Source organism: Pituophis catenifer, unplaced genomic scaffold (assembly GCF_029215685.1).
Source record: "Pituophis catenifer annectens isolate HBS135680 unplaced genomic scaffold, rPitCat1.0.hap2 SCAF_3, whole genome shotgun sequence".
NCBI lineage: Eukaryota > Metazoa > Chordata > Lepidosauria > Squamata > Colubridae > Pituophis > Pituophis catenifer.
Genome location: NW_027256883.1, coordinates 191,528,555 through 191,672,733, shown reverse-complemented (window position 1 = coordinate 191,672,733; position 144,179 = coordinate 191,528,555). Strand labels below are relative to the sequence as shown.

General features: G+C 38.4%; 5 protein-coding genes across 10 annotated transcripts in view; 2 read left to right on the top strand and 3 right to left on the bottom strand.

Moving 5' to 3' along the window:
* Positions 1-41,471, bottom strand: part of JPH2 (junctophilin 2) — a 60,747-nt gene extending 19,276 nt beyond the window's left edge. Inside the window, exons 1-3 of the mRNA XM_070941714.1 lie at positions 40,406-41,471; positions 31,191-31,974; positions 431-549 (exon numbers count right to left, since the gene is read on the bottom strand). Of these exons, the coding sequence (XP_070797815.1) occupies positions 431-549; positions 31,191-31,974; positions 40,406-40,784 (1,282 nt within the window). The 5' untranslated portion in view covers positions 40,785-41,471. The remainder of the gene's footprint in view (positions 1-430; positions 550-31,190; positions 31,975-40,405) is intronic.
* Positions 41,472-46,130: 4,659 nt separating this feature from the next.
* OSER1 (oxidative stress responsive serine rich 1) lies at positions 46,131-56,979 on the bottom strand. The gene is made up of 4 exons (XM_070940023.1): positions 56,778-56,979; positions 51,952-52,045; positions 49,018-49,128; positions 46,131-47,272 (listed from the first exon to the last, which is right to left on the bottom strand). Exons 2-4 carry the CDS (start codon positions 52,011-52,013, stop codon positions 46,603-46,605), a joined length of 843 nt encoding a protein of 280 aa, XP_070796124.1. The 5' UTR covers positions 52,014-52,045; positions 56,778-56,979; the 3' UTR covers positions 46,131-46,602.
* Positions 56,980-57,327: 348 nt separating this feature from the next.
* LOC139314402 (oxidative stress-responsive serine-rich protein 1-like) lies at positions 57,328-69,197 on the top strand. Of its 3 annotated transcripts, XR_011600182.1 has the most exons (7): positions 57,328-57,359; positions 60,355-60,475; positions 61,814-61,912; positions 62,812-63,353; positions 65,867-65,914; positions 66,295-66,329; positions 67,573-69,197. XR_011600182.1 is itself a non-coding variant. In XM_070940022.1 (6 exons), the coding sequence occupies exons 2-5, from the start codon at positions 60,399-60,401 to the stop codon at positions 65,881-65,883; spliced, it is 735 nt and encodes a 244-aa protein (XP_070796123.1). In that variant the 5' UTR covers positions 57,328-57,359; positions 60,355-60,398; the 3' UTR covers positions 65,884-65,914; positions 66,295-66,531. The 3 variants fall into 3 exon arrangements, 2 of the variants coding, with proteins under 2 accessions (XP_070796123.1, XP_070796121.1); XM_070940022.1 differs by lacking the exon at positions 67,573-69,197 and having other exon boundaries at positions 66,295-66,531; XM_070940020.1 differs by lacking the exons at positions 65,867-65,914; positions 66,295-66,329; positions 67,573-69,197 and having other exon boundaries at positions 62,812-63,651.
* Positions 69,198-74,673: 5,476 nt separating this feature from the next.
* On the top strand, positions 74,674-126,111 carry GDAP1L1 (ganglioside induced differentiation associated protein 1 like 1). 4 transcript variants are annotated; one of them, XM_070940016.1, is made up of 7 exons: positions 74,674-74,853; positions 89,056-89,064; positions 106,164-106,356; positions 112,253-112,426; positions 121,362-121,465; positions 123,391-123,505; positions 125,768-126,111. In XM_070940016.1, exons 1-7 carry the CDS (start codon positions 74,674-74,676, stop codon positions 126,109-126,111), a joined length of 1,119 nt encoding a protein of 372 aa, XP_070796117.1. The 4 variants fall into 4 exon arrangements, with proteins under 4 accessions (XP_070796117.1, XP_070796118.1, XP_070796119.1 ...); XM_070940017.1 differs by lacking the exon at positions 89,056-89,064; XM_070940018.1 differs by lacking the exons at positions 89,056-89,064; positions 112,253-112,426.
* A 6,866-nt stretch (positions 126,112-132,977) lies between these two features.
* On the bottom strand, positions 132,978-136,770 carry FITM2 (fat storage inducing transmembrane protein 2). The gene is made up of 2 exons (XM_070940015.1): positions 136,551-136,770; positions 132,978-135,138 (listed from the first exon to the last, which is right to left on the bottom strand). Exons 1-2 carry the CDS (start codon positions 136,721-136,723, stop codon positions 134,526-134,528), a joined length of 786 nt encoding a protein of 261 aa, XP_070796116.1. The 5' UTR covers positions 136,724-136,770; the 3' UTR covers positions 132,978-134,525.
* Between the last annotated feature and the right edge of the window lie 7,409 nt (positions 136,771-144,179).

Here is a 144,179-nt window from a genome sequence, read left to right as displayed (position 1 = left end):
TCAATAAGGGAAAAATAGGGAAAAATCCTTCAAGCTGACAATATCGAGCACATTGAAGTCAAGAAGGTTAGCAGTGAATACATCATGAGTGTGAAAAAGATCTTAAAGTCCAAATTCAGTGGAGGAAACACCATCAAGGCAATTAACATCTGGGCAATTCCAGTCAGAAGATACACTGCTGAAATAATGGTCTGGACTCAAGCAGAACTAAAAGCCCTGGAATGGTAGACCAGAAAAATAATGACAATGACCCATGCTTTTTCTCAGAAGCTTCACTAAAGATTATAGAGATGGCTGCTTTTTGTAAAATCTTCACATTCCATATTGCCACATACGGAAAATGTTAACTTGTTTGTTGGTTTTACACAGCTCACCAACCAATGTGTAGATTAAAGTCAATAATTAAAAACTAGGATGATTCATTTCTTACCTGGCTGATAGAAGTCTGGAGACAATTCTCTGGCCATCGACCTGGCTAACATGGATTCACTGTTAGCTGCTATAGCTGCTTGTTCTGCACCTTCTGACTTGGCTTTGGCGTGGGCAGTCCTGTGAACAGAACACCATTGTGGTATTTAGTATAGAGAGATGCTGTAGAATGGGCCTACTATTCCTTCTGAAGTGGTCATTCTTACATCAACAGGGACTATTCCAGTGGTGAGTTGCTACTGGTTCGCCCCAGATTGGGTGAACCGGTAGCGGCAGCGGTGGGAGGCTTCGCCCACCTGCCCAGATGTCTCTGCACAGAAGCGTTGCATGCACGCGGGAGCACACACACATCCACGAGCGAACGGGTAGTGACGGGATTTGAAACTCACTTCTGGACTAATCCATGGCTTCAAGAAATGCATGGATGGCCAATTACTTTTTCTAGATTGTCTCATTTATTAACTATAAATCTAAAATAATTGCTCCCAATACTTGTAATTTTTTTTATCTCCAAAGACCTTTGCTACATGCTGTCCATCTTTTCCTATTCTTGAATCAAAAACAAACTACCCTCTTTTCTGTCAATATTCTATACATATTGGAGGATGTTATCTTTGTTTTCTTAATATTCACTTTCCAATTTTACTTTCCCAACGTACTCTTTTAAATCTTCTTTACTTTCAGTTAACAAAGTATGTTGTTTGTATACCTGATTTTTTTAATCTTCAATTTTTATTCCAGCTGTTTTTAATCTTCAATTTTTATTCCAGCTGTTATTTCTTCCTCTCCTGCCATTCTTACAATGACTGCTTTGTAAATAACTTTAATAAACAGAATAAGAATGACGGAATAAGAGAGTACGAAGGGACCTTGGAGGCCTTCTAGTCCAACCTCCTGCTCAGGTAAATAAGTAAACAAGGACATTTTATAAATTTACAAACAAGCAAACAATTAAGAGCAATCCATAGTTATCCTTACTACGAAGTATATCTCAAGAGTATAAAATATATGAAACATAATACAAGAAGAGTCTTAATAGAGCTGATAGTAGCCAAAAAAATCTAGCATTGGGTCCGTACTGGCTAAATTGATGCACCTGAGAAGTTCACAAGTAGGATTTGAGGCAATGACCCTTGCACTCTGTTACTTGAAGAACTATTCAAAACCATTCTGGTTTTGACCTGGATATAATATTTAGCCACCACAGCAAAGAAAAAACAAGAAAGTCCAGTTGCCTCCTGAAAATGCACCTTTGGGACACAGCTAATTATCTTTTAAGGCCATCTGAATGGCTTTCATCACTTCTTGTGACAGGGAATTCCACAAGTCAACTTTACATTACATGATAGAGTAAAACCTTCAAAAACATTTCTATGCCTACACTCCAATTAAAGTTTTTTTAAAAAATAATAATAATAATAACGTAAAATTGTATGCCAATGGCACCCCATATCAAAAAGGCTCCTTGATAACCAGAATGATAAGGGTTTTTTTTTGTGAGGCACAAATGCCAACATGTAACATGCAGTGTTTTTGAACTGAAACAATTAGCTTTTTGGTTAACCCACTCAGAAATGCATAATATCCTTTGAAGGTAACCCTATGTGGAAATATTTCCAACATCCTGGTGTCTTGTTCAAAGCACTCTGCCTCCTTAAGTATTTGGAGACAACTTAGCTGATGAGGTAGAAATTGGCAATTTTAAGCCTTGACAGTTCACAGAAGGCCTCCAAGAAGTTGTAAGTAGACAGAGCATCTCCTTTTTTGGAAGTGTATAATCAGTGTGATTAATTCTACTGTAGGCTGTGGGAGGCCTGGTGACATATTTATGTCTTTTTTGTGCTTAAAAAACTAGTGTTGGATGTAAAGTGCCCAGAATATGCAGCACAAGATTAAAAAAAAAAAAATTCTTGTATTGCCTTTTATTTCTTCAAAGGAAAACAGTAGAATAGAGCACAGCATGGCAAAATCAGCCAGAGTTGTCACTATCCTAGAAACAACTGAGCAAAAGCATATAGAATTTTAAACTTCTAAATACAAGTTCCGGTAAATTCTGATTGCAGGCTAAGTATACTTAGGTGGTTAAGAGCCAGGAATGCAATTTTCTTTTTCTTTTTCTTTTTCTTACAGTATGCTTTTTTGCTGAGAATATAGGAAGCTCTTCAACCATTGCTCTGTTCAGATCCAGATCAGAATTGTCTTTACAGTTTTTTCTGACAGTAGTTGTCCACCATATCACAATGGTTTTCCCAGCCTTCCTCAGAAATGCTAAGAACCAAATTTTTACATGCAGAGCTGCAGACCTGTTCCCATTTCAAAGGTAGACTGCTAATTGTACATTCCCAAATATGCAAGAAAAATACTCCATGCTACAACTTTACTGCAACTAATTTCTCAATATCATATACTGCCTTCATTAAAAATGATCCCAGTGAGAATGCTGTGCCATGACTGTATGAATTCTGGAACAAATCTGTAGAACTTCTCTATTCCTTTTACTCTCTTAAAGTAGCTATCATTGTCATATTGGAATACAAAGTGGGTTGCGTAGCAATGAAATAAATTCATGCTAGTTTGAAATGTCTTTGGACACCTAGATGGTACAGAGATACTGTGGATGAGGAAATCAATACATCTGGGTAAAAGTGTTTAGGACACACTAATCCATTTATAACAGGGGTATCAAATCCAAGGCCCGGGGGCCGAATCCGGACCACAGGGTGCTTACATCTGGCCCGTGGGGACGCCCTAGAAGCAGCAAAGGAGTGGCTCGCAGTGCCTCTGCCAGCAAAAACTTGAGGCCCTCCCAAATTCCATTTTCACTGGCAGAGGGTTACAGGAGCCCGTCACAGCCGAAAACAGAGCTAAGGATCCCATTTTCACTGGCAGAGCGCTCGGGCCACCACAGGCACTCCCGACATGAGTGACATCAATCTGGCCACGCCCACCCTGGCCACACCCACCCCAGAAGTCAAACACAACCATGATAGGCCCTTAATGAAATTGAGTTTGACACCCCTGATTTATAATATTCAGAGGTTGGGATCCTCAAATCTTATCTTAAAGGCTATTGCCTTTGGTATCTGGGAATGGCCTACTAGCTATGATTCTATAGGAGTGACATACTGTCTTAGCTACTTATACTGGGGTTCTGTTCAGGCTATAGACTGAAATTCATTTGAGATAGGCCTCTTTGTAATGATGGTTCAAAAGCTTCAGTTGGTACAGAATACAGATGCTTATAATACAGGAGAATGCTTGCAGCTCAGGGTTGAAATGAAGGGTCCTTGGTGTTCTCTGAGCTTGCTTGTTTTTTTGCAGATGTTTCATTACCCAAACTAGGTAACATCATCAGTGCTAGTGAACATTTGTTGTCACTGGACATTTGTTATTCATTTGGGAACCAGCCACAGAGGTTGTAAAAAAAAAAATGCTTTTAAAAGCCTCTGACGATCCCAGCCGAGTTGCCTGATCGGCAGAGGCTTTTTTTTCTTTTAAAAGCTTCTGACGATCCCAGCTGAGCTACGCGATCATCAGAGGCTTTTTTTTTTACTTTTAAAAGCATTTTTTCAGCCGAAGAGGTTGTAGAAAAAATGCTTTAAAAAAAAGCCTCTGATGATTGCGCGGCTCAGCTGGGCACGGTGGGGGTGGGGTAGGGATGTTTGCTACCGGTTCTCTGAACCACCCGCCGCCATCGCTACCAGATCGGGCGATCCGGTCCGAACTGGGAGCATTTCACCCCTGCCTATGACTATCAATAAGTGTTGTACCTTTTGATTCTTGATGAACGTATCTTTTCTTTTATGTACATTGAGAGCATATGCACCAAGACAAATTCCTTGTGTGTCCAATCACACTTGGCCAATAAAAAAAATTCTATTATCCAAGATCAAATGGCAAGCAAAGTAAGACAGCAGGACAAGCTGTAGAAGTAGGTCTACAGCCAGATATATTACATTTAGAATGGGGAAAAAAGGACAATGGTGTTGGGAACAGGGACAGTTTAACCTCATATATTTGGGTGGACAGATGAGGGATACAGATACAGTTTTTGGACTTCCATACAATGCTGGTCTTCCTAGACATCTAGAATAGACTTTATTGGCAGAACACTTTCTCTTGAATGAAAGTAAAGGTGAGCTTCACCCATGATTTGTGTGAGATGAAATCAGTGTCTAACCAATACTAAAAGTAACATGCAGTATTCTACAGTCTAGTCTCTGAATAAATATAATCATGAGCTTCTGAATCTATTTCTGTTTTGGGGATCAAAATAGACTTTTGAATATTATTTGGAGAATGTTATGCAGGGATTGAATATGTGGATCCCTGGATTTGAAATTGAGCTCTAATTAAATTCCAGCAAAATGAGGCAGCTATTTGTGCCCAAATCACATAGCTCCATGGTAGCTCAAACAATGGCTCTTGGCTAGGTGGCATTTTACCAGATCTGAGATTTTTTCCTGGATTTATGGCTCCTATTTGAATAGCTATGGGCAGGAAAAAGTTTGCCCCAATGCAAACATTTCTGAAACAGAATATTTTGGCAACAGTCACTAATTATCTTGCATTCAAATTACTGTAGTGTGCTTATTTGATGCTGTTTCTGAAGATTATTTGGAAAAGGAAATTGCTGCATCAGTATTGTTGGCATCACAGAACTATTTTAGCTCTGTCTTGTGGACATTTCATTTCTCCCCCCAAAGCTTAGAGCACAGTTCAAAGTGCTGAGAATCAGCTATAAAGTTCTCTATGGCCTTGGCTGTGTTTTTGGAATCATTTTCGTTGAGTAGAACCTGTCCATTATTAGATTTATTGATTTTTATCCTGTCTTGATTCATAAGCAACTCAAGGTGGCAAACATACTAATACAGTACTCCTCCTTATTTCTCCACTTCTACAATCTTGTGAAATGGGTTCCCCAGAGAGAGAGTGATTGGCCAAAGTCACCCTGACAGCTTTCATGCCTAAGGAGGGACTAGAACCCATAGTCTCTTGGTTTCCAGGCCAGCACCTTCTCCACTACACCAAACTAGCTCTCCTGAAAGTATCGCCCTGTGCTTTCAGTTCAGAAGAATGTGCCACTCCCTGACAGTTACTATGTTTCCCAGAAAATAAGACCGTCTTATATTGTTTTGAACCCTGAAATAAGCACTTGGCCTTATTGCCATGTACTCAAAAGCCCAATTGGTCTTATTATCAGGGGATGTCTTATTTGGGGGGAAACAGGGTAAGAAGGTGGGAATTTGAAGGCAGCCTTTCTCAGTAGCCACTCCAACTCTATGGGACATCTTTTCCTGCTGATGATATCCTTTCCACCAGGCCTTTGGATTGTGAGGTTCCATGGCTGCTATGTTCAGCATCCAGCTTTTCCTTTTTTATATATGTATTATGAATTCAGTTTGGTTGTATATTTTAAAATAATTTTTGGTATTATTTTCAAGACTGAAAACTGGTCAGAGGCTCTGAGGCAGCATATACATTTGTAAAACAAACAAAAATAAATAAAATGTCCTTACAATTAAAAATCTGATTTTTATTTTCCTGTAATTTAATGAAGAGACAGACATAGAATAGTGGACATTTTAAAGGATCAAAGTTTCACTGCAGAGAAGCTCTCAATTAATACTAGATCGAATGTTCCAATTTAGGCAAGGCTTTATTTTTTGACATAATTAGATTAAACATGAATCAAGCTCTACAAGAAGTTTAATACTATCAAATTCCACAGATCATTAAGTGAAGAAGAGACTGTAATTAATTGCTTCTTTTCAGTGCCCAGAAATGAGAAATTATATTATGAGATAGATTGAGAAATTGAAAAACATCACAGGAAAAGGCCTTGGCAAATCACATACTTTCTTTTTTTTTTCTCTTAAAAAAACTACATAGACATGTTGATGAAGGCACTCAAATTAAGACTTTAGTTTTTTCACTCAATTTCAGGCACTTAGCAAGAAAGAAAATATTCTATAGAAATCTCAGCTCTAAAAGAGATAGGACCTGAAATTATTTGCTAAGAAGGCAAACTGAATGAATACGTGGAATGGAAAGTTACAATATACACATTTCATAGTATAAATGTTATTTTCTTGTTCCTAAAAAGGACGTTATTTTCATAATCCAATGAGGGGAGTGAAAACAATGAAGAAGGCAAGGGAAATACCATACAGTGGCAATGAAAGAGCGGTATAACAGCCAATCAGGAAAGGATTTTAGGACAGATGAAGCAGACTGTCAATATATTTATATGAAGGGAAGATGGTTCATGGTACATTATTTCTTATTATTTCTTAAGTTCTTCAACAGGAACAGGGTTGCTTCCCCCATTCCTAGTACCCACTTGGTCCTTATAATAGTCCTATGAAATTGATTAAGCTAATACTGAAAGAGATCACACATTACACTAAATTACGATTTACTTGGTAGATAGGCAACAATAAACATTGTAAAACATAGCCAAAGGTGAGTTAGTCAACAAACCACAATTAAACAATCTATCTGTAATTATCAGTTGTCTTAATCAAATTATTTGTGTAAATATATGCTATCCAATTTTTAAATTTATGTGACAATCGCTGATCTGTACTGACTTGAATGCAGCATTATATTGATATGTGCTCTTTATATTTTCTCAATTCATTGTTTAGATTAGAATGTTAGCTCCATCCTCTGAGTCATGTTTCCTCTTTGGCTACATCTGGAGGTCCCCATTCTTTTCTTTGACTCTAGCTGGTAAACCTTGTGGAAAGCAAAGTACATCTTTGTCAGCCTCCGCCTTTTTATTGCTTGCTTGCTCAGCTGCCATTGTAAAAGAGGGAGCTGTCTGAATGTCTGGGAGCGGGCAAGTGAGCTGGTGGAGAAGAGGGCAGAAAGTTTTCCTCAGCGTTTTCTCTGAAGTTGGGAAGAGCGCTGATAACCACTCAAGGTCAACCGTTGGGGCATACCAGGAGGATGGCACCATCGGAAGCTGCACCCCACATGACCCCTGGGGGGGATGTGGATTGGATAATCCTGACTGGACGATTGGGGGGAGGGTTTTAAGGATGCTTTCTATATGTGATTTTCGCGCCTATTGCCTCAGACCTTGCTTTTCTTTGGTTGCATTCAGTTCATACTCAGTAAAAGTGCCAGTTTTAAAAATTGAATCCTGCAAACTGTGAACCAGTGTGTGATATTCTTTCACCTCATTTTTTAAATGCTGCATGGATACACAATGTTGGTTATTTTGTAACACTGAATTCATTTTGGCCTGTTTCTGAACCAATTTGCCATTATTTTCCATGTCTGCTAAGGCCCTTTATTAGGGGCCCTTTATAAGGCCCTGCATCTCATATCCAACCTCTAAGTTGGGATAATTTCTGCTTTTGGAGAGAAAGGAGATAAAACCAGATTAGCATACCCAGAATCATTTCCAAAATAACTATTGGATGGTGAAAGGTAAATTAGGCACTCTGAACTATTGATTTTATTAATTTAAGATGTCTGATTATAATAGTAAAATCTAATACAAGTTAAAGTTTGAAAATCCAACCCTTATGAGTTCTGATGCTTTAATTTGATTCAAACTCCAATTCAAGTTGAATTTTGCATGAGGTATAAAGGCCTAATATGAATCGCCCATGAAAATAAAAGCTTTAAAAGCAACTATTACCTTTCCTAAAATGTAGGGAAATCTGACCCTGCATATAAAACTTCTATTGGCAATGGTAGTTTATTAATGTCCACTAGGGGTTGTTTTGGATATTCAATTTATTTCCAGCTCATGAGCAAAGCAATCATTCTTAAATCCATTGCTAACACAATAAAAAAAAAATACAAGAATAGCCAGGCACTATTAGCATAGTTTGGTCTTTATCCAATTTGCACTGTAAATTCCTCACCGCATGGTTATTGTTTATAATTCTCTGGAACGGAACTCACTTCACCAATTATGCTATGACATCAGGTGTTTTCAAATTACACTTTGCCTCCCAGCAAGTTATATAGAAAACTAATTCATTGTATTCTTATGATGTCATCTCTTTATTCCTGGCCCTTGTTCAGGCATTTTTCTGTCTCTTGTTCACAGTCACAGATCAAGTCCAAGGACATTTCTACACACACTTGAATGCAGTCCCAGAATGCATCCTGGGTGGATGGGTGGGAGGGAGGGAGGAGAGACCTATATATTTCTAATATGAAACCATTTCATGTGTTATAATGTATGACATGTTTGGGGGAGGAAGGAAAGAAAGAAATATTTGGGATATTCCAATGCCCTTTTTCTTTATCATCCTGTCCTATCTTATATTCTAAGAATATAAAGTAACTGCGGACATGCCTTAGAATTTACAAGAAATTCTTCAAGAAAAAGCTTCTTCAGCAAGAAAGCAGTGGGCATATGTAGTATTCAACAGTATGTTCCTGGCTTTTGTAATTCAACTTTGCAGGCACCTTCTTTCTACACCTGTAGACCAGTGGTGGGTTGCCCCTGGTTTGCACCGGTTCTATAGAATTAGTAATAAAACCGGTGGGAGGTTCCGCCCACCGACCCCAATGTCACCAAAGTGCTTCTGTGCATGCAGCCCCTCTGCGAACCGGTAATAAAGGTAAGTAGAACCCACCCCTGCTGTAAACCAATGATCACTATGAGCAATTCATGTAAAGATAGGGGTAGAGCTTCCAGTCTCCAGAGGGCTCCAGAGCCCTCTGGAGACTGGAAATGGAAATGGGCCCACTTCCGGCCTTCCCGAACTTCTGGTAGTCCCGTTTTCACCCTCCCTGAGCCTTCGCGCGTGCCCTGCACTTACCTGCATCCAAAATGGACTGGGTGGGAACTCCTGGGAGGGGAGGGGAGGGGTGGGCGGGCCCAGCCAGGGTTGGGATTTGGGGTTCTCCAAACTGCACAGAATCTTAGCTAGAGGTTCTCCTGAAACCCTGCGAACCCCCAGTAACCCACCCCTGTGTAAAGATGGTTAGCAGACAGACTCTTCATTTTCATCTCTTTTCCTTGTCTAAACAGCTTCCTTTGTTATTTCTTTCTATATATATAAAACATCTGATTTAAAATTAAACCAATGTTCTCAGACTTTTCATCCTTTTCTTTCTCTCCTGATTCTGTCCTGTGTATTTCAGATTCTTTTTATGGTTTACTCTCTTTCCATAATAGAGAAGATCACATTACTGGCTCTTAGCTATCCATAGACTGAAATAATTTAGGCTTTCCCATTACCTTTTTTCCTTAAATAAATCATATGTGTTTATTTTCTTTCAACTAATCCCCAGCTTTAAGAATACATTCTTACAAAAAAAAAAATATTCTTAACTTCAGTGTTTCTCTTTCCACAAATTCTTTCAACTGTAGAAAACTATGTAACCTCATGCATTCTGCAGCACATGAAATTTCTCTGTAATAAAAAAGTTGATGTGGAAAAACTATTAAAAAAAACTAAGTTTGAAAAGTACAATATTGAAAGGAATACTCTCTCTGTTCCACCAAGGGGATCACTTTCTGTTGGCTAGATATTATCAGAGATCTCTAAGCTCTATTGAGGTCAACTTTATCTTAGCCTTCATGATTACTTGGTGGATTTTTAAAATTGTGAAACATTATCTCTGGGCCCTAAATAGCTCTAGACTCACTTGCCGCCATCCCTGAAGGATTCTTTCTCACAGAGCCAAACAGCCTGCAGCTGGCTCTCAAGACATCGCTCTACCTAAGGAAGCAAAATGCTAATCAAAAACACTTAGAAGTGTCATGCTAAATGCACTACAGAATGAGTTTCATGGCACATCATGGGATTTGTGTCAGAGTAAGTATTTCTTTGAAGGATTTTTCTCATGCAATTCCACAGAAAAAAATGGGGAGAAGGGGGCACATGCCATGTAGGCAAAAGGTCCTACATTCAATTGCTGACATTATTGGTAAGGTGAGAATGATGCCTGCTTGAATTCTCAGAGAGTGGCTGTCACATAATGTATAATAGCAAGCTAATTGAGGTCTATTTAGTATAAGGCATCTCCTTATGTTCTTATCCATAGATTACTTGTAAGACTATCTAAGGCAGAAGAACAAGGTATAAATGTAGCTTCAATGGCTCACTACCAGTTGTTAAGAAATATATGACCTAAATATTGCCATTCATTTTCCTGAAACCATCCTAATTATACTCAGTGAGTCTTTCCATGTCCTATGACCCAAATTCCTTATGTGGTACGAAAACATAAGCCCCCTTCACTGGTGCATAATCCCATTTTATCATTATATGCATTAGATTTTGGTTTACATTTAATTTATCCTTAATAATTCCCTTGGGAGTTGGGCGGCATAGAAATGCGACAAAATAAATAAATAAATACATAAATACATAAATAAATAAATAAATAATTCAATGTAACTATCAAATGTATCCATTTGTTTGCTAAAATGTTCTCTAATTTATTGAATTATCTACCTGGATTACAGTGGTGAAATCCAGCCGGATCTATCTGGTTCACGCGATGCGGTAGGGCCAGCGGTGCCAGGCTCCGCCCACTCACCCAGACGTCATCACGTCCCATGCGCTGGCCCTCTGCACATGCGCCGAAGGCTCTATGGATGCTGATGCACAGAAGAGGCGCGCACACTCACATTTCCAAGCCAGTAGAGAAGGTAAGTGCATTTTACCCCTGCTGGATTAGTTTAGCTTTCTGTATTCAAAGCACTGGCACTATGTACAATTCAATATTTAGATTTTTTTTTTTAATGTTATTTTAGAACTACTTTAAAAAGCATTTGAGCCTATAATATCTACAGTTTATGAATGCAATGCATGGACTTATTCAACCTGAACAGTATAACTAGCTTTACCTAACAAATCTTGGAGAACAATTTCAATAAGAACGAACAAAACTGAAATGCTGCTTTTTCTATAAAGACATCCACATACCAGAGTTTCATATCCTAACATGCATATGCTATTTCTCAGCTACTGAGACACAAGACAACAAATTAACATTTAAGAAAAAATATATCATAGCAATAATACTATTACATAATTTCAGCGCACAGATGGAAAATGACAAGACTGAATGCTAAAAATAACTACATCAGAGCATTTCTCTGTGGCATAATAGAGTTCTTCAGGCACGTAGCATTTGAGATGGGAAGACTTCAATAATGTAGTCTGAAATAAGAACATTGTCAAAGGAACTGGATCCATTCTTTGCTCAAAGTTTTTGACCGTTTTAAATGTTAACAAATATAACTTAGCTTTCCAAACCCCTTTGCAAGTGGCAAACAGAGCAAAGCTAGGCAGTCAAATCTATTCAACCACTTTGCACTTGGGACATATAGACCATAAAAGCTATAAAGGTTTATGAGGATTGAGCTTAAAGAATTTAGTAAATGTGCCTCCCTAGTCTGGCTTTACTCAATAGATTAACATTTAAATCCCTGGAGAAAATAAATAGCTTAGAATTGTTCTAACTTTAGGCTTTTGCCTCAAAAGGCCAATTGGAGTTTGAAGAAACAAAAAAGATGCTTTTATGATTAGCAGCAAAAAGCGACTACTTTTTTTTTTCACATCCACAACATTTCAAAAATAATAAATCTGGGATCAGGAGTTTGGATGCTCTTAACAGCATTCTGAGAGGTGGAAATAGCATGTGAATAGAGAAAAAATGAAAATCCAAATTAACCTATGTAATTATTTAATAAGCTAACTTTATATAGATAAAAGGAATCCATCCAACTGTCTTTTCTGGTGTTGTGGCCCGCCAGCGGCCTGCGCGGATCGTGGCTGATTCCGACGAGGAGGAGGCTGGTGTGGGGTCACGCCAGCAGCCTGCGCAGCCGGCGCTCGTGTCAGACAGCGAGGAGGCTGAAGAGGTTGTGGTGCCAGAGGCAGAGACTCAGCCTGGGCCTTCAGAACCTCCAGAGGCTCCTTCAAGTAGAGAGAGTAAAGTGGAGGAGCCTCTCCTCAATGCTCGTATACAATGCTTTGTATAGCTTGAAGAAAAGCAATAGCAAAGAGATTGAAAACAGGTGTAGGAAGGTCTTTTTGTGTAAAAAAATTACTAAATTCAAGGGAAGCCTTTTTAGAATTACTGATGTACCAAAACATTTTTTCCAAATGAAAGAGTACTTGAACTCATTTTGTTTAATTTCAATGACTTCAAGGTCAGCCACAGACTCCATCAAATGTTTGATTTATTCTCTGTTTATTTATCCCATAAATGCTGTTGTGAGAATAGTTGCCAACTGGCAGCTCCCAATGTCCCAGTAACAAGTTGTTATCCCTCCTAGTCAGTCATACACAAATTCTGCTAGATAGGAAAGGAAAGGATTTGGATAAGAAGGCAAGCCATGGTTAAGCTATCATAACTGAATAACTGTTTCTCAAATTTAAAGCAACCTTCAGTTTGATAATCTGAAAAAAACTTTGGAAGAAGGAGATCTGTAGATAAGAACCTAATTTTCCATATACTGAGATTGTAAAGTAACAATTCATTGTGGCTTTGGTATGGTTTCAGAAGTGATTTCTGAAGATATACTTTTGCCTCTAATTGTTGCATGGGATACAGCTTCAGAAATGATTTCTAAAATGGAAACCTTTACCTCTAATTGTTGCATAGGATAAAGCAGGTGGGTGTTTTAATATGGAGTTGCAAGGATAGCATCTTTCTGCTCTTCATTAAAGTTGCCATGTCTTATTTCTGGCTTCCGAGCAAGGCTGAAAAATTATGTGGCCGCTTTAAAAATCAACCCCTTAAGTTGCTAAACTTAAGATATAAGAAATGGAAATAAAACCAGCAATTCCTGCTCTGTTTGTGTGTGGGATGGGGGGGGGGGGAGGGAGAAAACTAAAGAAATACTAGAGTTAAAATGATTTAGAAATCTAAGGCTAAAGGGAGCAAGTTTGCTGTAACACTGGGTATAATCTATGGTTAAGGCTTCCACTTATAGACATTTCTAGTATTGATAAAGTGACATACTAGATCTAGTTTAACATGTACTAGACTGAGGAAATGGCTTGTGGCTTCTGAAATGTAGTTAGAGAACAGACAGTTACTTAGACTTGGGGATGTTTGCTTGTACTTCTTGTCAGACAATGGTGAAAAAAGACCTAGATGTAGTATGATAGCTTTCTTCATGCATTTTGAAAAAAAATATCCCGCCCTTTTAAAAAAACTATTACAAAGCACTGGATTCTGAAGCTCAGGAGGCTAAAATGTAGCAAACTTCAAATCATTCATTCTCTCCTGAAACAGTTCCTAAACATATTTCCACTGAAAACACATCATAATACCCTTTTCTCCAACTTAATTAAGCTCTCCTACTGCTATATGAAAACTACCACCTACTTTATTCTATGGAACATTTAGAAATAAAAGTATTTTATCTTCCCCAACTTCTGTAATCGCAACCCCAAAACAGTTCACCAAGGAAGTTGGAGGTTGTGCGACCTAACTTGAACCAGACATGACTGAGATTCTTGGCTCAACTACCCAAAGATAAATGTTATACAAATTTGCATTCACAAATCACAGTTTATTCATCATGGATGAGCAAAACAAAACAATGACAAATAGTAAGTGTTGAAAATACCTGGTAACTGTATTGTTATTTGTCATTTTTGCTAGGTTGTATAAACTAGGGACAGTTTAGAGATTCCAACAGATGAATGAAAGTGAAGATGCAGAAGGAAATAGCAAACTGGGTACATATCTTGGCCATAGGTACTGCCTATGCTGCCTCAAAACTACCAAAGCTGTTCTTTGTTGAGAAAACAACATTTACGTCCATTAAAAAAACACAACAGACTGGGAAAACAGGATCAAAATGTAAGCAGCTGCAGACTTCCGGCCAAGACACACCATATGGAACAAAGTGTGTACTAATTCTAGTAAAAAAAATAATAATCAAACTTGGCTATGGTATTGCGGAAGTCCTTTATTTTTCTTGGCATCTCTAGGCAGGGATGAGAAAGACACCTGTTGAAAACCCTGGTGTACCTCTATCAATAGCAGTACAAAACTTTACAAACAATTAAGTTGATTTGCTATAAATCAGCTTCCTTCCTAACACTTATTGTCACCAGCAGACCTTGACTTAAAAGAAGAGAGGGAGGGAGAGGGAGGGCGGGAGGGAGGGAGAGAGAGGGAGAGGGAGAGGGAGAGGGAGAGGGAGAGGGAGAGGGAGAGGGAGAGAATGAATGGTATTGCACAGTGGTGGAATTCAGCCGGTTCTATCTGGTTCGGGCAAACCGGTAGCGGCAGTTGTGGGATGCTCTGTCTACCCGCCCAGATGTCATTGCATGCTCACATTTGCAAACCAGTAGCAAAGGTAAGTGAATACCACCCCTGGTACTGCATTCTAACCACTGCGCCACCACGGCAATAAACTCAAGAATAGTCCATGTTTACACATACAATTACCTTACCTTACACTGAATTTATCTTATTTGGGGCTAGACTGTCCATATATTCTTTTTCCATCCTATAAAGTGGCATGTTGCATTCTTTAATGTTACTTCTTTAAACAATCAGAAGAAGCAATCAAATTTGGCTTTGCCTTTTATACACACTGCACTAGAGAAATAGTAAAGAAGCAGCATGAAAAGTTAAATAAATCTCAGTTATTTAGTATTTACAAATTAACCTTACTGTCATATTCCTGGTCATTTTGAATTGGCAGTAACAAAACCTATGCCACTGCACTGCTTGTATTATAAACAGCTTTAAAAATAACTAGAAAAGAAGAGTTACATAGATGAGCAAATGAAATAAAGATTCCTAATACAGATTTGAAGCCAGGCATATAGAAGTGATTATAATATATGCAAATAGTTATAAGTTTTATATACATTCTTGGATGTTTAACTTAAACATAATAGTTTCATTGACTTTCAGGAAGAGGATACAGCCTAAAAACTGTGGTCTACAAAATAAATATTCAAAAAATTAGGACCACCATCTTAAACATGTCCTTCTTTAAATTCTCTTTAGAAAAAGGGAAGTAATTATAAGAAATGATAAGAAATAATTATAATTGCATTTCTTCCAATTCCTATTATTTACAGGTCTCTTTAAATTTTATTTTATACCTCATAATAATAGGGATAATAATCCAATATTAAGTATTTATTTCTCATTTGGATTATTTTATGGACCCATTATGATAATAACTACAACTCTTAACCCAAAGTTGCCGGTGAATAATGTTCTCTAACATTGTCTTGGTGCCTCAAATTATTGCATTGCAAACAGTCAACATGATGTGGCTGACAGGTTCAATCCAGCAGAAAGAGAAATTGTTTCGTCACATGTTCCAATCTGCCAGAATGGGAAGGAAAAGGCCTCTTGCTCAAGAAACATATCAAATAATTTTTAACAAAATGGCCACCAAGGTAGAGGAAGAAGATGGAGCATAATAATTGGAAGAGCACTGGGGAAACATGATCTTTGATCCCCACTCTCTTCTGAAACAAACTTAGTACCTTGCCACAACCACTATTTCTCACCCTAATCTATCTCTGTAATAACACCTTTTTTTAGTTTAATACAAAAATATCCTGTACAGCATCAGAGCTGTTGACCTCAGGATGAGAGGCTTGAATAGACAAAATTCATCATCCTTCTTGCCCCCCCCCCCCAGTGGTGGGTTGCCCCCGGTTCGCATCGGTTCTATAGAACCAGTAGTAAAACTGGCGGGAGGCTCTGCCCATTGATCCTGACGTCATCAAAATGCTTCTGCGCTTGCGCAGAAGAGCATGCACAGCCCCGCTGTGAACCGGTAGTAAAGGTAAATAGAACCCACCCCTGCCCCCCACACATACCTCTCCAATATAGTATTTTGTACAGAGCCACACAGCTGGTCAATCTTTTCATCATTCAACAACAGATGATTAGGAATAATCAACTTGCTGGGTAATTTTCTTATTTGCTAACTAAACCTATGACATCAGATATGGGATATTTTGACTGGCTGGGTGAACCAGCAGCAAGTGTCCCTAAAGAGGCTGGCTTTCACATATCTATCATAGTCTATTAAACAGAGGGATTATTGCTTAAGAAACATCCAGGAATGTTTCACAATATTGAAAAAAGAGCCCACTCATCTGTCTCCAGCCATTCTTTTGCAAGGAAACAAATATGTACTAAAACCCAGGAACTTATGGAACTAGAATGACTGCACTGAGCTTATTTAAAATATCTATGTGGTTCTTGCCTTGCCCATCTTTTTTCATTCCCTATTGCACATACGCACATAATATTTTCCCTCATTTTTATTTCCTAAGAAGATGCAGAAAGTCAACACAGATTGACATTCACAGAAATTAGAAATTTCAATTAAGAGATTCAAGGATATAATCCCAAAACAGACATTGCCTTGGGCCAGAATTCTACTACTAAAGAATGAATAGCCAACTCAGCTGGAATATTTTTCCTTACTACTGGTTTTGCTCACAGTGAGGAGAAACAGTAAATTGTCAGCTTCAAGGAAAAATGAAATAAACAATAGAGACAAGGGGAGGGAAAAGAATCCAGCACCTAGCATTTCTCTCTCATTTGCCCAATTCACAAAACAGAAGTATAGACTTGAGTCACTGAACAAAGTGATCACTGTTGCCTAAAATGAGACGTTCCCATTTTTTATACCTACATTTTATCTGGTTTTTATAGAATTTATAATTTATTCATACAACATTTCTGTCTCACTATTCCCAGAGGAGAAGAATGTCCAATCACAATTGCAAACACAAACTATTCCTAAACAAAGCAAAAATAGGCAAATCTAATGAGGTTTCTATAGGCACCTAGAGACTCTCACTATCTTCATCAGAAAACAGCAGCAGTGCTGTGTCTGTCAGGCACAAGCAACCAGAGCCTGTCACAAATAGCTGAAAGAAACAACTTTACTGACTTCTACAAAATTACAAAAATTTCCCCAGACTGCTTTTCTTACCCTGGGAGTGACCAGATATGGCTATGGAGCTTGGAGGAAGTCAAGTTTAAGGACTCTAAGATAGGTCCTCATTTGACCCCTCCTTCCAATCTAGTTGGCAGTTTCCCCACTGTGCCATACCAGAAATGCTGCCCTTTGGGGGAGCATGTTTGTGACATCAAAATGCATAGAAAAAAAGGGTAGTTTTTGTGCCACAATGCTACAAAACTGCTTGCAGCACTCCAACTTTCCTTGGTCCCCTGCTACCATGAATGCCAGTAGTGACATTCTTCTTCTTCTTCTTGTGCCATATCCGTCATCGGACATTGGCGATCATGTTAGCAATCCTATTTTTGTCAACAGCCGTATGAAAAAGTGCTGCTGAGTTTTGTCCAAACCACTCCCTTAGGTTTTGAAGCCATGATGTTTTTCTTCTTCCTGGACCTCGTTTGCCTTCAAACTTTCCCTGGAGGATTAAGTGAAGTATGTCGTATTTTTCTGGGTGTCGCATCACATGTCCAAAATATTCTAACTTCCACTTTTTAATGGCTTTCATGATTTCACTTTGCTTTCCCAGGTGGCTTATCACCTCCTCATTTGTGACTTTGTTAACCCAGCTTATATGTAACAGTTGTCTGTAAATCCACATTTCAAATGCTTCTAATTTCTTTAAGTGGTTTTCTGTCAGAGACCAACTCTCTACTCCGTAGAGCAGGATAGAAAAGATGTAACATCTGACAAGCCTGATTTTCAGTCTTAGGCTTATGTTGTGACTGCAGAAGACTTTTTTCGTTTTGAAGAATGCTGTTTTCTCTATCCTTGTCTTTACTTCACTGATCATGTCCCAGCTTTTATGTAAATTAAAACCAAAGTATGTGATCCTTTCAACTTTTTCTAGTGGCATTCCTTCCAAATTTATCAGTGGTAAATTAATAGGTTGTTTGCTGACGACCATGATATTGGTTTTTGAGGTGTTAAGCTTCAAGCCATATTTTTCAGGTATTTCTGAGACTATTGATGAGGAGCTGAAGTAGTGACATAGTAGTCTTCAAAGGCTGGATGATTGTCAGAATAATCTAGTGCAGGGGTGTGAAACTCACAGCCCGCAGGCCGAATGCATCACACATAGGCCACACCCACTCCAACTTTTCCCCAAGGGGGAAAAGTTGCAAAACGTCATATGACAGCAACATGACACAGCGAGTTTGACACCCATGATCTAGTGCACCCTGATCTGTTGGTTGGACTCGATGACTTCTAAACTCTCCAAATGTATGATTTTAAGTAGAGTATTTTTGTATTGTTACTTTAATTTTTTTCTTCACATATTTTCATAACCATAGCTTTGAAAGATTTGTGCTTGGAATTAAATATTTCCAATAAGACTGCCATAAAAACTGGAAATGTATCTATGCCCACCTACTTGGCAGCTACTCTTTTTAGTGAGAATGTAACTGACTCATGCTACAGCGAACAGGACATCACTAACACTGGGGAGACACCAAAGAGCACATAAAGTAAAACCAAGGCTATTTATTGGCTGCAAGTTAACTACTCTGGTATAATTAAATGTGAATATGTTGCTTTAAACAGAACCAATTCTTTTTTCAGACCAGCCCATTCGCCCCTATTTTGAGAATGACTTGAAGGACTTTTAGCAGCAAGGGGGGATTCTCAACCAGCTAAGATCTGTTTCACTGGAGACCTGGGGAAATTATCCCAGGATAAGGGCTGGCATTCAAAGGATGTGCTCTGCCACTAAAGTATGGGTCATTCCTTCCAATAAAAATACATGTACTATTTAAAACCAATGAGTTTTGTTTCATTTTTCCAGCAGACAGCTGTTCAATGCATGTTAAGAGGAGTTTGGCTCATGCCAATGTTAATGTGCCAGTACGATACAGTGCAAATTGTGAGACTGTTCTTCCATGGGAATCTTCCATCCATATTGTTTTGAATCTGAGGACTTATCTTAGAACAGCATTTTTCAACCTCAGCAACTTTTAAGATGTGTGGATAACTCCCATAGCCAACTTTCCAAAGCCAACTGGGAATTCTGGGAATTGTCCACGCATCTTAAATTTGCCAAGGTTGAGAAACGCTCCTTAGAACCTGCCATTATCTGAGTTATAACAGGTAGTAAATACAGGAACTCTGCACCATTTCTCTACTTTCCTGAGAAATCTTTCCGGGATCTTGGTGGAACTGTATCCATTCTACAAATAGAGGCATGCACAATTTCTTTTTCAAGAAGTATTGTGATAGGACATGTTGGATCCTGATTTATCATGCATACATCTGTGAGACAGAGAATTAACATCCTCTGTTTGTCAAAGAAAACCAGAGATAACCTATCTTTCCAGCCTGGCTTTTCAGTGATGGCTTCATTTTGTATTGTAAAAATATTATATTGTAAAAGTCATCAACCCTTTTTTATATGACCGTTTCCTCATGCTTTCCTGGAAGCTTTGGCAGCTTCCAGATGAATTGGGATCACAGAATTCCACAGAATTGTGGTACAAGGGTACCGTGAATGAGAAACTTTGCATATAGTCACCAGATTAAAATCTGATTTTAAAGAAGGACTTTAGCTATCCTCTCCATGAATTGATCTGGACTGCCATTTGCGCTGCTTGCTGAAATCTTTATTCTTTGGATCCATTGTATTTATTTTATTGCTGTCAGATGTCTTGCTTGGAAAAAAAGACTAAGGTAATTATTTTAACATAAAGACTGAGGAGCTAACTTGCTACAATTGTTTTTTAAAAATTACAACTCATATGCTGCATCCTAAAACAGTCCCAATTGACTTTGGGAGTCCCATTCTCTCTGCATATTAAAGCTATGTAAACTCAGTTTACTCTTCTTCAAGCTGATATAACTGCCAATGCAGCAGCTACAAATGTGTGAAATCTCCAATATCGACCTTACTTTCTATGTGTCACTGGTGTTACACATTACAAAGAAAATCAGGATATTTTTCACACTTAATAACCTGAATGTTTCAAAAATCCTCTCTTGAAATCTTCTCTCCATCATTTATCATTTCTCCATTTTTTTATTCTTAAATTGCCAAACCCTGTATAATCTTTGTTGTAAATAAGTCTGGTACTGGAACTTTTGGATTGGAGTTCATCTGCTCCATGTGCTGGGCTGTTGGTAGTTTGACCCAACATCCTGGCAGTGAAGCATTCTTAGGAGTGGCCCCATGTTCCCCTTAGGTCAATAGGCTTTCCTGAGAAGCCCAACTGTAAAATATGGCTTCCAGGTCTGACAGAAAGACTATATCAGACTTCCAGTCTGACCTAAGACTTTGCCAAAGCCTCAAGCATTTCTAATCTTAAATGAGTCTATTTCCTTTGGCTTCTGACATCTTGGCTCAACTTCTGATTTCTAACACTGCACTGATAGCTGTGTACAGCTTTGCCTTGACATTGTGAAAAAAATGAAAGAAGCAACAGCAACATAAAGAGAGAAATACATGATGTTGACTGAAGAGATTGAGAGCTACAACAAACGACACATACTTCAGATTTGAAATTAATTTTAGAAATGCGTCAGTGTCAAGTTAACCTAAAACTAAGATGAAGTGGAAGGGACAGAACAGAACAGATTGCTGGAAAAATAATAAAATGGCAATTTACTCATCCTTAAAACTCCGTGGGGAACTGAAGAATGAAACCATGTGGGCCACTCACCCACACTAAAGCAGTCAGGCTGCACCTGTTCCTCCCAACCACATATATTCTTTTGTAGGGACCAGCATGGGCTGAAGCAATCTATACACACCTGCCTACACCAAGAGTCTCATGAATGAGTCTACTAAGTCATCAAAAGCTTAATGAACATTCCATGAGTGTCGTACCACCCCTGGCACAGATTAAAAACCTAGAGCAGACATAGCTTTAGAAGTTTTCCTTTGTTGCCTAACTAAAATAACCTCTTTGAAACTACATATCCAAGATGAAAGGAACTGATGAATGTAAGAGTGATGGGACATTCCCACCCACAAATCACTTCCCGCTGAGCCTCCTTGGCCATTTTGAAATTAGAACATTTGCAGTTATAGCTTTGAGAACTTCAGATCATTTCATATCTCAACACTTAAGGAGCACATGTTTACTTGGCAACCATATGGAAATAGTTTGCTTTGGAATGTTCTTCTGGAATGTCTTTAATTTCCCAACCTAACTTGCTATCCTGTGCTTACTTATTCCCATCCAACACTGCCCAAGTCCAAATTTACTTACTATTTTCAGGTTCAATTAAATCACCTAGGTGCAAACATGAACAGATAGCCCTCTACTTACCACCATTAATTTAGTGACTGTTCGAAGGTTACAACGGCACTGAAAAAAGTGACTTATGACCATTTTTCACACTTAAGACCATTGCAAAATCCCCACAGTCGCGTCATCAAAATTTGGATACTTGACAACTGGTTCATATTTATAACAGTTGCAGCGCCCCTGGGTCATGTGATCACCTTTTAAGAACTTCTGACAAGCAAAGTCAATGAGGAAGCCAGATTTATTTAATGACCATGTTACTAACTTAACAACTGCAGTAATTCACTTAACAACTGTGCCAAGAAAAGTTGTAAAATAGAGGAAAAACTCACTCAACAACTATCTCACTTAGCATCATAAATTTTGGGCTCTATTGTGGTCATAAGCTGAAGACTGCCTGTGATTGTGATTTTACCTTTCATATTGTCCAAAATGCCTCTCCTTGAGAGTTTTGTAACAGTTGTCAGTGATAGATTAGGGTCACAGTTTGAAGAATGATTTAATACACCTCACTCAAATCAATTGCTTTAAGGTTCAATAAAGAACACAGTTAACTACCGTGTTTCCTTGAAAATAAGACTCTGTCATATTTTTTGGACCCTGAAATAAGCGCTTGGCTTTATTTTCGGGAAGGTTTTATTATTTTGGGGTGCGTGGAGCAAGATGGGGCTCCTCTTGTCGTCTTATCTGATTTCCAGCTCTGCATTTAAATATTTTGGGAAAGGGCCTATTTTCAGGGGGAGGCTTATTTTAGCGCATGCGTTCAAAAGCCCAATTGGGCTTATTATCAGGGGATGTGTTATTTTCGGGGCAACAGGGTATCATTTGCTTAACTTACTGGGACTGCAACATTAAGCGAAAAGAAGAGGGTCAGGCAACTGTGTAAACAATGTTATACTGGGTAGAAAAAGTCTATTTTTAATTTTTCAGCCCAAATCTTTCAAATAAAAATAAATTTGCTTTCGGTAATGAGGATTGGAAACATCCTTTTCCAAGAAAAATAAACATAAACCTGCTGCCTCGGGCCATAAGCTCTTGCTTCACATTTTAGTTTTAGCATAGCACAGACTCAGTCTATACATAATATGCCATTCCATTCATAATAGCATAGCGTTAAAATCCACCAACATACATTCCTGTTTTACTGGATAAGAACATTGGCTCTCAGTCGCTGCATTCTTCTCTCCCTCTGATAAACCAATGCCATGCTTTCCCTTATTTAGTCAGAGACATCTCTGCTGACTGCGGGCTTTCAATGCGTCATTTACACCATGCTCTACCCGTGTCTCCCGAGGAGACTCCCATTGCTGTCCATGTCAAGGCGATGTGAAATGCTGAGCACACTGGAGATATAAGTTGACAGTGCTTTAGGGGTGTGATTGGCCAGAAGTGCCCAGGAAAGTGATACCAAGGCTCCAATTCAAGCCTTAGCAGCTTCGTTATTTTAAGGGGGAGCTTGGTGTGCTCCGTGACACACAGAACACAAATAAAACAGAAAAGTCACTTTAGAAGCAGGACAGTAAAAGAGGCAAAAAGAAAGCAAATGAACTATGGAAAGCTAAGGTTTCAATTTTTTTCTTCTTCCATTGAGTTCTGTTTTGATTCTCAGAGAATGCCTGGACAAGTCCTTGAAGTTTTCTTGGCAAGACTTTGCAGAAGTGGTTTGCCATTGCCTGCTTCCTAGGGCTAGGAGAACATGACTAGCTCAAGGTCACCCAGTAACTTCGTGCCTAAGGTGGGATCAGAACTCAGTCTCCGGGTTTCTAACCTGATGCCTTAACTGCACACCAAATCGAATCCCTTAAGGGTTTAATAATTCTGTTTCTTTCCTGAGGAACAGAAAGCAATGGGTGAGCTTGGCTCACTGTAAAATGGCTTGTGAATGAAAGAATTCTGACTGGTTTTGTTTTTAATTTCCTTAATGGTTGTTTTTTTTTAATGGAAAGGTAAAAGACCGAATGGGATCATATGGAAGGCTATAGAGGTAATCCTCAACATGCAACAATTAACTTAGCGACCATTCAAAATTACAACAGCAGTGAAAAAAGTGACTTATGGCCAATCCTTGCGCTTAATAACCATTGCAGCATCCCCATAGTCATTTAATCAAAATTAGGGTAATTGGCCACCAGCACGTATTTATGATGATTGCAATCATGCAATCACCATTTGCGACCTTCCCAGTCAGCACCTGACAAGCAAAGTCAATGGGGGAAGCTGGATTTGCTTAATGACTATGTGATTCATTTAACAACCGCAGCGATTTGCTTAATGATCATGGAAAAAATATAAAATTGGGCATGACTCACAAAACAAATACACTGCTTAGCAACAAAAGTTCTGATCCTAACTGTAGTCATAAGTCTAGAACTACCTGTGCTGCCCAGTAAATGTCAATAAAAGTCTTGTTCTGGAAAACAATTGTGCTCTTGTAAAATCTGTATAATGTTATGCAGGCAAAAAAAACCTACTGCTAAAGAAAAGAAGAAGAAATAGGAGCTTCCTTCTCCCCTTCAATAGGGCAGAGCCTTCCATTTTTAAACAGAGAGTTCCAAACTATTGTATGGTCCTTCACATGTCCTCTGAGAAACTAGGCAAACTGCATGCTAAATCTGTTATATTTGTGAAGAGTTTTTAAAAAAGAGAAATAAGTAAAACAATTTTTAAAGCAGCCTTAACTGAGTAAATGTCTTCCAAATCTGTTCATGTATGCATGCCTTTGGGTCAGTGTTGACTCCTAGCAACTGCCAGGACAAGTCTCTGCAGTTTTCTTGGCAAGATTTCAGAAATGGTTTGCTATTGCCTGTTTCCTAGGGGTAAAAGAAAATGACTGGCCCAAGGTTACCCATCTGGTATTGTGCCTCAGGTAGGACTATTACTCATGGTGTCCCAGTTTCTACTCTGATGCCTTAACTACTACATCAAACTTGATTCTCCAAGTTTGTTATACAGTACTAAAATTTTTAACATCAACCAACATGGCAACTATAGTTAAACCCATCTGGAAGATGTATGATAAAAGAAACATTCTTATTGTTATAATTGCTTTTGGATTATGCAAATATATGCCACAAGTGACTTCACTTCATAAGAAGTATCAATTCTTGTAACTATGAAAAAAAACTGCCCAAAGGAGAGCAGCAGTGGTGGGATTCAGCCAGTTCGGGCTGGTTTGGGTGGCTGGCTGGCCCTGCCACTCCCCTCCCCGCCCCTTCCAGGCGTCCCCACGTGCCCCATTTTGGCTCCCAGGTAAGTGCAGGAGGCCTACTAGGCCAAAAACAGGCCCAGAGGATGCTTGGCCTGTTTTTGCTCCCAGGAGGCTGCAGGGAGGCCTATTAGGCCCAAAACAGAGCGTGGGGGGGTGGCGCTCCCGTTTTTGCCCCTGGGGAGTGCAGGAGGCAGAGTGCTGCCTGTCACACCCCCTGGCCATGCCCACAATAGCCACACCCACCCAGCTAGTCATTAGGGCAGAGAACCAGTTGTTAAATTATTTGAATCCCACCACTGGCTCAAAGCAGCAATGTTTAATAAGAATACATACTAAAGCTAATACTGAAAAGAAGTTTTTTAAACATATAGCGATGCATTTTAGTTGCTGAGAATTTTCTTATCTTTTTCATCAACATCTTGCCATAGCTGCATATCTTTTAAAAATATTTAAGTGATTCAGTACAGTACTAATTATAGTACTGAGAGCTAGCTTGGTTAAGTTGTTAAACTAGAAACTGAGAAACTATGAGTTCTAGTCTCTCTTAGGGTTGACGACTGGGTGACTTTGAGCCATTCACACTCTCTCAGACCCACCTCTCAAGGTAGTTACAGTAGGAAAAATATGAGGTGGGTTACGAGTTGTTGAGTTCTACAGCATAAAGATAAGATATAAATATAATAGTTGAATCCAAAATGCCTTCAGCGGGTAGGTTTTTTAAAAAAATTATTATTATTCCATAAAACAGTTGATGAATTAAGAATACAAAAGGTAGAGGCTTTCATCACTGGCCTTTATAGGGAAGGTAAAAAATCTGCAAGGTGGCAACCATAATGAACAACCCAATCCTTACCTTTTTTATATATCCCTGCCATCTTGAAGATTTTGACCTGCACTCTTGATGCCAATGCTTTTGACTACATTTATAGGACATATACCTGGTATTAAGACTCAGAACCAATCAAGGGCCAATTTAGTTTAGTTTCTATCCACAGAGAGAGTAACTAAACCATTCTAGGAAGCCCTCCAGCTGCCTAATACTTGTTTATTCACTTACAAACACAATAATTAAAAGTAAAATTTAATATAGCTCTAATATCTATATTTTTTCTAATTCCACTTTAAACCTATCTAAATTGGTAGCTTCTGAGTAAAATATTAAGTTGTGTTAAATGAAAAATAAGATTTGTTAATGATTTGTATTAATTTGTGACCAGATCAAGGCTTCGTTTTGGAAAAGATGTGTTTTATGTTTATGTTTTTTTTTTAAAAAAAACCTTTTTTCAAAAAAAATAAAAAATAAATTGGTAGCTTCTCTCCCAATGTGCTAAATAACCATAGTTCATTCCTGGAACCTTCTAGGAATGGATTACATAGTTTTTGCACATCATAGGCTTTCATTATATCTAGCTTTAATGAATTCTAAATGCTGAATGAATCAGAAATCCCAGCTTTGTTAGATTAATGCATGTTCTGATATTACCAAACAAAAGTTGTGCCACGTTATTCATTATTTTACACAGCTGTAATTTTCTTTCTCTAATTGATGTTTATTTTTATGAACACTGAGAGCGTATGCACCAAGACAAATTCCTTGTGTGTCCAATCATACTTGACCAATAAAAATTCTATTCTATTCTATTCTATTCTATTCTATTCTATTCTATTCTATTCTATTCTATTCTATTCTATGTTAACATTGTTCCACAGCTTTATCATTCTGCTTCTTTTCTCAATTTCGTCCGTTCTAAGCATCCCTCTTCTGGCACAGTGATCAGAACCATCTACTATATTCCAACAGAGGTTGAATCATGCATTTACATTATACTGGCAGCTTTATTTTCAATCTCTTTCCTCATGATCACCAACATAAAGGAATGTATCTTTTCCACCAGAAATATATACAAACATTTTCATTGAACATTAAAACTACGACTCATCCGCAGCAGCAGCACTTCAGATTCCAATCATTAGTGAATTTTCCATTTTCTACTTTTTTACATTGAATGGCTTTTTCTATCCCTATTTTCATTTCCCAAGCTTGGAGAGTAGACTTTTGATGCGTCCTCACCAGTTCTTTCTCTTTTAAACACTCTAAATGATTTGGTATCGTCAGCAACCGTGATAGCTACACTGCTCACTCTTAACCATGTATGAAGAAAATGAAGACCTGATCTCGTGGAGTATCTCTGCAAAGCCTCAAACAGCTGCATTTGTGCAAGACCTATGGAGGAAGAAAATGGCTCTATGTATCTCCTTTCTTTTGCTCAAAAGTTTCCTTAATAGGAAATTATGTCCAACCCGTGCTAACAGAGAGAAGCATTCCAATCCCTGATGTAAACCATTCAGAGTTCCCCCTTTGATTTGAAGTGTAAATAGTGCCTTTTATAAAAAGAGCTTTTTATAAATGGCCCAGTGCCACTCCAACATCATTAGTCATAACCTTGTAGCTGCTCTTCATGTTTTGTTCTTTCCACAAATGTGATCAAAACGGTTTTTTCAACTCAGCCCACTTTACATTACAATGTTGTTTCAATATAGATCTATACTGAGGCAATATAGAACAGGCACTGGTGGCTCAATTTCAAGGACAAAAAAACAGATGGCGTAAACATCTCTTCAAATGGGTCTTGTGACTAATTTTTCTGCTTGTAAATCTAGGTTTGTTTTGTTTGATCAATACAGAAAAACTGTCCATCTTGTTTGGTTTAAAATAAACTACACAGGCCAATGCTGTAGGTATGTTACTATGGGGTAAGGGTGTAGAGTGCTATGCATGAATCTCTTTTAAGTTGCTAGGCCAGAAAACCCAACATGTCTATGGTTCCAATGAACTGTTGCACTAATCTGACCAAACTCTTTCAAGGGCTTGTTTTCTGCAGTTTTAACAAAAGGAACATTTGGAACATTGCTACCATGTTTCCCCGAAAATAAGACCCTGTCTTATATTTTTTTGAACCCCAAAATAAGCGCTTGGACTTATTTTTGGGGAGGTCTTATTATTTTGGGGCTCCTCTTGCAGACTTACCTGCAAGAGGAGTGCTCCTCTTGCAGTCTTACCTGATTTCCAGCTCTGCGTTTAAATATTTTTGGGGAGGGCTTATTTGTGGGGGGGGGAGGCTTATTTTAACACATGCTCTCAAAAGCCCAATTGGGCTTATTATCAGGGGATGTCTTATTTTTGGGGAAACAGGGTAGCTAATCAACATAGGATTTGCCATCAATGTTGCAACCCCAGAAGCTCGCACTTAGACACGCAATGCCAAACTGTAAGATCTCTCTGCAAATACATTGATTCTTGTACTAATTAAACCATCCATGTATTGTATTGCATTCAATTCAGGAATGGATTAGAAAGAATTCTATTATGGATTTTTCTGAGAACAAATTTGGAAGCCCTATCCTTAGCAGATCCATGGTGAAATTAATACTAGTAGAAATGAAATTGCTATTTTAATGTCTTAGTTGGTTTTTAATGGGGGGGGGGTTGTATTTATTACCTTGTCTCTTTTTTTTAGTATACATTGTCCATGTTGAGCAGCCATATAACTGTTCAATTAAAAGACATATGTTCTTCCGCAGGAAAACATATAGGATACGCATAGAGATTATACTTGCTTTATAATGCAAACTACAAGTCTTTTCTATTTTTCTTTAACCTTTAAGATGTTTTGTGTATTTAAAACTATGCCAGCCCTTTGCACACTATAGGGATCTTCCCTACCCATGTTGGATCAGCGATGTCACCATTCAATACAATATTCTCATGGTTATTCCAAGAACTCTGGGGGAGGCAGGGATGGTTGCATGTAAGCAAATTAAGCTCTTTATGGTTAAACATACAAGAGATATCCTCACCACATCATGCAGTTTTTAAAAATGTAAATATGATCCCATAACATCTTTATCCAATTTAGGGGAAAATTCTGAAGATCTGTTTTAAAAAAACTGTGGAAAATTATATCAAAGCAAAATTCTGCTCTCAAAGGTGAACAGATAAAAAAAGCAGACCCACACCAGTATATCCAGGCCTAACTTTAAAGCAGTTAACAGTGCTAAATATAACACTAGTATTTAATGAGGGGTAAGTGTCTACCTAACAGAAATGCTAAATGTATTTCATGTGTGTTCAAATTTATCTTGAGAACGCTATCCATGAAAACTGGTTCAAAATGAAATTGTTCATCTCCATATCTTTATGAAAAATCAATGGGGTGATATTTCATTTTTAAAATGGTTATATGAATATTTAATAGAATAATAGAATAAAAGAATTGGAAGGGATCTTAGAGGTCTTCTAGTCCAACTCACTGCTCAGGAAGGAAATCCTGAGCATTTATCCCATTTCAGATAAATAGTTATTCCAGTCTCTTCTTAAAAACTTGCCATGTTGAAACATCTGCAACTTCTGGAGGCAAATCACTCAACTGATTAATTAGTGTAACTATTAGGAAATTTCTCCTTAGTTCTAGGTTGTTTCTCTCCTTGATTCATTGCTTCTTGTCCTGCTTAATTTTAATTTAATTTAATTTAATTTAATTTAATTTAATGTTTTAATTTAATGACAATACGTTGTAGTTGTTTATTCTTTAATATCTCAACATTCATTCTTTTTTTTCTTTGCAGTGTTGATTCTGCTTTCTTTTGCATATTATGTACTGTACCCCACTCTTCTGCCGAGTCATGCATACAACATCCATCCTAATTTCAATTTAAGACAAAGCAGGAAGTATTAAAATATAGCTCACAATGATATTAATAGTATTAAATTACTTGAATTTACAGTAATTTCACATAAAATGGAAAGCAATTTTAATTTGGTTTTGTCGTAATACCCCTATCTTCCTTCTGTATTCTGTCCTCCTACAGCATGTAAATCCTAATTAAATCCCAAGCATATTTGGCCTGTGATCATGGTAAGTTATACTCATTGATCCAAAGGAGCTGACTACTTTTAAATTGAGCAGTGCTGCAACTGCATTCTGTTCTAATTGCAGTAAGGTAATTATTTGAGCCTATAGAGAGGTGAACATTAAAATGATTAAGCCCTCACAAAGTCTCCCTTGACCTAAACCTTGGCACAGCTTGCATATGGTTTTGTTATACCCCTCTAAGGATAATTCACATGCATGTCTCTATTCCATCCTTGTCTAGTTTTTGAAATGTAAATTCCCCTTAAAAGGCATGTGAACTACTGGCTTAAAAGGCCTTGGACACTTGATTTTTAACATCATGATGACTTAATAGCAACCATCCACATTCCTCTGAAATCTTGCAAGCAGGGTCTAAAAACTCTTCTTTATAGTTTTCTGAACTGCTGATCCCTCCCTATAAATGCTGTTAGAACATAAAACCTAAGAATCAATTTCTGACATATCCTATTACTGTAAAGGATTGCAATAACCACTAAAAAGGTTTCATTAACCAGTGAAGCAGAAAACAGCTAATAGCTCCAGAAAAAAAATATGTCCAGTTCAAAGTTCAAGTTATATGAACTAGTGTAAAAACAAAACGACTTCTCGCGAATTGAAAAAATAAACTCAACTGAACTTCTCTAAAAACTTTCATTTTTATTTTATTAGATTTAGAAACCACCTGACTCCAAAATGATTCTGGAAGGCTCACAATTTAAAACAGGCAGCATTATCGTGGTGCACACGATGAAGCTATGCAAAGGGCTTATTGGTCACAGCTGTCACTTACTCTTTGAGTAAAAGCTGTGAATTCAAGATGACCCCAGACAGTGCACAAATCTTGAATGGGGAACTACAATCCCATCCACGATTCAAGACAGAAAATCCCCAGATCAGGAGGACTGTAATAACCATAGCCACTCAGTCTTGCTTGAATTAAGTCAAAGGTGATTTCTCTCCATCCAGATCTGTCCATGCTGGCTGGGAAATCCAGGAGCTGAAGTCTACATATGCTAAAATTGCCAAATTGAGAAATGATATTAAACTGATGCTGTGATTATAATTGCATACCTGTTTAGTTCAAAATTTTATTTGAAACAAATCTGCTAAGATCTTTGTTTAAAACATTGGAAAAATGCTGCTAGGAAGAGGGGACAATAAAGAGTAAAGATTTGCCTTGGCAAAAAAAGCTAAATAATTTGAAATATGGGTTTGTTTTCCCCAAAAGCCCTGTTCCCCTATATTAAATACATCTTGACCTGGATGTAGACCTGAATATATTTTTTGAAGATCTCTAAGTTGAAGCCACTACAAATGGAAGTTCAGTTTAATGAGTATTTTAGGTTTGATCAACAATTGCAAATAGAATTCAATTACAAATGGGCACTGGATGGTGTTTCTACTTGATAGCCACCCAAAAATTCCAAGTTCATGATCCTTACCTAGAAGCTGCAATCTCAGATTTCTGTCTGCCGATCGCTGCTGCTCTCTGAGCACCTTCTATGCTCCGGTCCACTTTCTGCCTTATCTTTGCACTTTTTAGAGGTATTACCCGTTTCTTCATGCCTTTGATCAATACGTTCATGCGGTATTTTCCTTCTTCCTTCTTCCCATCAGGCAACGTGGTACAACCATATCCATGCCGCACGTTATCCAGCCACTCGCCTTCATACTTCAGGCCACTTGATCTCTCACTTATGCCAAACCCTGAACGCTTGTCATTCTTCCACTCTCCCATATAGGATTCTGTGGTGGTGGCATCAATATCAGCATCAAAAGGTGGGAAGTCCTCTCCTTCTACTCCTTCTCCCAGACTGGCAGTGGAGGTAGCATCACTACCTGTAGAGCTCATCCCACTCTCACTCTTAAGGAAACTGAGTCGACTCCTTTGGCTGGACAAAGAGGTCTTAGAGTCAGTTTTCTTGAGTTTCCCAAACAAGGAGCTCCTCCTGAAGAGTCCCCCTTTCTTTAACTTCCCAGCATCAGCATCTGCATACAAGCTGAGAGCAAAGCCACCCCGTGTTATGGTAGGGGACATGGGAACATGTTCCTGGTTTGCTGATGGCAAATCGTGTTGTAGCAGCGTGCCATTGCTGTGCTCACTCCGTAGGGACGTAAGGGAGGTCCTTAGAGGGTTGCGGACCACAGCTGCAATACCATATGGGACACTTTGACGAACTCCATAACCGTGGCGCATGCCATTGGTGAACTGGCCTTGATAGGTACCTGGAATCAAAAGTAAGAACTAAGTCAAATACATCAAATTTCTCTGGAAGGCATATGAAAGCATAGCTATTCAGGCAGTCACAGCGTCTTCCCTATCTTCTCATATAAATGGTTCCTTATTGCAGGAAAACTGTACCTTCTTCCCAGTCAGAGAGCTGTAACTTCTTCCCAGTTGGCAAATACAATTTTTCCATCCCCTTTGAGATTAAAGCTAGCATCAGTACACAGCTTCTGCTGAGAGTGATATCCATTAATGGAATACATAAAACACATTACTAATGAGGGCAAGGTTTGCAGATCTGGCAAATAGGTGGTGATTGTTCTAATCCTTTGCTTTTAAATATATATATTTATCAGCATAAAGAGTTTGATTTCTTATTAAGCAATGAAATTGTCTAACTAGATCTTCAGTATTAAACAATACTTCTATTCAAATTGACTTACTATCTGACATGGCAAATATGGGTTATGGAGAAAATAGTATGTATTGACAATTTCTTTTCATAGGGTGTACATTCAAGCATGTACACTAGGACTAAAATAGAGGTGGTCAACTTAGATCATTTGTTTCTAAAGCGCAGGAAAAAAAGGGAATTCATCTTGAAATAGGAACTTCATCTCAAAATAAAAATATGTTATCACATACACACAATTTTACTTGCTCTTTATTTGCAATATTACATGGAAGAGTAGAGGAAAGTTGAAGGTCTTTTCATTTCATTCGTTTGGTCTCTGAATTCAAATAATGAATTTTACTAACTTTCATTACACAGGAATAAAGTGGGATACAAATAAATAAATTCTAAAGTTTATTTCTGATGTCACAAAGAAAAGAGTGCTGGCTCCAACAGAATGCCCACTTACTGTTTCTGTGTATTGTTTACTTTTGGCTTTAATAACTTAATAACTTTTAGATGAGTGGACTTCAACTCCCAGGATTCCCAACTGAGACATTCTTCTGGAAATTAATTCCACTCATTTTAAAGCTGCAAAGGTTAAAAAAAATACTGCATTAGACAATTCCCCTCGCTGCTATGCCCTTCTACCTTTCTCTTCCAGGAAAATGACTGCCCACTTTCCTATAGAAGAGAGGTTTACTTAATACTTAAACTTATATTTATAATTAAAGTGTGTGTTTATGTGTGTGTTTGTATATGGTGTTTGGGTATGTGTGTTTGTCAGTATGGATATAGATATATAGAGAGAGGGGGGGGGAGGGAGTGGGGAGAGAGAGAGAGAGACTCATATACATTACATTGAAATAATAGAAACAAACATCAAACATCAAAAGACACATATAGACACAAAAACAGCTTTAAAAGTTCCTTCTTTGAATCTCATTCCATTGTAATAGTTTCTGTACCTTCTTTTACTAGCACTGATGAAATAGGATATTAGTTAAGATTTCAGTGTAGTAGAGAGAAGGTTGCTAGTACAAAACTTGACAGATTTTTAAAAGATTACTGTTTTTATTTTACATTTATTATTTTACTTTCCTTGTGTAGCTAGTTTTGGATTTTTTTAAAAAAAATAAGTTCAGGGGGAAATTAGCTGCTCAAAAACCTATAATTAAAAATCTTCTACTGACTTTAAATGTTCTCTTAAGTTAAGGTTCATAACCGCTTTATTATTTCAGCAATGCAGGAAAAAGGAGATACAGAATTGGAAGCATTAGCTCAGCTGAATGAGCCACTCTTCTTCTGCAAAGCAGTCAATAAATAGCTGAATCCCACCAAGTGAAGTGATCTGGCTCAAATGAACAGGAGGCCCACAAGCGAACAAAATACAAACAATAGTATTTTGGAAGTGGAACAAAGAAACATGCTCTGATATTAATTTGAAGGTGAATGGGGAATTAATTAATGGACAACACCACCATCCATTTCTGCCCGCCAGAAACAGTTGCTTTTCTATTATAATGACAAGGCAACCCAGCAGTGTAGATAAGGTCTAAGAATCTAGTCCTAGATACAGTAAGCAAAGTCATTCAAATTCTATATAAAAAATAGCTGGTTCAGAGAATCTGCAAAACTTGTTGAAGTATGAAACATCTATTAAACAGCTATTGAGGTAAACTTTTGCAAATATTGAGGTGAAATTTAACCTCAATATTTGCAAAAGTTTTACATATTTGTCTAGGGTAAAGGTGGCTAGCATTTCTGTCTGTCTGTCCTATCTTTCTACCTACCTACCTACCTACCTACCTACCTATGTACCTATCATCCATCCATCTATCCATCCATCCATCCATCCAACCATCCATCCATCCATCCATCCATCCATCCATCCATCCATCCATCCATCCTCCTGTATGACAGTACTCCATGCTTTAGCATTCTTTTGTTGTATATATTCTCAATTGAAAGCTATTTAAATGTAACAAAAACCTTCTTTTCCATAGAAAATTTGAACTTTTCACAGAAAAAGGTTGGTCCCTTTCCCACCAATTAGCACAAACATTAATTTTCCTCACTTCAGAGATTCTATCTTGCTTCATTGTCCACCTTTTGTTGACATGGTTACCTCAGCAACGAACAACACTACTCCCTTACCCCCCCCCCGAAACTTTTCTCCTATCCCTCACACACTGTTTCAAATTCCATTCCAAAATTAGTAAGCTATCCTCCCCTACTCTCCATTCAGCTTGGGTATCCTGGAATGAAATATGCTAAAGAAATACAAATATTTATTCCCAGTAAAGAGACATTAGCTCCCCCAAGGATTTGCATTCTCATAGGCAAAGGGCCAAGAACAAATGAAGAATTTTTATGGACTCTGACCTCCATAGCTCACCAATGAGGTCTATCATATCAACAAAGGACAATAATCCTTAATGATCTAAAAAAAAAAAAAAGGAAGGAAAAGGAAAAAGGAAAAAATATGCAAAATACAGTGGACAAGACTCTGGAATGAATTACAATAGGGTGTAAACAAGTGAGCATCTTATAGACAAGACTATTGACTTGACAATTTCTTCCTTATTAATTTTCACTGCCTTTCATTAGGCTGTATTATTAAGATAAGTCCCAGAAGGCGCTTCACATAAAAATATCCTTACAAGATTGTTCCCTTTCTCTCAAGTATATGTAAATTTAACATTTAAGCTAAATTGCTAATCAATGCTATAATTCTTGTAAAAAGGTTAATATACAAAAAAAATCACAAGAATAAGGCAAGGAAGTTAGGTATAAATTAATTACTGCATTTGGTCAATTAAAAAATGGAAATATTGAAATGTCAGGATTCTTTAAAAAAGGAAATAGAATTAGGAAGCAATTCTGCAGAATGTATGGTATTATAAAGGTGAAAATTTAATATTACTATAAAGTGTAAGAAAGGAGGAAAGTCAGCTTCTGAAGCACAGAAAAGGATTCACTTCAAGGTGCTGGTACTCACCTATAAAGCCCTTCATGGCATGGGCCCGGGGTATTTGCAGGATCACCTCCTACCGGCCTCCCACCGCCCAGTGCGCTCACATAGGGCTGCCCTCCTCCGGGTCCCCTCGGCCAGACAGTGTCAGCTGACGGTCCCCAGGATGAGGGCATTCTCTGTGGTCGCACCGACCCTCTGGAATGGGTTGCCCACCGGGCTCCGGATGGCCCCCGACCTCCTCACCTTCCGTGCTGACCTAAAGACATGGCTCTTTCAGCAACTTCCCTGATCTGCCGTGGATTTTAACTTGGGGATTTGAGGATTTTAATTGGTTTTTAATATTATTTAATATTTATCTATTGTTGGGTTGTTTTATTGTTGTGAGCCGCCCCGAGTCCTACGGGAGAAGGGCGGCATATAAATCTGACAAACAAACAAACAAACAAATAAATAAATAAATAAATAAATAATTCTTTTCCTATCTCCTCCCACTAAATAGGACTTAAATAGTAGCTTCAAAGGTTGCATTCCAGGCTGTATCTCTGAATTTTAATTTATACATTATACATTAATAGTTTGTTTAAAGTATCTATTTCTCTCTCTCTCACTCTGTCTCTCCCTCTCTGTATGTATATATGTGTATAGATAGATAGATAGATAGATAGATAGATAGATAGATAGATAGATAGATAGATAGTTAGATAGTTAGATAGATAGACAGACAGACAGACAGACAGACAGATAGATAGTTAGTTCTGGCTTCATGCTTAATTGAAGGATTTTAACCAACAGAAACAGATCAGTGACAACAACCAAGATGATAAAAGGGCCTGGAAAGAAAAAAAAATACAAGAAACATGGGGAGATTTGGGGTATGTTTAAGTGAAAACTGTGGGAAGACTTGATATCTCTCCAATATCCAAATGGCTGTCGTAGCACAGAATTGTTCAAAGGTGTTTCAGAAAACTGATTAAGAAATAATGGGTTTAAGTTACAAACAGATTTTGGATGGACAATGGCATCAGGAAAAAATGCTAATGGTAAGAGCTATTTACAATGGAACAGATTGATTTAGAAAGTGACACTTTTCTTTGCTAGATGTGTTTAAACAGAAGCTGGATCAGTGGTGAAATCCAACTTTTTTTTATTACCGGTTCTGTGGGTGTGGCTTGGTGGGCATGGCAGGGGAAGGATACTGCAAAATCTCCATTCCCTCCCCACTCCAGGGGAAGGATACTGCAAAATCCCCATTCCCTCCCCACTCCTAGGGGAAGGATATTGCAAAATCTCCATTCCCACCCCACTCTGGGGCCACCCCACTCTGGGAACCGGCACCTTCTGGGGCCAGCCAGAAGGTGCCGGTTCTCCGAACTACTCAAAATTTCTGCTATCGGTTCTCCGAACTGTTTAAAATTTCCACTACCTGTTCTCTAGAACCTGTCGGAACCTGCTGGATTTTACCCCTGGGCTGGATGGACATCTATCAGAATAAGAATAAGAGATTTCTGCACTAAACAGGAAGTTGGACTAGATGTTTTCCAAAATCACTTCCAATCTTTAATTCTATGATTATATATGCAGGCCCTCATAGAGGGGAACAAAAATTTGTATGGCTGCCCAACTCACTCTCAGTGGTTCCAAGTGACTTGCAAAGTTAAAAATTCAATATAAAGACAATAAAGAAGCAATAAGGCCCCCTCCCCTGCTGACAACTATCAGATAAGCCATTTGATAGCATCCCCCTCAGGTGTCCCCAAAACCAGGTCTTCAGGGCCTTGTGAAAGGGTGTCAAAAGTGGGGCCAATCTTATGCATGTAGTATCTGGATTTGAATGGAGATTCTATAGTCCATTTTATACTATTGGACTATAGCTCTCATTATTCCTAATCCTATTCTAGCATCTGAGGTTGGGGGATGCTAAACTCTTTAGATCCGTGATGGCGAACCTATGCCACATGTGCCACAGGTGGACGCGTAGCCATATCAGTGGGCACACGAGCTCAGCTCCAGTGCGCATGGGCGTGCCGGCCAGCTGATTTTCAGGCCTTCTGGGCCCATCAGAAGTAGGGAAACAGGTTGTTTCCTGCATCCAGAGGGCTTCGGAGGTTGGTGGGGAAGGCCCGTTTTTCTCTCACCTGGCTCCAGAGCCTTTCTAGGAGTCTGGGGAGGGCAAAAACGGCCTTTCCCACCCCACCGGAGGTCCTCCGGAGGCCAAAAACGGCCTGTTTGCCAACTTCCGGTCCCACCACAGGCCGTTTCTGGCCTCTGGAGTGCCTCGGGGGGGGGGAGAGGCCATTTTCGCCCTCCTCAGACTCCTAGAGAGGCTCTGGAGCCAGGTGAGAGAGAAAAACGGGCCTACCGGGCCATTGAGTGCCAGGAACGGGGGCGGGGGGCGGGGAGGGTTGTGTATAGAATTATGGGTATGGGCATGCACACACGCAACTCCCTGCCCCCCCCCCGGCATGCGATGGCAAAAAGGTTAGCCATCACTGCTTTAGACACTTCATTCCATAGCTTTTTTCATCGATTGTCTTACTAACAGAACTAATAATGAGCTCCTATAAAACCTTTCTGCTGAATCCATACCAGATTTTAACACTACTTGAGGCAACAATCTTTGGCTGGGTTTAGGAATTCCACTATGGCATGTTTCTGTCTATTATGATTTATTGAATAAACCACAACTGTCTTTGTCTACAAAATAAGCTAAGCCAAATCCAAACAAACATGATTATGCTAAACTGTAATGTAGTTTCCTTGGGTTAATTCAAATTCTTGTGGACCTACTGTTGATTTGTTAATGGTTGAGTGTAAACCCAGCCATTGCGGAAACTGCCTTACAATGCCATGTAAAGACCTCTAGAAGAAATATTTCCATCTCAAAGAAAGATTTTGACATTTGTGCAACTAAAATTTTAATTATACAATGGGCTAACATTCATAAGTTGATACCTTTTTTTTCCAAAGGTAGTCTATTAGTTTATTTCATGACGAATTATGAATTAAAAAATAAGGAATTGCCCTTCGGACTCTCCTTGGAAAAGAACAGAAAAAGAAAAGATTTGTAGCTGTAGAATATAAAATAAAATGACAGAAAATGCAACTGAAGCACTCAGGTGTGAAGACAAGCACATTTGACATCAGATTTAGATAATTTTTTTCTAACGCATATAGCATATTAATTTTCTTGCTCTTACTAATGACAATTTGGAATATCCTGCAGATTGGAAGCAGCTGTGCAGGTAAATTCATCTTCTGCTTTCTGGTTGGCACAGCAGGGACATAACTTACTAATGCAATCTTCATCACAAATAACTCATGCCTTGAAAATGTTTAATGTGAGTCAAGATGTATTGATATAATTTAATACTAGACAGCTATTGTGAATGTCAGTAATATTGTAAGAAATGTCTCAAGTTTTTTTTTCAGTTACTAATAATGAAGTCCTACATGTATTCCGTATACTGTAATTCAATCTCATGAAATTCAGTAGCACTTATTAAATTTCATACAGATAAGTATGTATAAGATTACAATGTATTTATTACAGCTATCATTTGAACATTTTGTTCAGATAAGCACAAAACTTTTTCATATTTCACTTAGAAATCTATTTCTCTTGTTATTTTCAGTGGAAAGTCATCATAAACTGCTCACCCCAGTGATATATAAATCAAACAGGCCTAGAGAGTTTCAGATAAACTTACATGGCAAAAATGCACCAATAAGTACATTTTGACACCTGCTGGTGAACATTTTTTTTCAGATGTTTCTACTGGCTGTGCATTTATCTAAGCAGCGCCTCACTTTCTCATTGCTTGTCTGGTTTTGGTTTTTGGTTTTGCACCTCAACTCTCAACCACAGGATTATTTGATGGACACAACTAAGCACATTATTTTGTTAAACACAAAAAACTAGCTAGTTGGACTGTCCATAATCCATCAGTCTATATACAGAATACCTTAAAATGCAAATAAATGTGTAAACATATTGTTTAATGATTTTTTTCAGCTGTTCTAAACTAAACAATCTTCTTCCTTACCAAGAACCAGTTTGTCTGCATGTTATTCACAATTACTTTCAAAACTGTTTCCGTGCGTAAATACTTCTGATGGTACCCTGCTTTATGAACCATGACTCTGGTGGTGACACAATATCCTTAACAATGACCAGATTATGAAATATACATAATTGCTTGAAGTTTGCCTTGAACTTTCCAGAAAAGTAGTGCAAATATCTGACGTTTCCTAATGAGCCAGTTATATAACGACATGATTTCTAGTCACAAATTGTTTAACCACAATATTGGGTTGATACAATATTCCAAACAAGTCACATCATGGCACATCAAAGATTGTCTTGCACCAGTGTAATTTTTGCAACTGGTTATGCGCAGAAACATACTTGGTACACTGGGTTTTATTAAGTTGTCCTCAAGATTTCTGATTCTGTGACAAGCATCTCCTTGTTCACCACCTCTGCTGGATAAGAGCTGATACCTACTTCTAGATACTTTGTGAGTTATATGGTGGATGCTCAACCAATCAGCAAAGATTGATCCATACCATGAAATGAATGCTTATCCTATGAGCTTCGAGATGACACATCCTGCACTGCAAAGAAGGGTAATCAGTGATGGAGTTGTATCAGGAGTCAAATTGTAATTGGGCAGCGGACACCAGATAATTAAGCAATACAATGCACGTAAGATGCAGATATACAGATTTATTCAGAAATGGTGATGGAAAGCCAGGTATGTGTGTGTGGGACATGTATATGACATATATATAAAATGCAAAGTTTGCACATTCACACATTCATTTATATACAGAGGGAGAACTATGTACATGTTCAGCTGCAATTTAATAAATAAGACACACATCTGGAGAGATTAAATATTACATTCTACTCCAAGGCCTTCATGTCACCTCTTTTCAGGAATAAGAACTGAATTATTTCCCCTTAAGATTGCAGCTTTGGGACTTAGCCCACATAGCACATTGTCCATGCCCCATCTGGGAAGGAACTGGCAGCCAGCCACATCTTAGCCAGTCTTACCTCCATCAGCATAGGTCTCTGTACCATATCCATCTTGCAGCCCATTATTCCAGGTACCTTCATACTTTGCTCCATTGCTGACATTCTGCCTTATACCGTATCTTCCCTTGAAACCATGGGTCCATTCACCTTTGTAAAGCCATCGTCCTTTGGTTTCAATCCCTAAGCCATGTCGCTTTCCTTGAGACCAGTAGCCCTCATAGGTATTGCCACTGGGCCATGTGTATACCCCCACCACTTCAAAACCATAGTTCCAAGAGCCAGAGTATTCGCCCTGACCTTTGGGGCCAGTACAGATGCCATGCCCGTGGGCTTTGCCACCTTCCCAGCCCCCACAGTAGGCTCCTCCATCATCGAAGTCAAACCTTCCACCACTCATGATACACGACCAAAGTCAGAAAGCCAGAGATTTCCACTCTTCTCTTTTGCTCCTCTTTTCCTTCCTCTTCTCTTCTTCTCTCTTGCCTATTTAGCCAGATTATGGCTCCATTAATGGACCTATCATCGCCGGATTCAAGTGCTGCATAGCCAAGTTCAGCTGATTCCAAGAGCCCAAGGAAAGGAAATTGCTGTGGGATCGAAGTCCCTGTTGATGGAGGCAGGATGGGGCCAGGGAAAGTTGCCCAGCTTGGTTCTACAACAGAACCACTACCCAAGAAGGCATGAAGATGTTTATTAAGAGATACAAACTACTACCTGGTCTTGGAAAGAATAGGATTGAAGTTCCCCCTTAGGCTGTGCAGTTCTAAACTTTACATCCTCCATCAGAGGCGGGGCAAGGATTGTTAATTTTGCAGTTGCATTGGCCTTTATATCATCCTTGCAGTTTCTTCAAAAATCCCCCCACAATCCATTTCTTTAAGAGTCCATGCAGATCTGCAGGAGCGCGCTCTCTTTAATCTTCTTGCCCGGGTGTGTGTACCTATCCGACGGCTTGCTCCTTCGTTGCTTTTCCTCCTTTCCTATGCCCTCCCCGAGGTCCCGGCCCCGAACGATGCCAACGTTTTTACTGCCCCGTCGGCTGTGCACGGCTCCGAATCTCCTCCGGAGTCTCTTCCTATTTTTCGCCTCCTCCTCCTCCTCCTCTGCCAAGGAAAAGGTCAAAGCTGCCCTAACAAGGCCATCGGCTCCCTAGAGCTGCTCCTAAAATAGACCCCCCTCGCCCAGCCCCCTTTCTAGGACCCTTTTACGGAGGAGAGAGGAACCACCCCTTCGGGGCCGGAATAAAAATTAATAATCCTCGAGGAGGAGGAGGAGGAGAGGGACCGAGGAAGCAAGTGTGTACTTTTAAAAATAGCAGCCTGGGAACGACGGGGCGGGGGAAGCGGAGGAGGGGGTCGCGATTCTGCCCCGGCTGTTTGCGCCGAAGTTTTTCCAGTAGGGCTGAGCCAGAAACGGCTTCTCCTAAGCCCGAGGGTGGGGACAAGGAGAGCATGAATGGATCCCTGAACGGAGAGGTTTAGGAGGCAGGACTGGAAGGGGCACAACCACCCGTGAATCCGGGTTTTGCGAATTTGGCTGAGCATTTTTTTGGGATGGGCTGGGAAGGCAACGGGCTCTCTTCGGAAAATTCGGACGTCGGTGGAGTCCGAACACAGGCTTTCTTCGAACTTGCCGGGGAAATTGTGACTGTATTCCTTGCTCTTCCCCTGTTGCCCATTAAAGACGATCCTTCGGTCGGTTTTCGCCGTTGGAGGAAGTCGGTTTCCCTTGGCGAGCGCTACGGCCACAAGGCGCGCTTCCTCCCCGCTGACCTTTTTTGTGCTGAGGGGAGCCCGGCCAGGTGCAAATCGGCAAATGGCTTTGAAAAGCCACCGCCAGTCCTTTTTTCTTTGTTTTTTTTTTTTTTTTTTGCCTTCAGCCGCAGATTCTGCTCGCTTTAGCAACCGTACGTGATTAATTCGCCGTGAGGGAATGAGCGTTTATTATGCGTTGGTTACTCAGAAGAGCTCAGAAAATAACACTGTGCTCCTTGCTCTCACACGGAAGATCTCTTCCTCTGCCATTACAGCTGCAATCGCAGGCATGCTTTAATCAGGATTCAAATGTTGAATTAGGATTAGGGGGGAACCTAAGGCTCAGGGGTGACTTTGGGTCAGTCAGTTTTTCTCAGTCCAACATTTCCTTGAAGAGTGACTACAGAGCAGTGTTTTTCAACCCTGGGTACTTGAAGATGTGTGGGCTTCAACTCCCAGAATTCCCCAGGCAATTGAAGGCCATAGAAGTTCTCCAGTTTGAGAAACACTGGTGTAACAATCACAGCAGCTGCGAAGTGACTGAATCTGAATCCACACAACAAATTATGATCAAGAGATGAGTCTTTTTACTAATAATTCAGCCAAGATACTTTGAGGTTAAAATGCTGAGCTCTCTCTTCTGACCCTAAATAACTGGTTTATGAGACAGCCTAATACATGGGGTCTAGAAATGACCTGGTTAAGTTTGTTGTGTGAACAGTCCCCTAGAAAGCTTTGTGCAACAATCATTTTTCTCATCAAAAGATTTTGTTCAGTACAAATACATGGTTTTCCCATTTGAATAGGGGGGAATTAAACTTAATTTATATGACCGTAGGTGAAATAAGTACACAAAGAAATACTCCAATTGTAATTCTTTAGAAACTCAAAACAATTATAAATAACAGAATTGTAAAAAAATTCTTTAGAAAGTTTTTTTAAAAAAACAATTATGGCAAGAATACTAAACTCTTTGGAACAGAGGGCAGATTTGAATTTTAAAAGCATCAAAGTTGTAATCACAAGATGAATGTTAGAAAATTTCTAATGGATATAGCCAGTCTAAAAATACTTTCACAGTAAGACAGTGTTTCCCAAACTTTTGACATATGTGTACCCCTTCTATAATTTTCGTAACGCTGAGTACCCCTCATAAAAAACATATGCTTTAATAAAAATCAAAATATATTTATTTTTTCTTTTTTTGGTACATACACAAAATATGTGTATGTTTAGTAGTTCCAGATTTCAACCAGCGATCCATAATCTCTGTTAGGGATAAAAATTGTATTTTATAAAAATAATCAAAATCAGTGGAACTTACTAAAGCACGATAACAGGCGCCCGGAACTAACTATTAAAGAAGTAAGTTGTCTCTGTAACGAAGTGCAGTATATTCATGCCGTGTCACGCCTCACAAGACTGTCTAACCGTAGATAACACTGCAATTCTCCGGCATTTAAACAGCTCCGCGGCTCAACGTCAACTGTTAATGTTCCCGCAGTTTAAAAATGGCCGAACCCGAGCTGCGCGAAGGATGCGCAGAAGTTCCCACCATAATGAGTTGCGATACGATGTACGATGGCCCCAGTTCCTGTGTAAAAACTGTGATACGCGCCTATTTCTTTCCTTGTTCTGTGGGCGCAGCTAAGCACGGTGCAGTGGATATTCCCACGTGATCCCCACCAAACTCCGGTGCAACGTGTACCCCCACCAAACTCTTCCCGTACTCCTGGGGGTACGCGCACCACACTTTGGGAAACACTGCAGTAAGACAAATGGGTAACACTAAAGGAGAATAATTTGTTCAATGTCTTATATGGGAGAAACAAGTCTGAGTTCCCAAGCACAAAAATCACTATTTTTAAATCATAATGATCTTCTGCTTAGCTTTAGTATTTCACACATGGCACATATTGCCAATTTGGAATATAGATCAATTTCAGCCTTCACTTAGAAATACTTCAAGTGGAAAGTTAGCTAAAGCTGGTATTTGATCAATTTATATTGAGGGGTTTCATTATAAGCACCAATGCGATTTGCCATATTTACTCTGTGTTAGTTATATTTCTTTTAATTGTAAAGCTAACCTTCACTAGTAAGCATATCTTTATAATTGCAGAACCCAAATGAGAAACTTCTATTTCTATTGCAATAGTACAAATTTGTTAAAGAAAACTAATAGGTAATCTTAATTTATCTAATAACCAAAAGATTGCTTTTTTCACTTAAAAAAAGCAATTTTTTCAGTGGCTGAAATCAATTTCTGAAATACTCAGCCAGAGAACTCCCTCCATATAACGCAAGCTGAAAGTATGCTTATTTCCTGAGAATGTACAGGAAACAGGTGGTCTTATACAAGACCAGAGGAAAATGTGGAGATGTTACTTCTAACACTTTATATAGCCATTTCCAACAGTTAGTGCTACGAATTCCACATTAGTTTCTATGCTGTAATTGCTTGCACAGTGCAAAGTACACAGTACAGAAAATGCTCAAAGAACTTTATACTATATTTGCAATAAATTGCCATCCACAAATCTTGTTTGTCCAAGTTGTGAAAGAAAATAATTTCAAACACCTCCAGTCACCTGTTGCCAGTTATTTGCAATTGTTTTTTTTACAACCCTAACTAGCGTGTTGAAGCTGCATAAAAAGCAGGTCAATAATGTTCATATAACAGAGAAGCAATAAACCATGGCTGACTCAGTACAGTTGCAAATAAATGCTTATCTCAAGAGCAGCATCTTCCAAGGGAGTTATTAGATCCTCGCTTAGTTAGCAGTGTAAAACACAGGGAGTTCTGGGCCCGAAAACGAGATGTCAAAACAAAGTAATATCTGCCTTCCCCATGATTTACAATTCCTAGAATCTCTAGCTAGTATTCTGACTGTAAATTCCGTGGCTTTTATTCCCAAATTATCTGGACAACACTAAACTGAATTATGAGAAAACATCATCCAAACATTAGCCATTGCCACATTAGGGGTAAGAAATTGAGTAGATTACAGATAGTTTTCAATTTACAACTGTTTGTTTAGTGACTATTTGAAGTTACAATGGCACTGAAAAAAGTGACGACTGTTTTTCACCTGTTTTTCAGCATCCACATGGTCACATGATCAAAACTTAGACGCTTGGTAACTGGTTCAAATTTATGATGGTTGCACACCATGATCATGTGATCAAAATTCAAACTCTTGGCAACTGGCTCATATTTATGCTAGTTGCATGTGATCACCATTTGTGACTTGAGAAGCAAAGTCAATGAGAAAGCCAGATTAACTTAACCATGGTACTAATTTAACAACTGCAGTGATTCACTTCACAAATGTGGCAAGAAAGGTCGTAAAATGGGACAAAACTCACTTAACAAATGTATCGCTTAGCAATATAAATGTTGGATTCAAGTGTGATCATAAATCGAGGACTACCTGTACTTATGTGACATAATGCTTTTAAGGTTGGCTTCCACAAGGATGGTTATATCAAGGAAGAACTGAATTCTTTCACCCTTGAATTAATTTGATTTTAAGTTATAGACATATTTGTGAATTTGAAGTAGAAGGTTAACAACCCAAGACTCCATGCATATGACTATGCCTTGAAAGTAGTTTTCTTAGTGTAAGTTTGCCAAACACATTGGTTTCTTTCACACATAATCCATATAGTTTAAGCATATTATTTGTCTCTAGCACATTGTCACAAATAAGTATTGGCTTTAGTCATATTTTAGATTGCAAGCAGAATGAACTGAAGTGTCTCTGCGTAAGTATGAAATGTAGTAAAAACTGTGCTACTCTGATATGGAGCAAAGCTGACATCTAATGGCCACATATGTGATTGAATGATAATATCTCATTGTTCATTAACCACAAAATCCAAATATTGATGATTTGGAAGGATTTCCTTTAGAAATTGCACAAACATGGAATTTAGGTTGTATTTAAAGCAATGCAGAGAAGAAAAACATTACTGACTTCTACAATTTTAGATAATGTATTCAACAGATTTCAAGAAAAGACTTGTGCATTAGCAACAAATCAAATTGAAATACTCAATGTTATGCTTTTGATAATTTAAAATATGTGCTTGCGTACAATTACACATAATGCATACACAGTTATATATACAGTCAATATAACATGTAAAATATACAGTACTTAGCCTCAGATGTGGAAAGTGCTTGAATTCACTCTAGATTGTTTTATAATTCACTGTCTGTAAAAATGTTAGTCAGTTAATCCAAACAGCCAGTTGTGGCTATACCGTACCTACAAAAATGGCATAATTTCCTAGGCTCTAAGTCCTCCAATTTAGAATTTATTTCAATTGTTGATCTATTAAAAACAAGAAGTCTGCCTGAAATGCAAAGTGGTTTTATTATAAGCACAGAGAGCAAACTGCTTCTGAGATGGAGCATGATTCAGGGCAGATATCAACGCCCTTTGTTGGCTAGGGTCAGGTATACATCATTTCCGCCATGTGGGACATTTCCTTAGGGATATGCAGGAAGTATTCCATATAACCTGAAAGGTCTTCAATGGTCACATCATCTACATGAGCTCTGGCTTGCTCAGAGCAAGATTTAAGAGAACTGGAGGAAATTCTTGATGTGAGCTGTGGATTGTTCTGCACATGTGCTGCTCTTTCAGATACACACCGGAGGGAGTTCTGTATGTCAGAAAACATGTACACATTCAGGTTTTGCCATTGCTTACACTGGCATTCATTCTTTACACATGCACAAAAATTCCCTTGATTTTGTTCAGACACAGACTGGAAATCAGAAAGATCTGAGACCTTTAGAATTTCTGTGGGAAGAACACTACCAATATTTTCAGAAATATTCTTTGGTATTCCTATCATGGATGCCTCAGAATCTTTGACAACTGATTCTTTCTTGCCTAATTCTAGAGAATGATTGCCCAGTTCATTTTCAGAAAATTTCTTTGGCACATCCAAATCTTTGTTGCTTTGAAAAGCATCTGTTAGGTTCTTGTGCATGGATTGGTTACAGGAAGGCATTTGCTTAGTGCAGTGGATGAATTTAGGAGGATGGAGTACTGGAGACTTTGGTCGCCGGCAACGTTGGGTTCGAATTGTTCCTTTCAAAGGTTTCCTCAAACACCTGCAGGATGAAAATAGAAAGAGATAAGTACCATAACTCATGCTGCACAAAGGATAGCTAGCCATTTAAAAGTGAGTAAAATGTCATCAAAGTTCCAACCTTGAAACTCCTTCTAAAAATCTCAGAAAAGACTTTTATTTCAAATTCCAGAAGTGGCCCAATCTATAAAAGGATCTCAGATTACTTCAGGGCACTTAGAACAGTCAGGAACATTCTATGACTCACTCTGTAATTATTTTTTAAAAATGTGTTGTATTCTCAGATATTGGACAGAAATATTTTTCTTGCAACTGACAAGAATAAAATATTGAACAATTACTAAGATCTCAGATGATCTTAGCTATTTTATATAATGAAAACAGTATGAAAACTGAAAATAATTCACTTTAGTAATCACACTGCAATGCTTCCATACTGTCTGGTCAAAAACATACCCATCAGTGTATCAAAACATTTTGATTATCTTTATAGGCTTAAAATGTTTTTCACAAAGTCTAAAATATATGCTTAATTTAAAATAGTGTTTTAACACAAAAATATAGGTAGAATTTTTAAAGCTAGGAATGTGTTTCATCTTTTGAGAGAACCAGTATCTAAACACTATAAATATACCAGATTTGCATCACTTCACTGACTTTGATATTTATACAGTCTAGGACTATACTTGTTGATATCTAAAAAATGTCTCCACAAAAGTAAGGGATTCTGATCACATAGAATATGCCTTTATAAATGCTGGTCACCACAATGTTTTACTAGTTTGGGAGCACTGCTCTGGGCTCTTTTAGGAGCAATTGTGTTAAAATTAATGAAGAAAAATAGAAGCTGGGCTGGCATTATCCCAATGTCATATACCATTTAATCTTAATAGAAAGTTTTTCTATCATAGAAAAACTAGAAAAATTATTTATAGACAGCTCATGTTCTAAATTCAACTTGTGGATGAAACAACTGTCCAAACTATGAAAGACTATCCAATATTTCCTAGATGTCAGCTAAATGATCCTCTGGCTACAATGTTGAGCATTGCTTTTTCTAATTTAAATTGCTATTTAATTGTTTAATTTTCATTGCTGTTATTTTTATTGTAAAGTGCTCTGATTTATTTTGAAGAGGACAGGCACTCTACTTTCATCATGTGCTATCAAGCCAGTGTCAATCCTTAGCAGCCACATTTTCTCCATGAACAGCAAGGTCAAGGCACTATTGCACTAAGTTGATTTTAATACAAATCAAATCTGGCTATCTTAAGAGTACGTCCAACTTTTAAAATTATATATTTGGAAATAAACTTGAATACGTTTATTAAATAAACTAGAAGCCTACTGTAGTTAAATAGCTTGTATATTAATATCTGACCCTAACCTTCCATTTCTACAATTTGAATTCATGACATGGTCCTATAGCTTCCTTCCCTAGGCAGCTGAAGTAGTAGTTTGACTAAGAAAATATGCTTCAGTTTTGCAAGATAAAGATTCTGTTTACAGCAATTTTTCTTCCTTTTGCCTCATCTGGAAAGCAAAGAACCTATTATGCCATGCACAGCAACTGAACATAACTCAATTGCAACATTCATAAAAACACAGTAACACTACCAAATCAAACTATCGCATCTTTCACCACTTTCATTTATTTTATTTTATTTTAAAAATGATCATTCTAAGATGTTGCGTGGGCAAGGATATTTAACAAAACACTTTAGCATTTCTTCATCCCAAGTATTAGTCAGAATCAATTCCTCTTACCAGTGCCAACTTTCTTTAGATCCAAATGTCATCTTTACTTTGGATTCATCTGTACTTTCTACCAATGTTTGTGAAGATGCCCCCTCACTCACAGGGAGAGAAGCAGTGGATCTGAAGCATGAGAAAAATATGTCATTTTAAATTTATAATCTAACCTAAATCAATAAGCTTTGCATAATTCACAATATAATTGCCATTGCAAATATACAACATTTACAACCAGCTTTCTCACTACTGTTCTTTCAATCAACAGCATTCTGAGTTATTCTGAATATTACTGGAAAAAATGATATTGGAGAATAACTGCCTATTTTACACAGAAAAAGATATAGCACAGTTGCATTTATTTTAGAAAATGTATATGCTGCCTTTTATGAACTTTGGACAGTTAACAATAATAGCAATAGCACTTAGACCTATACCAGTATATACAGCTTCACAGTGCTTTACAGCCCTCTCTAAGTGGTTTACAGAATCAGCATATTGCCCCCAGCAATCTGGGTTCTCATTTTACCAACCTCAGAAGGATGGAAGGCTGAGTCAACCTTGAACCGGAGAGAATTGAATACCTGGCATTCAGCAGAATTAGCCTACAATACTGCATTCTAACCACTGTGCCACCGTGGCTCAGTCAACATGTACTAATAATAAATTAGTAGTAAACATAATAAAACCTCATGCAAAAATCTCCAACAGAACTAAAATAATTGTAATACAATAACCAAGAAACCAAACTACACATATTTGGGCTCATCTAACATCCTGGCCCAGCAGCTGGGGAAAGGCCAGATCTTCATACTTCCAGAAGATCAAGTGGGACCTTTCATATTTTGGGGATAAGGGGAGGCTGTTTCGTAGGGTAGCCACAGCAGAAAAGAAGGCATGACTCCACATATGTTTAATAAGGGGACTTAGATCACCCATTGTGTCAGATCTGATGGAATAAACAGTCCTATTAGTAACTGGCCCTAGATCTCAAAAGGCTTTAAAGCCAGCACCTTGAATTATACCTGAAAGCATACTGGAAGATACTGCATTTAAAAGTGACCAGTAATATCATTGCAAATTGGGAAGCTTAAAAGGAAATAATCGATCTACTTGTGAAAAGAAAAAGGTAATGGATGAAGAAACAGGTGTTTGAGATCTCTAACCTTGGGAGCTTATTGGCATTTTATAAAAAGGATTGTGGAAAAAACAATAAAATAGCTGTTTTAGGGAGAGGGCCAGAGAAGCCAGGCACAAAACATTGTAATGACACCACTGTTCACTTTATTTAGGAGTTTGGTGGCGCAGTGGTTAGAATGCAGTACTTCGGGTTACTTCTGCTGACTGCCGGCTACCTGCAGTTCAGCAATTTGATTCTCACCGGCTCAAGGTTGACTCAACCTTCCAGCATTCTGAGATTAGTAAAATGAAAAACCAGATTGCTGGGGCATATAGGCTGCCTCTGTAAACTGCTTAGAAAGGGCTTTAAAGCACTGTGAAGCAGTATATAAGTCAAAATGCTATTGTTATTTATTTTTATTTATATATTCATTTTATTCAGAAGATGCCACCTGACTCCAACAGACATAAAAATATTGTTTATAAATATACCATAAAAAAGCATATGACAAGTATATCACAAATGGCAGATCTAGACAGCAACAGCAAACATATTATGTAATATAACTATATTATATTCAGTCCCAACCAGGGATGAAATTTAAATTTGTTACTACCGGTTCTGTGAGTGTGGCTTGGGGGGGGGGGGGGGTAATGTGACTGGGTAGGCGTGGCCAACTTTTTTTTTTTTTTACTTTAAAAAACATTTTTTCTACAACCTTAAGAGGTTGCAGAAAAAAATGCTTTGAAAAGCCTCTGACGATCCCAGCTGAGCCGCACGATCATCAGAGGCTTTTTTTTTTTTTTTACTTTTAAAAGCATTTTTTCAGCCGAAGAGGTTGTAGAAAAAATGCTTTTAAAAGTAAAAAAAACAGCCTCTGATGATCGTGCGGCTCAGCTGGGCATGGGGGGGGGATGGGGGACGCAGGGATTTTTGCTCTCCGAATCACCTGCTGCCATTTTTTTTTAAATTTGATTTATATGCTGCCCTTCTCCCGAGACTCAGGGCGCTTTACAATGCATTAAGCAATATCCTTCATACTTTTGTATATTTATACAAAGTCAGCTTATTGCCCCCACAAACTGGGTCCTCATTTTACCTACCTTAGAAAGGATGGAAGGCTGAGTCAACCTTGAGCCTGATGAGATTCGAACTTACAGTAATTGCAGACAGCTAGTGTTAATCACAATACTTTTAGTCTGCTGAGCCACCAGGCCATTGCTACCGGATCGGGCAATCTGGTCCGAAATGGGAGCATTTCACCCCTGGTCCCAACCACCCTAGCCCAAAGCCTGGGAGAACAGCCAGGTCTTAAGGCCTCTGGAATTCCATCAGAGGGTTAGCCACCCAGGGGGGATTCAAGAGGACAGGCATAGAAAAGGCATGTTTCAAACCTGATAGATAGCGCTGGTTAATTGAAGGAATCTAGAGCATGCCAACTCTGTTGGAGTAAACTGGCTGGACCAACAGCACAGGAAATAGGCAGTTTTTCAAATACAAGGAATAGAAAACAGCCCCATTTTGATAAAAAGTGAGTTGGAGGGTGGGTGAATATTCCTATGAAAAAGCCACTACATAAAGTATTTTATACCTTTAAGGAAAGCATTGATCAGAATTTACTAAGTGCTCTAAACCCACAAAAAGGATATTGTATTTGGAAGTATAACAGAAATGGTATAGATTTGAGTAGTAGATATAGAGAATAATCTGATCACATATATTTTAGTTCTCCTCAGGATCAAGGTAACAGGTGACAAATCTGATCCTTCTTTTATATTTTATACTGCAAAGATACACTCAGTTCTTACTAATTAATTACAGTTACTTACCGTTCTGAATCAACTCTTAGTTTTTTGAAAGCTGCCCCGAGATTTTCCTCATTCTCCAACATTGTTAAGAGAACAATCCACTGCACTCTCTCCCCTTTGGAGATAAATAGAAAAATGAACTGAGATGAAATTCCAGGCATCTAATGTAGGAAATATCATACTAAATTTGACTAACTGTAGATCAGTGCCTCAATAATTTTTACTGGTAGTCCTCGACAATTGGGATGAGAATCTTGGTTGTAGAGCAGTCATTAAGCAAAATGTCACATGACCATTTCACTGAATGACCACAATCCTAGCTGCAGTTGTTTAATGATCTTGAGGGTTGTTATATGAATGGAGTCCCTGGTAAAGAGCACAGGGATGCCTCAGAGGGTTGGGGGACGCTTTGGAAGTCCAGCACAGGTCACACACAAATTGTGGGAGTGCTGCAGTGAAGTCTCAGTCAGTCCCTCTCTCTCTCTCTCTCTCTCTCTCTCTCTCTCTCTCTCTCTCTCTCTCTCTCTCTCTCTCACACACACACACACACACACACACACACACACACACTCACACGATGAAATGTGGGTGATAGTATTATCTTGTAAAGTAGTCTTTAGATTAAAGATCCTTGTTTACATAGAATAGCATTAAGTATGCATGAGGTACAACTGGCCTTTGGTTACACGTGTAGTTTATTGGCCAAAGTATTCCAAAACTGACTGATACAGTACAGTACTGTTCTGTAAGCAAAGAAGACTACGTGAGACAGATAATCTAGTCTCCAATCTTTTTTTTTTTTACTAAAAGACATTATGCAAAAGCCTCAGCTGATCAAAGATATGTGGCAGAAGTCAATATCTAAGGACCAATCAGATAATGTCCGCTATTTAATATAGAATACAGGTAATCCTCAGCTTATATCCATTAATTCAGCAACTGTTCAAATTTATGGTAGTTCTGAAAAAATAGATGAAGGACAAAATTCCAAATGTCACAGCATCCTCAGAGTGATCATAATTCCTGGTGCTCAGGTGCCTGGCTGTGATTCTGATGTTGCAGGGAGCTGTGGTCATGTGATCACCATTGGCAACCTTCCCTGCTAGCTTCCCATAGAAAACATCAATGGAGAAGCCTGCAGGGAAGGTTGCAAATCACTCTAGTAAGTTGCTCCCATGTTTCTCCTCCCTTCAGCACCCCTCTGCCCATGCCCAGCCTCCACCGACCCTTCTAGGTTCTTCCCCTGGCCTCCCTCAATTCACATGCATCTGGCCCTCCAAGGACTTTCCCCAGACTCTCAGACTCCCCCACAGCTCCGCCACATCCCTAACCTGGAACTGCCACCTCTTCCCACTTAACAACAAATGCTTCTTAAGGTTACGATAGCAATCAGATTTACCATCACTAAGAAATGTGGTTAAGTGATGTTATGCTTTACGACCACATCGCAGTGATGGCAATCCTAATCCCAGTGCCATAACCCAAGGACTACCTGCATATACAAAACTCTTGAAAACATTTTAAGTATTTAGGTTAACAAAATTAATTTTTTGAACAATAAAAGTTGATGTATTAAGTGTTTATCACCCTTAAACTGGCACAAAAGAAGAAACCTGCCAGAAAAATGCTCACTTGGACACAACTCCCTCCCTGCTCCACTCAGTTGATGTTCATTTGCTCAAATTGTTTAACTGACACGTTTCTTAGTTGCCTGTTTGATGTCATTATGACTCATCTAGGATGGGTGTGTCATAATGTATTTGAAGTATATACTAACTCTTGAATTAAAAAACAAAGAAAGCACAAAAGGAAGTGATACACCAAGACTGCTTCCTGGGATGTTCATCTGCCAAATGGATGATTAACAGAAGCTACATTAAACAACCTGTTTTTTCAAAAAAAAAAACTTAACTGAATGTTGAACCCAGACTTCTGAAAACTAGGCAAGTTCTTTAATTTTTTAAGTTTACTTTTATATTGCATGCATAAAAACATACTACATATACTTGTGCAAATCCCAGAACACTTATATTATTTTAACATTGAACTGCTTAATAGTGCTTATGTAACCTGGCTAATAATCTCACTGGGTGAGTAGTTCAGTCTCTTGAATGTCTCCTGGTTCAATTCCCATTAGTTGAGTAATGGGTCAAAATACAATTGCAGCATAAAGCCTGGTTAAAGGCAACTTGCTTGGTGGTGTGGAATGAAGAAACGTGTGCTGATCCATAGATTTCCTCTATAATGTGGTGTTTATGTATCCATTTTGTTGTTTTATTGTGACATGGAAAAGTAGTCTTATTCTATGAACAGATGAAGCTATATTGATGGTGATGTAGACGTTATTGAGGACTTGATGGAATTTGATGATAAATTCGTATCCATGGTTTCAGATGGTAAATATATCATCAATAAATCTCAAGTAATGGGGGGGGAGGAGAGAGACTTTGGATGTAAGAATTGTTGTTCTAGTTCAGCCATGAAGATGCTGACATATTGTGGAGCCATATCTATATCTATGGCTGTGCCACTGATTTACAGATAAATGTTTTTCCAAAGGTAAGATAACTGTCATATATGGCCTAGTGGCAAGGCGTCTGCACTGATCATTTCCTGAAACATGAATCACAGATTCCTTGTTAAAATGAAAAGGTTAGAATTACAAAACACAATTTACCAATTGAACTATTTCCAATTAAAAGCCAATTTATTGTAATGATATTACTATTTATATAAATTTATTTCTATTTAATTTATATACACACACATACTAGGAGGAACTAGGAGAGGGTATCGAAAGGAAAAGCCAAACTGGCCCCAGTAGTGCTAGGAGCACTCGGGGTTTACAAAATTATCTCCTGAATCTTTATCAGCCTCATTACCTGATAGATCCGAAGGCTAGACATTGAAAGAATTAGGAACCTGGAGATAATTATTAAGCATACCACAGAATGCATAATTAACCAAGCCTGGACAAAATAAAGACAGATTTTGTGAGCTGATGGTCACTAAAAAAACCCCACACAAATATTTATTTATTCATTTATTTTATTTTATTTTATTTATATGCCGCCCTATCTCCGTAGGACTCAGGGCGGCTCACAACAATAAAAATATGTTGGGCATGTGGTATGGGTATGATCAGCTAGAAAACAAAATTGGTAAGACTGAAAAAAATAGAAAGGGAAAACTGGATCAGGGGGGTGGGTGAGATATAATGAGATTATAGAATTGTTCTTGAAAGAGCTTTAGAATGTTAGTGGAAACAAATCAAATTTATTTGCATCTGTCCATGCAGTCATCAAGAGTCAAGCTCTTAGGATAAGAGAGATTACTTCCCAGGGTAATGAAAGAACTAGTGCAGGTGATTGAAGAACAAGCTTGGTAATGCTGGAAATACAGGAGAACTGGCAAGATCTCAGAAAGCTGGCATAAATCTATCAGTTTAGCATAGATCTATCAACTTGATATTTTGGACAAGATATTAAAAAAGATAATAGTGCAGTGTGTTTTGACTTATGCATGCTACTGGTACAATTAAAAGCAGTCAGCACAGATCTGTTACAATTCATAGCATATTGATCTTACTGATGTTTGAAAGTAACAATAAATTTGATTTCAGCTTAAATGATTGAAGAATGCAGACATAGAGTACTTGGACCTCAGAAAAGCCCTTTATATAGTGTGTCATAACATTCTCCTTAATAAAGTGCTCAGAATTTGAGCTAGATGATACCTTGGTTCGATGGACTCAGAATTGCGCCCAGAGCACGCTTGTTAATGCTCCACTTCCGTGTGGAAGACAATATCATATCACAAGGACTAGATGCACTGTTATGTATCCTGGGCTGTTCATTTTTATGAATGAGTTGGATGGAGAAGTTGAAGGATGCTTATCATGACATTAAACTGGGAGGCATGACAATACTTCAAATAGACAGAAAATTTTAAAAATCCTAGACAGGCTTGGGCTGTGGACTGAAATGCATACAGTATAATTTAACAGAAGGATGTATGTAAAGCTCTGCATCTGTGCTGGAATAATGTAAAGTCTAAGAATAGGATGACTTGACAGTAGTCTAAGTTATTTCCTTATTCTTGCTATCAAACATGGGGTGTATTTTAAAATGTGTAGTTGGGACAAAAAATGAAACTTATGCATTCTCAAGCAAAAGCATATCCTACTCTATTTTTAATTTCACCTTTTGTCAGAATACCTTGTAATCTTGAATGAGTTCCAGCTTGTATTCATCCCCTCACCCAAGTGGCATTACTTAGCTGGTCTAAAAAATAAGTACAGCTGCTGAGTTGAGAGACTACCAGGAATCCCAAGCTGGGCCAAAAAACCCGAGAAGCAAACAAGAGCAAAGACTGCAGCATGGGGGGGGGGGGGGAAGGAAACTACATGGCCTGTGCATATGTAGTCACAAAGAATGGAACTCAGAACTCTTTTTAGGGCAATAACATTATTCAGTGCAGTACAAATAATGCCGTAACCAAAAAAAACCCCAAACAATTAAGCACTTTGTGACATTTATGGACCAGTTTATTTATTATAGCAAATCCTTCCTCTTTATTTCACATCTTTATAGGCCACTTGCACCAAATGAAGTCTATGGGGCGAAGCTAAAATTTAAGTCGTGTTTTCCAACCTTGGCAATTTTACGATGCGCAGACCCAACATGCTGGTTGGGTAATTCTGGGAATTGAGATTCACACATCTGGAGTTGCCAAGGTTGGAAAACACTGACTGAGATTATTAATCTATGCGTTAGGTCAAAGTGCCACAAATCTTTTGCTGCCACAGAAAAATCTGCCCCAAGAAACGAAGTTGAGAAATGCTTTACCTGTGGAGTTTCTGCCTGCGACCTTCAGGGTTGCCTGCGACCGAAGTCCTGAAGAAAAGCCAGGTGGCCGAAAAGGAACAAAAAAGGGATGCTTCGTAAAGCAGCCGGGAACGGGACGCCTAGCGCGGTGACTCAACAGAAAACCATCGTTTTGACGGGTAGAATCAGCTGCTGTGCTCCGGTGACAAGGAATCAGGCCAGTTCAACGCTTAGGCGGCTCTGCGCAACGGAGACGGCGGAAAGAAAATGTCAAACGTTCCTTTCCTTCACGCGAACTCCCCCCGTTTCCCCTCAAAACATATCAGCGGAAATAAACCAGTGACCCGGATCTGGAAGCACCTCACCGAGGCAGAATCCCCATGGAGACGGTTTGGTGACTAGCGCGCATGCGTTCTCCTAAGTCCTCTTGTATAGATAGGGCTTCGCGCGCAAACCAGGAGTGGATGAAAAAGCGAGGAGCGGCGATAGAGAGCGCGTAGTCCTTCAACGCACGCGCACTGCACCGTCACTTCCTGTTGTGTTTTTTTTTTTATGTTCACTTCCGGCAGTGGCTCGTTGGACTGATTGGGTCCGCTTTGTCGGGTGAGTTGGCCCTTGTTTTCTTCGGGTTCGTTCATTCTGAGGGAAAAGAATAGAGGGTTTTTTTTATTATTATTATTTCCGTTTGGATAAATTGATTTGCCTTCTGTTTTAGTGATGCCTTTAGTCTCTCCCGCCTTCCCCTTCAAGGCAGAGACGTTTCGAAGAGGCGAAAGTAAAAGGCTGGGCCTCTTCTTCTTCTTCTTCTTCAGCTACGTCATTTCTACTAGTTTGTGCGCGGACGGATTTCTTATTTAATACGTAGCCCGCATTCTGGGTCGTCAGAAGCCGCGGTGACAGTCCCTTCTCGAGTTTCCTTGCGACGGAAGTTTCATGGCGCCTTAAAGGCGAACATTTTGGGTTGTTAGGGAGACTCGTTTTCGCCCTTATCTTCCGTAGTGACTCAACATTTAAAAGGCTCGGTCACTTGACAACATGCAGAATTTCCTAACCCCGAAATTATCCTGGAAGTCAAACAATAATTAGAGTGTTTAATGTTAGTGTTTTTTAAATAATGCATTTATTACCTTTTCAAACTGCCCTTTCTTATGAACATACAGATTATATATACGGTATATCATCGCAACACAGAGAGTGTTACCCCAAAAATTATTTTCCTTATGAAGCGTTATAATTTTGTTTGCCAAATATTCAATAAGATTTTTTTTCTGATCTTTTAAAACAAGGTTTTTCTATTTCTATTTAGAGCAATGGTATAATATTTGGCATTGTTGAATGATAATTCAATTTAATGCTTTTCAGAGGATCCTCAGTCTTATTAGACTTACTTATTAGTTGTATATATCACTGTAATTTAAAATTATTTCAAACGGCAAAAGTATAGTAATATAGTATAAAACACCTATAATGGTATCAGCCATCATTCTTCCAATCTTGAGCTGATTGCTTGATTTCTGAATTAAGTGTGAATTGTATTTGTGTATTTACCGTACATCTGTAGTTTTATATAAGATAATTCACTAGTATTTCATATTAATAGTCACATGCAATACCTATACATAACTATTTATAATAGATATATATAATTTCTTGCAAAAAGTTTTAAAATTAAAATAATTTGGCTAGAAAAGAGTTAAGCTGAAATGATAGAACTTGATAAATCTTACTGTTTTTCTGTAGTAACCATATCATTACTTTATTTTTAACTACATAATGGAATGTACGTCACTGGATGAAAGTACTAAAGTACTATATAAGTAAATTATAGGTATGGGTATTGTTCAGAACTACTCTTATCTTGGGAAGTATCGGTCCTATGTGCATAGTATGATATTTCAGTTTTAGTTGAAAGGTATCCACCCAGAGGACTATTAAGTGAAACACACATAGTTGTGATCATGCACTGAATTTAAAAAGTTCTAATAATCAGCTTGAATAAAAGAAGTCTCTTGGATAGAATTTATTTTAGTTCCATTTAGACTGGATTACAGTAATGTTATTTTGGAAGCTTCCTTTAATAGAAATTGGAGGTTTGAAATGATTCTAAATATTACCACTAGGCTATTAGTCAAAAGTACCAAAAGCTGGTGAGAGATTCAGGAGAGCCAGGACAGTCGCATCACCCCTATTCTACAAAAAATGCAAGCATAGTTTATCCACACAGGTGCAATTCATCTTAGTATCCCCATCACAGACTTGTTCCAAACAGCAGCAAGGGCATCTGCCAAACTAAATATCAGAGCTTTGGGGAAAATCCCAAGCTCCTCCTGAAACTGCATTAGGTCCATGAGGCACCTGAATGTGTACGTGCGTATGGGGGTTGGGTGTTACTATCCCATCAAATCCCCCAAATCCAGATCACAACACCACTTCTCCAAGGCAAACACCAGATTCATTATGTTTCTCCCTGGATAAGTCAGAGCACAAATGAGTTGGGCTGATCCAAGGCTGCCATGGTGGCCATGAACTCCTGTGCTAGTTCAGTGCTCAAGCTCTGAGATGACAGGCTGAAATCTCCCAGAAGTATAAGCCTGCCAACCCAGACACAGAATCCAGGAGCACAGGCAGGCATGCAGCTCTGCTGCAGGGAGGAAGGTAAATGAGCAGCAATCCTCACTGATGCCTATAGCCAACCTAATAAAGAGGTCTCACATCTAGTATGGACTGGCCTTGTATGCCCCTCATGTTGTGTGAATTTCTTTGAATTCCCAACTACTATGGCTATTACTTTTATTCTATTTTTTGAGCTGCTGTATAAAGAGATTCTAAAAGACTTTCTGTGTAAATTGATATTTGAAATAGTAATTAGCATTAAGAGAGTTATACAATAGTATTGATGCATTTCAGTAAGAAATTTGTATTTTAATTATGACATTCAAGTTTTATGTCTTATTTCCTAATAATGAAAGTTTAGTATTTTTTTCTTCCAAAGATTCAAACCTTTCTGATTGGTGACAGGTATCATATTTTCAATCATTTACAATTTTTCAGACTTATTCCATATTAAACAAATGGCTTAATACATATGCAAAAGATAATTTACTTATAGTAAATGCATATTTAAATACTTTTGTTTAGAAAGAACTAGTTATTAAAAAAAAGGTTCAAGTTATTGCAAGAAATGGCTTCTTTGATGACATGGGTAACAGTTAAAATTGATCATGGGATTTTTTTGTCAAACAGCTAGGAACTTGAACTTGAAAGGTGACTTGAAAGTCAGTCTACCTTGGAGTCTATGTAATATGCAGTTCTGTTAAATGTATACCATTCTTATAGGCTTATTGCAGTTTCTGTTCTCTAAATGAGAGACAGTTTGGTGCAGTGGTTAAGCATCTGGGAGATATGAGTTGTACTCCACCTTAGGCATGAAGGTGATCTTGGGCCAGTTATTTTCTCTCAGCTTTAAGAAGGAGGTGATGGCCACCACTTCTGAAAAACATGCAGGGACCTGTCCAGGCAGTCTCCAAAAATCTTAACACAATTGAACAAAAGGGGGAAAATCTACATAAAATCAATATCAGTATGTTTTTCTTGTTAGCATTCATTATATGGCAGGCAGAAGAGCATTTTAACAACCTGCAGATGGAATCGGAAGCTAAAGAAGGAGATGAAGAGAGCCTGCAAACAGCTTTCAAAAAGTTGAGAGTGGATCCAATTGGGTAGGTAACTGTTGCTTAAAATTATTTTTTTTTTTTATGGCCTTGGTGCTTTTAATGGTATATTGCTTTCTTTTTGCGAGCTTAAAATTGGAAGTGAAGAAAGTTTCCGAGCTCATCATTCATGTTTGCCTTACTCTAAAATTTGTAGAAAATGCTCTGTATAGTGTGGATATTGGGAGGTTTCATTCCCTAGCATTAACTTCAAGTAATAAAATATGTCTAAGATATGCATGGATCACTTAGTTGATTCAGGATCTTATGTTTGTTTTTACACAAACTGTGACCAGTTTTATTATCCTTTCAGAGACATTTCCTTACCAAATTCTTCAATGCTTTCAACAATGACCAAATTTCTAATGTACTTCCTTCACTGAGAAAACTGGGATATATTCAAGATGTATCTGCCTTGAAAAGAGCCCATGTTGAACTATATAGCACAATCAAATATCAGTTTAGGAAATGTTTTATGGCTTTTTGTATTACAGGTAGTCCTCGGCTTACGACCACAATTGAGCCCAAAATTTCTGTTGCTAAGCGAGACAATTGTTAAGTGAGTTTTGCTCTATTTTACGACCTTTCTTGCCACTGTTAAGTAAATCATTGCAGTTATTAGGTTACTAACATAGTTATTAAGTAAATCTGGCTTCCTCATTGACTTTGCTTGTCAGAAGGTAGCAAAAGATGATCACATGACCCAGGACACTGCAACCATCATAAATATGAGTCAGTTGCCAAATGTCCAAATTTTGATCATGTGATCAGGGTATGCTACAATGGTCAGAAGTGTGAAAAACAGTCATAAGTCACTCTGTTCAATGCTGTTGTAACTGAATGGTCACTAAATGAATTGTTGTAAGTCGAGGACTACCTGTATGTCATAAATGGTTTTATGATAATGTTTCTGTCATAAAATGTTCTATATAAGTACTTGTTCCAGATACTTGGGCTTACATGATTCGTTCATGGTTCTAGCACTAATCAGTTTTAGTACTAGATGTTCACTTTATTGAGCCAAGAGACTTACCCCCAGTTTCCTACTGACTTTCTGGGGAAGTGATCATGAAAGTTTGGAAATGGCAATCACATCATCGCAATGTGCTTGGTAAACAATTGAATGAGTTCCCAAGCACCTAGATCGCAATCCTGTGACCACCTAGGTGCTGAGATGACTAGAACTCTGAAGATTGGTCATAGCCACTATTGGTCATAGCCATGCTGCTGTACCTTGGAATGGTCACTGACTGACTGATTCTAAGTTGAGGACTACCTGTACCCTGTTCCACCTTCTTACCGATTTTACAGAATGCATTTTAATATGTTGTCTGTTCCTTAAATCAGATCTTCTGTAAGTGAAGGAACAGGATTGCGAACTCCAGGCAGAGCAACTATTGATGGAGGCTGGCATCAAATTGTTTGTTCAAGAGAGATTTGGCACAGGTAAGGAAAACTACCTACTATTTATTTGAAATTTCTTTTTAAGTGTCAATTCTTTGGCTAATATAAACATGCAAAACGTAGGATGAAGCTTATTGTACAGTGAGCTGTTTGCATTTTGTTTCTATCTTGTCTGGTTGGGAATTTATTTGGAAATAACTGGGAGAAATGCAGGGGCTTATTTTAATTACATCAGATGTTCATAATTATATTTCTTTCTGGTTAGATATAGTTGCAATCCTTAAAATTTCAATTCTATCTTTTTCATGGACAAAAATCAAGGTGCATGACATGAAATTACTTGAGCAAATAATTTAGTACAAAATGCCTAGATGTTCTAGAACCGTGATGGCGAACCTATGGCACGCATGCCACAGGTGGCACACAGAGCCATGTCTGGGAACACAAGCGTTGCCCTAGCTCAGCTCCAGCACACATGCACACACTGGCCAGCTGATTTTCGGGCCTTCCAGGCTGTTTCTGGCCTCGGGGGGGGGTGTTTTTGCCCTCCCCAGGCTCCTAGAAAGCCTCCGGAGCCTGGGGAGGGCAAAAAACGGGCCTTCCAGGCCTATCGGAAGTCAGGAAACGGGCTGTTTCCAGCCTCCGGAGGGCCTCTGGGGTAGTGGGGAAGGCCGTTTTCACCTTCCCCAGGCTCCTAGAAAGACTCTGGAACCTGGGGAGAGTGAAAAATAGGCTTACCGGGCCATCGCGTGCCAAAAGCGGGGAGACCACGGGGGGGTTGCGCATATGTGTGGGGGGGCATTGAATTATGGGTGTGGGTGCACACGCATGCAGCCTCCCCACACTCCCCCCGCTTTTGGCATGCAACGGCAAAACAGTTAGCCATCACTGTTCTAGAACAAAATTCTAGTTTCTGCTAACATTACTGCTTTCTGTTACAGAAGTGCACGGAAATCCTTGAAAGGGACAACAAGACCACAACGACGCAGGCGTTCCAAATCTCCTGTTCTTCATCCCCCAAAGTTTACATACTGCAGCATGAAAGCATCTTCTGTAAATAACCAGCTGAAACACAAAAGTCAGATTGATGCTCCAAAGAATAAAATCGGTCCAGATCCTAGAGTTTCAGAAGACCTGTACCTAAACGGAAAGAGGTGCCCACTTGTAGACAGCAGCAACTGCAGAAAAAGCAGAGCGGGACATCAGAAAACATGTACTGGTGAGCAGCCTTCCAAGAATTTAGGAAGGAAATGCCATACTTTTTCTTTGACCTTTGAAACCAGCCTGGATCCTAGCCAGCCTTCAGATTTCCAGTCTCTCTCCAAGATGAGTTATGAGAAGCAGTGCCCATACATGGACAAAGAATGGCAAGCAATAGAAACATATTCCTTTTCTGGTTTGCGGAGCGTCTTATCAGAGTGTGAAAAGGCAGTCCTGGAAGTGCGTTCACAATCCTTACCAAATCGATCACCTTCTAGTACAGGTTCGTCTGGCTCTGCCCGGTCTTGTTCAGAGCAAGCTCGAGTCTTTGTGGATGATGTGACTATTGAAGATCTTTCTGGGTATATGGAATATTACTTATATATTCCCAAGAAAATGTCTCACATGGCGGAGATGATGTACACTTGAGATGAGAATCATGGGTTTGAAATTCAGTGGTGGTAGTGAATATTTCCTCAGTGCTGTAGATGGAAATGTGTCCATTGTCAATGCTGCGTGTTTGATCAAATGTTTATTTGCACCATATAATGTAGTTTTTTAAATAAAGCTTTAAAAGGTGATGCCATATGTTTAAAGGTGCGTTGCATTAAATCGGATGGTTTAAGAATGTACCTGGATAAACTTTTTGTTCTCTTGATACAATCTAAATTTCAGTTTCCTAAAAACTCCAAACAAGGTTCTAACTGATCTAACTTTCCTTAATATCTCAGCTTGTAGCAAAATTTATATACCCCTAAATTGATTTTAATCAGATTAATATTTCATTGGTAAATATAAGCATAGTTTTTATTATTGAACATCCAACAATGAGCTTCTTATATAGTTCTTATATTGGTTTTCTTTTTTTAATAAGCCATAGTGGTTAAGTGTAATCATCACACTAAGCCACCAATATATGGACTAATGCAGTATGTGAACTCATCTTTTTAATAAGCTGGCCTTGGCCTTGTTTGCATAACACACACAAATTAGTCATAACTGCTCAGTTGATTGGGTGATCTTTGCCCCTAGCACATGATCTTGGATGACTTCATCAGTCATCTGATATTTTCAGTCTTATTTGGTACCACAAAGGAGGCTAGAAACTCCCTTTCTGCTTCACTTCCTACATTTTTATTGTTCCCAACTGCAAGAAGAAAAGTTGTTATGGCACTATGGGATTGAGATCACCATGATTAGGTTTGGATAGGTTGGGCTGTTTCCCACATAGTTTCCCTCTTTTTCAATACCAAGATCCATGTCACAGGGATCCTAAAGGATTATATAAACTGTAAAGAAGAAAGATGCTTTCATAACACCTTTCTAGAATTCAGTTATGACTTGGAATAGTCAACTAAATTTGAAATTCGTAGGACATCTTCAAGTTACTTCACCAAACGAATTCGTTTAGCCCCGAATGGATTGGGTCATCTGGGGCTAAATCCAGCTCACTAGGATTGTAGCTGTAACAGTTAACCTAGTTTTATGACTTCACATGGCATGCTTGTCCTATCTACAAACAATTTAAGATGGCATGTGAAAAGGGCCATTGACTGCCTTTAAGCACTGCTATAATGATCATTCTTGAAGATGAATGCTTTCAAAATGTGTACAGGTAGTCCTTGACCTACAATGGTTTAGCAACCATTCAAAGTTACAGTGGACCTCCCCAGAGCTACTTACGATTTTTCTGAGTCCTGCTGGATGCCCCCACAGTCATGTGATCGTATTTTGGGTACTTAGCAACCAGTCCACATTTAGAGCTGTTTACAGCTGCATTACAGTCACAAGACTGCAATTTTCGGTGCTTTTTTGCTGGAAGCTGCCATTTATTTAATGACTACAGTATTCATTTAATGAACACAGCATGCACCTAACACACCACAAAAAAGTCATAAAATCTGGTTTGGTCACATGACTCAATAACTTCCACAGTTTATAACTATAATTCCAGGCTCAATTATAGTTCTGTGTCAAGGACTACCTGTAATACAGTTGCATATGCCACACAGATTCAGCTTACTTTTTCATTAAGTTCCTGCAAGTCTTGACCTCTCTCCATTTAGGTTAGGGCATTTCAAAAGAAACAATGTGAATTAAAACAAATGTGTGCTAGCTATTGATTTTGTAGTTAATTTGTCCTGTCCTTAAAACTATCGTAATTACTGAAAGCGGTTAGATTAGCCATAAGCCAGTAGACAAAGGGAACCTCAGCTGCCTCCAGGAAAAGAAAGCAAAAAGACTTCCATTGTACAAAATCTATTTTCATTCTGCAGAACTTTGAAGAAAACTATTTGAATAAGCAAAGCTTGGCATCCCATGGTATTAAAAAAAAGAAACAAGTGAAAATCCTTGCAGCACAAGGATAAATCCATTAATATACAATGGAAATATTGCAAAATAGGCTAGCTCATTTTGCTTTTGCCCCTAACTGAAGCAAAATGTCTTTAAAAATTGTCCCCCTGAAACAAATTGAGCTGTTTGAGTATAGTAGCTTGCTTTTATTAAACCTTTGAATAGAGAAATTTCCCTGCAGATTGTGCATTTGCAAATTAATCTGAGGGTTGGTTCTATTCCCATACATAAATACTTGTGATGATGAAAATTCAATCCATTGCATGCATACCAGAAGTAGCTATTTTATGCTGTAATTATTAAATGATACATATATGTACCATTTACTATATGTCAATATTAGAAATATTGGGTATTCCATTTATCTTAAGTATACATACATATATGCCTTAATTTTATAAAGAATGCAATTAATGTTTCTGATTTACTTTTGATTAACAGATTCTCATCATATTTGAACCTCTCCTGCATTGTAGGAAGACTATACAGGTATAATGGAATAGGTGTATTGCTGTGAGAACAAACTTGAATTTGAAACCATGATAACCATATTGTTATGACCCAAGTGGTCACAGTTAGCAGGCCTCCAGAGAGTTCTCTGTTTCTCTTGGGAATGGTTAAACAAATGGCCTTCCACCGACCAGTAAGGCTCCACCCTCAGTCCCCCAAACAACAGCCCATAGATTACCCAGCAAGTTCACAAGGCAAAAATCCAGGCATGAGATAAGGGCAGTTTCGAAGGCAAAGTCTTCAAAGCTAGGGCAAGACAAAAACAGTCCTCGAAAGCCAGAGGAGTGTAATCTGAAAACAAACACTTGTTCCTGGCAAAAGCCTCTCCTCACGGTATCTTCTTAACTTCTACTCTCCAGGTGAACCTTGTGCGGAGAGGCGTCCCGCCCTCCTGGTGAGTAGTCGGTTTGCCTTGCGCTGACTCTGCCTTCTCTCCATTCTCCGTGCTCAGAGATCGAGCAGGGGAGGCATTTGCTCGTCTCCAGAACTTCTCTGCTGCCTGCCCTTTCCATCTCCTCCCCACTTCCTCGGTCAGCCTGCACCCTCTCTTCTTCCCTGCCCACTCTTCCGAGGCCCGACGGATCCGAGACTGGCTCATCTTTGTCCCCCGATTGTTCCTCATGTGCCATAGGGATTGCGCCATCTCCCTTTGTCAGCCCAGGCTCCCACTCCTCCACCTCAGACCCTGGCTCCGACGGGGCCATGACACATATGTACTTACCATAGAAAGTTTTAAAATGAGTACATTATTTCTGCTTTGCTGTTTAAAACAGCGGTCACCAACTGGTGGTCCTTGGACCACTGGTGGTCCATGAGAAAATTTTGGTGGTCCGCAGAAAAATTATTTGCATTTTTTTATATTGCACTAAATCGGGGGTCCTCAAACTCTGGCCCCTGGGCCAGATAGATGCAATAAACGTTTCTGTTGCTGCAGAGTCTCCCCCTTTGGAGTCTTTTTGTGCAGGTTGGGGGGGGGAGAAATTCCGACTTGGGGTCTGCTTCAGCCTCCTGGTGCGGGGCTTTGGCCGAAGGCTGGAGGGAAGTACCGCTGGTGGCAAGGAGCTGGAGGGCCTTGTTCTAGTGGGACTGCATCATGGCCTGGAACTGCCTGACCATCTCAGCCCGCTGAGCCTCTAGGCGCCGGTACCTGGCCTTGCACTCCCGCAGGTCTTCCCTCTGCTTGGAAAGCCTATTCTCGTAGTCCTCAGTGAGGTGCTTCTGCTGAGCCTCCTTGGCCAGATCCAATTTGAACTGAGCCAGCTGTTTTACCAACTCTTTCTCATGGTGGCTGCTTAGCTCGAACAACTGCTTCCTCTTGGGGCCCTAAGGAGCCCAGGCGGGGAGGCGAGGAGTGATTGATGGGAGGGGTGAGTAGAGGCTAGCGAGGCGCCCCTCAATATGAGTGACATCAAGTTGGCCACATCTACCCACTCAGTCACATGACCACCTAGCCACGTCCACCCAGGCGGTCATTAGGCAGATCATATGTATTAGTGGTCCGTGGAATTTAAAATTTTGAAGTTAGTGATCCCTGAGGTCCGAAAGGTTGGGGACCCCTTGTTTAAAAGACAAGTAATACTACTCAAAAGGAGATTTTGAACCATATAATGTTTTAGATTTTTTCCCTCCCATTCTAGGACTAAAGGGCAAGAAAAGTCAGCGTCAGAGTCAAGAATTCAATGGAACGAGGAACTTCCTTTTGGATGGTTAAATCCTTCTCAATGCTGATTTAATATTTACTAGAATCATGGAGTAAAGAATATTGACAACACACAGATGGTCACTAAAATGATCGTTTAAAACCAAACACTTTACAGAATGTTCAATAAATGGACCACTAGATGGAGCTTTGAGGATTTTTTTTTAATTCTAGCAAATAATTTATCCGGAACAGTAACTGGTATTTTTTAAAAAGGTCAACGTTCAGAGGTCTGACAGATAATGAAATTATTCCAATTTTCCTATAGAGGAGAGAGGAAGATTAAACCTTATACCCAGATATTTTTTTTAATGTTATATATATTCCATTAATGCTTGGCAGAAATGTTTCAAAGCAGAAGCTTGATGGGGGATCTTTGGAACAAGCTGAAAATAGTATTGAAGTAGAAAACTGGAATCTTAATTTTTATGAGAGCTAGTTTGATCTAATGGTTGTGATGCTGGAGTAGGAGATTCTGGATTCTAGTGCTGCCATAAGAAGAAAGCAATGGCAAACCACTTCTGAAAATATTGCCAAGAAAACTGGATGGATTTGTCCATGTACTCATCAAGAACCCAGATTGACAAAAAAGGCACACAAACAAAAATATCCCTAGGAGAATACCAAAATTAGATGGTTTGAAATTACAGAGATTTGAAAAAGAAAAAAAAAGAACAAGAAAGAGAAAGGATAGAGGTACAAGAAAAGTAAAAGAAAACTGAATAAAAAATCACATTCTCGGTAAAACATCTTAATCAGAAATTATTTCTGATGACAGCTGCAATGTTTTCCAACTCAACATATCCTTTTAAACTTCATTCCATGCCTTAAAACAATTGTTTCAAAACATAATAGTTCATATCAGTCCAGGTAACACTCAAATATTTAACCTTTTTCTGAATTTTGAAACCAGATTTTTTTCATCAGATCATCAGATCTTTCGAAGCTTCAAACAAAAAGGGCCAGTTTAAATTGTCAAATGTATGCAGTGGTTTTCTAACATCTGATGTATTTATAAGTACCAAAGTATTTCAGTCTGCCCTCCATACAGCTGCATAAGCTTTCTACAGGTAGCTCCTAAACCTTAGATTCCAAACAAATTTGGGGAAAGTGGTAAACTCCATTATTACTATAATTGCATGAGCTGCTTTGTCTATAAAACTCAGGTTGGCATTCCATTTTACCTTTTCAAGATGCTAAATGATTCAACATATCTCAGAAGTTATCCAATTAGTATTATGGCAAACCAGAATTTGAACCTAGATATTTTTGGAATAATTATTCTGATAATGCAAAAATTCTTCACGATGTGTTATGGAACTTCGTGGGTTCACAGGATTTCATATTAGGCACTGCACATCTGATTCCATGTCATTGTGGATTTTGTTTGTTTCTTAAATTTATTACTATAGAAAACAGGGTCAAGCAAAATAAATTCCTGCTATCTCTTTTAGCCAGCATTCCTTGCATTAGGTTTTATTGGAGAGCTTGAAGTTGGGGAGGACAGAAAAGGATTATTTTGGGCTTTGGAAACAGTGCAGAATGATTTAAACAAGGATTGGGGGGTGGGAATAGCACATACCTAAAAAAACTCTATACCTATTTCTACTAATTTTGCATAGGTCATTATAATTTTAGTCTAATGTGCTTTCAAATTACATCTCATTGATTAAAAAAAACACCATTAAGTGTTTACTATTTTTTTCTCACACTAGATGATATTCACACCTAGGAACTGGAGATGAGTTGAAACAAAACAAGTCCTTAGACCTGCAGAAGACAAATCAGGCTATGTCCAAACCTGATCAGCATTTGAAATAGGTTAGGCCAGGGGACTCCAAAGTGATCAATATTGACTCCCAAAGGCTGATGGGATTCTTCAATATTGTTGTTATTCTTAGTACTATTAGTTAAAGCAAGGGATCCGAGGATCCCAGATCTGCGCACTTTCCACTTAAGACCCTCCTATTCCAGCAAGCCGGCCTGGCCTAATTTTCCCCCCCGTTTTAAAATTCTTTTAAATCGAAATTTTAATCTGTTTTAAATTATTGGGATTTTTAATTGTCTCGGGCTAAATTATTTAATCTGGTTTTAATTATGTTTCTAACTTTTGTATCTATGTATTTTATTTGTGCCTGTTCACCGCCCTGAGTCCTTCGGGAGTAGGGCAGTATATAAATTTAATAAAAACAAAAACAAAACAAACAAATGCTTATTATTTTCCTAAAATAAAAGGTCAGGGAACAACCTGAAACTTCATGAAGCAGTTGATGAGCTGAAGAGTTTTGGGATTCCTGGGTTATGCAATCCTTGCACATCCTTATTCTGTGCAGTGGTGTATACCCTTATAGGAAAGCCCAAGACCTTTATGACTAGGCAGCTACTGTATTTTTTGCCATTTTATTAAAGTCACAAAACTTGCTGCGAGTAGCAAGACTTTAAAAATGTTTCTTGATTACAGCTTTTTAAATCTCAGGTTGTACCCTGTCCCCGTGCAGGAATTCAAGGTATGATTGTCCTATTTCATGCTCATGAACAAAGCCGCCTATCTGGAAGAGAAGATTTTCATTATGGTAGACAATGCATGACAAAGTTTAGGTTCAAATATTCTGATTTAATTTGAAGTTCCTTGCAAGTGCCATTTGGAAATGTCATTTTTCTTTTACAGTCACAGAACGCTCCCTGACTAGTTTCACTCTGTGTGAAATCATATAGCAATAAAATATCATGACTGATTCCTCACAGTAATTTGTACTTGTTCAGAGGAGCCAATGTGTCTTGTTCCCTATTACAATTTGTCATTCTGAAACAAGTGGAGGCATAACATAAGTGGGAAGGCTGGAAGTTGCCATCAGATGTGTGAAATTCAACTTCCAGAATTCCCCAGATCAGCCTGACTGTTGCTGAAAATTCTGGGAATTAGCCTGCACATCTGAAGGACATCAAGATTTGAGAATACTACCTGAGCCTAACCCTTGCCCCCAAAGGTTACTGGAGGAATAAAATGTGTACTGGGGAAAGGTGGGCATGGTGCCTTGAATTCTTGGAAGTATTGCAGGATATAAAATTTGGCAGTCTGTGCACTCAGGAGTCAGCAACAACTTAAAGACCAGAAAAAAACAGGAATGTCAAATTCACCATCTGATAGACATAGATGTATGATGGCTCGATTAGTGTCCTTCTAACTTCTATGGATGCTTATTCCTTCTACTGCAGAAGAATTCAGTGGATTAGTTTCTGGTATTCTTAGACCTGAGAATATGTAGACCTCATTAGGTGATCGATGAAAAAAAAGGCAAGAACGGCAAAAAAAATATCAGCAGAGTAAAGGAATTCTTAGTATGGATCCTGAAATAAGGAATGATCTTCAGTGGGTAGCCAACAATACTGATCAAGACAGGTATGAATGCCCCAATTCTGGGTTTATGTCTTTCTATGATATTTTGAGTAGATTCTCCTGTTGTCTTATCTTATTTAGTTGGATTAAGAATTCAGCTATCAAATCAGATTTTCTAGTCTCACACTTATATGTTCTTTTGCTTCAAGAAGATTCTGACCTCATCAGCAGAGGGTCCCCAACTCTAGAAAGCAGCCATTCTGATACCTGACAATAGGCAGGGTAAAGTCAACCCAAAGACTTAGGTCAGGGGTCAGCAACCTGCGGCTCTGGAGCTGCATGTGGTTCTTTCACCCCTCTGCTGTAGCTCCGGCACTCAAAATATGCATCACAACCACCAATGTGCGACACCCATTGGCATATGATTTATTAAGCTTTTCAACCTCCGGTAGGCCAACAATGGATAAATCCAAGAAAAGAAAAGTTTCAGAAGAAAACAGAACGTTTAATTCAACTACATTTGCTAGTTTTGTGGCCGCTCAAAAAATAGTCAGGCATGAGAAGGGTTTTGTGGCTCCCGGTGTTTTTTTTTCTGTGAGAAACAGGTCCAAATGGCTCTTTGAGTGTTTAAGGTTGCAGACCCCTGACCTAGGTTGACCAGTTATCTATTCAAAGCTTTCTACTTGTATGTTTCTATGTTAGAATTGGACAGAGGAAGCTAGTTTATATTAGTTATATTGTCTGTCCAGATCAGTATTTTACATATTGGCTGGCAGCAGCTCTTCATAGTCTTTCTCATCACAGTTTCTCTGGTTCACTGGAATATCTTTTAATCTGGGATATCTGGTAGTCCACATGAGGATGTGTGATACATATACTTTCTCTATGGGGTCTATGACAGCTCATCAGGGCCAACTCACCACAGCTAACTCACTGTGGGATGACTCGCTGCAGGCCAACTCACCATGGGACAAGAACAACTCAACAAGGCACACATTACACTAATATTGAAGAAACAGTGGAATAGAATCATAAAGAAAAGATGCCAAAGGAAGGACAAAATGAAATGTGAATGACAAAAATTACAACAATTTTTAAATTATTTTAAATAATTAAACTGAATTGTTGAATAGTCCCACTGGGAGTTGGCCATGGTAAGTTGACTGGTGAGTTGACTGCAATGAGTTGTCCCATTCCGTTCCCTATGATCCATATAATTCCCTTGATAATTTTGGTTTATGGCCAATAGATGAATGGGAAACAATTTCTGAGGATTATTGCCAAGTTAGACAATTGTTATTTTAAGGGGAAAAAAATTACAACTAATCTAGTCTGAATCACCTCCTGTCTTGACTACTGCAGTGTGCTTTACATAGGGCTGCCCTGGAAGCTTCAGTTGGTTCAAAATGAGGCAGCCTATATGGTTCTGTACAAGTCTAGATTTGCACATGTGTCAACTCTCTTGCGTTCATTGCTGCTTTGCTTTCAGGTCCAATCAAGGTTCTGGTTGTCACCTTTAAAGCCCTGCATGGCTTGGGAACAAGTAATTGGAAGGGCTGTCTTTTCCCACTTACAACCACCTGACCCACCCGAGCAGAGACTTAGTGTATGTCACTGGTTCCCTCCATTAAGGAGGTCCATCTAATGCAGGGTCTCCAACCTTGGCAACTTTAAGACTTGTGGACTTCAACTCCCAGAATTCCTCAGCCAGCAAGTTGCCAAGGTTGGAGACCCCTGATCTAATGGGCCCAAGAAGGAGCATCTTCTCCATGGTAGTTCCCTCCCTGTGGAACACCATCCCCACAGAGATTAGACTGGCCCCCACCTTGATACTCTTTCAAAAGGCCCTGAAGACATGGTTTTGCCCATGGACCTGGGCCCCCTAGGGTAATATAGAGAACATCTGGATTTATTCAGTTTTGTATTGGGGATGTTATTTCTTTGAGTTATCATGAATGAGTGGGTGGCCATGCAATTTTTAAAAAAATAATTAAAATAACATCCCAAATAGAAAACCAGTTTGATGTACTGGTTAAGGCATCAGGCAAGAATCCAGGAGACCATGAGATCTAGTTCCCCCTTAGTCAGAAAACCAGGTGGATGATCTTAGGTCAGTCACTTTCTTTTACTTCTAGGAATAAGGCAGTGAAGTGGTAAACCACTTCCATGATTTTGGCATGAAAACTGCAGGGACTAATCCACACAGTCTCTAGGAGTCAAGAACGACTTGAAAGCACAAAATATGTCCTGAATAAATTGGGATTACCAAGTTATGACTAAGCAGACATTAAGATGGATTGTTGAAACCAGGCCCTGAAGGTTCTCCCTTCTGCATCTGAAATAAGACATGGATTGATGAGAAAAAGATAAACACCCTCTTTCGTTTTGAATAGTGCAGCCATATTAAACTATAACTCCCATCCTCCCCAGGCAAGTATGAGCATTAATAGTACTTCTGAAATGAGAGAAACTTTCAGTTAAGGACTCTGTACTAGCCCAGTATTATTTTTTTACTCTTTGATGTTTGCTTATTAGAAGGTAAGGTATTTTTTAAAGCCTACCAGTTTTGATTCATATAGCTAACTATGACCACAATACAGTTAGTATTTATCACATTAATAATATCAATTATCTCGCTTTTTAGTTAAGATGAAAGTCATTCTACAAGTGCTGAGTCAGATGCCTCCAGAAGTTTTGAAGCAGGTTTCTTCCCCCAAAACTTTAACCTTAGACTGTCTACTGTTGACTTCACCCCATTCCTAAGAGGTCTGTAAGGGGCATGCATAAGCACACCAGCGTGCCTACCCTCCCTGTCCTAATGTTTTCTTTTATTCATATCCTTTTCATGTATCTATAATTATGTTTACACTTGTATCTGTCATAAAATACATGCTTGATGAAAAACAAATTTTTAAAAAATTAAATGATATAAAAGAAATAACTATTCTTAGTTCTTTCTTCTTTTCCTCCAATTCATGATCCATTGCCTCTAAGAATGGAGATTCCATTTAACTTGCATGGCTGGCAATTGGTGAGAATGTATTGTTGAGAAGTTCTTACATAAAAGCTCATGCAACTAGAGTCCTAATCATTCTTATACAGAACTTGAAATCGGACTATTAAAAAAAAAACCTTACAAAATTACATTGCAACTTAGCCAGACAGCATAATTTTCTCATTAAGCAGAAAGTATCCATAATCTGAATATTCAGTCTTCAGTGTCAGACATCAGGATTCTGAATCAGGTCAGAACAGTAGAATGAGATCCTACATTTCCAACAGTTCTATTTATTTGGACCACCTGCTTATTCAGACATGTTAATCTACACCCTCCACAAGTCATTTTGACCAAAGAAGGCTTAAAGAAATGCACTCTCTCCAGTTGTGTGTTGACTCCCTCGTCTGTCGCCAGGTGGCAGAGAGAGTCTATTGTGTTGTGATTGGTACAATGCAGCGCATCAGTGTTCCTTCACTGCATCCTTTTCATGGTTGTATAGGAGTGTAGAGAGCACCGCTTCACTCAGAGCGGTGCTGCTTTGAATCTTGCTGACCTGGGCTCCCTATGCCAGTTCAGACAGAGTAATGAAATTCCACCCTCTTGGCTCCGACAACAAAGGTATTTCTATGAGCCCATCGGATGGTCTGACCACACAGCAGCTGCAGCTTTCTTTTTCTTCTCTTCTTCCGTAATCTGGGGCTGTCATGGCGACTCCCAACAATATTACTGCCACAAACTGCAGCTGGTGGCCCATTTCAGCACTGGAGAATGATGCAGGCAAATCCATGGAGGTTGAGGAGAATCAGGATCCGACACACCCTGCCTTCAGGTCCAAGGACAGGCTGGTTCTGTATCACTGGACCCAATCCTTCAGCTCACAGAAGGTAAAATGTTTTGCTGGACTGAAGAAGGGCTTGCTAGCCTAATACGATTCCCTTCACATTCTAGGGTGTTAAGATTATGAGGCTGGGGCAGGGTGGGATGGAGGGAAGCTGGTTGTTGTTGTTGTTTCCTGGGGGAACAGTTGAAGCAAATGTCTACGTTTGGTCTCTGTGTTTTTACCATTGCAACAATATTTGCCAAATGTGGGTGGAAGGGAGCGAATGTGTCTTTGTCTGATTTGCAGGTCAGATTTCCATGATGTATTTGGAGAAGCTTTTGTTGGTCAGCTTGTTTGTTTAGGCTTCTGAATGAATGGGAAGAGAGAGAGAACAGCATAGAAAAATGAATAATTTGCAGGTAAAGGAATGGAGGCAGGCAGGTTAGGGCTGGAGATTCTGTATTTATTTGTGAAAGGGTCACATTATCCCCAACCAACTCTTTACTTCTGACACTGCAGTACTTGTAAGTGCCAGCCTTTTTCTTAGACCCAAAAGCAAAATCTGCTCTTGAAGCGATTTGTTCAGCTATTCTTTTGTTACAAATGTTGAAACTAGAAGCATTTGCCTTTGGGAATCCTGACCTTTATTTTGCACAGCCATGCGTATCCGGCATACTGCAGCCATTTCACTGGGATTTGTAATATATCAGAGCTGCATAAATATATTTATGCAAAGGGGCAGTTTTGTCCAAATATGAGGTTGCTCCTTTCCTCCTACAATAGGCTTGTGCTTTGGAGGGAAGGGGCCAGCAGGCACCAGAGAAACGTTTGGACCCGTGATTTGTAAGGACTGTTTTGTACTTCCTGCGCTTCAAAAACAACCTAGGTGTTGTCTTCTTTTATCTCAGAGAATTTTGCCTCTTTTTCGTACATTATAAAACATCTTCGTTCAAAGATTTTCTTAAGGTCTTTGTCTCTGTGTCTGGGAAGGAAACGGTTAAGGAGCTACTCATACATGCTTTTCTACAACTAATGTAGAATTAGCCCCACCTCTGTCAGAATTGATGGGGCTCCAGAGACAGCAGATTGAACAATTAAAGAGACAGTACTAAACAGGCACCACTGATTTCTGACAGGCCTTCCTCTACACACACACACACACACACACACACACACACACACACACACACACACACACGTAGGGATGATACATATGTGCATTTCTCTGTGTGTTTCTTTTTAATTGCTTGCCAAGAATTCTCTCTGTTCTGAAAAGCAGATGTTGAGTTCCTGATGAAATCTTGGATTATGCTGCATAAATATGATATATGTAGTATATAATATGGATTCAGACTGTGTTTCAGATTAGAGTTCTCTTTATTTAATTGCATGAACAACATTACAAGAAAAGAAGTCCTATTCTTTTAGCAGCCTATGAGTGCAAATGTTACATCCTGAAGAATGGGAACATTTGAAGATCTTTCTTTGTCATTCCCCCACCCACCCTTCACCCCTTCAGGGTGTCTGCTAATGAAAGCAACAGATTATGTATGGGGGCTGCAGACAGATAATCTGAAAAAATCTATGAAATAATAAATCCCACAAAATTTCTTCCTTGTTTCAGTACCATGGCCAGGGCAAAAAAATGAAGTTTTCAGTACTTAAAACGATGCTCTCTAACAAATTTTAAAAAACCTTTCTGTAGAAACAATCAATACATGCAGAAAGAGAGATGGGGGGAGGAGACGGGAGGGAGGAAGGGTGGGGGGAAGGAGAGAGAAAGAGAATATGTTTGTATAGCTGATTCCCTATAGATTGTTCCCACATATGGCAGCTGAATTTTTGTCTCAAAAATGTTTGGTTTCTACAACCTCCAAACCCAATGCCAGTGACAAAAAATAAGCTATTCCAATGATTTTAGAACCATAATATTTATTTAAACATTTTATACTTTGTGGGTGTACAATCTAACTTGTGGAATATATATTTTGGAGTTAAAGAACTTGGAAAGAAATATGGCTACAAATAATGAGCTAGTTTTGTACATACAGGAATTATAAAAAAAAAAAAAAAAAGACTTGAGCTTTGTCATCTGAAAAGCCCCAACACTGTTACATGCCAAAAACATTTAGCAAGCTTTCAGGGAATTCCAGTAAATTTAGAACCAGGATTTAAAAACAAGAAATTTGGTTTCATGGTTTCAGTTTCTTTTCATAGTAAATGCCACATTCATAAGTAAACAAGATGGGGTGTGCTGTGTTCAGGTACATAGTGCAAAGCTATAGAGAAATGGGCCAAGGAATATTTCCTGTGTCCACATATATAAGAACAAGGAATAGTGGGTATAAGTTAGAGTTACCTAGATTGTCTTTAAATATAAGGAAAAACTTTCTGATAGTAATATCTCTATAACAGTGTAATAATCTGCTATGGAGGCTGTGGGTTCTCCATCTCTGGAGATTTTAAAGTAGAACTTGGCCAGTCACCTCTTATGCCTGGTTTAATTGATTTCCCTATATATGCCTTATGGGCCCTTCCAACCCTACTATGTTATGATTCTATAGGAGCTGTGCTGTACCAGAACAAAACATTATCTTATACAACAGTTTGCAGCAACCAGACGCCAATCAGTAACTCCCAAAGATAATGCAACTACAACAGTACCACATTTGTTTATATTCCCTGACAATGGATATTGAAACTTTTAGTGCCCTCCATATGAAAAGTATATAACCATTATCACCAGCATCTGTTTACCCTGTGTTCCTCATGCCTTTAAAGCCATCCAAATTAGTGTCTATCCTTATATCTTGTGCTATGGAATTCCATATTTTAATTATGAATTATGAAATTCCCATTATCTAACTTCATTGCATGATAGTGACAATAGTTACATATTTCCTTTCCTCTGGCAGTTCAGTGGAACCTAGACAGTGTGTGGGATTTTACCTCCCAAAGAATCCACCTCCCCAAAGCAGGTTAGGTTGAGAGAGAGCAACTGGCCCAAAGTCAGTCATATCCTTCTATGGGGCAAGCCCAATGTCCCAATCCACATCTGAAACAATATTCCATTAATGGATGCCCTATGCACTAGGAAAGAATCTAATTTTTCTCTCTACATAAGTGTTTCTCAACCTTGGCAACTTTAAGATGTGTGGACTTCAACTACCAGAATTGGAAATGAGAGTTGAAATCTACACATATTGAAGTTGTTAAGGTTCAGAAACATTGCTCTACATCATACATAAGTTTATAAATCTATATTGTTAACCCAGTGGTGAAATCCAATTTTTTTTTTACTACCGGTTCTGTGGGCGTGGCTTGGTGGGCATGGCAGGGGAAGGATACTGCAAAATCTCCATTCCCACCCCACTCCAGGGGAAGGATATTGCAAAATCTCCATTCCCACCCTACTCTGGGGCCAGCCAGAGGTGGTATTTGCTGGTTCTCCGAACTACTCAAAATTTCCGTTACCGGTTCTCCAGAACCTGTCAGAACGTGCTGGATTTCACCCCTGTGTTAGCCCCTTGAGGCAGACCAGATCAGGAAACAAACTCTGAAAGTACTACAAAAATTCTATTGTTGTAGGAAACCTGGCAGAGATTCTCTTTATTTCCCTCTTATACTGAAGAGAGTCAAAGGCAAGCTATTCCCAAGCGTCTTCCTCAGCTCTCCTGTCTTTTCAGGCTAATTAGATGTCTTTGTAGTGGCTGACATATATTCTCTTCAAGGCTATCTCCATACTCCACTGCACCTTTTATGTCTTCTTAACTTGCCTTTCTTCTTGATTGAAAAAAATCTTCAAATTGTAACATTTCTTCACAAAAATCCCAAACATTGTAACTTTTCTCCACAGAATTCTCTAATCTTTTAACTATTTTGCTAGTGATTTATTTATTTACTTATTTATTTCTTCTCCATGAATAGAATAAAATAGAATAGAATTTTTTATTGGCCAAGTGTGATTGGACAAGGAATTTGTCTTGGTGCATATGCTTTCTTTTTCATAAAAGAAAAGAAACGTTCATCAAGAACGTATTTGGTTCCATCCTTTGAAACTTCTTCAGTCTTACAATATCATTGCTGAGAGGCAATTACAGAATACTAGTATGTTGTGTATTGTCTTTGTAGATTTATAGGCTTTACAGTACAGTTGCTGCTGTAGTGGTCTCCAGTGTGGAATTTACATTTATCAAAGTAGCCTAATACTATTATCTAGGAACACATCAAGATAGGTTCCTTGGCCATTTTCTGCTAGCCATTTCATGACCCACTGATATCTATAGATAGGAGTTCTTACCCCGATGTGCATCAGTTTATTTTGCTTCAATTGCATTGACTTTAAAATGTTGATGTCTGTTCTTCTTGTTAAAGTATTCTTGTTGGTCCATGTTTTTTTTTTTTGTTTTTGGATATACATCAATATGATTATATGAACAGTGAGGCATCTGGGTATCATTCCTGTTGGTCCATGTTTTAATCACCCTAAAATAATCATTGTGTACACCTGACAAAGATGTTTCCAGGACACATCCTTGTGGATCCCAGTATTAGTATATTTCCAGTTAAAAAATTATTTATTCCTACTCTCTGTTTTGTAATCAGTCATTCATAAGAGAATGTCTCCTTTTACTCCATGAAGTTACATTTGTTTAGATGAAGCCTTTGAACACTTTAGTGGAAATACTCAAACTGCCATATAAAGGAGTTGTGAGAAAGGGCTTATGTTTACAGAGATCATGTTAATTTTGCTTTGGCAAAATTTATCTCACTTGTTTGAAAAAGGCTTTCGACCAAGTCACCCAGAACAGAAATTAAGCTGTATGTTCCAAAATCTCCCAGAAATCTTTTTAAAATAGTCAGCTTACAATATTTGAGATTTCTGATACAGCACCATATTGTTGAAGATCGGCACTTTCATATTAGAGTTCCTTTAGAACTCTTAAATGGTTCATCTGGACTTGTTGTTCAGTGGTGAACAGGCAGTGAGTATAGTTCTGCGAATTGATGGCTTATAGACTATAGCAGGGGTCTCCAATCTTGGCAACTTTAAGCCTGGTGGATTCAACTCCCATTCAATTCTGGGAGTTAAAGTCTGTCAGGCTTAAAGTTGCCAAGGTTGGAGACCCCTGGACTATTAGCAACTCTTTTACAGAATACACAGATCATGTGGGGTAAATAGCATCAATGTTTCTGATTCTTTCTGTTTTTTCCCCAAAAATACCTGAAAAACTCTGGTAGGTTTCTTCATGGTGGAAAATTAAGAATTAAACATTGCTTTTCTCTTAGAGCGTGCCAACTTAATAAAATAGAGCTCAAAAGTATTGATTACTCCAGTCTAGTGTTGTTAATATATCAGCTGCCCACACCCCAATAATTATGGGTACACTTTTTAAAAAGCAGTTTTTTAGTCATATGAAAGTTTCCAGATCTTTATTTGTACTATAAAACTTAGATTCCCTAAGATTATCAGTTTAGGTAGTGGTATTATTTTACACCTTCTATGACAAAAAGAAAGAAATAATTATTTTAATTTCTTTGAAATCTCCTTATCCTCCTTCTCATCCAGTGTTCCAACTGTTTCAAGCTTTTTGAAGTTTTAATCTTGTTTTATTGTTGATATTTATTAAACCAGCAATATGCTTCTTGTTGTAATGCTTTTCTTTGGTAAATGTTTAAAGTTCTTCATGCTACTTTCAGTGAAGAAAAACCTTTCTCTTTTCTCATTAACTATTTCCTTATTAATGTTTATATATTGTGCTAAAATCCTCTTGGATTTGATAATATAGTTTCTGATTTGTAATGGACATCTTAGCTGAGCTTCTGCATTTTCAGGCCTCATATCTCCCTTATTTCATTCTCTTTCTTATGATTAAATATTTGGTTCATGTGAAATATATCTGTATCCAGTACTATATATCTATATCATGTCTGTCTGTCTGTCTGTCTGTCTGTCTGTCTGTCTGTCTGTCTGTCTGTCTGTCTATCTATCTATCTATCTATCTATCTATCTATCTATCTATCTATCTATCTACACACACACATATACACAACACATACACATAGATCAGTGGTGGGATTTTACTGGTTCTACCCAGTTTGGGCGAACCAGTAGCGGTGGCGGCGGGAGGCTCCGCCCACCTGCCCGGACATAATCATGGACGCTCTGCGCATGTGTAGAAGGCTCTGCGCATATGCAGAGGTGGCACACACACGCTCTCACAGTTCCAAAACAGTAGTGAAGGTAAGTGAATATCACTATTGACATAGATACAGTATTACCTTGGAGAGGGTGTTGATGGTGGTAACAATTCTGAGTCAAAATCTGCCTCTTTTGAACTTTTTAGTTTGCTTGACAAACATGGCCTTTGATGCACATAGCTACAAAATTTCCATATAGCTTACCTATATCAGATTAATTCTACATCCTGTCTTTCCTCCAGGAGATGTAAGTGGCACACACAGCACTCTTTTTTCCATTTCTTTCCCAAACATGTTTGGGTTGAGAAACTGACCCAATACATTTTCTTGATTGAGGATGGTCTTAAAAGTGGATCTCCTTGGCTCCAGTCCAACATCTTAACTGGTATATCATAGTGACTCCACAGAATTTGTATCCAGAACTGACTGTGAATGCTTTTACATATCCATGGGTCTTGACACCCTCTGCAAACACATGCTGCTATGTTGCCTCACTGCTGACACTTTATTTGCCTATGTAGTCATTTTGTGTGCCATCCATCTGATCAGTGGAAGGGGCAAAAGAAGAGAGCCAAGTACTGTCCCACCCATCCCATCCCATCCTCACTATTTCCACTCCTGTTGTGAGAAGATTGTGTCATTGCCCCTCCCCTCAGCAATTAGTTTCTGCATGCAAAACCACCCATTGAAGCAGCTGGAAGGATGGGCGAAACTTTGGGAGGGGGAGATAAACTGGTGCATGGGGAGGGTGGACAACAGTACCAAAACAGTGGGTATAACTGGGTGACCAAAGCCCTAACCTTTTTTACATGTTTGCAACATGTGTGCCACACATTAAAAAAGGATGGCTTCATCAGCCAATCATGTCCACCATTTTGAATCTGATGAAATGCCACTGCCTTTGGCTGCAGAAAGTAGAAGGCAGCTCCTTAGAGCCAGAATAAAACAGGATGCCTAGAGGTAGGATGAAACTCAATTGCGTACCCTGAAGGTCCAGAGGAAAAACTGGAAAACTATCTCGGTGGCCATTCCCTTGAAACTAGAGTTGAACTCATGATTAATTGTCTCAGTTTCCCAAATTACACCCAAGATCCACAGCATTGTGAGAGCCTATGAGGGATGGAAGGAACATTTCCTGCAAGTGGAAGAAGCCACATTCTTGCTGTCTCCTCTACACAATGTTACACTCCCATTCCTGTATAAAATTCCCCATTTGCTTCTGTTGTTCACTCATTCTGGATTCTATACAGTATTAATTAACATATTGATAGCTATTTGGATAGCTATTTGGATTTTCAAGCTGTAAATTCTTCATTTCCCTGCTTAATTTTTTTAAATCCATAATTTCCAGTTAGGTTGGAAAAAATGAGATTAAAGTCCCTGAGGAAATTTTATCATAGCTTTGTTGTATAATATTCTTCATGAACATTATTAGCTAATTTGTGATACCTGAATTAATATGTTTTGGACAATTATTTTATTTATTAACTAGTTTAGTTTGAAAACAAATTAGTATGTACTACATATTATTTTGATTTGGATATTCCTAAATCGCCACAACTACTCCCTTCCTTTCCGGTTTTGGTGCCATCAACAGCATAATGTTCAAAGATGTAGAACGAATCATAAAAGTGTTAGGATAAAGCACTAATGACAGTCTCATTCATAGCAGTTTGCACAAAGCTATGTTGTGAATATGCAAATGCTTTTCTTGTAATCAGTAGAAAAACGGCAGATCTGATCTGGTTGCAAACATTTCTCTCACTGGGCAGAAATTTTAGTAATGGGCTGCACAGAGAATGGATATATTTATTATTATGTATTTATTGATTTATCAAATTTATGTGGCTATCCATCCATTTCTCAAAACTCTGGACAGTGAATAAAGTCAAACATCATTAATGGTGCATTGGTATATTTGCTAGAGATACCATTTGCCTACAAGAAAGAATTGGTGGTGCCACAAAATAATAGAAAATGAAGAAGTTAAAGTGCTCTGAGACTTTTAGAATTTGAACAGAGAAGCACCTGCCACAAAACACCCCAGACTTAATTGTCCATAAGACAAAAAATCTGGATAGTGGATGTGGCAGTCACTGGAAACAGCAGAATAGAAGAAAAGGTATTGGAGAAAACCACAATATATAAAAATCTGCAAACAGAAGTAGAATAATTATGGCAAAAGAAAGCAAATATAGTATCAATAGTATTAGCCATACTGGGCGTAATCCCAAAACATCTGGAGCATCACTTGAATACTACTTCATTGGCACTGGAAAAAATCATCATCAGTCAATTGCAAAAGACAGTTTTATTTGGAACAGCTTACGATCTGTAATAATACTATTATTATTATTATATAAACAACAATATCTGCTTGTCTCAGGTCCTTGGGAAGGACTTGATAGGTGGACAAAAATGCCAAATCCAGTCTAAACATCTAGTTGACTGTTCAACCAACCATAATAATAATATTAGAAATTTTGAGACAAAGGCAAAGAGATCTACTGAAAGGAAAAAAAAATGTACACAGCTGTAAGATAAGTGTTCCTAGCTTAGTAACAATATTTATAAAAAGATCTTAGAACAGTAACTAATTGCAAACTTTATGCGTCAGCAGTGTGAAAAAAGACAAAGGCAGTGCAAGCCTGCAACACCAAAATAATGTTTTTTAAATCATAGGAAGTGTATGCATTGCATCCATGTTTAGGTTTCAGAGAAACTGAAGAAGTTTGGGGATGGGCAATGAGGCTGATAAGGGACTAAAACTTCCTATGAGAGAGATGAAAAAGTGGAGATATGATAACCCTCTTCAAATACCTGAAAGAATGTCAAGACAAGTTCTGTATCATCTCAGTGTACCAAAGTATAATGGATTTAAGTAGATTCTGTCTGAATGTCAGGAAAATCTTCCTAACAAAACACTTCCACAATGTAGCCTATTACTCCAAGGTGGGCTCCCCTCCAATGTAAGAGCATTCATCTATCAGAGATGCTTCTTTCACTAGGAGGCTGGGCTTGATTACTTAAATGGCCCCTTCCAGTTCTAGGTTTCTTCTATTATTCTAAAATTTAGTTTGTCATTGTTCACATTTTCTAATGCTGTATTCCACTTAATGTGAGTAAAGGTAATGAATGAGAACCTGCCATTTCAAGAAGTGCTGTCAATTTTTTGAGGAAACAAGTTGCTGGCATCTAAATATCATACATACGTGTAAAATTTTTAAAAATCCAGAAGAATATAAATAAAGATTAAAATGAACTGAGGGATTTTTATCAGTTTAAGAAATTCAGAAGAATCCTGCTGGAGCCAATCAAGTACCATCTTGTCCACAACGTATATTTAGGGCTGGTAAATATTTCAAAAAAGCCCTCAAAGAGATAATAAGTTTCTCCCATTAGTTTCATAGCTATACTTTTGGGAGGACCAAAAAGTCCATTTATCTGTCATGAACAATAGCTATTAAGGCTCTGGTCCTCCACAATTTGGCTAAGACCTTTCAAAGCAGCAAATTTCCATAATTTAACTATGTACTAGAAATAGTTTTGTTCATCATTTGAGTTTCATGCCAGCCGTGTTATAGTACGCAAGTATTGCCAAAGGAAACTGAATGAGGTTCTACTTGAAAAATGTACTTCAATTTTACTTTGGTGCAGAACAGGGGTGAAATGCTCCCGGTTCGGACCAGATCGCCCGATCCGGTAGCGATGGAGGCGGGTGGTTCGGAGAACCGGTAGCAAAAATCCCTGCCTCCCCCCCTCCATTTGCCCAGCTGAGCCACACAATCATCAAAGACTTTTTAAAATTATTTTTAAAAGCATTTTTTCTACACCCTCTTTGGCCGAAGAGGTTATAGAAAAAATGCTTTTAAAAGTAAAAACAAAGCCTCTGCTGATCAGGCAAGTCAGCTGGGATTGTCAGAGGCTTTAAAAGCATTTTTTAAACCACCTCTTCAGCCGAAGAGGTTGTAAAAAAATGGTTTTAAAAGTAAAAAAAAAAAAAGGTTGGCCACGCCCACTCAGTCATATTAACCCTCCACCACCACCAAGCCACGCCCACAGAACCGGTAGTAACAAAATTTACATTTCACCACTGGTGCAGAGCAATATTTCTCAACCTTGGCAACTTTAAAATGTGTGGGAATTCTGGCTTGTGAATTCTCTGAGTTGAAGTTCACACATCTTAAAGTTGCCAAGATTGAGAAACAGTGGAATACAGGAATACAGGGAAGCAGGATGGAATGAATTGTAAAATAAAATAATGGGGTTAGACCCAATAAATACCTCTTTCTCCCATTAAATATGTATGAAACATATCTATTCAATATATAATTACAGGTAATCTCAAAATCAGTACTTCATGGCAATTGTCATCTCTCAATAAGGGAAAAATACAAGGAGGAAAGTGCTTAATTAGTTTCTTTCCCTTAATTATATCCTAAATTGAGAGCTCTGTGTATAAATTAACCACTAATTTTATATGCCTGAATTAATTTTAGCTTTCTAGTAAACTAGCCCCTTATTTCCCATTAAGCAGCTATCATTTTAAAAACATTTGATAAGCATATTTTGTTATCTATACCTTGATATTTTGGACTAAAATAGTCAATGCTACTTATGAATTGCATTCAATGGGGTTTATCCAATACTATCATAGGCTGGTTGCTATGACTGCTTAATACAAATAGAAAAAGTGAAATATTGGAAGTATGCTTAAATGGTTGCCTTTTCATTTTCTTTTGCTTCTGCAGATGCTTCTATTGGTTTTTGTGCCATGTTACAAGGCAGAGATGTATTAAAGTTTCTTAGGATTGTGATGATTATGTTTCCAAATGAAGCCTTGAGAAACCACATTTTCTCTAATTTTACTGGCCCAAATACTGTTAATGTATCATCAGTTTTTGGCCATATCAAAGTCAAGAGGGTCTACAATGAATAGGAATCAGAATGTGAATAGAGAATTAGTAACACATACGTTGTGCATATACAGCAGCATTGAACATGGTCCTTACAAAAGATTTCCATGAATGTTTGAAACCCTCAACTCCTAGAATTCGTAGTTAGCATCTGTCCTAGGAATTTTGAGACTTGACATTTCAAGAAGGTCCTAGATGTTAAAGACTTTTTCTAGAATGTAATCATTTAGTTATTTCTTTTAATTCAATTTGGACATTACCCAACTTCAACTGAATCTGGCCAGTTCACAAATAATAAATTAAAAGCTAATGCAAACCAAACCCAAGATGAGATTTAGACACAATATACAAACAAAAAACAAAAATAACAAGCTGACCAAGGGGCCACAATTGTCTCATCCCAAGATCTGGAAATACAGTCAGATCTTCAAGATGTGGAGTCATGCAGATTTCCACAGGAAGGTCTCTTTCTAAAGAGTAGGGACCATGACAGGAAAGGCATGCCTCCTGGGTCCCAATAGACAACACTGTTTAAATTGAAAAGACTTGGGGTGTACCAACTCTGTCATCACAAGGAAGAAACCATGGGAGATAGGACCCCCTCAAGTAACCTGGCTCTATGCCTTGTAGGGCTTTATAGGTAATAACCAGAACCTTGAATTATATCTAGAAGCAGACTGGCAACCAGCGCAGCTCATGGACAGAGATGTCATATGGGCATTCCAAGATATACCATCACCGCCTGTACTGTTGCATCCTGGAACAGCCGAAGCTTCTGTGGGGTTTTCAAGAACACTTACAGTACATTATAGAAGTCAAGCTTTCAGATGACTAGAGTATGAGTGACTACTGAAGGATTTCTTGTCCTAGGAAAGGGTGCAACTGGTGTACCTGACTGAGGCCCCTTTAGCCACAGCTGCCACCTGCTCTTCAAGCAAAATCAGTGAGTCTAAGATAGGGTTGTCAAACTGGCGGCCCACAGGCCGATGTATCACACAAGGCCACGCCCACCCATGCTCCACAAATGGAAAATGTTGCGAAACATCACATGATGGCAACATGACACCACGAGTTTGACACCCATGGTCTAAGAGGACCCCCAGATTGCACACCAGTATGAGTGGAGAAGGGCTACCTGATCCAAGAGTATGGATGGAAAGTCCTCAGTACCTGGTGGGCCCAATATCCACAGCCACTCAGTCTTGGTAGGATTTAGTTGGAGATGGTTCCTCTTCATCCAAGCCTGCAGAGTTTCCAGGAACCAGGACTCAAGAGCCCCATTTGGACAAATCAAAATCATTGGTTAAAATTACAAGGAAGCATATTCAGGATCATCATCAGGAGAAACTTCCTGACTGTATGAGTTGTAAGCCCATGGAATTGGCTGCCATATTAAGTATTATTATTTTCTCATTAGACATCTTCAAACTAGCTAGATAGTAACTTATTAGAGATGTTCTAGTGCAGGGGTGTCAAACTCGTGTCATCACGGCAGCATCACATGATGTATCGGGACTTTTTTCCCCTTCTCTAAACCAGGCGGGGCCAACACGTGACACATCGGGCCTGTGAGCTGCAAGTTTGACACCCGTGTTCTAATGGATTCTGAATAGGGAGTTGATTACATAAGTAATTAAGATCCCTTCCAACTATATTTATTATTTTATTATATTGATTGGATAATTCGCTGCTGAGCCCCTCTGTGAGGGAGATGGGCAGTTAACACATTTTACACACACAGAGACACAAATGCACACACTTGTATATATAATTGTTTGAATCTGTGATGCTATCACTCTTATTCTTCTATCTTTATTTATCCAAATTCTCATGGACCAGGATTCTAACTAGATAATGATTGCTGTTTCATGGATCAAGGATTTTTCAATTTTCTAAAATGATTAGCTATTCAAGCATTTGTTCAACATTATACCTATCTAATTCAGAGTTCATTTTCAAAGTGAAAGTGGCTTCATAACAGAAATGAAGGACATCAAATCAGGGCAGACCTACTATGAAAGAAAAGTCTTAGATTTAGTGATTGGCACAATGACTGACTATCCAATTTCATTTTCCACCAGTGGGTTTTCTTGAATTTGATTTGGAAGGAAAAATGCCATGCATAAGAGCCCTTCCATAAGAGGGTTCAACACTCTTCTGCTCCAACATTCACATGATCCTTATTGAATTGATCCAATTCAATTCTCTTGCCCTAATTCTTAGAAAACAGAACTTCCTATTGTGATTTTAGATGTTAAGTGTCTCATATCATAAAACTGGCATCTTGTGATGTAAAGGTTGCTAAACCTCTGCTTCTCTGCCTGGCTTGAGAGTTAGCCAAGTGAGTACTTCACAATATCTCAAACCTTTGGGGCGGGGGGGCGAAGGTTTTTACCAGATTAGAATGACAAAAAGCTACTCATGCCCTATTTCTAAAGCCCTTGCAACAATAGAATTTTAAATGCTCAATAGTGTGATCACAACATAAGTTAACACTTTGCTCAGATAATATGTGCAGAGGCATTTATTGAATCTCATTACCTTTAATCCAAATCCTCATAATTAGCTTACATTCAGTGTCTTGAAAGCTCTGAGAAATAAACAGCATTGAACAGCAGCTTCTGGAAAGGAGAGGGTGGAGTGACACTGAGCCCTAAAGCATTTTAAACAGCCCATTTATTTATTTGTGTATTTATTTAGTTAGTTAGTTTGTCAAACATTTATTTATTTTATTTTATTTTATTAAATTTCTATACCGCCATTCTCCCGAAGGACTCAGGGCGGTGAACAGCCAAAAGATAAAACACAGAAATACAAAATTTAAAATAGATTAAAACAGATTAAACAATTTGGCTAAATTTTAAAAATATCCCATAATTAAACAAATTAAAATTAGTGTTTAAAATTTAAATTTAAAAATTTTAAAAAGGAGAAGATTTAGGCCAGGCCAGCTTGATGAAATAAAAACATTTTAAGCGCGCGGCGGAAGGTGCGCAGATCCGGGATCCTCCGTATCTCTGGGGGGAGCTCGTTCCAGATCGTAGGTGCCCCCACAGAGAAGGCTCTCCCCCTAGGGGCCGCCAGTCGACATTGTGTGGCCGACGGCACCCGGAGGAGCCCCTCTCTATGGGAGCGAACTGGTCGGTGAGAGGCTATTGGTGGCAGGAGGCGGTCTCGTAAGTACCCTGGTCCTGAGCCATGGAGCGCTCTAAAGATAGTAACCAAAACCTTGAAGCGCACCCGGAAGACCACCGGGAGCCAGTGCAGCTCGCGCAGGAGAGGTGTTAAATGGGAGCTCCACGATGCTCCCATAACCACCCGCGTGGCCGCACTCTGCGCCAGTTGGAGCCTCCGAGTGCACCTCAAGGGGAGCCCCATGTAGAGAGCATTACAATAGTCCAGACGAGAGGTGACGAGGGCATGAGTGACCGTGTGTAGGGAGTCCCGATCTAGAAAGGGACGCAACTGGCGGATCAGGAGAACCTGATGAAAAATCCTCCCGGTCACGGCCATCAAGTGCTCTTCTAGAGACAGACGTGAATCCAGGAGGACGCCCAAGTTGCGAGCCCTTTCGGTGGGGGCCAATGATTCGCCCCCAATAGTCAGCGATGGCACCAGCTGACTATATCGGGACATCGGAAACCACAGCCACTCAGTCTTGGATGGGTTGAGCCTGAGCCTGTTCCTCCCCATCCAGATCCGTACGGCCTCCAGGCACTGGGACATCACTTCAAGGGCATCGTTGGGGTGGTCCGGGGTGGAGATGTACAGCTGGGTGTCATCAGCGTACTGGTGGTACTTCACCCCGAAACCACGGATGATCTCGCCCAGCGGCTTTACATAAATGTTGAACAAAAGGGGCGAGAGGACCGATCCCTGCGGCACCCCACATATGAGGGGCCTCGGGGTCGACCTCTGCCCCCCTGTCAACACAGACTGCGACCGGTCGGAGAGAAAGGAAGAGAACCACCGTAATACGGTGCCTCCCACCCCCAACTCTTCCAACCAGTACAGCATGATACCATGGTCGATGGTATCAAAAGCCGCTGAGAGATCTAACAGGACCAAGACAGAGGAGCAACCCCTGTCCTGAGCCCTCCAGAGATCATCAACCAACACGGCCAATGCCGTTTCCGTGCTGTACCCAGGCCTGAAACCCAACTGGAACGGATCTAGATACGACGTTTCATCCAGGTACTGGGGAAGCTGTCGTGCAACCACACTCTCAACAACCTTCACAACGAAGCGAAGGTTGGAGACTGGACGATAATTAGCCAATACTGCCGGGTCCAGGGAAGGCTTCTTGAGGAGAGGCCTCACCACCGCCTCCTTCAAGTAGAAGGAAACAGGTATAAGTATAAACATAGACATGAACACAGGAAATGAGTATGAATAAATGGGGACAGTAGGACAGGGATGGTAGGCATGCTGGTGCGCTTATGCACGCCCCCTTACAGACCTCTTAGGAATGGGGTAGACAGTTTAAGGTTGAAGTTTTGAGGGTTTGGGGATGTAACAACAGAGTCAGGTAGTGCATTCCAGGCATTGAACACTGTTGCTGAAGTTGTATTTTCTGCAATTGAGTTTGAAGCAGTTTACCTTGAGTTTGTATCTATTGTTTTCCTGTGTATTATTGCAGTTGAAGCTGAAGTAGTCATTGACAGGTAGGATGTTGTAGCAGACAATTTTGTGTACTACGCTTAGGTCAAACCGTAGGTGGCATAGTTCTAGGTTGTCCAAGCCCAAAATTTCAAGCCTGGTGGCATAAAGTATTCTATTGTGAGCAAAGGAGTGGAGTGTTCTTCTTGTGAAATACCTCTGGACTCGCTCAATTGTATTAATGTCCGATATACAGTGTGGATTCCAGGAAGACGAGCTGTGTTCAAGAATTAATCTGGCAAAGGTTTTGTATGCCCTAGTTTGCAGGGCATACATTTAAGCATTTAACTTTCTATATTACATGGTAATAAATCATGTTGCACAATAACAGGATTTTCACTCTTGGATATTTGAAATCAGGATACATAAAAATATGGCAACCTTTTGCCATGGAAGCTTTAAGCAGAATTTAAAGTAGCTGGATTTTGTTCTGAGTGTACAAATATATCTAAATAAATCCATATATGATATGGGCTCTAAATCAGTTTAGGAACATTTTGGGACACCAAGAGGAAAGAAACAGTACTTAGACTTATATACCGCTTCACAGTGCTTTACAGCATGCTTTAATATCAATGGTAGAATGTATCCTCTATATACAAAATACTCCAAACTCAATTCTCTGGATCTCCAATGAAAGATTATCAGTTCGTTGACAAAGACCAATTGTTTTAGAGTTCATAACAGGGTCACATTCCTTCAGCAATAATTTGCGGACTTTTTCTTGTCAGCGATGGACAGGACTAAATCTAGTGTTTGGAGCTGAGCCAAACTGAATAGAATCACCTATTGTCTGACTCAGTGAGAGATCTTTTTTCCTCTCTTTCTTCAAGGGAGGAGGCAGGAGGTCCAGAAAAGTTAAGAGGATGGTCACAAGTGTGTAATCAAAAGTCTGCTTCTTCTATAACATCTCTATAATTCAGTATGGGAACTGTGATTTCAATGAAGATTGAGAAGATTCAACTTCCTTAAGCAGTGGTGGGATTCCAAATTTTTTACTACTGGTTCTGTGGGCATGGCTTGGTGGGCATGGCTTGGTGGGCGCGACAGGGGAAGGATACTGTAAAATCTCCATTCCCTCCCCACCCCAGGGGAAGGTTACTGCAAAATCCCCATTTCCTCCCAGTCAGCTGGGACTCGGGAGGCAGAGAATAGATGGGGTCAGGGCCAGTCAGAAGTAGTATTTACCGGTTCTCCGAACTACTCAAAATTTCCACTACCGGTTCTCCAGAACTGGTCAGAACCTGCTGAAACCCACCTCTGTCCTTAAAGTAATGATTAAGATTCAGAGGCTCTGAGGAAATTTCAGAAGTTTCAAGATGCCCTCTCTGGCTTCACACTCTGGCTTCACCTCCTACTTTGGATTAGTTCCCACTGCCATCAACTCTGCACAGAACTGCAGGTCCCAGAACTACTTTGGAAAAGGCATTATTTATCAGCCCAGTTTAAGTCAGTCACACTGTATATTTTCCAGTATTCAGTGACACCTGGAAGGAAAAATATGCCAAGACATATCAGCTGCTGTAGTATAATATCTAGAATTTAAGAAAGGAACTAGAATTGATGTATAATTTCTCAGAAAGAAACAGAAAAGTGCCAGTACAAAAGAGCCTATTGGAAAATATTAAATTATTTTATCTCAGAATGAATTAGTGTGAATTAATTAGCAGTTGTTACAGACATACTTGTGGTTTAGGATTGTCTGATTCTTGTGGAAAAATTGCAATTTATATCGCTTAAGAATATGTACTGGATTTTCAATTAAATGATCTCCAGATAGAGGCATACTGAACTCTTGCTGTTTTTGGCTAATTAATGGGATCTTACTAAATAACAGTACTTTGATCTAAATATGCTTTTCATCCTAATTTCTATTCAAGTGATTGGAGAGATAGTAATCAGAAAGATAATCTTGTAGCTCCAATGATGTGCTGTGGATTATTCATGTGAACTGGTATCATGAAATTCAATAATATTCTTAGGTTTTGAGGGTTGGAAAAACAAACCCATAAGATCTTTCCCAATGCTAGATTCTAAAATTCCTGTGATGAGAAAAGCTGTGTAGGTCAAAAGATACTACTGAATTACAAGTATTAGCCTTTCTCATTAGTGGCCAGATCAGCCTGGAACTGCTGGCCTTTAACATCTTGTAAGACCTTTACCCTACTGAGTAATGTTATCCTTTATTTAGAAGAGAAAAAAAAAAACAATTCCAGCATAATATTTGCTATTTTCATCTCCAATCCCTATCCTGCTTCTGTTACCAGTCACTAGCAAGTGACATGCCAGTTTCACAGACCATGTGATCAGCAATTTGGGTCCTGCAATAGGAATGGGGTGAGTCTCACTTCAGGAATCTGATTGCCTTCTCTAGGCTGCTTTGTCTGGATTAATTCCCATGCCCATTTTGTTATTTCCCAGCTTAAAATAATATGAAATAAAGAAATATGTAGGAAGTAATCAGGACAGAAACAATCCCCAGGAGGAAGATAGTCAAAATAAGTAGTTGCTAGGCAAGAAGGTCACTTATTTTAGAGTGGGGAGTGGGTGGGAGTTGATGAAAAAGAGTTGCATTCAAGGAAATTGGCTAATAACCATCAGCCTTCATTTTCTTGATGCAGCAATGAAGAAAAGGGAAGCTGCTACATCTTTAGAGAAAGAGATTTCAGAATAATTGAAAGCAAATTATTACAACCGTGTCTGGTTTTTTCCCATCTAAAAGAGCCGAGATCTGTTTTTTCTCTTATCTACTTTGTTAGAAGCTGGAAGAAAGCTAGCTTCATGTTTTCAGAGATCTCTTTAAGATATATTAAAGAGTTTTATGACAATTTGTCGGACAGTTGCATCTTGGGTCAGGTTAATGGAGACAAGCAGAAAGTCAGAGGAGATGTCTCCTGTATGGCTTCTTCACAGTTCTTGATCCTGGCAGTTTCTTATGTTACGGAGTATTCTGGGGGATGATGAAGTGTGTGTAGCAAGACTATGTGCTGCAGATCTGGAAGTGAGCCTAAAACGGAGGTGGAACTGGTTTTGTTCTCTGCCAGGAAACTGACAACACTCGGTTTTCTCTTAGAGATTGCTAAGAAGCAGAAGGCTCTAGGCGGGCTCAGGCAGGATCTCCCCTTCAGCTCATGCAGATTATCTTTAATACACAGAATGGCTTCAGTCTTCAGTAACAGCTCCTAAGGAATAAACTCTGGAAAAGCCGTATTACCAGTGGTGGGTTCCTCCTGGTTTGGCCCGGTTTGGCTGAGCCGGTAGCGGTGACGATATGACATCACCGAACCGGTTCTCTTTGTTCGGGAGCTGGGCTCTCCCTCCCCTGCGTTATTCTTACCTTTTATTTCTTCTTTTTTAGCCCAGCTGATAGATGTGGCAGAGTGGATTGCCGCACCTCAGCTGGGCAGATTCATAATGCGCTTTCATGGAGCGCAAGTTTGGCAGTGAAGCGCGTGCACAAAGAGGCGATTGTGCGCAAAGTGCGTGCGCAAAGATAACCAGTAGTAAAACCAGTCAGAACCCACCACTGCTTATTACCCTTGAAATTTCTCATCGCTCTGGCAGTTCTCCTTTCTGTTTCCAGTCGGGCATGGTTATTGCATTGACCAGCAGAGCTAATGGCTTCTGGTTCTCCCATTGGACACAGGCAGTTTGAAGCATGAGCATTGCAGCTTGGAGGCAGGCAATGTGCCCTTCCTGATCTTTGGCCCTTCCTTCTGCCTTAATTTGGAAGCCACATAGTATTATGGTTTACTAGGATTGAGCAGAGAGTACTGCTGCCTATTCTCATAGCTACTGGGCTTTTCCTCTCAAATGCTATGGAAAATGTCCAGCCTAAAAGAAACATGAGGACGGTGTTGGTAGGATACTGGTCTCTCTAATATGTCAGTCAGAGGGAAGCATGACTGGTTCATCTTGATTTGTAGTTTTTGGCAGTGAGAACTATTGTGAGCATTTCCAACAATTATTCTGGGGATTATGGAAGAAAAACAATGGCTTGTGGAAGAGCTCTGGTCTATGCATGATTACAGTACAGAAAGCCCGAGGCAAGCAGCAATTGCTCTTGATAGGTTATTTTTCATTATTATTGTTATTTATAATTATTATTTTTTTCAGAGTAAAAACAAATCAAAACTAAACAGGAAAGAAAAATGCAAAAAACAAAAAAAAAAGAGAAGAAAAGAAACAAAAGTTAAGGAGTATAATAACCAGTGGTAAAATCCATTTTTTTTTACTACTGGTTCTGTGGGCGTGGCTTTGTGGGCATGGTGTGGCTTTGTGGGCGTGGCTTTGTGGGCATGGCAGGGGAAGGATACTGCAAAATCTCCATTCCCACCCCATTCCAGGGGAAGGATACTGCAAAATCTCCATTCCCATCCCACTCCAGGGGAAGGATATTGCAAAATCTCCATTCCCACACCACTCTGGGGCCAGCCAGAGGTGGTATTTTCCAGTTCTCTGAACCAGTCAAAATTTCCACTACCGGTTCTCCAGAACCTGTCAGAACCTGCTGGATTTCACCCCTGATAATAACGTCCCACCTTCTTTTCAACAGATAGTTACAATGTTATGGTCTCTCCTCCCTCTTACATATTATACAAAACCTTTCAGCCTCTCATTTAATCTGCATCTTTCTTAATTTTCAGACACATAAATCTTCATGTAATTTCTTTCCGCTTTTAGCAAAAAGTCCATATAAAGTTTCGAGTTTTTCAGCTTTTTTCCCTGACCAGAATCTTGCTAGATTCTTGAGATGACTCTGTGCAGAGATCTTCAGGACTCTATTCCACCAATCCTTGAGTCAGCGGAAAAGTATGTCAATATAAATTGTGCTGCCTATCTATAGGACAAGCTCTATCCTACCTCATAAAAGAAGCTGGCAAGTAATGCTGCCTTTACAGATTTAATGCGGAACAATTTATTGACAGGATTGCTGGATTCCCCCCCCACCCCAGCTTCATTTTCCTCTCAATGAGTACCGGCAGTCCTCAATTTACAACAGTTTATTTTATTTTATTTTATTTTTAATTTGATTTATATGCCGCCCTTCTCCGGAGACTTACAATGCACTAAGCAATAGCCTTCATCCTTTTGTATATTTATACAAAGTCAGCTTATTGCCCCCACAACTGGGTCCTCAATTTACCTACCTTAGAAAGGATGGAAGGCTGAGTCAACCTTGAGCCTGGCGAGATTCGAACCTGCAGTAACTGCAGGCAGCTGGTCTTAATAACAGGGTGCTTTAGACCACTGTACTACCAAGGCTACCAAGTGACTTTCAAAGTTACTTCAAACAAGTGACCTATGACCATGTTGCAAACTTATGACCATTGCAGCATTCCTGTGATCACATGATCAGAATTTGGACTCTTGGATTCATATGTATCATAGTTGTAGTGTCCAGGGTCACGTGACCCTCCCCCTTTTATGACCTTCTGACAAGCAAAGTCAATGGGGGAAACCCAGATTCACGTATCATGTTACTAACTTAACAATTGCAGTGATTCACTTAACAACTGTGCAGGGGTGAAATGCTCCCGGTTCGGACTGGATCGCCCGATCCGGTAGCGATGGCAGCGGGTGGTTTGGAGAACTGGTAGCAAAAATCCCTGGGCACCCCCCCCCCCCATGCCCAGCTGAGCCGCACGATCATCAGAGGCTTTTTTTTTTTACTTTTAAAAGCATTTTTTCTACAACCTCTTCTGACGAAAAAATGCTTTTCAAAGTTTAAAAAAAAGCCTCTGATGATCGCGCGGCTCAGCTGGAATCATCAGAGGCTTTTCAAAGCATTTTTTTCTGCATACTCTTGGCTGAAGAGGTGGTAAAAAAAAATGCTTTGAAAAGTCTCTGACGATCCCAGCTGAGTTGTCTGATCAGCAGAGAGGCATTTTTTAAAAAATACCTCTGCCCATCAGGCAACTCAGCTGGTATCGTCAGAGAGGTATTTTTTAAAAAGCCTCTCTGATGATCCCAGCTGAGTTGCCTGATCGGCAGAGGCTTTTCAAAGCATTAGAAAAAATGCTTTGAAAAGTTAAAAAAGAAAAAGAAAAAGTTGGCCCCGCCCACACAGTCACATCCAAGCCATGCCCACAGAACCGGTAGTAACAAATTTTACATTTCACCCCTGCAACTGTGGCAAGAACGGTTGTAAAATGGAGCAAAATTCGCTTAACTATCTTGCTCAGCAATAGAAATTTTGGGCTCAATTGTGATCATAAGTCGAGGACTACTTCTGTTCTCTGCTAGGAGGAAAAATGACTGCTTGTTCTCCTTAACGTGAAGTAGGACAGGCTTGAGTGAGTACAATATGCGCCTGAGATACAAAGTTTAGCACACTTTTATATTGCCTGAATGCGAAGCCAGAGGTGTGGAGACACTCTACACCTGTGAGTTGTTACACAGGCTGTTTTTGGCCATGGATCTTGTGCTCTTTTGAAAGAAGACTAAATCTGTGCCCAGAAAAATAACCTGATAGTTGCTATTTCCATATTTAAAAGTGGGAGAGCTCCTTCTCGCTTCCTTATTCCTCCTCCTTTACTGGAGACCACCATAATAAGTCTCTTGAAGAAATTTATCAAAGGGAGTAAAGTTCCCGACAGTATCCTCTGCTCTCCAAGGCACAAGTAAGACATACACCCAGAAAGAGAGAAGTATGTGTGCACATCCACAGTGTCACAGTTTGGAAGCCATATCAACCTCAAAAGCTTCCACTCTGCCACCTTCTTGCGCTTGGGAAAGTAGGAGGGGGGATTTGGTAGAGCGATTTCAGTTAGACATAATAGCATTCTTCTTTTCGGTCAAGGTCATGGTACTCTTGCATCTGAAGAAGGAACGGTTGCAGTGGTAGCTCAAGTTGGGGCAGATGGTGATTGGGCCATGTGATGGGTGCAGGGCAGTGGTGAAATCCAATTTTTTTTTACTACCGGTTCTGTGGGTGTGGCTTGGTGGGTGTGGTTTGGCTTGGTGGGCATGACAGGAAAGGAATACTGAAAAATCTCCGTTCCCACCCCACTCTGGGCCCAGCCAGAGATGGTATTTGTCAGTTCTCCGAACTACTCAAAAGTTCTGCTACCGGTTTTCCGAACTGCTCAAAATTCTCGCTACCGGTTCTCCAGAACCGGTCAGAACCTGCTGGATTTCACCCCTGGTGCAGGGGCTGGATATGGGGTTTTGATTTATTGAGGGAATACCCAGAACTCTCAGATTCAGGTTTTCCCAGATGTGCCAGTATACCTATTCCAATAAATGAAGATTTTGAGATGATGATTGTCTCAGAGTTTACAATTGGAGTTGGGTTGTTCTGGAATGCTGACACACAGAGCAGGAAGAGGACAGAGGGAGGATGTAGATAAAAAGAAGAGAGAAATAAAAAAAAAATACTGAATAAGAAATGAGGAGGGAAATGGAGGCAATTTAAGAAGAAGGTTGTATGTCGACTGATAGAAGTTACTAACAGAAGTTACCCTCATATCTGCAGAAACTGAGCAAGAGACACATACATGAGTTACACATTCAAGGAGTAGTACTCCAGCAAAGACTAGTGTGAGACTTTTTAAAAAAAAACACAGGTCTACTTTTCTTTCAAAAAAAAAAAAAAACAGAAAAATCCTGTTAAAAAGAGCACCAATAACTCCCAACAAATATTTTGGAAAGTGCGAGTCAGGCACTATTGCTGGCAGGTGATTCTGTGGAAACATAGCCTCTCATCCTTACATTCCAAGGCAAAAGAGTCTAGAAGCAGCAGCCAAAAGTCACCAAACAGCCTTCTACATCGTAGTTCTGGCCAAAACGGAGTCAGGAGAAAAAGGAGAATACTATTTTTAAACTGGAACGGCTAAAGAGAAGCATAAGCTCAATAACGGGCTGAAGATAAGATGAAGGCAGAATCAAGAGGACACATCCTTAATGAAACTAGTTGAAGGGGCATCTTCGTGCAGCAGTTAAGAGCACGATGATGAGCCCTCATTTTAGAGACTATAGGAAGTGGCTCTTGTTAAAAGAGCTGAACAGTACTCCCCACCCCCACTCCAAAATCCTCTCAAGCAGCGTGGGCGGTGAAAGAATGCGCACTATATCTTTTTCGCCTCTGCAGATCCGAGCCCTAGTGAGAAGGAATGAAGGAGCTGTGCTCTGGCAAAACCAAATCAAATGCACCCAAATCTAGATAATCTAGCACTAAAACATCAATCTAACAATAAGTCAATTTAAGGACTTTGTCCATATCCATTGCTTCTGCCAGTTAAATCTAACAAACCAGATGACTCGATTCTTAAAAAAAAGAAAATGCACAGTTCAGGGAATTGGCAGCCCATCTCTTATGATGATGAAAGTGTTTAAACGAAGTTGGTCTAAATCTCTCAGCAGTTTTGTATACCATGCACATCTCCATCTGCAAAAACACAGACCACGCAACACACACATTTAAAAATATGACATCTTTTTTTGGGTACAGTGCCAGTTCAGGATTCAGGGTAGATGCTCATTGACGCAGTTAGTAAATTACAACTGTAGCTGGAACTGCCTTTCTCCTCTTTAGCTACATTAAGTTTTATCAATTTTCTGCTTGTTAAAGCAAAGAAACATTATTTATATTTAGTATTATATACATTAAATACATTTATATATTTAATATTATATATTATATTAAAATGAAAGCAAGGAAAGCAAGCAAGCTTGGATACTTAGATTACAGAATTCGAAGAAATAGGAGAATTTGAAGAAATTTGTCCCTTTCCATATCCATCTGTCAAAAGAGACTAATTCAAACACTGCCAAAGAGTGAGTCAAGGGTATTGTTCTTATTTCAGTAGTGCATCTTATTTTTTTTTTCTTTTATCTACTCTCATGCATGAAGTAGTAATCTAATGTCTAAATGCTGGGGGCTTAGCCAAAAATAACATCAACATCTTCTCTGACTGACTAGAAAGGATCTTGCCTGGAAAGACTATCATATTAAGAAATGAAGATTCTAGTTTAACATTTTCCTTGATATATTGATTTTGATCAAGGAATTTTTTGGAAATGGAAGAATACTCAGATTTAGATTTCTTTTCCCCTGCGTTTTAAAATAATTTGAGACCAGTTAAATTTTCACTAATGTAGAAAGCTGGAGTATAAATCAAATAAGTAAGTACTGCAAATAAGAACAGATGTTTAAATACAGGGTGTCATCCACTACATGATGAAGATGATCAGGTTTTTCACTGAATGAAATGCAGAATAGCTTTAGTTATTGGATGCTTATCCTATGGTTGGGTAGGTAATATATAGAAAACTACATTCTGTAACTTCAACTGCTACAAGATGACTAATTGGCTGTGCTAAGCAGACATAAAAGAAGGCAGGAAGTTCATTCACTTCTGCTCCTGCTATTAGAAGGTTGAATTGCTGAAAGGAACTGTGTCTGTGTTACTGAAGAGAACTGGAATTGTAAGCAAACTATGTTTTTGTGTTGAACCGTGATTATTTGAAGAAGTGTTATCTTTGTTTTGAGAAGCCAAGTTTGTTTTTTTTACTACAAGTAAAGACTGTTTATTTTTCTTTAAACGTTCAGAGTCTGTGAGTATCTGTGTGTTTTGCTAAGCAACGTATCTATTCGCTGTCTGGTCTGTTGCACCACTTTGCAGAGGGCAGTTTTACCTTCAACACTGGTTATGGGCCCAGTACCAGAGTGTGTGTACCAGTTACAACAATAAGAGAGTTGTGACACACATTATTGCTCCAGACGTTCTGATACATATTTAATATCCTGGTGAGGATGGCACAAGATCAAGCTCCTAACTTATCGCTGGTTACCCGGCTGGATGGCACCAACTACAAATCCTGGTCCACCAAGTACAGTCTCCTGTTGCGCAAAGAAGGGCTATGGGATGTAGTGCAGAATCCACCAGATGTGACCTCCTGGAATGCTGACGATGCCGAGGATGCCAGGAAGATAGCCGAGTTCCAGAGGAAGAATGAGAGTGCATTGTGTATTATTGGTTTGTCTCTAGACGATACCCAGCTTGTTCACATTGAGGGTGAACAGTCTGCTGCAAGATGCTGGGGCAATTTGAAATGTCTTTATGTTCGTGACACTGTGGGGGCGCAAATTAACATTACACGAAAGTTGTTTTGCACATGACTCCTTAAGGGTGGTGACATGTTAATACACCTGAATTGCATAAAAAGCATTTTTTGAGAGCTACATCAGAAGGAGGTGGTTTTTTCCGAGGAACAACAGGTTTATATACTGTTATCATCGCTAGATGAGAGCTACGACGACGTAGTAACATCATTTGAAGTTCACAACAATTGAAGGGCACAACAATTAATATTTGTTGGTTATAATTCAAACCACAGGTCCTACAGATTTTGGGTAAAAGGAACAGCAACGGTCGTCAAAAGTACAAATGCCAGGTTTATGGAGCATGTAGGGTGGAATAAATTAGGTACTGAAAATGAGGTTATCATTGAAACTCAGACTGAAGCTACCAATGAAATGCCAGAGATCCAGAGCGAAGAGGTAGAGAAACACGTAGTACAGGAAGAGGTAAAGGTGGAGAGACAATCTGTAAGTCCTGAACTCCCAAGAAGGTCGAGTAGAGTAACAAGACCACCTGATAGGTATCAGGCAACTACAGTCTATCAAGTAAATAAAGTCCCTACTACATTTAATGAGTTGACCACGTTTCCACCTGAAGACCAGAAAGTGTGGAGAGGTGCAATGACTAAAGAAATACAATCTTTGCAGAATTTGAAAGTGTATGAGTCTGTAACAATTCCAAAAGAAAAACTATACTCGGTAGTAAGTGGATATATAAATTAAAGACTGGGATAGATGGGATACCAATCTATAAAGCTAGGCTGGTAGCTCAAGGATTTAATCAGTCTCCTAATGATTATGATGAGGTATTCGCTCCAAGCTTAAAAGCCATTACATTAAGAGCAGCATTGGTATGGGCAGCTAGAAATAAATATATAGTTAACCATTTAGATGTAGAGACCGCATATCTGCATGCACCATTAAAGCATGAAATTTATTTAAAGAAACCTTCAGGATTTGAGGAAAATGGGAAGGCTGACTGTTAAAGAAAAGTCTGTATGGGTTAAAACAGTCAGGTTATGAATGGAACCAGTGCATTGTAAAAACATTGAAGAATATCAGATTTAAAGCAGGATTAGCAGATCCATGTTTATTTAAAATGGAAAGGGATGGTATAGTATCATTATTACTTCTTTTTACGGATGATATAGCTCTGATTACAAAGAATGAGCAAGAGGCCAACAGGATTGTTGATGAATTAAAAGCTCATGTCAGGATCTAGGGGGGATACAACACCTAGGTGTAAGGATTGAAAAACTAGGGGAGGATTTAAATTATCCCAAACTGATAAAATTAATAATCTATTAAAACAGTTCAGAATGGAATTGTGTAAACCATCAAAGACACCTATGGTTCAAGATTATTGCAACACTGATGTGAAAAATCCGTTGTTTGATAAAGGGATATACCAATTGGCAGTTTATCATACATTAGCAATTGGTCTAGACCCGATATTTCTTATAGCGTCAACCAATTAGCTAGATTCAACACAGAACCTACAGAAAGACACTGGCAAGGAGCAAAACGTATTCTTAGATATCTGAAATATACCATGCATCATGCATTATATCTACAACCATCAGAAGAATTGCACGTAACCACTTATGGGGATGCTAGTTTCGCAACAGATGTGAATACAAGAAAATCAACCTCAGGAATCGCTGTATTTCTGGGAAAATCTTTGATATGGTGGCGTTCTATAAGACACAAGCTTTTAAGTATGTCTACAATGGAAGCAGAGTTTTCTTGTTTATCTTTGTTATGTACGGATTTGATCAGTATTAAGCAGCTGATGCTAGATTTAGGAATAGATATACAAGATCCTATAATAGTATACGAAGATAATCAGGTAGCGATAAAAATGGCGACAAATATAGCTGTAAAGACTAAAACAAAACATACAGATCTTCGGTATCTCAATGTAAGAGAATGTATAATGAACAAGATGATAGAACTTGTATATTGTGCATCAGAAAACAATGTGGCTGATCATTTCACAAAAGCACAGGAAAGTAGGAAACATATAGATACATGTGAACAGTATGGTTTAAGATTGTAAATATATTAGTCTACCCAAAGGGAAGAATGTTAGATGCTTATCCTATGGTTGGGTACGTAATATATAGAAAACTATGTTCTGTAACTTTAACTGCTACAAGATGACTAATTGGCTGTGCTAAGCAGACATAAAAGAAGGCAGGAAGTTCATTCACTTCTGCTCCTGCTATTAGAAGGTTGAACTGCTGAAAGGTACTGTGTCTGTGTTACTGAAGAGAACTGGAATTGTAAGCAAACTATGTTTTTGTGTTGAACCGTGATTATTTGAAGAAGTGTTATCTTTGTTTTGAGAAGCCAAGTTTGCTTTTTTTTACTACAAGTAAAGACTGTTTAAACCTTCAGAGTCTGTGAGTATCTGTGTGTTTTGCTAAGCAACGTATCTATACGCTGTCTGGTCCGTTGCACCACTTTGCAGAGGGCAGTTTTACCTCAACATTAGTTCCTTTTTGAATAACAGTATTAAATATATATGCAACATTTCTGTAATGCTGGAGTAACATTGGGCGTAAGAAAAACATTTTTCCTACTTTCATTCAGCTATCTTCATTAATAGGTAGAGCAGAGAATGCTACTGATTAATAAAACACCAAGGTTGATAGATGGCAGAGGAAGAGCAAATATAGTTAACCTCAGTTGGCCAGAAATAACATGTTAAGTAATGAGCAAGGAGAATGTTGGATGAGAGAATGGAGGAAGTTTTAAAATATATGGTTGCCAAGGTACTAGAATTCTCTTGATATTAGCATTCAGGTAGCTAACCTAAATATAGGAAAATGCTTCATGCCTAACACACACTTGCTTATTATGAATTGATAGCAACTATCATTCAGCTCTTAAATCCCTGGTGGAGAATAGGCAATGGGAAGCTATTTCTTTATTTTAGACTGGACGAGGACTGGAGGCTAAAACATATAAAGAACGGTTGCTGGAATTGGGTATATCTAGTTTGATGAAAAGCAGAACTAGGAGTGACATGATAGCAGTGTTCCAATATCTCAGGGGTTGCCACAAAGAAGAGGGAGTCAAGCTGTTCTCCAAAGCACTTGAGGGCAGGACAAGAAGCAATAGGTGGAAACTAATCGAGGAGAGAAGCAACTTAGAACTAAGGAGAAATTTCCTGACAGTTAGAACAATTAATCAATGGAACAACTTGCCTCCAGAAGTTGTGAATGCTCCAACGCTGGAAGTTTTTAAGAAGAGATTGGATAATCATTTGTTTGAAATGCTATAGGGTTTCCTGCCTAAGCAGGGGGTTGGACTAGAAGACCTCCAAGGTCCCTTCCATCTCTGTTATTCTATTCTATTCTAGTCATCTGTTGTGCTGTATAATCCATTATTATACATATTCTATTACATAAATGGAATATTCAATTATATATTTCATTATATAAATGGAATAGTGTGAAAGCAAAGGGGACTTCAAGTGGGACCTAGCATTGCTGGAATACAAATCAAAAAGTATCTTTCAACTCTAGGTATCAATCACATCACCTGAAAAATTAAATTATAAAGTACGCATGTATTAATATTCAATACAAATAAACTACACACAGAGAGACATACATACAATTATAGGAAATATTATAACTGATTTCTTATGTGCCATTTAAGTCATTGTCAACTCTTAACAATCACACAGATTAAACCTTCTCCATGATGGTCAGTTTCCAAACTAGCTCTTCTGTCTTCCAATAATGCATCCATCACTGCTGTAATCATGACTGTGCATCTTGCTGTTGGTCATCCTCTTTTTCTCTCCCCCCCCACTTCATCTTTTCAGCATTATAACTTCTCAAGAGAGCTAAATCTTTGCGTAATTAAGAACTTTTAAAATACATTATAGTCCAGATTTTATATCCACCCACTTCTTACTCTACATCTGTTTTCTATTTGTGCATCTATTAATCCAACTACTATAATTGTTCCTTTTGTGGAAATTTAGCTCAATATATAATTGGATTTGTGGCTAAAATATTACTGCACAAACGAAATAAATTGTGTATTATCTGGTGTCCATTTCTACAATTTCTCCTCTTAAGTAGATGCTATTAAAAAACCTTTTGGTCTAATAATGTATTTTATATTCCTAAAATGGAAAAGAGAGATTGAAGTATAAATTACAACGTAACAAATTATGCTATGATACCGTTTTGCCTATATAAACATTCACAATCAGGTTCCAAGATTCCAATTCTTATTAGTATTTTAATACTTTGTTAGAGGATATCTAAGATCACCTAATTTGGTGAGAATCCCAGTGATCCAAGATTCTTAAGAAATCTACTGAGTTCCCATCATCTAACAACAGCGGCAACAAAATTATTTTTCTCTCCAGGGACATTTTCTGAACAAGGTCAACAGCATCAGACTGTCCCTTTTATCATGTGCTGCATGCATCCTAGCCATGTAAAAGGCTGAGGCTTTGATGACACTATCGTACCTATAATTTTAACAGTAGTGATCTCCCTGAGGATATTTCTGTTCTCTCCCCTGTTGAGATAAAAACATGGGGGTAACCAGGAACAGGTTTTATGTTAAAGTTAAACAACTAGACACAAGAACATTTTTTCCCAAACGCCATCACTCTGCTAAACAAATAATTCCTTCAACACTATCAACTATTTACTAAGTCTGCACTACTATTAATCTTCTCATCGTTCCCACCACCATGTCCTTCCACTTATGAGTGTATGATTGTAACCTTGTTGTTTGTATCCTTACGATTTATATTAATATTGTTTCCTGATTGCTTATTTGTACCCTATGACTATCATTAAGTGTTGTATCTTATGATTCTTGATGAACCTATTTTTTCTTTTATGTACACTGAGAGCATATGCACCAAGACAAATTCCTTGTGTGTCCAATCAAACTTGGCCAATAAAAAATTCTATTCTATTCTATTCTATTCTATTCTATTCTATTCTATTCTATTCTATTCTATTCTATTCTATTCTATTCTATTCTAGTCATTGCAATTCTTGAACCTAAAATGAATTTTTGGACTCAGAATACTTTTGTTTTAATTCAATTTCTTTCCCATCGGAATCTTTTATTATGGTGCACACTATGTTTATTCATTTTGTTCACAAAATCAAAATAGATCCCACAAGCCAAAAATCTGCTATCCTCCCTTGTTAATTATAAACATTTTAAAGAAGTTAATTACTGCTAGAATAAATTCATATGAGCGAAGCATTTCATGAATGCCAAATGCTATGTCCAGATATAATTGTAACATTATAAAGACCATATGAAGTGGAGAACCACTCCGAGCAGGGATGCAAAAGTTGGTATGATAGTGCGTGTGTGTGTGTGTGTGTGTGTGTGTTTGTGTGTGTGTGTGTGTGTAGATTGCACACCACTTGCAATTGCTTCTTACAATTTATTTATGAATACTAGTAGCATCAGTTTGCACACTAATTGCATATCTTTTTCATCTGTTTTTTTTCTCAGGTCCGACTGGTCATTGCAGAAAAAGGGATACCTTGTGAAGAACGAGATGTGAGCATGCCCTTGACTGAGCACAAAGAACCTTGGTTTATGCGCCTCAATCTTGGGGAAGAAGTACCTGTCATCATCCATGGAGATAATATAATCAGTGACTACAATCAAATAATTGACTACATGGAGAAAAACTTCACAGGAGGTAAACTTTTAGATACTTTCCTCAACCCTCAAGGTGATGGATGCAACTTCCATCACCTTGAATTAGCCAACCATTGTTGGCATATGATAGCTAGGATACTAGATATGGAAAATTGTTCTAGAAATTTAACGTCCTTATAGCTCTTAAATCTTCTTACATCTGTATTGTTGTTGTGTTTCCAAAACTGGATTGTTTCTTTTTGTTTTGTTTTGTTTTCTGTTTTCACAATTTCTATTGGCATTTATCTAGAATTGCCTCTGGTCTGATTGAAATAGCTTATTTTGCTTAAATTGGATGGTTTGTGTCTCATAGCGTTCAATTTTGCTGTTATTTGTTTCTTTATGATTTCCAATTTTTCTGGTGCCAACCCAACATTTATTAATTAGAGTTGTCTTGAGCCTTACATTATTCAATTTTTGCTTTTTCATGTTTTTTAAATTACTTGCATCTGATCTTAATTTCTTTATTTTGGCATCCAGTCTGATCTTCCACTTTGGGACTGAATATGATTTTGCTTTTTCAAATTTTGATAGCTAGTTCTTCTGTAACCACCATTAGTGTACTGTAGGTAAGCTGATTGGTCTGTTTGAAAGATGTTATTTTAATACTTGCAACCAGCTTATTTACATCCTTCCTTATACAGTATGTGCCAGGCCTTTCTTGGGCACTTTCAATGCTGGCACTCTTTGTCTTTCTATTGGTAATTCTGTATTTGCTATAATTTTCTTTCTTTTTTTCCCCTTCTTGTCAGGAGGTTGGAGGGGGAGGCCAATTCATAGGTTGTTCAGTTTTGGCCTGCAGTGGTTCTGTGGTTATTACTTCTTTTAAATTATCATTTTTTCTACTTCATATCAGCTATTTCTTTAACGTTTGCAATTGTTATTTGAGTTGTTCTATTATTGTTTTGGGGTATTCCATTTTCACAATTTTTCTGCATCCCTTCAAATTTGGCATTCCTAAATATTTTTTTTTCCTGGTAATGAATCTCCATTGATTTGGTAATCATTGCTCAGTGGTCTGGATAAATTCTTTTTCAATGTTCAAACATTTGCTTTACGTATCCCTTGCTTTTAAGTATCTCCACTTTTGAAGAAGGTTGTTGACCAGGTGATTTGTCTGCAACTGATAGGAATCCTGGAGGAAGTGAATTATCTAGATCCATTTAAATCAGTTTCCAAACTGGGATTTGATACCAAGACCACTTGAATTACACTTGTTTATGACCTGTGGCAAAGTGATGGTAATTCCATCCTTGTACTCCTTGATCTCTGAATCATTTTCAGTACCATTATACTATCCTTCTGAGCCAGGTCTGTGGGCTGGGGATTGAGGGCACCATTTTATGGTGTTTCTTTTTCTTTCTCTAGAGCCAGTTCCAATCAGTATTGATGGGGAGAGATTGTTCTCTAGGTCCCTTATTTGTCAGGTGTCACACAGGATTCTATTCTTTCTCCTCTCCTTTTCAAAATCTACATGAAACTGCTAGGTGAAGTAATTCACTGGTTTTGGGTTCGCTGTCATCAGTATGCTTATGATGACAAATTATATCTTTCAACTTGGGCTGCCCAAGTGAGACTGTCGTGGTTCTCATTCAGAATGTAGAGACTGTGCAGGTTTTGCAGGGAAGAAATCCTCCCAAACTCAATCCTACAAAGACTGAGTGGTTCAGGATATTTGGACCACCCAGATTTGGGGGTATTCCAACTTTGACCTTAGATGGGTAATACGTCATCATTCAAGGGTGCTGTGCAATTTGAAATCCTCTGGACTCACAGTGCCTGCAAGTGGCAGTTGTGACCAGGAAAGTTTTTGCCAAACTTCATCTGGTGCACAAGTTGCACTCTTTCCCAAATCTCTGGTCATTATGGTTTGATTACTGCAACTCATTCTACATGGGCTGCCCTTGAATATGACCCAGAAGCTTCAACTGGTCCACGGTGCAGTGGTGCAGGCAGTGATGGGTATATCTTCATATGCTTATGTAACACGTCTGCTTTGCAAGTTGCATTGGTTGCAAGTTGCATTGGTTGCCAGTTTGCTTCTGAATGCAATTCAAAGTGGTGCTCACCTATAAAGCCCTATATGGCCAGGAGTGACTTTGCACAACTGCAGGTTGTGTACCAGTTACGCCCTTTCATAGACCAACAATACCTACTCACAGTCACTCATTTCCTAGTCACTTCCTGTCTTGACTATTGCAATGCGCTCTACATGGGGCTGCCCTTGAAGAGCATCCAGAAGCTCCAGTTGGTGCAAAATGCAGCAGCCCACATGGTTTTGTGCAGACCCCGATGTCTACACGTATCACCTCTCCTGCAGGAGCTTTATTGGCTGCCGATTTGCTTCCGGGTGCAATTCAAGGTGCTAGTTGTCACCTTTAAAGCCCTTCATGGCTTGGGACCAGGCTGCCGAGGGACCATCTCTTGCCGGTCACATCTACTTGACCCATCAGAGTGGGGAGGCAGGAAATGTTGTGGGTCCCATCCCCTAGGGAGATACACCTGGTGGGACCCAGAAAAAGGGCCTTCTCCATGGTGGCCCCCTGGAACATCATTCCCTCAGAGATTAGAATGGCCCCCACTCTAGCACTCTTCCAGAAGGCACTGAAGACCTGGTTCTGCCAGCAGGCCTGGGGAACCCAGAGCAGGATGGAGCCCATTAAAAGGCTCGTGTGAGGTGCTGTTGCCAGGGCGGGGAGGTGATTTTAGTATATTAATTTATTATATGACTCTTCTTTTATTAGTTTTATTATTTTTATATGGGGTTTTATATTCTGTAAGCCCCCTTGAGTCACCATGTGCAAATAGGTGGCAATATAAACAAACCAAACCAAACCAAACCAAACCAAACCAAACCAAACCAAACCATGAGCCTGGTTACTTAAGGAACTGCTTGTCTCCCATAGCATGTTGCCTCTTGGGACTGGGCAATGGTGGTGCTTAAGCAAAGGATCCTTGATCCCTGAGCAGGGGTTGGACTAGAAGACCTCCAAAGTCCCTTCCAACTCTGTTATTCTGTTCTGTTCAGATATAGAATTACAATCAGAATATAGTAAACTCTCCTCTAGGGTACAATTGGAACACATTAATGTACATGTTAAAGCAGTAATATACGTTGATCAACTCAAAGAATAAATTTCAGCAAGCATTTACATTACCATGGTTCAATATTATACCATCAGCAGAAATGGAGGAAACTTTTTGTAAAATTCCTTAAGCAGAAAGGCTTTACCCTTGTAATGATGGTAATATTGAAACACAGACTGTCATATTCTATTATGCTGTACTTTCTTTTGGGACGTACACAAGGTACTCTTCATGCCTCTTCCAATTCCATTTCTGGAATGGACTGAGGAATTTTTTATGCAGATAAGGACCCCAAGGTAACCCCTACCATTATATATTGCTGACAGGAAAACGGTGCAAGCATGATGGTAGATCTTTTTATTTTGTACCCTTTCTTCTTCTCTATCTTGTAGCTCTTATTTGTAGAATTTATTTAATCAGTTTTATGCAGTCTGGGTGGCTGACCTGTAATAAAGAATTTCATTTTGTTTCATATTTATTTTAGATGAAAAGTCAGACTCAGCTGAACAATTTAAACCACACAGGGCACTTTGGCAGCAAAAAAATATGCAAAAGATAGGAGGTCCGCCCAATTAGACTGTTGGTAGTTGATGTAGCACCTCAGGTATTGCTCTATCATGGCATTCAGTCTCTCCGCCCCCCCCTTAGTGCTCGGGTGAAACGCTGAGCTGAGGCCTTGGGATGACCCTATGGACTATAGGAATTCCCTCCAGAATTTTGCTGTGAACTGGACACCTCGATCGGAGATGATTCTTCTGGGTACTCCACGCAGGCGGTAGATGTGTTTCAGGAACAGTTTGGACAAATAAAACAAAGCTTCTAAACCGTGCTGCATATTTATTTCCTGTCTATTAACTGAGATTAGTAAATAAAAGCCAAAACCTCTTTAAAATAAGAACTTGATATTCAGAAGAATGATTTTCATTCTTCCACATTATCTTCTCCAGTTTCCAGAACTAACTTTAATCAAAAGATATATGCATCTGTCACCATAATGGGGCAATTTAGGTGAATTATTTTAAAAGGATAGCTTTAATGAGACGAGAGACATTTCTTACAATGAATTGATTCAGGAATGGCATTTGGGAGATCTGGGATGAGAGCCAGGGAATAGGTTCTTACATTTGGACAAGGGAACATGAGGACTGAAATATAGAATCAAATCTGTAAAAGATAAGTCAGAAACTGTGCCTCACATAAATAGTACGGGTAGTCCTTGACTTACGACTACAATTGAGCCCAAAATTTTTATTACTAAGTGAAACATTTGTTAAGTGAATTTTGCTCCATTTTACGACCTTTTTTTGCCACCGTTGTTAAGTAAATCACTGCAGTTGTCAAATTAGTAGCCCAGTTGTTAAGTAAATCTGGTTTTCCCATTGACTTTGCTTGTCAGAAGGTCACAAGAGGGGATCACACGAGCCTGGGACACTGCAACAGTCATAAATGTGAGTCAGTTCCCAAGTGTCTGAATTTTGATCATGTGACCATGGAGATGATGCAATGGTTGTAAGTGTGAAAAACGGTCATAAGCCAGTGCCGCTGTAACTTTGAATGGTCACTAAATGAACTGTTGTAAGTTGAGGACTACCTGTATAGATTCTGAAATAATATGAATTACTGGTATATGTCCGGGTAATGCATTACGGATGTGACTTCATGTAATGCTAATTCAGATTCAATAACACATGCATGAGCCAGGAGCCAGGTTCAAACACATTACTTCTCCTAATTCAAATTAATATCAGCACAATCTAATGATTCTCTTCAGATACATTGGTGCAAAGTCTGTCAGATATATCCTATCTTATGCTTGGAAATATGCATTCATTAAATTGAGTTCTACTGTTATCTATGCATTTCTCTAACTTATCAAGTTAATTCTGAAATGTATTTCTGTCTTCTAAGCTGGTTTAATAGAACCCATCCACTGAACAAATTCCTAAGGTTAGGATTACTTTACAAATTAAATTCAGTCTTTCCTATTTATTCTTCCCTACAAATACAGGACCCAGCAGTAGAGGACAGAACTGCCAACATTCAATGCCATGTCAAAGGCAGCTGGTGCAGGAAGTTTGAAAAGAAAACAAAGGTCTTAACTAAAGATAAAAATCACTTTATTTTAGTGCTGCAAGAGAAATACCCTTGCTACCAATTGTCATTCAACTGCACATTTTTAGTTGCTGGGATTATAATTTACTACTAAATAACAATTTTGTGCTAATTTTGGTAAAATTCTGGGAAGTGCTGAGACCTCCAGAAATACATCTTGATTAAGATACTCTATCTGCATTGCAAGAGCTTGTAACTGACTATGGAGATTTCAGGCATGCTGACTACTTTATATGCTTGCCCATCCATACAAAGATGTTAACAGAATAACAGAGTTGGAAATATTTTAGTCCAATGCCCCTGGCTCAAACAGGAGACCCTATAACATTCCGGACAAATAGCTATCCAATTTCTTCTTAAAAACCTCCCTGTGGGGATGGAGCATCCACAACTTTTGAACATAAGCCATTCCACTGATATTATTTTAACTGTCAAGAAATTTATTTATTGGTTGTCCAATTGCTTGTACTTGTTAGTTCTTCTTCACCCTGTATGCTCATTTCCTTGATATTTCAAATCCGAGATGCAAAATTACCCTTTAAATGAGTCTCTAAATAGGCACACTATTAGTAGTAGCACTTATTTACAATAAGTAGGTTATTTACAATAAGTTAGCTTTGTAGAAAAAGAAACATCAGAAAAAACCATTATATATACAACTAAAGTCTGCTTTCACTTGACCGTTTCTTGTTTTGCAGAGCACGTCACCCAGCTAGTTCCTGAGAATGGAAGCCTCCTTCATTCACGAGTAATGCAGTATAGAGAAATCCTAGATTCCTTACCCATGGATGCCTACACTCATGGATGTATTCTTCACCCAGAACTCACCACAGACTCCATGATTCCAAAGTATGCTACAGCTGAGATTCGCAGTAAGTGGTCAGTTATGGAGGGCCTTATTGAGTAGATGATTATAGATATGGATATATGGCAGGGGTGTCAGACTCAAGGCCCGGGGCCTGGATCTGGCCTGCGGGATACTTAGATCTGGCCCATGGGGCCGCCCTGAAATAGTGAAGAATCGGCCCGTGGTGCCTCTGCCAGTGAAAACACAGGTTGGGAGGGCCATGTGCTGCCCTCTCAAACTCCGTTTTCACTGGCATAGGGTTGCAGAAGGCCATTGCAGCCGAAAACGGAGCTCGGGAGCCTGTTCTGGCTGGCAGAGCGCTCAGGCCACCACAGGCACCCCTGACACGAGTGATGTCGAACTGACCACACCCTCCTTGGCCCCCCTGAGGTCAAACACAATCCTGATGCGGCCCTCAATGAAATTGAGTTTGACACCCCTGATATATGGCAATACCTGGTCCATTGAAAATATATAATTGAAAATAATAGACTCAAAGAATAAAGAACAAAATCAGCAGAATTATCTGCTGATGTGGCTAATCTTGATGTGCCACTTTTAGGACTTCTTAAAAAAAAGGAGTAATCTTGTCATGCAAAGACGAATCACAGAAAGAGGTTCCATTTCAGCTCCTGATGCAAACTTTCAAAACTTGGTATTTTCCAGATGTTTTTGAACTATGGATGGAAATTCTGAGTATCTAACGTCTGTTGATATTATGTTGCCCTGAATATGGTGTCCTGAAATCTTTAGGAGCTTGCAATGTAGATAATTTCAGTTCAGAACATTTTTTGCTGGTGTCCTTTCTTCTTAGTAAAAGACTTAAAATTAAATGCAGTGTGTATTGCTTTCTATAGAAAAGATCTCAAATTCAGTTTGTGGTATCTCCACTTAAAAAGAAAGCTATCATTCCTGCCAATTGAACTCACATACATCAAACAACTGTCTCAAGGAACACAATGGGTTTTAAGTTTAACATATTGCAATAGATATTTGTGGTCACTTTCAGTGTAACCTGAATCTGTATTACCATTCTGTCTTTCCCTCTCCCCTTCAATTTAAATCCTACATCAGTCAAGCTAGTTTGTGCCCCTGATGAAGTGAGCTGCAGCACATCAAATGTCCCCCTTAGGACATTTGTTAGTCAGAAAAGGTGCTATCCAGACTCCTGATTTTTTGCTATCATGTACTAACATGGTTCTCATATAAAGCCCTACTAAGCAGATATATACAAAAGTATGAAGGTTATTGCTTAACGCATTGTAAGCCGCCCTGAGTCTCCGGAAAAGGGCGGCATATAAATCGAACCAATAAATAAATAAATAAATAAATAAATAAATAAATAAATAAATAAATAAATAAATGCCATTGTGATCTGCAAAGTCAAGGATGTGTGGCTAGCACTTCAGCTCAGTAGTGGTCAAATACTGATTGCCCAGTCACAATCTTCTCTGGTGAAATATTTTGTATTTCTCTTCAAAGTTTGCTTTTTTTTTTTAAGTTAGCTTACTGCTCTTTTATTCCAAATTTCTTTCATTATTTTTCTCTCTCTCTCATGATACCTTTCTTCTCCTTTTGTTGAGGCATAAATGACTATTTTTATCCAAGGATATGATATGTGCTAATTGAATTAATGATAACATTTAGCATAAGGCAATTTCATAAAGATTGTACAATAGATACAGCTTCAACTGCAGGCCAAGTCTGTTTGTAAAGATCAAATGTGCTGTGCTGTGCTATGTCCAGCTGTTCCCTTCCATTGGCTCTAATATAATGATTCGTAAGAGCTAGCTTGACGATTCTAGTCAGTCAGTACTGCTGGCTGTAACCCTGCCTGGTCTCACTCTTTCCTTCTTTCTGTCCCTTGTCCCAATTTCACATTATGCAAGCATCAAGTAAGGAAAATAAAACCTCAAGTCTGCCCTGTAAGGGAAACTAGTGGATGCAGCAATTTTTGCTACCTATCCTACCCCTTTTGGCTTGGTTTGTTTTGGCAATGCTAAAACTGTGTTTGGGTGCCTCCTTAGCTGCCTCAATTTGTTTCTGTGAACCAAGCCTTACTTTGCAGTTGGGATGAACAGCATTTGGACCTCTATTTTAAGAGTGTATCTTTCTCAAGCCTTCACTAGTGACCATCTCCCCACTGCTTCTCCCCACAAGCACCCAGGAATTTCATATTACATATATTTACTTTTGATCAAATAGGTTTTACTCTATTTCTTTTGAAGTTCCATGATTGGTGAGAAGCAGGGTTCAACTTCAGAGAGTAAAATTTGACATTTGGAAAATTCTCAGTAACATGTAGCTCTGCTGTAAGCATTTCACTTATTGCATGTCAACACAAAAGCCATTTTCTCCTTCTGCCCCCATTGGACTATTTATTAGTCCTTGAAAATTTCAAATAGTACTAGAGTTTTTTTAAAAAAACAATACAGTGATAGGAATTTCCATGGTACATTGAAAATCCCTGCAGATACACACAAAAAGTGTTTTTTTTTTTTTTTTTTTTTTAGTATACTCAATAGAGCTTTGAAGATTTCAATTTGGCTCAAATAGGAACCGAGCTGAGGGGAGGCCTTCTAGATTTCTATTGGATATCGAAATGCCCAAGAGCAGCCTTGATGTGTAGATTAGATTACAGAAATAAGGATAAGTTGACAATACACTTTGTGCTTCAAGTACAAGCTCTCCTGAAACATTGACAATGCCTTATATAACTCTTCCACAAGGACATTTCATGAAAGGCAGTCCTGCTGTGTGGATAGTGATATTGTGACAAGAATACCACAGGCGGTTGCAGTTTAATGACACAGGATAATTTATAATCAAACAGCTCAATTTGCAAATGCAAAGATTTTTTTAAAATCTTCCCAAAGTTAATATAGAATTATAAATTCAGGCTAGATTTTCCCTCATCTTTAAACATGTTCATTTACATGACTTTCTTCACTATTTTTTTTTTGTTAAGTTTGTGCTTGACTTCATGTTTTCTTCTATTGAAAGTGCTTCTAAATTATTTGAGAGTGCCATATGATCCCACAGGAATATAGGTATAAGAGTTATATAGAATATCTATATCAAGGGTGTCAAACTTGCGACAACACATTGTTGTCACGTGATGCATCACAATTTTTTTTCCCCTTCGCTAAACCAGGGTTGGGGGTGGCCAGTACATGACACATCCAGCCCACGGGCCACAAGTTTAACACCCTGATCTATAGTCAGAAGTAAAATAGTGCAGGATAATAAAAAATGAGAGCAGCAATGGATGTTATTACAACCAAACCTTCTTTTAATGATTGGATAGGATAGGATAGATCATGGAAAGAGGAGAGAGAGGTTGAAATATAATTGTACTTATAATTGCTGTAAAATCAGAAGTCATTTCTTTATGTTTTTATATCTTTTGTTATATCTTCTTTTTTTCTATTTTCTTTTTTATTAATAAATTTATTGGCTACCCATCTTACCTCTGGGCAACTTTTAATATTGCTCTTTTAGATTTTTCTATTTTTTTTTTACTTTTTCTGTTCTAATTTAGACTGTGGTAGTTATTGTTCCTAAAACATTATATATATATATATTTTAAAGCCTAATGTGTTACAGCAGGTGGCAGCATCTAGCCAACCATGACTGAACTAGAAGCTAAACTAAACTGGCTTGATGGGAAATTATTAGGAAATCTTAGAACAATAGTTAGATTGGGAAATTTAAAACAAAATTTCAGGAATTTTTCCAGTAGCAAAATAATTCCATATGCCAAACAAGCTTACTGGAATTCACCGGGTTGTCCATAGAAATCTGAATCTTTACCCATTTTCTATCTTTTTTCTATCTTGATTTCTTATTTAGGAGGCTAAGATAGATGGTCCTTTGATTTCTTCTTCTTACAATCTCTTTTTAGATTGTCAGCCAGGGCAGATTGATGGTCAAATTCTCTGGGGACTGATTGAGGAGATTCATTGTCATTCTGGGGAGACAGCAGGCAATGAAAAGCAGCTTTCAGAGCCAATGAATTGATAAAGTGGAGGCAGAGGCAGATAATGTACTGGGCTGTTCCCACACTGGAGAGCTAGTTTGTTGTAATTCCTGAAGTGCTGGGCTAGAAATCAGGAGACTGAGTTCTAATCCTCCCTTAGGCATGAAAACCAGCTGAGTGAATTTGGGCCATCACTCTCTGTCAACCAAGTCTACTTCACAGAGTTGTTACTATGGGTAATATGAGGAATATGTGTGTACACCATCCCGGGTTGATCAAAAGCTGTGATAAACATCTCATAATAATAATTTTAAAATGGCAGGGTGCCTAACCTAAGAATATTCCTGCAGCTATGAAAGGGCTCATCTCTTTGAGAGAACAGGTGGCAAATTTCCCAATTAAACCGTGCCAGCAATTGAAGCTACATAACAACAACTTTCATGGCCTTTCTCTTCTTTGGCTAGAAAAAGTCTCCTTTTTACAAATCTTCACACTGTTGGCTTCTTGTTCCTGCCTCATGGCCCTGCAGCAGGGATGGGTTCTACTTACCTTTATTACCGGTTTGCAACAGGGCCGCGTGTGTGTGCTTGCTTCACTCATGCGTGCGCTCTTCTGCACATGCGCAGAAGCATTTTGATGACATTGGGGTCAGTGGGCGGAGCCTCCCATCGGTTTTACTACCAGTTCTATAGAACTGGTGTGAACCGGGGGCAACCCGCCACTGCCCTGCAGGAATGTAAGAATCTATCTTCTTCACAGATCTCCAGCTGATTTATAGCCCCACTTGAAACTGTTATTATTTGAAAGTAAAAGACTATTCGCTTAATTTGTACCTGAAGTCAAAAACAAAAAAGGAAAAACCTAAAGTAAATTTGTGACTATACTGTGAGCTTATTCCTAATTAAACAGCAGTTTTCCCAAAACAAAAGTTCCTTGGGTTCATTTATTTAGACTTCCTCCAATCTGTAAGATTCTACCTTAATCAAAGGCTGCTGAGGAGAATAATAAACACTCTCACCTAACTTTGCACCACAGGCTTTGTTTCTAAGAGAACCAAACATTTTTCTCTGTCCAGCAGAGGAAGGTGCTAGGCAGTGGTGGGATTCTCTGCCCTAATGATTTCTTCCAACAACCAGTTTTCACCAAACTGCTCAGAAAGTTAACAACTGGTTCTCCCAAAGTGGTATGAACTGGCTGAATCCCAGCACTGGTGCTAGGATACTTAGACTTTGAAGGTGACCTAGAACCATCCTTTTGTCAGGATTATGAGATGAGGGGATGTGTATTGAAATGTTCTTCAGGCTGCCAAGGAAAGTACAGTCTAAACCAGTGATGGGTTTTTGGATTTGGCATGTCAAACATTCAGAAAATGTCTAACTTGTTTCTGCTGGCATGTCAATCCGTATCCCAAACAAAAGAGAAAGAAAAGAAACAATTCTCTGTCGTGTCCCGTTCCCCCACCCCCACCGCCCCCGATCTGGGCCACCCTGAACAGCAGCACATGGTGGCAAAGTTGAGGCAGGGCCTGAAAGAGAGGCCCAAGCCTTGACTTCAGTCCTAATGCCACTGCTACCACTCAAAAGGTCACCTAACAGAAGAGATGAACATCATAAAAAATTAATAAATAAAATAATTTTTTTAAAAGTCCACCTCATGCTGTTCTCCAACGCGTGTGAGCTTCAGCACGGTTGCGCCTGCAAGCACAGAGCTCCCCAGGATCTTCTAGGTGCCATTTACTTTCAGGCAATGTTCTCTACCAAAAGCTGCTCCAGGCCTCTTCCTTGCCATATCATTTTAAATACTCACCGATAGTAACCAAATAAAAATCAAAGCATAATGTAACTTCAGGTTAATGATACTTTTGGCCAGTCGCTGTCTAAAGTCAGAATTGTCTTCCTTCTCCAAAAATCACTGAAGTTTAAAAAGCTGCCAAAACCAGTTGGGCAGAAAGAAGAGAAAGATAGATAGTCTGAGCATGACCTGTTTGTCTAAAATTTAAGTAATTTATGTTCATTTCCAGTGCATTACTTTCATTTTTTCTTTATCTTTTCTTATGTTAGATATTTATCTTTGTTCTCCAGTCCAGCAACTAAATGTCTCCGTTAAACACAAATGGCTACTTTTTTAAACACATACAACAGCCTCACTTTCTAATTCATTACTTTACTTGGTGATTTGAGATCATCAGATGTACTGCAGCATCTCACTAGATGTTGGTTGGAAGCAAAGCTACTTTGAGCAACTTCCCCTTCTTCTCCTTTTTAATGCCAATTGTTTTTAAGAATGTATGAATCTATTCCTAGTCATTTTGTTGTCAAATTCCATTCATTAAAAAAAAGTTGAGGACAATTGTGAAAGCCACAGCACCAGAGGTTTCTCAAAAAAATAGCCTTGGTTCTAATCCAGTCTGACAGATCAATAGACATTGAAGAGAAGAGGAGCATATACTTAGCTCCAAAGCTACTGAGACATTGTTCTGCAAATAGTCTACTCCAGTCAGCATTAAGAGAGAATCACACAATAGAAGATATAAAGAACTTTTAATTAAAGCAATGAATTGCTTCTCTAAATTGCAAAGGATGTGATCTTAGTATGAAACCATCTATTGAATCCTGACTAAGCATAAATTTCCTTCATTTGTAGGCATGGATATTTACACAGTAAAATTTGCAATTAGTAAAATATTTGTCTGTGCACATAACATAAATTGAAAGAAGGCAAGCCCTATTTAAACTGTTGATTTGCTGTGGGTGAAATTGCAATCAGATATGCTGCAGGGAATGCTTGGGAAAGTTTTCAAAAAAATATCTTTCCATCAGTAATCTGGGGCAGGCAATGAATAGAGGAACATAATTTGAAATCCTAAATGTGAGGTGAATGAAGGTCACATTCTGTTTGCATTTTGTCTGTTGCAGTGACACCTACTGCAAATGTAGCAACCAAATGTAGGACTATTATGTCTATTTAAATCCCTCCTTTTAATATTACAAGTGGATTCTTCAACAAAATGTTGCAGGCCTCTTTGAGCCTGCTCTATTCTATCCTCATCCCCAATTTTCTGTCCCCCCCCTCCAATAATTATTGAGCATTCTCAGTTTGTTCAATTCTCACTGAACTGTTTTTGATTCCCCTTTTCTTAGAATTTATTTAAAATTCTGCAAGCTACAGCATATATCCAGGTCTGTTGCTTTTTTTGGTTACAGAAAAATTCATAGAAAATGAATTGGATGCTTTCAAAATGGTCAAGTAATGTAAATGAGTACCTGTATAGAGGAAGAAATCTAACCACAGTTTATTTCGCAATTGTATCCACATTTCTGCATGCAAACTGAATTTCCTGACAAAACTATATTCAAATGTATCAGAAACCTCTTCGATCAATCATCTCAGTCTCAAGAGCCATGATGCCTTCCTTTTTTCATTTTACAATTTTTTTTCATTGACAATAAAGTCTGTTTCCAAGCCAAATAATGTCAGATGCAGTGGAGGAAGACTAAACTCTAAGGTCTTCAAATTATCAGATCAAGAAGATTCCAACCATATATCCTGAAACATCCTAATGTTCTCAAACTGTAGCCCCAAACATTTCTTGAAAGTGAAGCTGCCATTTTCAAAAATAATATGCCCCCTTTCTTTTATTGTGACTTTTTAAATCATAGATAATATGAGGCTACACTGGAAATTATGGCCTCATTTGTCCAGTAAAATCTTCCATAGGAAAAAAAAAAGAACTGAGCTGCCATAGAAGCTTAATTACTTTGGCTGTGCTAGATATAAAGAGCAACTAAGAGATTGATTTATAGCTCAAGCATTGCTTGTGCTGAGCCCATGATGCTGTGATAATTAAAAGTGATTACCTAAGGGAGGTGAAATGTCAAGATGGGAAAAGAATGAACACAGATCATTATTGGTATAATGTATCCACTATTTAACCTAGATTGAAAAGAGTATTGCTAATGCATTTGCTCAAAACTGACCTTTCCCTTGAAGTAGTTCTCATTTATGTGTTGATAAATTTGCCAGTAAGATTTCGAATGTAGCCTCACTCATGATTTTCTCTACCTTAGATAGTTTGCCTCAACCTAGTGTCTGTAGAAGTGTCACAACCACAACTCTCAAGAATTACAGGATGCTAGCTTGGAGCTCTGGAAATCACAGAACCATATAGCTGAAAGGTTCATGTTAGCAGGAATCACAATTGATTAATCAAAACAAAACTGCCAAGTTTTCTGGTTGGAGCATTCAGCCATGGTCCATGAAGTTATTTTTTTAAACCTTTGCATTAGCTCCCTGTGGGTTTATGGATATGCTTTGGGATATTGATTATGATCTGCCAGGAAGTATGCCTGATTTAATTCCACCCATACCTGAGAGATGATTATGGGAAACAATAACTGTTTTCTCTTTTCCTTTAAAAAATACTAATCTAAAACATGACATAACACCAGCACTTTCTCCCACGAAGAATCAAAATTGAACGGACTCAGAAATCACCAAATTATGATCTGGAACAGGGATGTATAACCTGAACACCTTGATGTAGTTCTCAAAGCCTCTTCAGACATTTGCATCAAGTGTTCTCTAATGTAATAGAATGGAAATTCATTACAGGTACTCCTTGAGTTACGACCACACTTGAGCCCAAAATTTATGTTGCTAAGTGAACATTTGTCAAGTGAGTTTGCCCCGCTTTCTAGCACCTGTATGCAAAATGTATATTCTCCGATTTGCTCTGTGCCTGATCTTTCAAAAGTCCAGCTACAGAATATGGGCAAAACATAATATCTTGGACCTTCAACTTGGACCTATTTTATTCCTTGATCCTTTATTCATCTTATTGTTATCATTTCTTTAGTGCAGTTAATAAAACAAATATAAGTTTTGTAAAAGAATGAGGCTTCTACTACAAATGAGATATCACTCTGATGGGAGTAAATCTCTGCCACAAGCATGCAAACCATTTATATTTTCTTCTCTTTAGGACATTTAGTTAATGCCAGCTCAGATCTGATGAAGTTGGATCATGATGATGATGATGAGGCACAATTAACGGAACCATACCTTTCCAAACAGAAGAAACTTATGGTGAGACAAGCACAAGGAAAGTTTTATTATTAGATATGGAAACACTATAGAAGTTTGGGATGGATATAAATATTGACTTCAGTCTAATTTCCACTAACTATTGGGCATTTTCCATGAACTTCTCATTCTCACCCAGAGAGAGATTCCAAGGAAAAGGGCCAATTGATAGTGGTCCAAGGCTGTGAAAAAGAAAGTGGGGTACATGGGGTAAACAATGGTCCCCTGGGGCCAATTTAAATTGATCAGGTAGCCAGACTGACTATTGATTCATCTGCAATAGGCAAAACTCATCAAATTTAATTAAGAATCTGTAATAGAATGAATTGATGCAATGATTATCATGAATAATTTGTATGTGGCTATCACTGCTTTTACCTGCATTAATAATATATAATTAAATTAATTAATTTAGCTGACATCATCTATTCATACTTTAGCGTGACCCCCGTTTCTTTTATCTTTTAACTTTCTCATCACTTCCCCTTAGTAGAAAAGAATGTTCCTACCTTGACTGATCTGAAAAAGAACTAAGATAAATACAGGGGGCCTCAGCTTATGACCACAATTGATCCCAAAATTTCTGTTGTTAAGTGAGATAATTGTTAAATGAGTTTTGCCCCATTTTACGACCTTTCTTGCCACAGTTATTAAGTGAATCACTGCAGTTTTAAGTTAGTAAGACACAGTTGTTATGTGAATCTGGCTTCTTCATTGACTTTGCTTGTTAGAAGGTGACTGTCATAAATATGAGTCAGTTGCCAAGCATCTGAATTTTGACCACATGACCATGGGGATGCTGTTGTTGAAGGGATCTGGGCAACAAAATTGGAACATTAGGTTTAGAAGGCGTCTGGAGAAGAGAAAAAATGAATATCAAGGTATGCATGATGTTCATCTAAACCAGTGTTTCTCAACCTTGGTAGCTTGAAGATGGGTGGACTTCAACTCCCAGAATCCCCCAGCCAGCAGCGCTGGCTGGGGGATTCTGGGAGTTGAAGTCCACCCATCTTCAAGCTTCCAAGGTTGAGAAACACTGATCTAAACATTATTTCCTAGATTCTCTCTGGTGACTTGTAGAAGTTTCTGATACTTGTTTAACTTTATCATCTATACAATTAATATTTGCATGAAAAGTGGCTTACCGTCTGCAGTGAATCAGTTTGAAATAATCTGGACTTTTCTACACCTGTTTTGCCCTGATTTATAAATAGTATTTTCTTAAATTCAAAATATGCACACAGCAATATAGATCACATTGTGATCAGTTAGTGTAATAACTTTTTGTATTTTAATTGCACAAAAATATACAAATAACTCTGAACTACTCAAAATTTCCACTACCAGTTTTTCAGAACCTGTCAGAACCTGCTAAATAGGAACCCTGATTCCTAGCCTTTCAGACCACATCAGTGGTGGGATTCAAATTATTTTACTACCGGTTCTGTAGGCGTGTCTTGGTGGGTGTGGCAGGGGAAGGATACTCTAAAATCTCCATTCCCTCCCCACTCCAAGGAAAGGTTACTGCAAAATCCCCATTTCCTCCTGATCAGTTGGGACTCAGAAGGCAGAGAATAGATGGGGGCGAGGTCAGTCAGAGGTGGTATTTACCGGTTCTCCGAACTACTCAAAATTTCCACTACCGGTTCTCCAGAATTGGTCAGAACCTGCTGAATACCACCTCTGGACCACAGATTACAAACTGCTACAGAGAGAGCAAGAATCAGCAGGCTAAGTCTGCTTTCATTGTTGGATAATTTGCAAACCCAACAAGCTACATCTCTTTCTATTAAAGCTGTTTTAATAACAGATTTGGTGTGTTTTTTTTTGTTTTGTTTTTTTACAAATCTCCTATATACAATTGGATAATCATTACTTTGTAAGCTAATTTTTTTTTTTGCAGTAAGGCCTTTGTTATTTGCATTTAGGCCAAAATTCTGGAGCACGATAATGTGAACTATCTGAAGAAAATCCTGGGAGATCTGGGAATGGTGCTAGATCAAATTGAAGCTGAACTGGAGAAGAGAAAAATTGAATATCAAGGTATGCATTATGTTCATCTGAACATTATTTCCTAGATTATCTCTGGTGACTTGTAGAAGTTTTGATACTTGTTTAACTTTATCATCTATACAATTAATATTTGCATCAAAAGTAGCTTACTGTCTGCAGTAAATCAATTTGAATTAATCTAGACTTTTCTACACCTGTTTTGCCCTAATTTATAAATAGTATTTTTTTAAATTCAAAAAATGCATACAGCAATATAGATCCCATACTGATCTGTTAGTGTAATAACTTTTTGTATTTTAATTGCACAAATAGCTATACAAATAACTAAGACATACACACTTGTGTTAATATCAATTGACCAATTTATCAATCTCCTTCTTAAAATGAGATTTAACTGGGACATTATTCTGTCTGAATAATGAGCAATGCCCAATAGAAAAAGAGATATGATAACATATTTTAATATTTATGAAATTTATTTGCTGCCTATCTCGTATTAACAAATCTAGACTTTTTGCTTTTCTTAAGGTATACTAGGATTTTTCCCCCACAAATACATCACACATTGTTTAATTACTGTTAAAATTAAAGAATAAATTCTATTCAACATTCCACTTTGTTAAAATACCTCTGAACCTTGATAATACCGTGTTTCCCTGAAAATAAGACCCTATCTTACATTTTTTTGAACCCCAGGGTTGAGCAGCTGGAACTTAATTTGGAGAACCATAACTGGTTAATAAAAAAAGAAATAGCAAGGTTTAAGGGTTTGTTATTATTATTCCCCCCTTTTACTGTCCTTCAACCCATAATGCTCCAGCTATCATTGACTGCCATAAATATTTTCATGGCAGATGATTTCATAGTTTTTAAAGACTGTACCAATGGTGCAGCTGTAGGTTGCTTAATTATATGCATGGTTGGAAGTACAGATAGTACTTAGTGACCATTCAAAGTTGCAACACTGAAAAAGTGACTTATGACCGTTTTTTCACACTTTACAACCATTGCAGCATCCTTACGGTCACATGATCAAAATTCAGCTGCTTAGCAATTGGCTCATATTTATGACAGTTGCATTGTCCTGGGGTCTTGTGATCACCTTTTGTGAGCTTTTGAGAAGCAAAATCAATAGGGAAGCTGAATTCACTTAACAACCATGTTACTAACAACTACAGTGATTCACTTAACAAGTGTGGCGAGAACAGTCATATAGTGGGGCAAAATTTACTTAACAACTGTCTCACTTAGCAACAGAAATTTGGGGTTAATTTGTGGTTATATGTCGAGGACTAAGAGAAGAAGCTGAGCAGCTGGAAAGGGAAAACTTGCTTTATCATATCTTTTTCTAGACAGTGGCTTGTACTGAGCATGAAATGAGGGAAGATCCTGCTCTGTCATCTTGAGCTTCTATAGATCCTCCTGAAAAATTTGGAAACCAGCCATCCAAATTTGACAGCTTAAGTTTTCCAGGTTTTCAGAATGAAAGAAGAATAAACATAGCCTGTAAAGACTTAAAAAGTCTTAATGATCTGATTTTACTTTTCAAAAAGGAAAAAATAGATACAAAAGTGTCTGTAGGGGGAATTAAAAAATAAAATAAAAATCAAGATGGCAGCTATGACCATGTCCTCAAAGCCCTGCTTTCTTTCTACATGTGTTGCAAAAGTCAGGGCTTGGAGCACATAATCACACACACCACAAATATTCCTGCAATTTCTCCAATTAACTTAATTTGGCACTTCTCTTTGGTAACATCACTGTGTCAGCCCCTTCCCATTCTAGTAAAAAGTCATAATATAATTATGATAGCAACCATTTCCCCTTTGTTCATTAACATTTCTGAAACTGAAGAGCTGACAATGATAAAAATGCCTAATTGGGACAGCACTAACATTAAGTAGATAATTACCAAAGCTTCTGATTTTAATGTCCTTTAAAAGGTAGCAAATTGTTAGTTAATTAATATATCGTGCTTAAATTACCAGGGATAGAGAGGAACGTTTATGGCATTTTCTATCCCAGCTATCAAAATAATCTGATTGCAGCTCAGTGCTCTTCAAGCAGCAAAATACTGTATATCCCACAATCATGCTTGGCTCCCCCCCTCCCCTTACTTAGATGTGAAAAGGAATGATAGAATTCATGAAATATTGAATCAGATAGTTGCCAGAGATCTATTACTAAAAGACAGTTTAATTGGTCCCCATCAAAAGCCAATGAAGTAAGGGTCAATTGCAGCATTTGGTTTGTCTTCCAATGCAACATAATTATTGTGGCTTCATTCTCTAGGGCAGAAATGTGAACTCTGGCTTTGTGGATGTGCATTCACCTTGGCTGATGTTTTGCTGGGAGCCACATTACACCGCCTCAAGTTCCTAGGACTCTCAAAGAAATACTGGGAAGATGGCAGCAGACCCAACCTACAGAACTTCTTTGAAAGGATACAAAAACGTTTTGCCTTCAGGAAAGTCTTGGGGGACATCCATACTACCCTCCTCTCAGCGGTGGTACCCAATGCATTCAGGCTGGTCAAACGGAAACCTCCATCCTTTTTTGGGGCCTCCTTCCTCATGGGATCTCTAGGGGGGATGGGATATTTTGCTTATTGGTATCTAAAGAAAAAATATATCTAGTGCCAGCTGTTTTGATGTTTAGTTTGATGTCTCTGTGCTGTGTGAAACTATGATGAATCTTCAGTAACTATAATGAAATTTGAAACCAATATGAATAACTATACTGTTAATGTAACATTCCATAGTCTAGAAGTAGGAAACCTATACTGCAAGGACGCAAGTCAACAAAAATATTCAAGTTGTACAATGCCTTTTTGTAGGTGTCAGTATTACAAATCTATAAATCGTAGGGTATGTTTATATACCCGCTGTGGAACAAAACAGCCTTTTAGCACAGTCAAGCACTACCAGGAAACAACTAGCAAATGAATTACAAAACTGAGAGATGGGATTCCCTGTGGCACTTCTAAATTTTTCCACAAGTTTTTCAATCACATAGCATATTATTTCCCTTACAGATGCAAATAACAAGGACTTTTCTATAAGCTGTTTTTGTGTTGTGCTTAAAAAAGGATTAAAAAAACAAATAGAGCAGATGCAGTGAGTTGGATCACAATGGTTTGTGAAGTTTTAGCATAAAATGATGAGTTTTTTTTTCTTTGTATTTTCAATTTGTTTGGATCGTTTTTTTCAGTTAACTTGCATTTAACTATAATTCTCTTGATTTTTTTTTTCAATTTTTAATTATGTCTCTGATTACGGCACTTAATTTCACAGATGAAATTCTGATTCATCAAGGAGTTTGTCTCCAGCTTGTTTCCATGAATTTGCCAAGTGTCTTTCACCAATGGAACCTTTGTGGACTCTTAAGAACATAACTGTTTTCATTAGTTCTAAATAATTTTCAAGAAATTTGACCCCCCCACTCCTTTTTGGGGACTTTTTCCTCAGTTATTTTTCTTGTTGTGTATTTTTATTAGAAAACACTTTGCACAAAAAAAAAATCATATTTCTCACTTTATTGTGCCTTTTGCATGTTGGAAAGAATAATGAGCATCAATGCTATTCATGCTTAAAATACTTCTGAGAACTCAAATAAATCATATGGGAAGAGTAACAGCTTTACATTTCTAAATGTGGTCTATATCAGTTGATTCATTTCCAAAAATAAATCGTGTATACATGTGCAGTAATGACTTTCTGCACTTTGTCAGAAGAGTTTATTCTTCTTAAATAAGTAATACAGAGTAGAGTTTATTTTAATTTTATAAAGTGACCGTTTAAAAGATAGCCAAAATAGCAGCATAAATGAACAATCATGAGCCCAAAATTAAATCTTGACCATGTGTTCTGTCATTTAGGTTCTGTAATTTAGCGAATACATTACAGGAATACAAAATACAATTCTAGATAAAATAGCTGTCTTGTTTTCAAACTGGTTTTTGGATTATTATGTTTGACCTCAACAAAGTGAGACTTGATCCAAATAAGTGACCAGGGCAGCCTCTGCATGTCTAGGTATTGCCCATCTAATATGGGGCACACCAAAATAAAGCCATATCATTTGGGTTTCATGCCATATAGCTTTCATTGGCTTTTGTTATGATGGCTATAGTTATTTACAGAATCAAAGTCAATGTATTCTCTGAACATCAGACACTGGGGAGTTTGTAATGCTTTCATGTTTTGCTTGTTGACTTCCCAGCTAGTATCTGGTTAATCACTATGGGCAACAGCAATTGAGATTTTATGGGTTTTCATCTGATCCAACAAGATTTTTCTCATGTTTACATAGACATTTTAGCCTATTAAGTGCTTAGTAAAATGCATCTATCTCAGAACAGGTAATTAAATGCTATGTATTAGATGACATGATTATGGTGCTAGATAAGACAAACATGTTGGAATCTATCCTTTCAGAGCGTTTGAAGAAGGTTTTTCTTCCTTGGTATCAACTTAATATTCAGGTAGAAATATGAAAATGAAAATTTGCTATTCCCCTCTTTATTGAAATTGTTCCCTTTCACATCAGTGGCTCTGGAGAGTGCCCAAGGATTAAAGTAGAATCACAACATATAGCCCACAGTGCCCATGGTTAAACTTAAACCAATAACCCCAATCACAGAAAAACACACCATCAATAATGGAGATTGCCTAATATCCTGATCTAAACACATGAATTTATGCATATTGAGCTGAATTAGCTGAGTTACAGAAAATACTTCAAAAATGAAGATACAAGTTCTTAATTTTTCCTGAATTCTAGATATTTAATACAACAAGCTTAAGCTATTCCAGAGTAAGCAATATACTATATGTCTACAGAATATGCTGCTGGCATCTGCTAGATTGCAGGCCCTCTGCAAAGCTCTTTGATCTCATCTTTATTTATGTCAAAATACTTCTGGATACCTCCTAGCTCAGGGCTGTCAAACTTGCAGCCTGCGGGCTGGATGCTTCACACGCTGGCCACACCCAGGCCTGATTTAGCAAAGGGGGGTAAAGTCACGATACGTCACATGACACTGTGATGACACAAGTTTGACACCCCTGTCCTAGCCTCTTAAGCCTTTAAAAGATAAATTGGCCATGCTGACCTGACAGCTGTATGGCCTGATGGCAATCCCTCTAATGGCAATCATTATAAGATGGTGCCTGTGATATACTCTGTAAACCCAAATAATACCTTACATCCCAAAAGGTATCTGTCTCCTGGGGAGAATGCAAAAGCTACCTGAATTATATTTAATAAAACACTGTGAATATTCCAGCACAATTCTGAAGTTGTACAGGTATAAGTGGTACCAACTGAATTTTATCTTGTTTTGCCAAGTACTATCTTTCTTTCCTTGCAGTCTTAAAATAGAAAAGCCAACAGCTGCTACCAGAAGTTTCTGGATAATCCCCTTCCAGAAATACTTCCCAAGAATAAGGAGATCTCAAGATAATGCCAAAATATTCATTACCAACAAAATATGTGTAAATAGCTACATCACCAGAAGGAATGCCACATGCCTTTACATGTTAGTTTTATTGCTGATGTAAGATCAGCACTCCTCAATTTTTATACTCTCCAAATTTTGAATATTAGATTATGAAAAGATTGCCTAGGATGAATGTGAGGGCTGTGTGGTTTATAAGGATCTGATGGAAACCCTAACCCTAAACTTTTTAAGATGAGTAAGAGAACATGTTGTAGGTTTTTTAGATGATAAAGTTATTCTCATCTACTTAGGATGAATACCAGTTGGGTACTGTGATAGGGAAGGAAATATTATGTGCTTTGATCTAGGATTCTTCTGATCTCGTGGGGCCTGATGAAGTGAACAGAATACTGTGTAGGGTAATTTAAGGGCACGCATCTTTAATATCCTTGTTCTTATAGGTAAGTAGCATGCATTGTTACAGCTGCAAGAGATTTTGAATAGCTTCAAAAGCATTGGATTAGATCCATCTGCAGTTGCACCATATTGCAGTTATTAAAACTTGCACAATTATAACCATTCAATTGGATGCTTTTTCCTACCCATGCCAGGTCACTCCCAACTGAGGACAAATATTTCAGATGTGGAAATCAAACAGTTCCATACACACGATCTTCAAATTTTAATGAGCATTTCAAGGAATCTTGGAACTAATTGGAAGTTTATGCAATAATACAAGGAACATGTATGAACATTCTAATATCTATTTATGCTGTTCTGATTATTACATATGTTTGAAAAATGATATGAACTAGAACTTTCCTTGTTTTTCCTACCATAAATTCATTTAATATAAGAAAATACAAAATCTTTGCTGCCATTACTAGAGCACCTTCAAAGAGTGCCACCAGTTTATAATCTTCAACGTACTGGAAAATAGAAACTATTAAATATATTATAAATCATGATATCATTGAGCAATAATATTAGTTTTAATATCTTGTTATACTTAAATCTACGTTAGTTTTTATTTCACTAACTTGTATTTTTGGAGTGCATCCCCTGTCATAGTACTTAGGCCAAGTGTAACTCTAGGTCTCCCAAATGTTCTACAGTATATTCTGCTTTAAAACAAGCTCAGTAACAGTTCTGCACTAATGGACAAGGCTGTAGCATAGATTGAATAGGACACATACTGGTTCACAGCTGGTTTAATATGGAAATGCTCATTACAACATAGCTTATATATATCACACTGCCAGTCAACTAAAGATTGGAAAAGATTTCCAATTAATAAATCTCATGCACAAAGGAGGCATTTCAAAGCACAAAGAGGCAAGCTGTAGCTTGCCCATGACAATCCATACTCTTGAATCCTCCTGGTTAAATCACTCGTGTCAACTAAGGTTTGTACAAAATGTAGCCATGAAAGTAATGTTGCTTTGGCAGGGATGAAGTTGGGGTAGCTCAAATATTGATGAACCTTCAGTATTGCCCATTAGATATGCTTATTTGATCCACTTAAATTGTAGTTAGGTAAAAATGTAAACATAGATGCTAGGTAATCACTATGAAACACAGTTCTTAAGCTTCCTCAAAGTGGGCTTAATTAAAAAATGCTAGTTTTGGACTTAGTTACCTAATGGCTACTGTTTGATTGACCTTGCTTTTAACCTTTGACATTCTAAACATCTTTCACTCCAGACTGCTATACTTTTTAAGTAAAGCCTCCCTGGGAGTTAAAATCCAGTTGTGAAAAATTCTGCTGCATCTCAAGAACTACTTTGCCTCAGTTGGCATTAGAACAGGACAGCTGACGGCACGATTAATTGCATTTATATGGTGACCTGCTTGCCAAATGACTCACCAACTTGACACTGACTGTATTTTTATTCAGTTTTAAAACAAAGATGCAAAGTATATTCCAAGTATCCAATGCTGTCTGTTCTAATACCGAAAGAACCTTTAACTACGAGTTCCAACTAAACATTTAAGAACAAAAGATAAAAGTCCCATACTATGCATGCTTTATTCAAAGCTGTTGTGAGCAAGTAAGCGGCTATATAAATTATTTAAAATAAACAAGTAAAATTTTCTGGAATTTTTTTTTAGTAAGAGAAAAAGCCTGTGGAGACGCAAGGGGCAGGAAGCAGAGCACAGGTATTTCGGTAAGTGGGAAAGCCTTGGGAGGGCTGGAGCAGGTGAGTACGGGCCTATGCTAGGCCTCCAAAAGCCTCCCCTGCCTGAGGCATCCCATGAGCCACTTAACAACCTGCACATTCATTTAACGGTTCATTGGGAAGAGGGATGGGGGCTCATTAAGTGAGATGTTTCACTTGACAGTTCTCAGAACATGTGCAAACTCCATTATGATCATATCTCAAGGGCTAACTGTAATACTTTCCTACTTTGGGTTTCCTACAATCTTTTCACCAAGTATTAACTACGAGATTTCCCTGCACTTCTAGAAGAATGTCAAACAGAAGTATTTCCAAAGTGCTATAATTATCATCTTGCTCAAGTGTGGCAGATGAAGTTTACAACATTCTTTCTGGGGTTTGTACTGGAAATCAATACATTTCTAAGATATCATTCTTGTTAATTTAAAAGTATTTGTTCTGGTATTAACTTTTTGAGCATTTCTAGAATCCCTACTAAAATACAACCCAAAACAGAAACCAGGATAGAGCTAACATTCTTGAAATATCAATGGAAAACCTGAAACTGATTTTCATGGCCAAGTCTGCACAACTGAAAATCTCACTTACACTTTGGAAGTCAAATTAACCATTTGCAGCACATTAAAGATAGCTTAAAATGAAGTTTGACACTGTAGTCATGAGATACTCAGAGCTTTACTTTGTTTGCCCACTTCGGGAGGCACAGATTAATCTGTCGTCCATTACAGTTAGCAAAATACATCAACAATTCTATTTTACTGGTACACCAATTGCTACACCATCATGGCACAAATTACATTAAGAGGTAGGGGAGAAAAAGCAGTGCTTTTTACCTAATAATATGTATTAAAATATGTTTCAGATTAAGACATTACTGTAACACAACTGGCAATATAAGTAGTTTAGCTATAAAAAAAGGATTTTTTATAGAATGCTTGCCTATACAATAACAATGTTGATACATCATGCACAGTTAACGAAATGTACATATCTGTAAAATATATGCATTTCACTTCACTTCTCTCAACCCTTTTTTAAACAATACAAAACCAGTGCTTAAGAAATATGAAAAATATTATAGCAAATATACTTTATGTAAGTCTGTGTATAGCAATGCTGAGAAAAATTTCAGCCAACGGAAACGTATAATACTTAGGGATTGCTTAAGAATTCACTAATTCTTCAGTACAGTACAACACAACATGGAACCAATTTGTATACTGGAATATGTGGAAGAATTACAGGAGCCATGAATGTAACCTGACTGGAAGATGGGTTGCCAGCCATAAAGGCTGTTCCTCATATACTATATAGCTCAGTTCATGATAAACTAACCTACATAGATAAATGCATATTTCTTTTCACAGAAGATTCCAAAAGAGCTTACTACAAGACCAATAATGGTAATATAAACTAAGTCGGCTTCTAATTCCACTGATATATACCATTGATCTCAAATTTCCACCTCCATAAAACTTCCAAGTTTCATTGCCAATGTGACTATTCTTATACCTTTTCACTAAGGCATTATTTAAATCAGGGGAAATGACATAAGGATTTCATCTTTAAGTAGCTAGCACACACAAATTTGACTGCATGACTTTCCAAGTATTTTTCTTATAGTATATAGAGAGGTACCATACAAATCAAAAGTACTTGAAATGGCATGCCTGTTAATACGAACTCCTGAACTCAGGCAGTTTGTAAGTAATATACTTAACATAAAGACTTCAAACCATTTAGTGTTTCAATCATATCCAAACCTGAAAGCTCTGGAGTTGAGTTAGCAACCTCTATCAAGACAATTAGAAAACTGGAAAGGTAGCACAAGCTTGAGCAAATCATAGACAACATGCAATCACATTTTTAAACTCCCAAGATATTTATGTGTAATATTTATTAATGTAACATTTATTTCTGGGGGGACATAAACTTAAGATAAGTGTGCTAGGCTTCCATAAGAGATACCTACTTTCCATCTAAAAATCCCCCCAAAACTTAAAAAACAATCAAACATAGAGACACAAAAACAGCAAATATTTTCAGAACCAATGCCTCCAGTGGTATCAGTACATGCCTAGCATGGCCTTGGAAATTAATTTTTTTTTTAAAAAAAAAAGTGTTGTCTGACTCAAAAAAGATCCTCACTTTAGCTTAGTAGCTGTAAACTATGCAGCTTTGACTTTTAAATGTATAGTAGGAGCACATAAAATATAGTAGGCTGAATATATAAAGCAGCAACATTCATTACAACTGGATTATTTTCCAATTGTATTAAAAATAATTGCACTTGTAGTGTAATACCTTTAGTCAAAGTGCAAAACTGTAGAAAACACAATTAATATAAATATATTAACATTGTAAGGTTGTACCATGCAAGAAAAGTATCCAATGAACCTAAACAAGTTTTTAAATAAGATTATTTTTTTCCTGTTGTGACAGATGGCTATAAAAACCAATATACTTTTTCTATATAACTCTCATGTACAATAAATTAGAACATTGCTATAGATTTCCTAACTGCCATCTTTAATTAAGAACTGGAAGAGCAGAGAATGTGAAAGCTGCAATCTTGCAAGCAACAGCCTGCTCTAACAGGATAGCTTTGATTGCAGATATAAAGCATTTTGTGACATTCAGGAGTACTATGTTGCCAAAAACACACATAAGACATTCTAAAGACTCTAAGCCAGATAAATTCTAGAAAAAAATGGTGCATGATGCAAGCTATTTCATCTGTACAAAGTTGAGTGTTGAAATAAACAGAATGGCGGGGACAGTTGTTTTAATAATGGCAATAAATACTATAAACTAATCTGGCTATCCATTTTTGTTTTAATATATGGATTTAAATCAAACTCAAAGAAAACTTTGTTTTATATCTTCAAGCAAGATCATTTGAGAGAAAATATTTAAATATCTATCATTTGGTTAATTATCAAATCCTCAAATAAGGTATGTTCTTGGCCAATTTATCTTATCTAATCTATCTAACCAAAAATATGTCCATTTATCGAGTCCTTACATATGAGTTTTGCATCTAAGTGCATTATTGTCTATTAAAATTGCCTCTTCATAGTCAAAAGTATGGTTTTTAAAAGGAGTATTTTCCTCTCAGGTTATTCTAGTACCAATCTGGTCAACAGTTTCCATTTAGTTAGCCAAGATTAACAAAGTACTGATATTATTAATATAGCAACCACTTTCAAGAATTATATCGCAAACTCATAATACAAACAGTATTTGGTCTTTTGCCACTCACTTCATATTAATAGTTATCTTAAAATTTAAATAATTAAAAATGAGTATTTGTTATAACAGGTTCTAATCCACAAACTGATCTTATAGCCTACAATTAGACGTTGGGAAATAAATTTAGATAATTAAAAATGAATATTCTTTAAAACAGAATCTGATCAACAAACTGATTTTATAGCCTACGATTAGGTTTTGGGAAATAAAGAGTTCTTTGGGGAGGAAATCCAGGAGATAAGGGTGACTTATACCAAAACCTGTATGTTCCATACCAAGCAGAGAGGCCCACCAAAGTGCCAAAAATCTTGTCCCAAAAATCATGGAAATATACAGCAGTAGTAAGAAGCATGAAAAGCCAGATAAAAGTCAAACAAGCCAGTGCTAAGAACAAACTGGTCACCACTGTGTGAAGTCTAGAACCACTAAAAGTTTTCACACTGGGCATCACAGCCATTTCTTCTAGAATCATTAAAACACAATATGAAAGGAGGAAGGAATGTCCTGAGATATCAAAATTTTGCCATATCCCACCAGCTTGTAGGCACTGTAGTTGGTTGGAATGTTCTTGAGTCACTACAGCAAGGGTTGGTGATTTGTAACAACTGCCTGTGAAGTCTTGAATGAACAAAAATGTACTTGTGCATGTATACCAAATGATAGTGCCAACCAGTAGTGAGAAAAGGCGAACAAGTACAGGCAAAATATTCTGGAGGACATTGTAGTTGGTGAGAGAGATGAACGGAAACAGCAGGCAGAATGTCCAGGCCCAAGCAAATTTCACAAAATAGCTGCCAGGGATAAAATGAAGAAAAAAAATATAGTGAGCACCACGCAACATAGCACCAGGCAAAATCATGTAATCTACATGCATCCTGATTAATTTCTGTAACTATTAGGGGGGAACGTTGCATCCATACTTATAAACCCTGTAATAGGAGAGTCAACGTATGATTTCATCTAAAATAATGTACCGAATTCATGAAAAAATATAAAATGTAAAGGTCTAATTTAGCAGTTTTTAATAAACTGTGAACAACAGTTAGAACACTTCACTGTTAAATCCAGCTGCAGCTCTATGTAAATATATGGCCTGCAAATAGCAATTATATTTCAGTCCTGCTTATCCCACAGTTTTCTCATTTCTACCTGGGGACTGAATTATAATTATCATTTGCAAACCATATGCTATCATAGAGTTGTATTTCTTAATTGATGTATGTGACCAGTGGAAGACTTACTTTATTAATGTGACATTCTATACTTTTAAAGATAACTTGGACTACTTTGAAGTTAGAAACTCAAAGTTTGCAGCAATAAAAAATTAACTAATTAGCAGCCTGGCTACAATTACAAATTTAACAAAGTTATGTGGTTTACTTTTGGCTGAGTTAAACAGATTAGTATTTAGCAAAAGTAAAATCTCCTTTGAGTTGAACTTAAGTCTTGGTGATTTTGTAGCCACACCTCTGTACTTTTCTTAATAACATTGCAGTCATTTGCCATTACCCCTTCTAAAACGTTTTTAACGTCGTTTTAACGTAGGATTTTTCTGGCGATCTCTCTTCTAAGTATTAACCAGCTCTTACCCTGCTTAAATTTAAGAAACAACTTAAGTTTTTTACCGGATTGCAATTCAATTCAATTCAATTCATACTAATCTCTGGCTAGTAATTAACCGTACTATATGAATTAATACACTTATTACACTAATTCTTCCCAAAGTTTAGAAAAAGCAATGATCAGTTTGCCACTGGAGTAAATTGCCGAATAGGGACCATGAAGTTGCCTTTCTTGGATGTGTCAGGCAGACCCTGAAAAATTATATGTAATTTGGATTCCTTCACTCAGCAAGATTTAGATAATTTAGATAACTTAGATAAGACTTAATTAAAATAGATAGCATAGGCTCACTGGCTCTTTCTCAAACTACACAACTTGGGAAGCAGGTTCCAAATGTAACCCCGAGGGAAGTGGGGGGGGGGAGACAGAGCACCCTTCACTTCAATATAAAAGAGCCAAGCCTCTTCTGGCTCATAGACCCCCATTCACACTGTATGAAGTCAACGGCTTTCAGCAAGCCCCCTACTCTTTGCCCCTCTGCCAACCAGTGCCCCCCCCCTCATAGCGAGGCCCTGCCTCTTGATCCTTCTCTTCCTCCATCAACGCCCAGGACTCACAAGGGTCAGAGAAAGCCCCTTACACATTGAGCACGTTGCGCTTGTTACTCAGGTAAGTAGCAGCCGGCGGCATTAATTCTTTAACCAGGGATCCGATCACCATGAAGCTCATCAGCGCCCAGGGCATCATCCGCCGCACAGAACAGTGGGTCAAATAAGGCAGCAAGAAGCGCGTGGCTCGGTCCACAGACTCCATGACGGAGGAGTCGGCAAGACCTCAGCGAAGGAGAAAGCGGTGACCCACCCGGCACGGAAACCTCCAACTGCCGTATTGCGTCGATGCTCACGTCAACCGGCTCCGCCTCCATTCCACTCCGCCGCCCCCCCCCTCCTTCGCCAAAGCTACTACATCTGGAAGGAGGCGAGACAAGATGGATAGAATGCGCATGCGTGTCTGCGCAGGCTTCGCGAGGCTTGTAAATAAGTCCCCGGCGGTTGAGGTTTAAGTTTCTCATCTTCCGACTGCGGCTGCGTGATAGTCACGTGCTGTTCACTGTTTTTTGGCTGGATTGGCGTTTCTAATGCCATGGTCTTTCGATGCGCTTAATTACACCTCCTCTCTCCCCCAATGCGTATTATTTGTGCTACACGAAGAAGGGTCTTTTTCCCAAATTAAAGAATTCTAATCTTTTCTCACAGAGTTGTTTGATTATTTTGGTTGCTCTCTTAATCCCAAAGGTGCTTTTTAACTTTTTGCTTCTCATCCAAGAAGCTTCTTCAATTCTGATTGAATGTTGGGGAGTAGAAGGATTTACGTCCAGTCCAAAAGCATCTTTGTGACAATCATGACCTGGATGTTTGAGAATCTCTATAGACGTTGCTCTCAATTTTTTTTTTCAAGCTCTCTCATGTTCCTTTTCAAATATGCTTCCAGAATTATACTCTAGATGTGGATGTACCACAGATTTATATAAAGTTATTACAATAGTGGAGTCCTTGATGTTCTCTGAGCTTGGGCATTTGCTTACAGATGTCAATTTCCAACATCAGTGCTGATGATTAAAATTAGACTCCACAGTTAATGTTACAACCAGAAACTACATATATTCTCTTCTGTGGTGGTTATTACAGTGTTGGCATTTTTATCTTTAATCTCTTTCCTAGCGATTTTTAGCGTGGAATTTACTACCTTCACTTGTGAGATTTGGATGCTTGAGTGAAGTGTTTTTCAAAAGAAAAAGATAAGGGTGAGATGGGGGAAATACTTGGAGTATTTGTATGTTTTCTTTTTATAGTATTGTTGCTTTCTAACCTAACATTTCTAACATGAGGACTACACTACTTAGAATATTTCACAATTGGAGTGGCCAATAAGCCTAGTAAAATAAATATTACATATTAGTTGTATTGCACGTTGTGATAATTTTTTTTAAATTTGTAAACTGCCTTTCAGACTCATTGTCTCTCAAGACTGGTAAATTATATTGCAGGCAAGTGAATGTCTTTGATAGAAAAGCAATTATGCAGTTATTTGAGATCATTTCCAAAACAATATTTTATTTATTGAGAAGTAAACAGATGCTGGAATGATTAAATCACTGTATAGTATTAGAAGACATGACGTTATTGGCTACCAACCTTGAATTGTAAAAGACTGGCCAGCTGATTTTCAGGCCTTCTGGACCATTTCCGGCCTCTGAAGGGCCTCTGGGGGAGGGGGGAGGCCATTTTTGCCATCCCCAGACCTCAAGAAAGCCTCTGGAGCCTGGAGAGGGAAAAACAGGCCTTCCGGGCCCAATGTGCCATCACATGCCAAAAGCGGGGATCGCGCAGGGCGGGTTGAGCGTGCATGCGCAGGAGGGGCATTGAATTATGGGTGTGGGCACATGCGTGTGTGACCCCCCCCACATGCTCCCCTCGCTTTTGGCACACAACGGTAAAAAGGTTAGCCATCACTGGTCTTCTGCTTTTGACCAGGGTGTTGAACTAGAAAACCTCCAAAGTCCCTTCCAACTTTTACTCCTAAGGCAAGCAAATCTCATAAGTGTAGAACAAGTGATAAAAAAAGCTCTGCTCTGTCACCTTAGCCTCTTTTTCTAATAAGACAGAAACCAGGACCTTTGAAGCTGATCTCAGTACAGGTAGTTCTCAACTTACCACAGTTCACTTAGTGACCATTCAAAGTTACAACAGCACTGAAAAAAGTGATTTATGGCCATTTTTCAGACTTATGACTGTTGCAACATCCCCATGGTCATGTGATTTATATTCAGATGCTTGACAACTAACTCACATTTATGATGTTTGCAGTGTCCTGGGGTCATGTGATTATCTTTTGCCAGATTCTGACAAGCAAGGTCAATGGGGAAGCCAGATTCACTTAACAACCAGGTACTAATTTAACAACTGCAGTAATTCACTTAACAAATGTGGCAAGAAAAGTCATAAAATGTGGCAAAACTCACTTAACAATTTCTGACTTAGCAACATAAATTTTCAGCTCAATTGTGGTTGTAAGTTGAGAACTACCTGTAGATTTTCTTAAGTACAGTCGGTCAAACAACTTGGTCCCTTTCTAAAAATTTCCCAAACCTGGGGCTCTCTAAATATCTGTGGAGACTTCAGATTAAAACTTTCAAAATTAGTGGCTCCTTAGTAAACACTAGTGAAGATTTTAAAGGAGCACTTCAAATTAGAGCTGTAGTTATGCAATTGGATTGGGAAATAACTAGTTAGGTTCACAATTATGTTAATATAGATTAGAAACCAGCAGGTGGTGCTATTTTACAACTACATTTTTTTACTTTTCTGTACAATTACTGATTCAAGCCACGTGTGGAAAAATCTTATTCAGAGGAAAATGCATGTCACCATATTTGTACTGCTGTAAATCATTCACAGACAAAAATCACCTCATCTCCACTCAAAAATTAAGCAGCATAATGCTTTTATTGTATCTTATTAGTTTTTCTTTGGGCATTTTAAAATATCTATGTGCCAAGTATGGTAAAACATAAGAAAGACTATGAAGGATCAACTCATTGCATAACAAATCCTGATGAGCTATTAATCTGCAGTCCTTCAAGCTCCCTGTTTCCTTCAAGTGCGCACTTCCGAACCAGTAGAGAAGGTAAGTAGATTTCACCCGTGGCACTGAGTACTAGCCTGTAAATATCTATGTGTTTCCTAGGGAGCTGTGTTGTTATGTTGCCTGAGTGGATGTTGAGATGAGCTCTTATCACATGGCCAGGGCCCCAGGCTCGGGCACAAAATAAAGTTTTCAAGCCACAAATAGAAGTCGAGCAGGGACAGGGTCAATATAACCTTAGAGGGGTGTTGTTCCAGAGATTGGTCACCATGGCTAAAAAGGCTCTTTCTGGATCTCATCAGCCAGTACTCTTTAGCCAATGGTACCTGGACCATGCCCATCCATCCTGATTGGGTAGGACAAGGAGAGATGATTAGAGAGGGAGAATATTGTAAGTAATCTAGTTCCAACCATGAAGGGCTCTAAAGATGATAACCAGGACCTTGAATTGTATCCAGAACTACACTTGAAGCAGTGTTGGGAAACAGTAATGCCACATTCACCAAGTAAATGACATTGTTAACTGCCTATGCAAATGCATCTTGCACCAGTTGAAGCGTCTAATACTCTTTAAGGATAGCCCCATGTAGAGTAGATAGTAATAACCCAGCCTATTCAGCAACGGCTAAATCCAGCCAGAGGTTACAAAGGCATGAATGACTGCAAGCAGAGTCCCCAGGCCATGAACGGGTGCACCTGATATACAGCCCAAAATTACACAATGATGCTCCAAGCCATGACGGCCATTTGCTCCTTGAACAGAAGCCGCAAGTCCAGGGCGACTCCAAAATTGTGCATTGGGTTCTGTCTGTGGGAGTGTCATCCCAGCCAGAACCAAAGATGAAAGATTTTGGACCAGGAGGTCCAAAGAGTCAGAGCTGCTTGGGTTGAGCTGAAGCTGTTGTATCCCATCCTGACCCCACAGCCTTCAAGGATTGAGGCAGAATGTTGTTAAATGAATCATATAGTATTCCTCCATTTAGGGAGGAACAGGAGTGAGCAAGCAAAGTATGTTTTTAATTTGCTGCATTAGAAGTGTAAAAATCTTCATTTTTGTACCTTTTTTCTAAGTTTAGGAAAGGAAAAGGTAAGATACATGACTGAAATGTAAAATTCAACTTCCATATGTTAAATGCAGGCAGAAGGTACCAAGTTAGGAAAAGTTACACTCTTAGGTTTCCCTTATTGCTGCAGAAAAATTACTGTATTTTTAGTAGATGTCTAGTTACTGTTTAGAGTTCAAAGTCTTAATGCTTTTGCAGTGTGGAACATAATAAACTTAGACATGAAAGAAAGTCCAAAGAACTATGCAAGGAATCTGTCTCACTTTCATAAACTGATTTTCTGAGATGTATTTTCAGTGACCTTTCAAGTAGGAACTGTGAAATATGTAGCTAGCACAAGACAGAATTCATTTGTATAAAAAGTATGTATAAACATTTTATTAAAAAAAAAAATTAGACAAGTTTTATTAATTTTTTCTTTTATATACATATTTTATGAACAAAGTATTGACTGGGTCACATGTTATACAATTTATAACATAATCATATATTAATTTTTATAATTTATTCCAATCTTCTTTTTTGTTTTTTCCAAATACAATTTACATATTTCAATTTCTGCCATGATATTCTTTTCCCCTACTTTATCTTATCTTAAACTTTTCTTAATACATAATGTATAAACAATATCACCATCCACCCTTCAAATCCTAATTTCTTAGCATTACTTCAATTAATTATCTTATTTCTCCACTTATAAAGTATATTTCTCAAAATCCCCATAACTTTTTAGCTATAAACAATGTACTTCATCTTATTCAATTTTTACATTAAAACCCTTTAACTTAATTTACTTTACACATCTTGTCTTAGTCTCTTCTAAGTACATAATAAACAATATCACTATCCGCCCTTAATTCCTGATTTCTTATTATAGGATCAATTAATCATTTTATTTCATCATTTACAACATATTATTTCAAAGTCCCCATCACACTTTTTTATATTTCAATTTTATCTTGTGATTTCAGTTATTTTCATAATTGAACCAAATTACCACTTCATATTTCATCTGCTGTTCATTTTACAATACACAATATACGTCATCATATTTACTTTTTACATTCACAATTACTAATGTTAGTACAATTCCCTTAGATCTACTAATATATACCTTATTTCCTTTCCTCCTTTCCACTCTTCTTCCCCTTTTAACCATTTTCTCTTGGTCTCTCCAGAATTCCACTTTTTAAAGTTCAAACACCGCTCTTGCACAAAATCTTATTCTGCTTGCCCCAGCTTCAAAGTGGTCATTTTTAATGGCCGCCACCCCTGCCGCTGGTTCAAAGAGTTGCCTCCGACCTTCGAGGAACTTGCCTGTTCCTCTTGGTCATCCAAGGTGCCTGTCCTTCTTCACCGTCCCTACAGGATGGTTCTGGTCCGAAGACCCCCCGACAGCGGTTTGTCTGGCTGGATTTTCGCAAGGCTCATTGGAGCCCACTATTTTCCAGCCTGTCTCGCCACGACGCTTCCGGTCTCCTCCGTATAAACATATTTTAGATAGCATCATGCTGCGATAGAAATGCAAAAATTCTTCCCTATAAACTTCAAGCCAGTGGCGCTTATGGCACAGCTAGTATCTTTTTAAAAAGTGACACATCTCTAATATTTTATCTAGCTACTATAGCCAGACATATTTTAATAAATATTTAATGACTTAAGATAAAGAATAAATGTACTTCAAGAGCCACAATTATTCTTTTTAACCTCATAGTAATGCCTATAAATTTCCACAAGATTCTTATTAATTTTTAAAATCTTCCCCAGAGGGAATGGTGTTTTACTAGGAAATAATCACTGTTTATCATTTATAGTACCGTTCTATTAAAGCTTTTTCTTATGGGAGTCCTTTCAGAACAGATCTGCATACTTGTAAAAGTATCCTTTGAGATACAGGTAGTTCTTGTTTAATGACTCTGTTGTTTAATGACAGTTCACAGTCACAGCAACAATAAAAAGGTAACTTTATTGTCTACAGTTCTCACATGTATGACCTTTGCAGGTCTGTAAAGCAAAGCAATTAGGATCTTCTTCTCATCTTGACTGTTGTATTGCCTTGCTAAAATGTGGCACGGAGATATAAACAAAACATCAATCTTAAGGATGTATCCTAGTTTTTAAAAAATACTGATGTCCAGTCAAAAATTGACTTCCTTGTCTTCTAGAACTACCCTGAATAATTCAGCCCCTTTTTTTACTTGACAGATCTTCAAAGAGAGCTTATCATGTCTCCCTGGAGTCTTCTCCAGATTAAAACTCCAAATTTTTATCACAGGCTTTTCTTTCAAGCATCATATAATCTTGATTGTTCTCCTGTGGATATATTCCTATTTGCCAATCACCTTCCTAAAATGAGGTATCTAACATTGATATATCAGGTGGGGCCTGACCATCACAATGGACAAAACCAATGAATTGTTTTGATTTTGACACTATAGTTCTTTGTTGAGGACTACATTTCTTTTTCTTTTTTTTAGAGCTGTATTATTTTAAATATTTTCAAACAGTCATTAAAATTAAATATTTTGAAAGAAACATTTGGTTCTCCTGGAAATAACACTAGATATTGGAGGATACCTTGCAAATTGCATATAATATGTATAGTAATAAAATTAATATACCTTTTTCTTAATAGTTAGACATTATTTTCAAATACTCAAGGGGCCTTACCAATACAAAAGTCCTACAAACTCAGTTGCTATTGTCTATATTTCCAATGAGTTTGGGGTGATAGTAAGAAGAGGCTAAGAAGAATCACCTGAAAGATTAAACAACACTAGCCAAAACCATATATGTGAAAACATATTCTTGGGATTTTTTTCTAGATAAGTACAAATGTCAAAAGGAAGAGAGACAACAATCCAACTTCAATGGTTGGCACAGAATGATGATGATGACATGTCTGCAATCCACAGACAGCAGAAGCATGATGGAATTTGCCAATAAAGGAAGCCAGGTCAAAGTTCTTGGAAATAAGCTTTGTTAGAAGTAAGTCCCACTAAATAAAGTTGGGATTATTTGGTCCAAATAAGCATAAAATCAAGCTGTAAAACATAGCAAGGGCTACAGGGCAAATCTAAGTCATAGAAACAAAATATTGTCTCACTCTGTAGGCCTGGTGTAACATAACAGAACTTTAAGGGCATGTCATGGCTATTGTCACAAAATGGGTGCTCTTTTGGGTATAGCCAATCATAAAACACCAGAAGATAATCTGGAGAAGGTGTTCATCATTAGTCTCCATAGCCAAAATATTCTGTACTTTCAGTGCTCAGTTATTTAATTCTTTGTTGAAGATGTGAGCACCTTCTAAATAAAGTATTAAGTTTTAGGTATTCACCATTTTTATTTTCTAAGAATATCTCAGTACATATACTGTAAGTCAAAAAACTTATATTTTTTGAAAGGGAATATAACGCTAAAAATGATACTTTGCTTTGCAGTATGGCAGTTTTTTAAAATGATTACTCCATGAAGGCTTACTGGAAAGACCAAATTGGCCTACAAGAGAGACCAAATGAAGAATAAAAAAGGGACATGGCAAGGGTAAGTGTTACATT

Excerpts from the sequence above, each read along its gene's own strand:
- OSER1 (XM_070940023.1), bottom strand. The coding sequence starts at position 52,013 with ATGTTGGAGAATGAGGAAAATCTCGGGGCAGCTTTCAAAAAACTAAGA. Across the intron at positions 49,129-51,951 it reads CTAAGAGTTGATTCAGAACG|ATCCACTGCTTCTCTCCCTG; the intron begins GTAAGTAACTGT and ends CTCATGCTTCAG. Across the intron at positions 47,273-49,017 it reads TCTAAAGAAAGTTGGCACTG|GTGTTTGAGGAAACCTTTGA; the intron begins GTAAGAGGAATT and ends TTCATCCTGCAG.
- FITM2 (XM_070940015.1), bottom strand. The coding sequence starts at position 136,723 with ATGGAGTCTGTGGACCGAGCCACGCGCTTCTTGCTGCCTTATTTGACC. Across the intron at positions 135,139-136,550 it reads AAGCGCAACGTGCTCAATGT|CTATTTTGTGAAATTTGCTT; the intron begins GTAAGGGGCTTT and ends TATCCCTGGCAG.
- LOC139314402 (XM_070940020.1), top strand. The coding sequence starts at position 60,399 with ATGGAATCGGAAGCTAAAGAAGGAGATGAAGAGAGCCTGCAAACAGCT. Across the intron at positions 60,476-61,813 it reads TTGAGAGTGGATCCAATTGG|ATCTTCTGTAAGTGAAGGAA; the intron begins GTAGGTAACTGT and ends TCCTTAAATCAG. Across the intron at positions 61,913-62,811 it reads TCAAGAGAGATTTGGCACAG|AAGTGCACGGAAATCCTTGA; the intron begins GTAAGGAAAACT and ends TTTCTGTTACAG.
- GDAP1L1 (XM_070940016.1), top strand. The coding sequence starts at position 74,674 with ATGGCGACTCCCAACAATATTACTGCCACAAACTGCAGCTGGTGGCCC. Across the intron at positions 112,427-121,361 it reads TGCTACAGCTGAGATTCGCA|GACATTTAGTTAATGCCAGC; the intron begins GTAAGTGGTCAG and ends TCTTCTCTTTAG. Across the intron at positions 121,466-123,390 it reads CCAAACAGAAGAAACTTATG|GCCAAAATTCTGGAGCACGA; the intron begins GTGAGACAAGCA and ends ATTTGCATTTAG.